Consider the following 126,906-nt stretch of genomic DNA (forward strand, 5'->3'; position numbering starts at 1 on the left):
GGACATTTCTAAGTGACCCCAAACTTTTGAACGGCAGTGTACATTCTGGGATGTTGCATCACACAGCCTCTATTAAACTCAGTTTAATAGAGGCCCAAGGCATACCAACTGAACTCTCCATCCTGCTGTGCTTCAGCGAGGTATACAAATCAAGTCAAATCAAAATGTATTTGTCTGTCACGACTTCCACCGAAGTCGGCTCCTCTCCTTGTTCGGGAGGCGTTCGGCGATCGACGACACCGGCTTTCTAGCCATCGCCGCTCCATTGTTCATATATCCATTTGTCTTGTCTTGTTTTCATACACACCTGGTTTTCATTTCCCCGATCAATCTACTTACCCTCTTTTTCCCATCATGTTTTGTGTGTAATTGTTTTCATGTCAAGTGATGTTCGTTAAGCGCTTTACTTTATTGTTCCATTTTTTGAGCGTGTTTGTTTTGTTGTGCTCCTGGTTTGGAACTATAATAAAGTGTGCTTTATTTAATCATACTCTGTTCTCCTGCACCTGACTTTGCCTTCATACACACCTTGACATTGTCACATGCACCAAATACAACAAGTGTAGATCTTACCGTGAAATGCTTACTTACGAGCCCTTAACCAACAATGCAGTTCAAGAAGAGTTAGCTAACATCCACTGTCCACCAGCACTGTAGAAACTATTACACTCAACTGAACGACTCGATTAGCGTAGTGTCAGCTAGCTACATAGTTGTCTTCGCTGTCTTCGTATCCAAGATAATTGTGTAGTTTAGAGTGTGTAGACTTAGAGTGATTATCTTAATTTACCGAGGTTAGCTAGCCAGCTATTTGTCGTCCTTAACGTAGGAGATGCTGCTAGCTAGCTAGCCAACAAGCCAACCTCTACCGAATTGAACTTCTACTACCCGGTCAACATTCAGCGTCGCTCCACAGGTAGTATCACATTTTCATTTCACTTCATTAAAGTACAACGGTTTGATTTGTTTGATCGTAGCTAGCCAGCTACATAGCCGTCTTTGTATCTAAGACAATTGTGTAGTCTAGAGCGATTTTCTAGGTTAGCTGGCCAGCTATTGTCGTTCTTTTAACGTAAGCCAGCTAGCCCCGAATAGCAGCACTGTAGAAACTATTACAGTACAACGGTTTGATTTGTTTGATCGTAGCTAGCTAGCTACATAGCCGTCTTTGTATCTAAGACAATTGTGTAGCCTAGAGCGATTTTCTAGGTTAGCTAGCCAGCTATTGTCGTTCTTTTAAGGTAACGTAACGCAATCAACCTGCTAGCTAGCCAGCTAGCCCCGAATAGCAGCACTGTAGAAACTATTACACTCGACGGAACGACTTGATTAGTGTAGTGTCAACATCGCAGCCACTACCAGCTAGCCTACAAAGTCAACAACGCAGCCACTGCCAGCTAGCCTACTCCAGCAGTACTGTAGCATTTCAATCATTTTAGTCAATAAGATTCTTGCTACGTAAGCTTAACTTTCTGAACATTCGAGACGTGTAGTCCACTTGTCATTCCAATCTCCTTTGCATTAGCGTAGCCTCTTCTGTAGCCTGTCAACTATGTGTCTATCTATCCCTGTTCTCTCCTCTCTGCACAGACCATACAAACGCTCCACACCGCGTGGCCGCGGCCACCCTAATCTGGTGGTCCCAGCGCGCACGACCCACGTGGAGTTCCAGGTTTCCGGTAGCCTCTGGAACTGCCGATCTGCGGCCAACAAGGCAGAGTTCATCTCAGCCTATGCCTCCCTCCAGTCCCTCGACTTCTTGGCACTGACGGAAACATGGATCACCACAGATAACACTGCTACTCCTACTGCTCTCTCTTCGTCCGCCCACGTGTTCTCGCACACCCCGAGAGCTTCTGGTCAGCGGGGTGGTGGCACCGGGATCCTCATCTCTCCCAAGTGGTCATTCTCTCTCTCCCCTTACCCATCTGTCTATCGCCTCCTTTGAATTCCATGCTGTCACAGTTACCAGCCCTTTCAAGCTTAACATCCTTATCATTTATCGCCCTCCAGGTTCCCTCGGAGAGTTCATCAATGAGCTTGATGCCTTGATAAGCTCCTTTCCTGAGGACGGCTCACCTCTCACAGTCCTGGGCGACTTTAACCTCCCCACGTCTACCTTTGACTCATTCCTCTCTGCCTCCTTCTTTCCACTCCTCTCCTTTTGACCTCACCCTCTCACCTTCCCCCTACTCACAAGGCAGGCAATACGCCGACCTCATCTTTACTAGATGCTGTTCTTCCACTAACCTCATTGCAACTCCCCTCCAAGTCTCCGACCACTACCTTGTATCCTTTTCCCTCTCGCTCTCATCCAACACTTCCCACACTGCCCCTACTCGGATGGTATCGCGCCATCCCAACCTTCGCTCTCTCTCCCCGCTACTCTCTCCTCTTCCATCCTATCATCTCTTCCCTCTGCTCATACCTTCTCCAACCTATCTCCTGATTCTGCCTCCTCAACCCTCCTCTCTTCCCTTTCTGCATCCTTTGACTCTCTATGTCCCCTATCCTCCAGGCCGGCTCGGTCCTCCTCTCCCGCTCCGTGGCTCAATGACTCATTGCGAGCTCACAGAACAGAGCTCGGGCAGCCGAGCGGAAATGGAGGAAAACTCGCCTCTCCCTGCGGACCTGGCATCCTTTCACTCCCTCCTCTCTACATTTTCCTCCTCTGTCTCTGCTGCTAAAGCCACTTTCTACCACTCTAAATTCCAAGCATCTGCCTCTAACCCTAGGAAGCTCTTTGCCACCTTCTCCTCCCTCCTGAATCCTCCTCCCCCCCTCCTCCCTCTCTGCAGATGACTTCGTCAACCATTTTGAAAAGAAGGTCGACGACATTCGATCCTCGTTTGCTAAGTCAAACGACACCGCTGGTTCTGCTCACAATGCCCTACCCTGTGCTCTGACCTCTTTCTCCCCTCTCTCTCCAGATGAAATCTCTTCTTGTGACGGCCGGCCGCCCAACAACCTGCCCGCTTGACCCTATCCTCCTCTCTTCTCCAGACCATTTCCGGAGACCTTCTCCCTTACCTCACCTCGCTCATCAACTCATCCCTGACCGCTGGCTACGTCCCTTCCGTCTTCAAGAGAGCGAGAGTTGCACCCCTTCTGAAAAAACCTACACTCGATCCCTCCGATGTCAACAACTACAGACCAGTATCCCTTCTTTCTTTTCTCTCCAAAACTCTTGAACGTGCCGTCCTTGGCCAGCTCTCCCGCTATCTCTCTCAGAATTACCTTCTTGATCCAAATCAGTCAGGTTTCAAGACTAGTCATTCAACTGAGACTGCTCTTCTCTGTATCACGGAGGCGCTCCGCACTGCTAAAGCTAACTCTCTCCTCTGCTCTCATCCTTCTAGACCTATCGGCTTTTCGATACTGTGGACCATCAGATCCTCCTCTCCACCCTCTCCGAGTTGGGCATCTCCGGCGCGGCCCACGCTTGGATTGCGTCCTACCTGACAGGTCGCTCCTACCAGGTGGCGTGGCGAGAATCTGTCTCCTCGCCACGCGCTCTCACCACCGGTGTCCCCCAGGGCTCTGTTCTAGGCCCTCTCCTATTCTCGCTATACACCAAGTCACTTGGCTCTGTCATAACCTCACATGGTCTCTCCTATCATTGCTATGCAGACGACACACAATTAATCTTCTCCTTTCCCCCTTCTGATGACCAGGTGGCGAATCGCATCTCTGCATGTCTGGCAGACATATCAGTGTGGATGACGGATCACCACCTCAAGCTGAACCTCGGCAAGACGGAGCTGCTCTTCCTCCCGGGGAAGGACTGCCCGTTCCATGATCTCGCCATCACGGTTGACAACTCCATTGTGTCCTCCTCCCAGAGCGCTAAGAACCTTGGCGTGATCCTGGACAACACCCTGTCGTTCTCAACCAACATCATGGCGGTGGCCCGTTCCTGTAGGTTCATGCTCTACAACATCCGCAGAGTACGACCCTGCCTCACACAGGAAGCGGCGCAGGTCCTAATCCAGGCACTTGTCATCTCCCGTCTGGATTACTGCAACTCGCTGTTGGCTGGGCTCCCTGCCTGTGCCATTAAACCCCTACAACTCATCCAGAACGCCGCAGCCCGTCTGGTGTTCAACCTTCCCAAGTTCTCTCACGTCACCCCGCTCCTCCGCTCTCTCCACTGGCTTCCAGTTGAAGCTCGCATCTGCTACAAGACCATGGTGCTTGCCTACGGAGCTGTGAGGGGAACGGCACCGCAGTACCTCCAGGCTCTGATCAGGCCCTACACCCAAGCATGGGCACTGCGTTCATCCACCTCTGGCCTGCTCGCCTCCCTACCACTGAGGAAGTACAGTTCCCGCTCAGCCCAGTCAAAACTGTTCGCTGCTCTGGCCCCCCAATGGTGGAACAAACTCCTCACGACGCCAGGACAGCGGAGTCAATCACCACCTTCCGGAGACACCTGAAACCCCACCTCTTCAAGGAATACCTAGGATAGGATAAGTAATCCTTCTCACCCCCCCCCTTAATGATTTAGATGCACTATTGTAAAGTGGCTGTTCCACTGGATGTCAGAAGGTGAATTCACCAATTTGTAAGTCGCTCTGGATAAGAGCGTCTGCTAAATGACTTAAATGTAAATGTAAATGTAAAAGTAGATTTTGCGGTGCAAGTACCACAGTCCTAAAATTATAAACACACATACACACACCCTCCCACCAACATACACACACACTAGCCCCCTATAACACACACACAAACCCCCCAACACACACAGACCCCGACACACATGTATTGTGCTTCTCTCAGAGAAAAATACATTATCTCTCAGACAGAGCAACACTGTTGTTTCTCACCCACACATCCAGAGGCCTATCCCCATCTCTCTTCCCTGGCTCTGTGTAAGGAGTATAGAGTTGTCAGTCATTAATCCTGTACAGCAGTGAGCTGTAATCCTGATGACAGAGCAGGGTTTACAGAACAGAGAAGAAGATCTGAGGTCTGCCTGGAGGATGGAACAAAGGGGAAGAGAGGAAGACTGGCTCAGAATGCACAACAAGCCAGCCAGGTTGGACTGGAAAACGGTAAGACAGATAAGAGTGATACACAAAAGAGTCCCCCCTCTCACGCCAATGCAGCTCTGCTCTGTCAGTGTGAGTTCCACAGCAGAGTTTATCAGATGGGCTCGGCTCTGTGAGGGTCATTACGGAGAAGCAGGAGGGAAGCAGGAGTGATGGGTTCAAATGGATGACCATAATGTCTGTTTTCGAGGCACTTCAAAGCAATGCCAGGGTCAAAGTTGGCCCAAGCGACGCAATCCAATGCAATGTGGCTAATAGGCTTCACTGACTCTGTGACATGTGACAACTGAGACTTCCCTTGTGCAGTAGGTGCTGGAGAGCAAAGCTGATATGAATCATTGGCCTAAGCTGTTAAATAATAGAGAAATGAAGTCTCACTTACATCAGATCATAACAGAGGACATAACAATTTCTTATTTTACCTTTATTAAACTTGGCAAGACAGTTAAGAACAAATTCTTATTTCCAATGACAGCCTAGCAACAGTGGGTTAACTGTCTGTCCAGGGGCAGAACGACATAGTTTCTACCTTGTCAGGTCGAGGAACTGAACTTACAACCATTAGGTTACTAGTCCAACTCTCTAACCACTAGGCTACCCTGCCTAGTGTCAGTCAATGTGATAAAAACTGCCTGGGTGTCAGAGGCAGACACATAGAAATCATATCAACCCCTGAGACAGTTTGCCAAAATGTCTAAGAAATTACGCGGAGCAAGCTAGATGTCGATTATTATTTCCTAAATAGTGGTTTCTGTAACGACGTTCTTCTGTTGAAGGAGGAGCGGACCAAAATGCAGCGTGGCGGTTACTCATGTTTAATGATGGAAAATGACTTGACATGAAAATACTGAAATGTACAAAAAACAACAGACGGAAACGTGAAAAAACTATACAGCCTATCTAGTGAAACTAAACACAGAGACAGGAACAATCCCCCACGAAACACTCAAAGAATATGGCTGCGTAAATATGGTTCCCAATCAGAGACAACGATAATCACCTGACTCTGATTGAGAACCACCTCAGGCAGCCATAGACTACTCTATACACCCCACAAAACCCCAAGACGAAACACACCACAATAAACCCATGTCACACCCTGGCCTGACCCAATAAATGAAGATAAACATAATATATTTTGACCAGGGTGTGACAGTTTCATTAAATACACCCCTGGTTTGCCAAATGTCTAGAAGTGCAAAAGATGAATGTGCAAGTAGAGATTCTGGGAGAAGAAAAAAAAAGTTTAAATAAATAACAGTATGGGGATGAGGTAGTTGGATGGGCTATTTACAGATGGGTTATGTACAGGTGCAGTGATCTATGAGCTGCTCTGACAGCTGGTGCTTAAAGTTAGTGAGGGAGATATGTGATTTTTGCAATTTGTTCCAGTCATTGGCAGCAGAGAACTGGAAGGAAAGGCGGCCAAAGGGGGAATTGGCTTTGGGGGTGACCAGTGAAATATACCTGCTGGAGCGCGTGCTATGGGTGGATGCTGCTATGGTGACCAGTGAAATATACCTGCTGGAGCGCGTGCTACTAGTGAGTGCTGCTGTGGTGAACAGTGAGCTGAGATAAGGCGGGGCTTTACCTAGCAAAGACTTATAGATGACCTGAAGCCAGTGGGTTTGGCGACGAATATGAAGCGAGGGCCAGCCAACGAGAGCATACAGGTCATAGTGGTGGGTAGTATATGGGGCTTTGGCGACGAAACGGATGGCACTGTGATAGACTGCATCCAATTTGCTGAGTAGAGTGTTGGAGGCTATTTTGTAAATGACATCTCCGAAGTCAAGGATTGGCAGGATAGTCCGTTTTACGAGGGTATGTTTGGCAGCGTGAGTGAAGGATGCTTTGTTGCAAAATAGGAAGCAGATTCTAGATTTCATTTTGGATTGGAGCTGCATAATTTGAGTCTGGAAGGAGAGTTTACAGCCTTACCAGACACCTAGGTATTTGTAGTTGTCCACATATTCTAAGTCAGAACCGTCCAGAGTAGTGATGCTGGACGGGCGTGAGGGTGCAGTTAGCGATCAGTTGAAGAGCATGCATTTAGTCTTACTTGCATTCAAGAGCCATTGGAGGCCACGGAAGGAGAGCTGTATGGTATTGAAGCTCGTCTGGAGGTTTGTTAACACAGTGTCCAAAGAAGGGCCAGAAGTATACAGAATGGTGTCGTCTGTGTAGAGGTGGATCAGAGAATCACCAGCAGCAAAAACAACGTCATTAATGTATACAGAGAAAAGAGTTGGCCCGAGAATTGAACCCTGTGGCACCCCCATAGAGACTGCCAGAGGTCCGGACAACAGGCCCTCCGATTTGACACACTGAACTCTGTCTGTGAAGTAATTAGTGAACCTGGCCAGGCAGTCATTAGAGAAAACAAGGCTATTGAGTCTGCCGATAAGAATGTGGTGATTGACAGAGTCGAAAGCCTTGGCCAGGTCGATGAGCGGTATTGACTACAGTGGAGAGGGGAAACATGATAATATGATACTGAATGGTTAGCAGAAAGATACGGCATTTTATGCAAGATTTGAGTCTTGTGTTATAGCATGTGCTAAATTCATTCCACGGAGGGCCAAGTGTCTGTGGGTTTTCCCTCCCTTGTTCTTGACTGATGAATTAAGGTCACTGATTAGTAAGGAACTCCCCTCACCTGGTTGTGTATGTCTTAATTGAAAGGAAAAAACAAAAACCAGCAGAAACTATGCCTTCCATGGAATGAGTTTGAAACTGTTGTATTAGAGGCACACTAATACACTCACACACATAGTGGAGCTGGAGAATAAACTGTTCTTAACTGCAGGGAGTTAAACATCTCCTAGCAAAGGCAGAACAGCCGTACTTATCCGAGTGCCATCTACATGTGTACTGCCGCTGCAGTGGCTGTCACAGGTGCGCAGTGAATGATTCATTAAAAAGACGACCTGCCGAGTTTCAAAGTCAACTCAGGTTCAGATTGGTTTAATAAAATATTAGCTAAATTCTCGCCTGCCACCCCCCACACCCCCCTGGGGCGGCAGGGTAACCTAACGTTTAGAGCGTTGGACTAGTAACCAGAAGGTTGCAAGCTGACAAGGTACAAATCTGTCATTCTGCCCCTGAACAGGCAGTTAACCCACCGTTCCTAGGCCGTCATTGAAAATGAGATTTTGTTCTTAACTGACTTGCCTGGTTAAATAAAGTAAAAAAAAAAACATCAACGAAGTGAAGAAATACCAGGACATTAGTCAGTATATGTAAATAAAGCCCAGTTAAATAAATTGCTTTGAATCCCATGGTAATGCTGGCGTGATTTAGTGCTTCCAAGCACTTTTAAGCATTGTGTGTTTGAGCAACAGACTGCATTGGACTGTTTCATGCATTGGATTTGTCTATTTCTTCTGCATCCGCTGATACCAATGGGGGATGAACTACAGCCGTGTTTGTGAGAAAAGAGTGAATGCTGAAAACAGGTCTTCTCACAAAAAGGTCTATAAGGTCTGAACGGTATGAGTTACAAACTATTGTGACCACAATATGAAAAGCTGATACTCTCACGAACATTAACACGTACATGACATTTTGCTTAAGTCATTAGAATTGTATTTATTATTTGTATTTAACCGTTATTAACTAGGCAAGTCAATTAAAAACAAATTCTGATTTGAAGTGATGTCCTTCCAAGAGTCAAAATACCTCCTGCGTGGACGGGGGCTGGGACGAAACATTTTTTATGTAGGACAAAACACACATCACGACAAGACACCACAACACTACTTAATTAAAGAGAGACCAAAGACAGCAACACAACATAGTAGCAATACAACATGACATTCCTCTTACCACATGACCTTTGTTGTGGAGGTGTTCAGAAGAAGGTTAGGGGCAGAGAAAGCTTGTTGGACAATAAGAAAGCTTTGTCGTAGAGCATTTAAGGAGGTAAGCCTTTTGGATTAATAAACATTGTAAGACTCCAACAATCTGCCTCCTGTGTCTGCATCTGGGTCTTGCCTTGTGTCATGATAGTTCACGTCAAATCGTTTTGTGTTCTACTTGTAGCCCTGGTTGTTAGGCTAAATATGAGGGCAGAGTAAGGAGGTGAATGAAAGCAGTGAATTTCAGGTTTTTCAAGCAGAGGATTCCCTGGGTATGAAAGAAGTCTGGCTCCCATCATCAGGAGGAATGAAGGGTTGAGGTATTCATTGTGCTGTGAATTACACTGCTCAAAAAAATAAAGGGAACACTAAAATAACACCCTTCTTTACATAGTTGAATGTGCTGACAACAAAATCACACAAAAATTATCAATGGAAATCAAATTTATCAACCCATGGAGGTCTGGATTTGGAGTCACACTCAAAATTAAAGTGGAAAACCACACTACAGGCTGATCCAACTGTGATGGAATGTCCTTGAAACAAGTCAAAATGAGGCTCAGTAGTGTGTGTTGCCTCCACGTGCCTGTATGACCTCCCTACAATGCCTGGGCATGCTCCTGATGAGGTGGCCGATGGTCTCCTGAGGGATCTCCTCCCAGACCTGGACTAAAGCATCCGCCAACTCCTGGACAGTCTGTGGTGCAACATGGCGTTGGTGGATGGAGCGAGACATGATGTCCCAGATGTGCTCAATTGGATTTAGGTCTGGGGAACTGGCGGGCCAGTCCATAGCATCAATGCCTTCCTCTTGCAGGAACTGCTGACACACTCCAGCCACATGAGGTCGAGCATTGTCTTGCATTAGGAGGAACCCAGGGCCAACCGCACCAGCATATGGTCTCACAAGGGGTCTGAGGATCTCATCTCGGTACCTAATGGCAGTCAGGATACCGCTGTGCGGCCCCCCCAAAGAAATGCCACACCATGACTGACCCACCGCCAAACCGGTCATGCTGGAGGATGTTGCAGGCAGCAGAATGTTCTCCACGGCGTCTCCAGACTCTATCACGTCTGTCACATGTGCTCAGTGTGAACCTGCTCTCATCTGTGAAGAGCACAGGGCGCCAGTGGGGAATTTGCCAATCTTGGTGTTCTCTGGCAAATGCCAAACGTCCTGCACGGTGTTGGGCTGTAAGCACAACCCCCACCTGTGGACGTCGGGCCCTCATACCACCCTCATGGAGTCTGTTTCTAACCATTTGAGCAGACACATGCACATTTGTGGCCTGCTGGAGGTCATTTTGCAGGGCTCTGGCAGTGCTCCTCCTGCTCCTCCTTGCACAATGGCGGAGGTAGCGATCCTGCTGCTGGGTTGTTGCCCTCCTACGGCCTCCTCTACGTCTCCTGATGTACTGGCCTGTCTCCTGGTAGTGCCTCCATGCTCTTGACACTACGCTGACAGACACAGCAAACCTTCTTGCCACAGCTCACATTGATGTGCCATCCTGGATGAGCTGCACTACCTGAGCCACTTGTGTGGGTTGTAGACTCCGTCTCATGCTATCACTAGAGTGAAAGCACCGCCAGCATTCAAAAGTGACCAAAACATCATCCAGGAAGCATAGGTTTGATGGAAGCACAGTTTGATTTCACAGAAGTGTGATTGACTTGGAGTTACATTGTGTTGTTTAAGTGTTCCCTTTATTTTTTTGAGGGGTGTATAATGACTAACTTACTATATTACTCATATGGCTGGCCCTGCAGCCACTTGCCACAGTAGCTAGTGCGTTTTATTAGAGGGGTTGTGTAGGTAAAGTAACCTGGCCTATTGCCTGTGTATTAGACTGCATGAAGGACATATTTAAAAGGAGGGCTAAACCATTTTCTTTTACCAGTTATTACTGGTTAAAAGAGTAGCAATCGCTGCTGAAACACAGTCTCAGACCGAGACGGTCCCTGGAAACACATTCAAATAATTGAACAATCCAAAGGTTTTAATAGCAAGCAATAACTGCTGAAAACAACAACGAAAGACTTTCAGACTTTCAAAACTTCAATATGTTTTGTTTCCATTCAACAACTGACCCCTAGGGACCTGTACACGAGAGGTGCAATAAAGGTTTGCATTACAGTAAGACTTTTTAAAACCAAATAAATAGGTAGGAGGACTGGAGCCTTAGTTACCTGTGGGGCAGTCAAGGTGCTCAAGAACACAGTTTAACAATTATTTCCAGAGGAATTTGCCATTTATTTGAAATGAATGTTTTTAAACATCAAAGTCAGTCTCTCCCAGTATATGTTAAATAACTTCAAAGTGGTGTGACTGCTTGCCGAGAGGTGCATTTTCTTTGTTTTGTTCAGCTTTCATCCAGTTAGTTTTTTTTCTCCCAAAGTGGAATACTAGATTAATACTCCAATTCAAAAGGAATACATTTAAATCAAAAAGGGAATTAATCTTCGAGCACAACTACTGCAAAACATTGAATACACAATGCAGAATTACAATGAATGATTCATATCAATAATAAATCAACATTGGCTCGATGATGAAATTATAATATACAGTGCCTTTGGAAAGTATCCAGACCCTTTGACTTTCTCAACATTTTGTTAGGTTACAGCCTTATTCTAAAACTGATTAAATTGTTTTTTTCCCCCTCATCAATCTACACACAATACCCCATAATGACAAAGCAAAAACAGTTTTTTAGATTTATTTTTGCAAATGAATACAACAAACCCCGGAAATATCACATTTACGTACGTATTCAGACCCTTTACTCAGTACTTTGTTGAAGCACCTTTGGCAGTGATTACAGCATCAAGTTTTCTTGGGTATGACGCTACAAGCTCCAGACCGCCCAGGATATTTTCCCATTCTTATTTTCAGGTCTATCCAGAGATGTTCGATCGGGTTCAAGTCCGGGCTCTGGCTGGGCCACTCAAGGACTTTAAGAGACTTGTCGCTAAGCCACTCCTGCGTTGTCTTGGCTGTGTGCTTAGGGTCTCTTGTCCTGTTGGAATGTGAACCCTCACCCCCAGTCTGAGGTCCTGGGCGGTCTGGAGCAGGTTTTCCTCAATAATCTCTCTGTACTTTGCTCCGTTCATCTTAGCCTCGATCCTGACTACTCTCCCAGTTCCTGCCGCTGAAAAACATCACCACAGCATAATGCTGCCACCACTATGCTTCACTCTTAGGGATGGTGCCAGGTTTCGTCCCAACGTGACGCTTCGCATTCAGGACAAAGAGTTCAATCTTGATTTCATCAGACCAGAGAATTTTGTTTCTCATGGTCTGAGTCCTTTAGGTGTTTTTTGGCAAACACCAGGCAGGCTGTCATGTGCCTTTAACTGATGAGTGGCTCCTGTCTGCCTATTCTACCATAAATACCTGATTGGTGCAGTGCTGCAGAGTTGGTTGTCCTTCTGTAAGGTTTGCCCATCTCCACAGAGGAACTCTGGAGCACTGTCAGAGTGACCATCGGGTTCCTGGTCACCTTCCTGACCAAGGCCCTTCTCCCCCGATTGCTCAGTTATGCCGGGTGGCCAGCTCTAGGAAGAGTCATGGTGGTTCCTATCCTCTTCCATTGAATAAAGATGGAGGCCACTGGGTTCTTGGGGACCTTCAATGCTGCAGAATGTTTTGGGTACCCTTCCCCAGATCTGTGCCTTGACACAATCCTGTCTCGGAGCTCTACGGACAATTCCTTCGAAATCATGGCTTGGTTTTTGCTCAACTGTGGAACCTTATATAGACAGGTGTGTGGCTTTCCAAATCATGTCCAATCAATTTAATTTACCACAGGTGGATATACAGTGCCTTGCGAAAGTATTCGGCCCCCTTGAACTTCGCAACCTTTTGCCACATTTCAGGCTTCAAACATAAAGATATAAAACTGTATTTTTTGTGAAGAATCAACAACAAGTGGGACACAATCATGAAGTGGAACGACATTTATTGGATATTTCAAACTTTTTTAACAAATCAAAAACTGAAAAATTGGGCGTGCAAAATTATTCAGCCCCCTTAAGTTAATACTTTGTAGCGCCACCTTTTGCTGCGATTACAGCTGTAAGTCGCTTGGGGTATGTCTCTATCAGTTTTGCACATCGAGAGACTGAAATTTTTTCCCATTCCTCCTTGCAAAACAGCTCGAGCTCAGTGAGGTTGGATGGAGAGCATTTGTGAACAGCAGTTTTCAGTTCTTTCCACAGATTCTCGATTGGATTCAGGTCTGGACTTTGACTTGGCCATTCTAACACCTGGATATGTTTATTTTTGAACCATTCCATTGTAGATTTTGCTTTATGTTTTGGATCATTGTCTTGTTGGAAGACAAATCTCCGTCCCAGTCTCAGGTCTTTTGCATCAGGTTTTCTTCCAGAATGGTCCTGTATTTGGCTCCATCCATCTTCCCATCAATTTTAACCATCTTCCCTGTCCCTGCTGAAGAAAAGCAGGCCCAAACCATGATGCTGCCACCACCATGTTTGACAGTGGGGATGGTGTGTTGCTTTTACGCCAAACATAACGTTTTGCATTGTTGCCAAAAAGTTACATTTTGGTTTCATCTGACCAGAGCACCTTCTTCCACATGTTTGGTGTGTCTCCCAGGTGGCTTGTGGCAAACTTTAAACAACACTTTTTATGGATATCTTTAAGAAATTGCTTTCTTCTTGCCACTCTTCCATAAAGGCCAGATTTGTGCAATATACGACTGATTGTTGTCCTATGGACAGAGTCTCCCACCTCAGCTGTAGATCTCTGTAGTTCATCCAGAGTGATCATGGGCCTCTTGGCTGCATCTCTGATCAGTCTTCTCCTTGTATGAGCTGAAAGTTTCGAGGGACGGCCAGGTCTTGGTAGATTTGCAGTGGTCTGATACTCCTTCCATTTCAATATTATCGCTTGCACAGTGCTCCTTGGGATGTTTAAAGCTTGGGAAATCTTTTTTGTATCCAAATCCGGCTTTAAACTTCTTCACAACAGTATCTCGGACCTGCCTGGTGTGTTCCTTGTTCTTCATGATGCTCTCTGCGCTTTTAACGGACCTCTGAGACTATCACAGTGCAGGTGAATTTATACGGAGACTTGATTACACACAGGTGGATTGTATTTATCATCCTTAGTCATTTAGGTCAACATTGGAGCATTCAGAGATCCTCACTGAACTTCTGGAGAGAGTTTGCTGCACTGAAAGTAAAGGGGCTGAATAATTTTGCACGCCCAATTTTTCAGTTTTTGATTTGTTAAAAAAGTTTGAAATATCCAATAAATGTCGTTCCACTTCATGATTGTGTCCCACTTGTTGTTGATTCTTCACAAAAAATACAGTTTTATATCTTTATGTTTGAAGCCTGAAATGTGGCAAAAGGTCGCAAAGTTCAAGGGGGCCGAATACTTTCGCAAGGCACTGTATTTATATTTTTCTACATTTTCAAAAATTCTGTTTTCGCTTTGTCATTTGGGGGAATTGTGTGTAGATTGCTGAAGAAAATGTTTTATTTAATCCATCTTAGCATAAGGCTGTAACGTAACAAAATGTGGGGGGTCTGAATAATTTCTGAAGTCACTGTATATATATATATATATATATTTAAAATAATTATGTGTATATATGTATATATATACCGTTCAAAAGTTTGGGGTCACTTCGAAATGTTCTTGTTTTTAAAAGAAAAGCACATTTTCTAGGCTGTGTTCCTCTGTCCAGTGTCTGTGTTCTTTGCCCATCTTCATCTTGTGTTTTTATTGGCCAGTCTGAGATATGTTTGTTTTTTTGCAACTCTGCCTAGAAGGCCAGCATCCCAGAGTCGCCTCTTCACTGTTGACGTTGAGACTGGTGTTTTGCGGGTACTATTTAATGAAGCTGCCAGTTCAAACCCACACATTTTTTTTTATTTTTTTTATTTTACCTTTATTTTACTAGGCAAGTCAGTTAAGAACAAATTCTTATTTTCAATGACGGCCTAGGAACAGTGGGTTAAATGCCTGTTCAGGGGCAGAACGACAGATTTGTACCTTGTCAGATGTAATGATCAATTAGCCTTTTAAAATGATAACTTGGATTAGCTAACACACATGCCATTGGAACACAGGAGTGATAGTTGCTTTAGCTATTCCAAAAAAAAATCTGCCGTTTCCAGCGACAATAGTCATTTACAACATTAATAACACTGTATTTCTGATACATTTTTTAGTTTTTCTTTCAAAAAAAGGACATTTCTAAGTGACCCCAAACTTTTGAACGGTAGTGTATATATATCAGCAAAACATTTAAAACATTATCACATTCTGGGAATGGATTGATAATCAAATGTTCATTCAGAGGGTGTCAGTCCAAGGTCTTCTTGAAGTGATACTTTGGGATTTTGGCAATTAGTCCCTTTATCTACAACCCCAGAGTCGGATGAACTTGTGAATACCATTTTTTTTTTCTGTGTCCAGCATGAAGGAAGTCAGACCTAGTTTCGCTAGTCAATGCTAACTACCGCTAGTGTTAGCGCAATGATTGGACGACTGTGGGTATCTGCTAATAGCCATAGACTTCCGGTCATTGTGCTAATGCTAGTTAGCAATTGTGCTAGTACTAATTAGAAAATTCCTTCAAACTGTAAGCAGAGACATAAAAATGGTGTCCACAAGTTCGTCTGACTCATGAAAAGTAGATAAAGGGCTTCATTGCCAAAATCTCTTTAACACAATAAATGCTGGTTTTAATGGATGACAGATAGGGATCGATAATATTCCACTGACGTGTAGATCCCTGTCTATCCACTACCACTGTCCTGAACTGATCCTGAATGAATAGGAGGGCTCAACCATCTCTGAGTCTGCCATAATTACATTGTTAGCATCATCTCAAGGACAGCGGTGTCAACTCCTCACTAATCACGCTACTCGTCTGCCATACAAAGAAGCCTAGTCTAGGCCTAATCATACAGTGCAATTAAACATTTCGAAGGGAGGGATTGTGTCAGTCACAACATGTGTCAGTCACTAAATCCTTCATACGCTAGGCCATTTATTAACTCTTAATGCTGTATAAAGTATTTGTAAATGACAAAATTGCTGTCAATCAAATCACACAAAGGCTCCATACACTGAGTTTACAAAAAAATTAGGAACACCTTCCTAATATAGAGTTGCACTCCCTTTTTGTCCTCAGAACAGCCTCAATTCGTCGGTGCATTGATTCTACAAGGTGTTGAAAGCGTTCCACAGGGATTTGGGCCCATGTTGACTCCTAAGCTTCCAACACTTGTGTCAAGTTGGCTGGATGTTCTTTGGGTGGTGGACCATTCTTGATGAAACTGTTGAGTGTTAAAAACCCATTCACCCTCTGAATAGAAGAGCACATACACAATCCATGTCTCAATTGTCTCATGGCTTAAAAATCCTTCTTTTACCTGTCTCCTACCCTTCGTCTACACTGATTGAAGTGAATTTAACAAGTAATATCAGTAATGGATCATAGCTTTCACCTGGATTCACCTGGTCAGTCTATGTCATGGAAAGAACAGGTGTTCCTAATGTTTTGTACACTCACAGTATAGTGAAATCTGCAGTTTGACCAATAGGTCTAGTTGATTTTATCACCTGTGAGTGACTGAAAGAAGATTATGCAGGGCCATTGGAGATGGCAATCTGATATCTAGGCTAGTCTGCTTTCTAAATGAAGTCGGTCCTTCAATGGTAGATTCAACAGAGAAAGTATATTAACTGTAACTCGAGTCCAATGTAACTAGAGTCCACTGGAGGTGTTATTGACACACTCCTACATAATTGAGCAGCTGCATGACGTCCTGCACACACGCAGGCACACACACATAAGACATACTACATTTACATAAATACATATATATGAATATAATTGGACCTTTCACCTGTAAGGAATTCAGCAGAATCAGCAAACATGCAAAACAAAAGTGTGCATTCCATACTAAGTAGCTGACAGTAGTGGTCCTGTAACCTCCATGTCTCTGGAGGTGGAGTGGATGCAGCAGCAGGTGGTCCATCAGATGACCAAGAGGAACTCCAGAGCCAGTCACATCTACTCAGTCGATGTCAGGACTAAACACACTCACCTAGGCCCCACCCAACCTAACCAGACCCAGAACTAGACCCAGAATCAGAAGCAGAACCAGAATAAGACCCGGAGCTGGATCCAGACACGGGTCTTTAATGACCCCCAGTAGAGCATTCTGTTGTGCATTGTATTATACTATCCCTCCACTGAGCTCAGACGAGGGCACAGACTACACTGCAGAAACAATGGCCCCGTTGCAACACTTTTAAAATGGATCCTTTGTTCTTACCTTGAGGTAATCACTAATCTGACATGACATGATTGATGAGAGCAATGTAAAGTGAAACAGATCAGTGATTACCTCAAGGAAGAAAGGAAGGATACATGTTAAAGTCATTTGAAAAGTATTATTGATTACTACATTGTCGGGGTTAGAGCTTGCAAGAAATGCTGTACTTGTGCATGTGAAATTAACACTTGAAACTTGGCCTTTGGTTTACAAACATGCTGCAGGTTTGTGTGCATGACCCACAAATGTCCCATTGTTTTGTGTTTTGTGAGGACCCCTTGCAGTTATAACTATTACTAAAGTAATAGATAATGATCCAACTTAACACTAAACATGATATTGCTGTGGGACTTGATTCTATTCAGCCACAAGAGCATTGGTGAGGTGGAAATTAGGCCTGGCTCACAGTCAGTGTTTCAATTGATCCAAAAAGATGTTCGATGTGGTTGAGGTCAGGGCTCTGTGCAGGCTAGTCAAGTTCTTCCACACCAATCTTGACAAACCATTTCTGTATGGACCTTGCTTTGTGCACAGGGGTATTATCATGTTGAAACAGAAAAGGGCCTTCCCAAAACTGTTGCCACGAAGATGGGAAGCTCAGAATCGTCTAGAATGTCAATGTATGCTGTAGCGTTAAGATTTCCCTTCACTGGAACTAAGGGGCTTAGCCCGAACCATGAAAAACAGCCCCAGACCATTATTCTATTCCACCAAACCTTACATTTGGCACAATGCATTCGGGCAAGTAGTGTTCTCCTGGCATCCGCCAAACCCAGATTCAAACCCAGATGGTGAGGCGTGATTCATTACCCCAGAGAATGCATTTCCACTGCTGAGTCCAATGGTGGCAAGCTTTACACCACTCCAGCCGACACTTGGCATTGCAAATGGTGATCTTAGGCTTGTGTGTGGCTGCTTGGCCATGGAAACCCATTTCATGAAGCTCCCGAAACAGGTATTGTGCTGACGTTGCTTCCAAAGGCAGTTTGGAACTTGGTAGTGAGTGTTGCAACCGAGGAGAGATGGTTTTTGAGCACTACGGGCATCAGCACTCGGCTGGCCCATTCTGTGAGATTGTGTGAGCCATTGTTGCTCCCAGAAATGTCCACTTCAATAACAGCACTTAAAGTTGACCGGGGCACCTCTAGCAGGGCAGACATTTGACAAACTGACTTGTTGGAAAGGTGGCATCCTATGATGGTTCCACGTTGAAAGTCACTGAGCTCTTCAGTAAGGCTGTACTACTGTCAATGTTTGTCTATGGAGATTGCATGGCCGTGTGCTCAATTGTATACACCTGTCAGCGGGTGTGGCTGAAATAGCTGAATCCACTAATTCGAAGGGGTTTGGCAAATGGCCCAAATGTAAAAGTCCAGAGCTGAGACAATATGCAGTCAAAGCTCTTGGCCGGGATATTTTAAACATCAATGCAGAGTATTAAAATAGAAGCTAAATGTCTGGTCTACTTTCGTCTGCAGACACCGCCTGGTTGATTTGTGAGTAAATAGGTTCGGACTGGTGTGATGGAGGAAAAAAGGCCAATTGACCACTAACTTTTTTTTGTGTCAGTGTATCTTAGGACCCCTTTGCCCATCATGATGTCAATGGGAATGATGATGATCCCACGGCCAGATATGACTCCAGCCATGACGTCTGCGCGACAGGTAGCCTAGAGGTTTAAGTGTTGGGCCAGTAACTGAAAGGTCGCTGCTTTGAATCCCCAAGCCGACGAGGTGAAAAATATGTCAATGTGCCCCCTGCTAAATAAGTCAAATGTATATTGCAATGTACAGATCGCTCATTGCTAGAGCCAGGAGTTTTCCTTGGTTAGGCCACATGGTGGAGGCAGATGCCAGGAGAACTGCCAGGTCTCTGACCTCCTCCCAGCCCGAATGCATTGTGCCAACTGTAAAGTTTGGTGGAGGAGGAAAAATGGAAGCGAAGGTAACCTTCCAAAATGATTACCACCCCATAGCACTTACATCAGTAGCCATGAAGTGCTTTGAAAGGATGGTCATGGCTGACATAAACAGCATCATCCCAGATACAAAATACCCACACCAATTTGCATACCGCCCCATCAGATCCACAGATGACGCAATCTCAATCACACTCCACTGTGAGTCCATGTGTCAGTTCATAGGTGGTGAGTCCATGTGACATTTCATAGGTGGTGTGTCAGTTCATAGGTGGTAAGTCCTTGTGACAGTTCATAGGTGGTGTGTCAGTTCATAGGTGGTGTGTCCATTTGACAGTTCATAGGTGGTGTGTCCATGTGACAGTTCATAGGTGGTGTGTCCATGTGACAGTTCATAGGTGGTGTGTCAGTTCATAGGTGGTGAGTCTATGTGACATTTCATAGGTGGTGTGTCCATGTGACAGTTCATAGGTGGTAAGTCCATGTGACAGTTCATAGGTGGTGTGTCAGTTCATAGGTGGTGAGTCTATGTGACATTTCATAGGTGGTGTGTCCATGTGTCAGTTCATAGGTGGTGAGTCCATGTGACAGTTCATAGGTGGTGTGTCAGTTCATAGGTGGTAAGTCCATGTGTCAGTTCATAGGTGGTGAGTCCATGTGTCAGTTCATAGGTGGTGTGTCCATGTGACAGTTCATAGGTGGTGTGTCAGTTCATAGGTGGTAAGTCCATGTGTCAGTTCATAGGTGGTGAGTCCATGTGACAGTTCAGTCCATGTGACAGTGGTGTGTCAGTTCATAGGTGGTAAGTCCATGTGTCTGTTCATAGGTGGTGAGTCCATGTGACAGTTCATGGGTGGTGTGTCCATGTGACAGTTCATAGGTGGTGTGTCCATGTGACAGTTCATAGGTGGTGTGTCAGTTCATAGGTGGTAAGTCCATGTGTCAGTTCATAGGTAGTGTGTCCATGTGACAGTTCATAGGTGGTGTGTCAGTTCATAGGTGGTAAGTCCATGTGTCAGTTCATAGGTGGTGAGTCCATGTGACAGTTCATAGGTGGAGAGTCCATGTGACAGTTCATAGGTGGTGTGTCAGTTCATAGGTGGTGTGTCCATGTGACAGTTCATGACAGTTCATAGGTGGTGAGTCCATGTGACAGTTCATAGGTGGTGAGTCCATGTGTCAGTTCATAGGTGGTGAGTCCATGTGACATTTCATAGGTGGTGAGTCCATGTGACAGTTCATAGGTGGTAAGTCCATGTGTCAGTTCATAGGTGGTAAGTCCATGTGTCACTTCATAGGTGGTGAGTCCATGTGACAGTTCATAGGTGGTGTGTCAGTTCATAGGTGGTAAGTCCATGTGTCAGTTCATAGGTGGTGAGTCCATGTGTCAGTTCATAGGTGGTGTGTCCATGTGACAGTTCATAGGTGGTGTGTCAGTTCATAGGTGGTGTGTCCATGTGTCAGTTCATAGGTGGTGAGTCCATGTGTCAGTTCATAGGTGGTAAGTCCATGTGACATTTCATAGGTGGTGAGTCCATGTGTCAGTTCATAGGTGGTGTGTCAGTTCATAGGTGGTAAGTCCATGTGACAGTTCATAGGTGGTGTGTCAGTTCATAGGTGGTGTGTCCATGTGACAGTTCATAGGTGGTGTGTCCATGTGACAGTTCATAGGTGGTGTGTCAGTTCATAGGTGATAAGTCCATGTGTCAGTTCATAGGTGGTGTGTCCATGTGACAGTTCATAGGTGGTGTGTCAGTTCATAGGTGGTAAGTCCATGTGTCAGTTCATAGGTGGTAAGTCCATGTGACATTTCATAGGTGGTAAGTCCTTGTGACAGATCATAGGTGGTAAGTCCATGTGACAGTTCATAGGTGGTGTGTCCATGTGACAGTTCATAGGTGGTGTGTCCATGTGACAGTTCATAGGTGGTGTGTCAGTTCATAGGTGGTAAGTCCATGTGACAGTTCATAGGTGGTGTGTCAGTTCATAGGTGGTGTGTCCATGTGACAGTTCATAGGTGGTGTGTCCATGTGACAGTTCATAGGTGGTGTGTCAGTTCATAGGTGGTAAGTCCATGTGTCAGTTCATAGGTGGTGTCCATGTGACAGTTCATAGGTGGTGTGTCAGTTCATAGGTGGTAAGTCCATGTGTCAGTTCATAGGTGGTGAGTCCATGTGACAGTTCATAGGTGGTGAGTCCATGTGACAGTTCATAGGTGGTGTGTCAGTTCATAGGTGGTGTGTCCATGTGACAGTTCATAGGTGGTGTGTCAGTTCATAGGTGGAGAGTCCATGTGTCAGTTCATAGGTGGTAAGTCCATGTGACATTTCATAGGTGGTGAGTCCATGTGACAGTTCATAGGTGGTAAGTCCTTGTGACATTTCATAGGTGGTAAGTCCATGTGACATTTCATAGGTGGTAAGTCCTTGTGACAGATCATAGGTGGTAAGTCCATGTGACAGTTCATAGGTGGTAAGTCCATGTGTCAGTTCATAGGTGGTAAGTCCATGTGACAGATCATAGGTGGTAAGTCCATGTGACAGTTCATAGGTGGTGTGTCTATGTGACAGTTCATAGGTGGTGAGTCCATGTGACAGTTCATAGGTGGTAAGTCCTTGTGACAGATCATAGGTGGTAAGTCCATGTGACAGTTCATAGGTGGTGTGTCTATGTGACAGTTCATAAGTTCATCAAAAGTTCAGAGTTCTTTATTAGTTACGTTTATAAAAGCATTAAATGTGTCCTTTAGCGCCAACACAAGAGACAGAAAATGAAAATATAAAAAAATGACACATACTGTATATTCAGTACTTCAAGTTAAATTTTAAAAACAGCACTTATGGGTAAGGGAGGCACAGTATATTGTATATTGAAGAGGCATACATACTGTATGTACTGCAGGTCAGATGGTCCCATAAAAATAGAATCTCAAGTAACACTTTTTTTGTATAGTCCATCTGTAGATGCTCTACAAACTTTCTACTAATCCTAACCCTTACCCTAACCATTATTCCAACCCTTACCCTAGCCCTAACTCTAACCTTAACCCTTACCCTAACCATTATTCTAACCCTTACCCAGTTCACTGGTCACGATGGCAACACCCACCCGTAGCACGCGCTCCAGCAGGTGTATCTCACTGATCATCCCTAAATCCAACACCTCATTTGGCCACCTTTCATTCCAGTTCTCTGCTGCCTGTGACTGGAACGAATTGCAAAAATCGCTGAAGTTGGAGACTTTTATCTCCCTCACCAACTTCAAACATCTGCTATCTGAGCAGCTAACCGATCGCTGCAGCTGTACATAGTCTTATGGGTAAATAGCCCACCTAATTTTACCTACCTCATCCCCATACTGTTTTTATTTATTTACTTTTCTGCTCTTTTGCACACCAGTATCTCTACCTGTACATGACCGTCTGATCATTTATCACTCCAGTGTTAATCTGCAAAAATGTAATTATTCGCCAACCTCATGCCTTTTGCACACAATGTATATAGACTCTCTTTTTTTTCTACTGTGTTATTGACTTGTTATTTGTTTACTCCATGTGTAACTCTGTGTTGTCTGTTCACACTGCTATGCTTTATCTTGGCCAGGTCGCAGTTGCAAATGAGAACTTGTTCTCAACTAGACAACCTGGTTAAATAAAGGTGAAATAAAAAATAAATAAATTTTAAAAAGCCCTAACTCTAACCTTAACCCTTACCCTAACCATTATTCTAAGCCTAACCCTAACTGTAAGTTTAGCAAGCAGTTGCTTATCAACAGATAGTTTGTTGATAGTATGACCATCTGCAGAGCATCTACGAATGGAAAATCTGGACTATCCAAATAAATTCCAGTCTATTCCTATGGGTGATTCACCCTATGTATTGAATGCTAAGGTTATGAAGGTCCCTCTCCCTCCCATGTCTGTAGGTATTCGTATGCTGGAAGGAGATGTGACGGACATGGTGGAGGCCCCATCGCTGAGCTTCAGGCAGCAGCATGTTGATATCTACTCTGCCAGCTTGGAGCCGGAGGATGACGGGAGGACGGTGGAAGGACCTGGCCATCTCCTCTCCTCGCCTTAGAGAACGTCATACAGTGTGTGTGTGTTTGTTTGTGTGCGTGTGTGGGTGTGTACATTAGAAAAGTTGATTATCCACTGTGTGTGTGTGTGTGTGTGTGTGTGTGTGTGTGTGTGTGTGTGTGTGTGTGTGTGTGTGTGTGTGTGTGTGTGTGTGTGTGCGTGCGTGCGTGCGTGCGTGCGTGCGTGCGTGTGTGTGTGTGCGTGTGTGTGTGTGCGTGTGTGTGTGTGCGTGCGTGTGCGTGTGTGTCTGTGTGTCTGTGTGTGCGTGCGTGTTTCCGTGTGTATATTTGTGTGTGTGTGTGTTTGTCTTAGCCTGAAAATGTGTTTGTCTGTGTGTTAGTCTTTTGCCTTGGGTTGTATGTTTACTTCTAGGATTTATCTTATCAATATGTAAATAACAGAAGATGCCCTTAGGCACAGATCTAGGATAAGCTTACGCTCCCCAAATCCTAACCTAAACCAATAGTGAGGGGAATAATAAACATAACCTAAACCAATAGTGAGGGGAATTATAAACATAACCTAAACCAATAATGAGGGGAATTATAATCCTAACCTAAATCAATAGTGAGCGGAATAATAAACCAATAATGAGGGGAATAACCTAAACCAATAGTGAGGAATAATAAACATAACCTAAACCAAATAGGGGAACGTAACCTAAACCAATAGTGAGGGGAATAATAAACATAACCTAAACCAATAGTGAAGGAAATAATAAAGGGGAATAATAACCTAAACCAATAGTGAGGGGAATAATAAACGTAACCTAAACCAATAGTGAGGGGAATAATAAACATAACCTAAACCAATAGTGAGGGGAATAATAAACATAACCTAAACCAATAGTGAGGGGAATAATAAACATAACCTAAACCAATAATGAGGGGAATTATAATCCTAACCTAAACCAATAGTGAGCGGAATAATAAACATAACCTAAACCAATAGTGAGGGGAATAATAAACGTAACCTAAACCAATAGTGAGGGGAATAATAACCTAAACCAATAGTGAGGGAATAATAAACATAACCTAAACCAATAAAGGGGAATAATAAACGTAACCTAAACCAATAGTGAGGGGAATAATAAACGTAACCTAAACCAATAGTGAGGGGAATAATAAACGTAACCTAAACCAATAGTGAGGGGAATAATAAACGTAACCTAAACCAATAGTGAGGGAAATAATAAACGTAACCTAAACCAATAGTGAGGGGAATAATAAACGTAAACTAAACCAATAGTGAGGGGAATAATAAACGTAACCTAAACCAATAGTGAGGGGAATAATAAACCAATAATGAGGGGAATTATAATCCTAACCTAAACCAATAGTGAGGGGAATAATAAACATAACCTAAACCAATAGTGAGGGGAATAATAAACATAACCTAAACCAATAGTGAGGGGAATAATAAACGTAACCTAAACCAATAGTGAGGGGAATAATAAACATAACCTAAACCAATAGTGAGGGGAATAATAAACAATAGTGAGGGGAATAATAACCTAACCTAAACCAATAGTGACCGGAATAATAAACGTAACCTAAACCAATAGTGAGGGGAATAATAAACCAATAGTGAGGGGAATAATAACCTAAACCAATAGTGAGGGGAATAATAAACATAACCTAAACCAATAGTGAGGGGAATAATAAACGTATCCTAAACCAATAGTGAGGGGAATAATAAACATAACCTAAACCAATAGTGAGGGGAATAATAAACATAACCTAAACCAATAGTGAGGGGAATAATAAACATAACCTAAACCAATAGTGAGTGTCACGAGTCCGACCGAGGGTGGCTCCCCTTCCCAGTCGGGGGGCGCTCGGCGGTCGTCGTCGCCGGCCTATTAGCTGCCACTGATTGTCTTTCCTCCCCCTCCTTGTATGTTTATTGTTAGCACCTGTTAGTGAGTCATTAGTTGGGCTTTATTAGACAGCCGGCCCGCCTGTTTCTTTGTGCGGGATGAATTATTGTGACCTTTAGTTATGTAGTAGGGGAACGTGTTTGTTCCTGGTCGTGTATTCTGGTGTACTGTTTTCGTCCCCCGTGTTTGGGGCATTTGGTTTTGAGCACCCAGTGTTGCGTTAGTGCATTAAAGAGCACAGTATTGCATTCTCTGTTTCCTGCGTCTGACTCCACACCCATGACAATATGGAACCCCGCACCATATGGAATGGAGTCAGCAGGAGCAGCAGCCAACCCCCTCCCATCGATGGAGGAACGGGTTCTTCACCACACCACCATCCTCCATCGGATCGGATCTGCGATGGATCAAGTAATGGAGAGAATAGACCGATGGGAGAGGAGTGGTCTCCTCTCTCCACCTTCGGCACCCCCGGCTCCGGACTCCCCATCTCCCGACTCCAGCACCCTCCGTTTGACGCTACCGAGGGCTTATGATGGAGCGGCGGCGGGTTGCCAGGGGTTTCTGCTTCAGCTGGAGCTATACCTGGCCACCGTCAGACCCACTCCCTCAGGAGCAGAGAGGGTGAGTGTCCTCATCTCCTGCCTCACGGGTCGTGCTCTGGAGTGGGCGAACGCAGTCTGGAATGGCCCAGACTCAGCGAAGGATCACTACACAGGGAGAACAACTATTTCATCTCAGGCACGAGAAGACGAGCGCCCAGGATTACGCGCTGGAGTTCCGGACCTTGGCAGCAGGATCTGGGTGGAACGACAGGGCCCTTATCGACCACTACAGATGTAGTCTCCGGGAGGACGTCCGCAGGGAGCTAGCGTGTCGGGACACCGCTCTTTCCCTGGATGAGCCAATCGATATGACCATCCGATTGGACAATCTGCTGGCTCAACATCACAATACCTCTGGGAAAGCTAGCTAGTTACCTAACGTTAGTTAGCTACTAATACATCAAACTTGCCAGGCGGTATATTATCTATCTGCTATCAAACTAACTACCCAACATTTATTGACTTGATTATTCACATCATTCTTAGCTAAGCGGTATAGGCGTTGAGCATTTCAAAGGACATGGTTAATTCTCGCTCTCCACTCCAATTTCAGAGGACTCTGAATGCTGCAAGAGTGAAAGGCTCTGAATTTACAAATGGAAAATCTGACAAAGCTCTGGATTTACGAACGCCCAGAGCGAACTCTGGCACTCCAGATTGAATTTACAAACACACCCGAAATCATAAAATGTCGAGCTAGTCATTTATTATGCTAAAAATCTAGCAAGAGGTTGCATAGCAACAGCATCAACTTCCGGTAGACAGGCGAAGTGCTAGCATGCTCAACTGAAATGATACAGTTTGTTTACAGTGTACTACAATGAACTAATAGTGTATAGTATGTAGTATATACTCATTAAGTATGTAGTATACAGTATGTTAGTATGGGTATCCGAACACACCTATTGACTTGTCAAGTCTGCTTCTCAATGCATTCCCAGTGGTATTGCGATGTTGAGCCTTTGGGTTTAGAAACTCTATCATAAAATGTCACATGGTCGTGTCGAACTGTGTCACACAACCATTAGACCCGATGACATGTTTCTGCATGTGATCTTAGCTAGCTAACGTCGCCATGTCATCGCCTACGAGTGGCGAGCGTAATCAGAGATTTTAATTGGAGAAGCAGTTTTTAGGCATCTTCATAGTAAACTATTTGATTCTACAGTCAAACAGCATTACTCTTTCTATCTACCAGGTAACGCTAGACCTTAAACAAGGCAGCAAGAAGGAGCATTCTGGGACCTCAGTGTCCACCCAAGTAACGTACTTTCCTAAAGATATCATCACTGATATCTAACTGTATCGAGAATAATATAGGTAGGACAAGGAGGTTTTCCTGACTACATGATCTGACCAGTAACAACTCTGGGCCCTAGTTACATGCCTTAGTTACAGGCACTATAGTTACAGGTCCTATAGTTACAGACCCTAGTTACAGACCCTAGTTACAGGCCCTATAGTTACAGACCCTAGTTACAGGCCCTATAGTTACAGACCATAGTTACAGACCCTAGTTACAGGTCCTATAGTTACAGGCCCTATAGTTGCAGACCCTAGTTACAGACCCTAGTTACAGACCCTAGTTACAGGCCCTAATTGCAGGCCCTATAGTTACAGGCCCTAGTTATTGACTAAAACTTGGGCTGCAAATATTTCATTGTTAGAGAAACTCCTGGCTCTATTTATAATGTACTGAGAATATTATTTTAGTATTACGACATTATAATATGCTATACAGTCTTTTAAACTTGTGTATATGTGACCCTGATCCAGCCCACTGCTGACCTGGAGGGATGTGCAGCACATTATTGTCCGAACGTCACAGGCCAGTCACCAGACTGCCCATGACTGGCACTACAACAGAGCTGGATACAAGGGAATCTGGTTTGATTGAATTTGTTCCCCATACTCTGTGCAAACCAAAAATGTAGTTGTTGTTCCTTTAACACTTAGCCACAGAGCACTTAAGGGGCTTTCTTTCATTTATATTTTTATTGTAATTTTCTATTAGCATTCAAGGGAACATAGAAGGATTTAATGCAAAAAGGAAGAACCATGACTGTAAAACTACACAACAAATGACAAACAACCACATTTAGGCTTTCCTATCTGATTGGCTCACTAATTGCTTCATTGATTGAGCCTATTGGTTTGTTTGTGTATTCATTCTTCCTTCCTTCCTTTCTTCCATGCACCCTTCCTTCCAGCCATACTTCCTTCCTTCCATCCATGCATCCTTCCATCCTTTCTTCCATGCATTCTTCCTTCCTTCCATCCATGCATCCTTCCATCCATGCATCCTTCCATCCATGCATCCTTCCATCCATGCATCCTTCTGTCATGGAAATTACCACCAGAGACACCTGAAGTCAGTCTTAAATTAATCGTTCTTTATTAACCGCAAGCTGGAGAGGTCACCGTCAAACTTAGATGCATAAAGTACCGGTCTGAAGTGAGCTCTGCCGGGGCAGTCCCGTTAGTTATTTTATAAACTGCTTACACAGACAAACTACATAGGCATTGTTCATAGGGTTGGTTCCTGCATGTGTCTGGCACCATATCCTATCTTAACTTATAGAACATATTCTGGGCGTTCTGCCAAAAGGTCTGAGGAGAGGGTCATGACCGTCTCCCCCTCATATCTCTCCCCAGCACCTACAGGAACCAATGATTGTATGTGACAAGATGTACAATTCAAGGCTGTCTCCAGACTATATATTTTTCCTCCACACTTCCATCCTTCCATCTAGTCATTACTTTATTAATCCGTTCATTCATTCATTGGCAGTCCAGACTGGTCCTCTCCCAGCATGTGTGTGAAGAGGCTTCCATCCAACACAGCAAGAACGGGACTGGCTGCTACCATCATGGATACAATCCTCTATTTTCTCTGAAGCATATCCATCTCCATAGATAATTATTAAGCACCATCTCTCTCTCTCTCCCTCTCTCTCTCTCTCTCTCTCTCTCTCTCTCTCTCTCTCTCTCATCCCCTTTCTCTCCCCTCCCCCCCTCTCGCTCTCTTCCTTCTCCCCCTTCTCTCTCTCCACCCCCCTCTCTCTCTCTCTCGCTCTCTCCATCCGCCTCTCTCCATCCCTCCCCCTACCCTCGTTCTCTCCCCCCTCTCTCTCTCCCCATCCCCCTCTCTTTCTTTCCCCCTTCTCTCTCACCTCTCTCCCCTCTCTCTTCTCTCTCTCCCCCATTTCTGTCCCTCTCTCCCCCTCTCTATCTCTGCCCCCTCTCTCTCTTTCTCCCCCCCTCGTGCTCTCTCTCTCTCTCATATAACACAACTATTTCTTCAGGCCTTGTGATGAGGTCTGTGTATGACTCCACTGGCTGCTCCAGTCATCCCCTGCAGCACGTTGTCTATCTGGAGCACGTCGTCATCCAAGTCACTATCACCCAGAGTCACAGAGGTGACCTCTCCTCTCCAGGTCACTCATTTCACATGTATGGGCCAAACCGAGCTGAACTGTACTGAGCTGTCCTGGTTACACATCCACCCATAGTTGCTGGAACCGTGAAAACAACAATGTGAAAAGGGACTATCTAAGCCAACACAATACAGTTCAGGTTGGCATATTAGTGTTAAAAGGGTATTATACTGTAGTATGGTCACTCCACCCACTCATAACAAACCCTAAATATATTTTGATGATACTAACTGGCTGATGTGCTGAGTGAGTTAAAGTGATCGTTACTTCGAAATTAGTCTCTCCGATTTTTTCTTACCTAAAACGTGGTCCATGTCCCACACCATCTGCTGTAGAAGCCAGATACATCCCTCAATGCCAAATTAATAGGAAATGTAGAATCACACAACAGATGGCATGGGACGTGGACTCATGTGGACATTGGATGACATTGGGTATGAAAACATACTGACAAACTTTGCATTTGGAGAGAATCAAGAAGTGACAGTGTACCAAGGCCTGTGTTGAATCTTGGTTTGGTTCACAGTGGCAGTATATCATGCAATGGTTGCATTTTGGTCCTGGTCACAATGGCACTATATGTAGGATCTGAGTGTACAAAACATTACGAACACTTTCTTAATATTGAGTTGCACCCCCACCTTTTGCCCTCAGAACAGCCTCAATTCGTCAGGGCATGGACTCTACAAGGTGTCGAAAGCGTTCACGGGGATGCTGGCCCATGTTGACTCCAATGTTTACCAAAGTTGTGTCAAGTAGGCTGGGTGGTGGAGAATTCTTGATACACACGGGAAACTATTGAGCATGAAAAACCCAACAGCATTGCAGTTCTTGACACAAACCGGTTCGCCCTGGCACTGACTAATATACCCCGTTCAAACGCACGGAAATCTTTTGAGAGACTCATCATCAGTCATACCTGGACTTTATTACTCCCTTGATTACCTACCCTTTATATAGCACTCTTTTGTTATCAGTCATCAGGTAGAATTCTTTATGTTTCTATATCAGACACTTCTCTTGGTTTGTATCGCTCCATGTTCATTATTATTAAACTCTGCACCTGGTTCCTGAATCCTTGCGTCTACGTTACAGAATACTACCTCAACAACTAGAAGCAGCAGTTAACCAAGACATCTCCCAGATGGTCGGCGAACAGGGACACCTCCTTCATCAACACCATGACATCTCCCAGATGGTCGGTGAACAGGGACACCTCCTTCATCTACACCATGACCAGCTGGCTCATTTGGGGATGGCGACGAATGAGGTAACCCACGTTCTTTCAACATTACTCAAGAGGCATCATCTCCAAACAGTGAAGGATTCTCTATCACAAATCGACCCAGAGAGCCAGTAATCGCGATGGCCATCCGTCTAGATAACCTTCTTCGGGGGCATTAGTACCCCCATCGCCTCTCTCCCTCCTCCGTTGATCATTCTGAGTCAGAGCCTGAACCCATGGAGGTGGGGGCCACATGTCTCTCTGCGGCTGAGCGACGCCCTCGTAGACAGCTGGGGCTCTGTCCTTATTGCGGACAGGAGGGGCACCAGTTCCAACGGTGTCCAATACGTTCTACCTGGGGTCCACAGGAGCAGTGGGACAGCCACTTGTTCATCCAACGAAGCCTTCCGCCTACTAAAGGGTCGTTTCACCTCCACCCAACATCCAGATCCTTCGCTGCCCTTCATAGTGTTGGTGGATGCTTCAAAAGTAGGTGTGGGGGCTGTCCTGTTCCAACGTCAAGGTAATTCACAGAAATTGTATCCATGTGCATATTACTCAAAAATGCTGTCTCTTGCAAAGACAAACTATGATGTTGGCGATCGGGAGCAACATGGCAGATGTGTTGTTTCCTGCCCTTACCACCTGGGAGCAGCCCGTCAGGAATTCCAGGATCCAGTTGCTGAGGAAGGTGTTTAGTCCCAGGATCCTTAGCTTAGTGATGAGCTTTGTGGGCACTATGGTGTTGAATGCTACAGTGTAGAACGCTGAGCTGTTGTCAATGAAAAGCATTTTCACATAGGTGTTCCATTTGTCCAGGTGGGAAAGGGCAGTGTGGAGTGCAATTGTGTCATCTGTGGATCTATTGGAGTGGGTCTAGGTTTTCTGGGATGATTGTATTGATGTGAGCCATGACCAGCCTTTCAAAGCACTTCATGGCTACCGACATGACTGCTACTGGGCGGTAGTCATTTAGGCAGGTTACCTTCGCTTCCTTGGGCACAGGGACTATGGTGGTCTGCTTGAAACATGTAGGTATTACTATTATTTCAGGGAGAGGTTGAAAATGTCAGTGAAAACAGTTGCCAGTTGGTCCGCACATGCTCTGAGTACACGTCCTGGTAACCCGTCTGGCCCTGCGGCCATTGAATGTTGACCTGTTTGAAGGTCTTGCTCACATTGGCTACGGAGAGCGTGATCACACAGTTGTCGGGAACAGCTGTTGCTCTCATACATCCTTCAGTGTTGCTTGCCTCGAAGCGAGCATAAAAGGCATTTCATCTGGTAGGCTCACGTTACTGGGTAGCTCACGGCTGGGTTTCCCTTTGTAGTCCGTAATAGTTTGCACACATCTGATGAGAGTCAAAGCCGGTGAAGTAGGATTTTATCTGTCCTGATTAAATCCTACTTCATAGTCCTGTATTGATGCTTTGCCTATTTGATGTTTCGTCAGAGGGCAGAGTAGGATTTCATATAAGCATCCGGATTATTGTCCGGCTCCTTGAAAGTAGTAGCTCTAGCCTTTAGCTCGATGCGGATGTTGGCTGTAATCAATTGCTTCAGGTTGGGATATGTGCGTAAGGTCGCTGTGGGGACGACGTCGTCGATGCACTTATTAATGAAACCAGTGACTGATGTGGTGAACTCCTCAATGCCATCGGATGAATCCCAGAACATTTTCTAGTCTGTGGTAGCAAAAAGGTCCTGTAGAGTAGCACCAGCGTCATCTGACCACTTCAGTATTGAGTGAGTCACGGATACTTACTGCTTTAGTTTTTGCTTTTAAGCAGGAATCAGGAGGATGTAATTATGGTCAGATTTGCCAAATGGAGGGCGATGGAGAGCGTTGTAAGCATCTCTGTGTGTGGAGTAAAGGTGGTCAGGGGTTTTTTCCCTCTGGTTGCACGTGACATAGAAATTAGGTCAAACGGATTTAAGTTTGCCTGCATTAAAGTCCCCGGCCACTAGGAGTGCCGCTTCTGGATAAGCATTTTCTTGTTTGCTTATGGCCTTATACAGCTCGTTGAGAGCGGTCTTCATACCAGCGTCGGTTTGTGGTGGTAAAAAGACGACTATGAAAAATATGGATGAAACCTCTCTTGGTAGATAATGTGGTCTATAGCTTATCATGAGGTACTCTACCTCAGGCGAGCAATACCTAGAGACTACCTTAATATTAGACATTGCTCACCAGCTGTTTAGTCCATCTGGAAAGTACTGGTAGCCCACCTTGGCGCAGGAAGTTCCTCATTATGTAAATTCCTGTTCCATATGTGCCCAATCCAAATACCCCCGGAACGCTCCAGCAGGGAAACTCCTTCCCGTGCCTCAGCATCCCTGGTCTCATCTGTCCATTGACTTTGTCACTGATCTCACCTCTTCTGTTGGTTTTACCACAATTTTGATGATAGTGGAAAGATTCTCTAAATCATTACATTTCATCCCTCTCGCTGGTCTACCTACCGCTCTTCAGGTCGCTGAGGCATTGTTCCAGCATGTCTTTCAGCGCTATGGCCTTCACGGAGGATATCGTCTCCAATCGTAGCCCCCAATTCACATCACGTGTATGGAAGGCTTTCATGGAAAAGCTGGGGGTCACAGTCAGCCTCACGTCCTGGTACTGGCTTCAGTCTACGTTACAGTCTTGCCCATTCACCCTCTGAATGGCACACATACACAATCCATGTCTAAATTGTCTCAAGGCTTAACAGTCCTTCCTTAACCTGCCTCCTCCCCTTCATCTACACTGATTGATGTGGATTTAACAAGTGACATCAGTAAGGGATCATAGATTTCACCTGGATTCACCTGGTCAGTCTATGTCATGGAAAGAGCCGGTGTTCTTAATATTTTGTACATTCAGTGATTTACACAATGCTTGTGTTTTGGTCCAGGCCTCTTGACCACTCTACTGAAGGATTCCAGAGATGGAAGTTCCTGACCACTCACTGCTAGGAGGAGAAAGCAGCAGGAGAATGGAGTATGGAGATCCTGGATACCTCTCAACAGAAGGACAACAGTGAATCAGGTCTGCCATTCAATACCACAAAAAGTACACCAGATATTAAATAATGCAATTCGTGAGTAGAGCCCTAGGGTATTTCCTGATCATGTGACCATGCCAGGAAAAATTCAGGTCCCTAGTTGATCCTGGTCAGGTCATGTGATCAGGAAAAACTATGGTTTGTTTCCTCTCTTGTCCACAGGGAAATTGAGTGTTTTTTAGTGCTTTATGGCCCCTCAGAGAACACATACTCCCTGCGGCATGAGCAAGCCAGTTCAGCAGAGCTGCCAACTGATGGTGGTGACCTCACTGAGGAATACAGAGGTGAGTCATCTTTCCGGCTGTCACAGAACAACTCTGGTACAATACAACACACAATTATCACACCCTTTTATAGCCAAGCCAACGGAATCCAACTACTAATTGTAGCCTGTATCAGATTTATATGTGTTTAAGGAGTAGCTTTTCAACCTCTCTTTTGTAGTCCTATTTTCTTATCCATTTTGTTGTCCTATTTCTTATCCATATCTCACAATATACCGTGCGGCTCTGCGGATTTGAAATCTGTAGGATGGAATATTCAGTATATGTCCTATGTGGAGACAATCCTAGTAATGCAGCATCATCCAACCAACCAACGAGGCATGTGCTTTTTCTCTTATAGGATGTGTGTGTCTGCGTGCCTGGCAGGGTTCTGGTGTGACAGACGCCTCTGTAAGAGGTACTTCCCTTCCTGTGAGAGCTACACGAGCAGTCACAGTGACCAGGGTGTCCCCATAGGAGAACCCTTTTTGACACCATCTGACCATGGGAACCAATGGCTGCATGGTCAGCTGTGGCAACAACTACTACCTGGACCACGGTATGTCCCGGGATGCATTCCAAATGACACCCTATTGCCTAAGTAGTGCGCTACTTTTGGCTCGAGTCTCATACAGTTCTGGTCCAAAATAGGGCACTGTATAAGGAATAGAAGGCAATTTCAGAATTGCCCCCTATGTTGTGAGGCTGAGAGATAAAGACAGGTCTCCTCCCACCAGTAGTGTAGGGAGGCCATTATATGTCCATTGTATGTCCCTATTGTGGTCCCATTTTGGGATCCTGGTGACTTGGGAGGGGTAGAGAATAATGTGTAGGCAGTTTTTTTAATGATATTATGCTGTATTGTTGTAAAAACAAGATGATGTCTCTACTGAATACATGCTTAATGAACAATGCATTTACGTCAACTGGAGTGGACTTATATTTAGCAATATGAACGCTTCTATTGTTGTGTTTTCCCTACAGATGTGAATGTGTGCAGGAAGTGCATTGGAAACTGCTTGAGATGCACCTCTGCGAACATCTGTACGGAACGCAAACCAGGCACAACCAATCCCTCTGATGACTCCTGAATTACCAACTCATGCATTTCTACTCCGCACACTGTGATTCTCCATCTCAGCCACAGAGAATACTAATTCACACACTCACAGAGATTCTAAATCTATTGCAAACAAAACAAACTCCTATCTTTGTCATATCATTTTGGAGTGTGTTCTCTGGGTCGGAACACTGAGCCTAGATAATGGTTGCTCTCTCTAGCTCCCTCTCTCTCTGCCTCTCTTCTCTCTCCATCCCTCTCTCTCTCTCTTTCTCTCTCCATCCCTCTCTCTCTCTTTCTCTCTCCATCCAGCTCAAATGAAATTTTATTGGTCGCATACACATATTTAGCAGATGTTATTGCTGGTGTAGCAAAATGCTTGTTGTTCCTAGTTCCAACAGTGTAGTAATATCTAACAATTCACAACAATACACACAGAGCTAAAAGTAAAATAATGGAATTAAGAAATATATAATATTATGACAAGCAATGTCTGAGTCCGGAAAAATATGGACAGTATGTGGATTGAATATTTACATCTGTAGAATACGTAGGATAGAATAGTGTATATAGAGCAATTGTTGAATAGGATGGTATTGACTAGAATATAGTATATACATATAAAATGAGTAAAACCGTATGTAAACATTATTAAAGTGACCAGTGTTCCAATATTAAAGTGACCAGTGATTCCATGTCTATGTACATAGGGCAGAAGCCTCTAAGGTGAAGTATTGAGTAACCGGGTGGTAGCTGGCTCGTGACAGTCTGTGTGCCCAGGGAAAGTACCAGTCTGATGGCAGTCCCACCTGTGTGACCACACCTGTGCCAAGTGCCTGGATGGAGGGCCTGCCAACTGCACCAGCTGTAACACTGGTGTGGGCAAAGGACAGCTGTCATTCAAACTGGCATGGTCCAGTGGACATGTGCTCTTGCTCTGGGACAAACAAACACACCGTGCTTCTACATCTACATTGCTTGCTGTTTGGGGTTTTAGGCTGGGTAAAAGAGCTTTATAAATGCATTTGATTGATTGATCGCATTTATACCACTAACAAAATTATATTTGACTGTAACAGACTAATTTGTGTAATCTGTCTACCTACCTGCCTGCCTGTCTGTCTATTTGTTTCCCTCAGATTCAACATGGACCGCTGACTGCGCTGTAGCTCCTCCTACTACATCACTGATGGAGTCTGCAATCGACTAGTGTGGAGAAGGTGACAGACAGAGCCAGAATGTTGTGATGTTTGATGTTGTTATCATTTTTTCTGCATAACGTATGAACATGAAAAAAGAAAAGCATTTATGTCCCCATAGAGAATCGTAATTCCCCTTTTCATAAATGTATTTCATTACACAGGTTATTGTTAGATGATTGCTAATGACTTGGCAGTCTTAACTTTACCCTACAAGAGAGTTTGTCACATTGATGATGTACCTTGCTGCAGCGAAGGCATTTTGTAACAGCAACTTTTTAATCCCACCGACTGTGGTTGTAGGCTATGATTATAATGAGAATCATTCGTTGGTACTTTGTGATCTTTCCCCTGCAGGGGAAGGAGAGTGTGAGGCCTGCCAGGCTTCATTTGACTCATGTTCAGGAGAGGAGGAGAACCAGTGTAAAACCTGTGTAATTGGTCTGTCATACCATAGTTCTGCCTGTCAATTTGTCAGTGTGTGTAGTGTCAGACTGTGTGTGTAGTGTTTGTTTCCTGTGAGGTCAGCTTAACCCTGTGAAAAGAGAAAGATAAGCACATCTCACTAGTTCAGTTGCAGTCCTCTGACTGCATTAAAGCATTCCATTCTTTCTGACCGTGGCAGTGTGTGTTCTGACGTATCCTCCCTGTGCTCCTCTCAGGGCGGTTCCTGTCGGCAGAGCAGGTGTGTGTGTGTTGAAGTGTCCAGCGGGCTCTTTCGCCAGCAGGCTGAGCTGTGTGTGTGTGCAGTGTGTGGAAACGCAGCGCTGCTCCTGCTGTCAGGTGGTACGCAAGGCCCCACTCTACCTGCAAGATGAACAGTGTGTTCGTCAATACCAGAAGTTAGACTCAATGATGTATAGTATATAAACCCTGGAAGGCTGATACTATGTATTGGCCATTGAGAGGCTTTGAAGCATTCGGTCAGCCATATTGGCACTCTCCAGACAAAGCAGTCCTACATAGGAATGAATGGAACTCTACAGTATTTCAATTAAATATTTCATGACCAAAGGTAATGAGGTTAAGAATGAACTAAATTAAGGAGAGGACCAGACTTGAATGCAACCACTAACTAGTTACCTTGAACGTATGGTAGCTCCCTAGCAACTCAACAAGCACCAGCTGATACCAATTGCCTCCACGCCTGTTTGCAATGCTTTAACTAGTTGCCTTTAAAGCAGCTCCTCAACAAACATCATCTGCAAATCATTGCTAATCTGCCTCCCCACCTGTCCTCACTTTCCTTAATCACCTGTCACCCTACTTAAGCCTGATCAAACTAACATTCCTCCTCTTTGTTCTGCAATGTCGCGTTGCACAGCTCTGTGCATGACCATCCTTATCAAGAGTCGCCGCATAACAAGTTCATTGTAATGTTTTTGTTGCAGCTCACACCTGCTCCTGTCAGGCTTGCTCCCTAAGCTCTACTCTGTTCGTCTCTCAACCTCGCTTGTGGTGTTTCATTCTTTAGAGTTTTATTTAGTTTTCAATTGCTGTCTTCAGTCTCTTTATATCCATCGTTCTTCTCATATCACGGACCAGCAAGCTACCTGCTTTCACCACATTTCCCCCTCCCCCTCTGCTGGCCAGCTCTGCAGCTTATTTCCCACTTATTTCCCACCGTGCTCTCCTGAGGGAATCTCCCGAATATCCACTGCCCTGCTTCACCGAAGGCACTAGCGCATCTCCCAGCCACATGCAAGCCACATGGCCCGCTCCTTGGTGGACCTGTGAGGCCGTGCTGACAATCATCGCTTCTGAGTCCCAGCTATTCAACCATCAGTACAATAATTCATTTTGTAATACAATACATTCATTTCCATTCACATTAAGGGTAATTGATAAAAGCTGCTTGGCACTCTTCATTATGCCATTAATTAGTGTGTCCAGGGTCATGTGTGACACACTTCATGGGACTACAGGCCACACAGTGTCATATTACATACTTTTTTTTAATGGTGTCTGTCCAGCCATGATTGTTCTCACTTGTGATTTTGCTCTCTTGTGCCCCTTTACTGCCACTAAACTACTTCTCCCTCTCTCCGGTTGCATGGCTATGGCTGCCCCTCCTGCCGGGACCACAACCATGTTGCCTACCGAATGATGACACCACTCAGCCGAGAGCCACCATGACATCCCCTGATACATCTGCTGCATATTCATTCCAACACCACCAACTCCGCCTCAGATAAGGCCTCAGACTTCAACCCAGGCCCCCAAACCATTTTCGGATGTGGCTTCTCTCCCAGCCTCCGATTACGACTTGGCAACACAGCCTAAGTCCTTGCAGCTACATCTCCCCTGATGGCCCAGCAGGCCAGCTTTCTCACTCCCCCGTTTCTAATTCCTGACACAGGTACACGTTCCACTCCCCTGTCTTTTTATTTATATTTTTTAATTTCCCTTTATTTAACCAAGTTCTCATTTACAACTGCGACCCGATGACCGACCTGCGACCTCTCACTGCCCCGGTCTCCATGCCGGCAGTGAACTACCTGCATCCAACAGCTGCTCTGGCCCCCAGCTCCCTTTCCTCTTGCTACTATTTTTCTCTGGTCCTGTGACTGTTGCTCCGGCAGTGGCTCACTTACCCTCTCAGCATACTGCTTCCTCTACTCCCCTCTCATGCTCTGTCTCTGCTGGCCATTGCCTGCTCTAGCCTCTTGACTACATCTTCACAGCCTCTGGCTCCTTTTGGGTCTCACTGGCCCTGTGACCGTTGCTCAGGCAGTGGCTCACTTACCCTCTCAGCATACTGCTTCCTCTACTCCCCTCTCATGCTCTGTCTCTGCTGGCCATTGCCTGCTCTAGCCTCTTGACTACATCTTCACAGCCTCTGGCTCCTTTTGGGTCTGACTGGCCCTGTGACCGTTGCTCAGGCAGTGGCTCACTTACCCTCTCAGCATACTGCTTCCTCTACTCCCCTCTCATGCTCTGTCTCTGCTGGCCATTGCCTGCTCTAGCCTCTTGACTACATCTTCACAGCCTCTGGCTCCTTTTGGGTCTGACTGGCCCTGTGACCGTTGCTCCGGCAGTGGCTCACTTACCCTCTCAGCATACTGCTTCCTCTACTCCCCTCTCATGCTCTGTCTCTGCTGGCCATTGCCTGCTCTAGCCTCTTGACTACATCTTCACAGCCTCTGGCTCCTTTTGGGTCTCACTGGCCCTGTGACCGTTGCTCAGGCAGTGGCTCACTTACCCTCTCAGCATACTGCTTCCTCTACTCCCCTCTCATGCTCTGTCTCTGCTGGCCATTGCCTGCTCTAGCCTCTTGACTACATCTTCACAGCCTCTGGCTCCTTTTGGGTCTCACTGGCCCTGTGACCGTTGCTCCGGCAGTGGCTCACTTACCCTCTCAGCATACTGCTTCCTCTACTCCCCTCTCATGCTCTGTCTCTGCTGGCCATTACCTGCTCTAGCCTCTTGACTACATCTTCACAGCCTCTGGCTCCTTTTGGGTCTCACTCGCCCTGTGACCGTTGCTCCGGCAGTGGCTCACTTACCCTCTCAGCATACTGCTTCCTCTACTCCCCTCTCATGCTCTGTCTCTGCTGGCCATTGCCTGCTCTAGCCTCTTGACTACATCTTCACAGCCTCTGGCTCCTTTTGGGTCTCACTGGCCCTGTGACCGTTGCTCCGGCAGTGGCTCACTTACCCTCTCAGCATACTGCTTCCTCTACTCCCCTCTCATGCTCTGTCTCTGCTGGCCATTGCCTGCTCTAGCCTCTTGACTACATCTTCACAGCCTCTGGCTCCTTTTTGGGTCTCAGTGGCCCTGTGACTCTGTCTCTGCTGGCCATTGCCTGCAGTGACTACATCTTCACAGCCTCTGGCTCCTTTTGGGTCTCACCCTGCTCAGGCAGTGGCTCACTTACTCAGCTTCAGCATACTCTACTACTCCCTCTCATGCTCTGTCTCTGCTGGCCATTGCCTGCTCTAGCCTCTTGACTACATCTTCACAGCCTCTGGCTCCTTTTTGGGTCTCACTGGCCCTGTGACCGTTGCTCCGGCAGTGGCTCACTTACCCTCTCAGCATACTGCTTCCTCTACTCCCCTCTCATGCTCTGTCTCTGCTGGCCATTGCCTGCTCTAGCCTCTTGACTACATCTTCACAGCCTCTGGCTCTTCCTTTTGGGTCTCACTGGCCCTGTGACCGTTGCTCAGGCAGTGGCTCACTTACCCTCTCAGCCCTCTCAGCATACTGCTTCCTCTACTCCCCTCTCATGCTCTGTCTCTGCTGGCCATTGCCTGCTCTAGCCTCTTGACTACATCTTCACAGCCTCTGGCTCCTTTTGGGTCTCACTGGCCCTGTGACCGTTGCTCCGGCAGTGGCTCACTTACCCTCTCAGCATACTGCTTCCTCTACTCCCTCTCATGCTCTGTCTCTGCTGGCCATTGCCTGCTCTAGCCTCTTGACTACATCTTCACAGCCTCTGGCTCCTTTTGGGTCTCACTGGCCCTGTGACCGTTGCTCAGGCAGTGGCTCACTTACCCTCTCAGCCCTCTCAGCATACTGCTTCCTCTACTCCCCCTCTCATGCTCTGTCTCTGCTGGCCATTGCCTGCTCTAGCCTCTTGACTACATCTTCACAGCCTCTGGCTCCTTTTGGGTCTCACTGGCCCTGTGACCGTTGCTCCGGGCAGTGGCTCACTTACCCTCTCAACATACTGCTTCCTCTACTCCCTCTCATGCTCTGTCTCTGCTGGCCATTGCCTGCTCTAGCCTCTTGACTACATCTTCACAGCCTCTGGCTCCTTTTGGGTCTCACTGGCCCTGTGACCGTTGCTCCGGCAGTGGCTCAGCCACTATCTGCTAGTGTTGACCTCTCCCTCCTTGTCTCGCTGACTCCTGGCTACCTTGCCAATCTTCACAGCCTCTGCCCCCTCCTCCCACTCTCACTGTCCCTCTGCACTGTCTCCCCTCTCTGCCAGGAATGACCTCTCACTTCCCCACCTACTCAGTCAGTTATGTGCTCACTACCACCACAGCGGCCCGGTCCCTGGCCCTCCTAGTCGCGAACCTGTCCCAGTTCAGTGAAACGACCGTCTCGCTGTTCCAGTCTTCACTGCTGGCCTCTCTGGCCTCCCGGCTACATAGCCAGCACCATCACAGCCTCTTGCAGCGCTCCCCTTCTCAGGTCCAGCTGGCGCCGTGTCCACGGCTACAGCAGCGGCTCATCCCTTCTCTGCCAGTGACGACACTCTCTTCCCCCCCAGCGATCACTAGCCCGGTGAGTGCTGCAGCGGCTCACCCCCTCTTTCTGCCAGTGAGGTCCTCTTCCCACCTCGGCTGGCCTGTGACAGCTGCTCCCATGTTGACACAATCTCCCTCTCCACCAATGACTACCTCAAACTTCGCCACTTGTCCTGTGACCGCCACCGCTGCAGTGCCTCACCTTCTCAGCCAGTGATATGTGCCTGCTCCCCCTCCTGTGGCTTGGCCCCTGCTCCCCCTCCTGTAGCTTGCCCCCCCCCTCCTTTGGCTTGGCCCCTGCTTTCTCCCCCTCCTGTGGCTTGGCCCCTGCTTTCCCCCCCTCCCTCCTGTGGCTTGGCCCCTTTCCCCCCCTCCCTTCTGTGGCTTGGCCCCTGCCCCCCCCCTTCTGTGGCTTGGCCCCTGCTCCCCCCCCTCCTGTGACTTGGCCCCTGCCCCCACCCCCTCATGTGGCTTTCTTTCAGTTCAGTGAGCTGATTGCTTTGATGTTTTCACTGCTGGCCCGAGCCCCGCCCTCTGGCTCCCCATTTACTCTACTTGGGACTCCAAGCCAAACTCTACATTCCACCCTCTGGATCTTTCATCTGCTGCCCTTGGATTCGTTTATCTGCTCCATGCTCATTCCTGACATCATTCCATTTCCTCATACATATTCTAAACCCATTTCAATGTCTGATTCTTAAACTCATCAACATGTATTTGTCATTGTAGTGGGTACCGTAACATTGCTATTCTAAAGAAATGCATGTTTTATTTGTATGTTTAGCTCACATAATTTTAATTTAAAGTAGGCATTAACCTCTTGATGCTATGGGGGCGCTATTTCATTTTTGGATGAAAAACATTCCCGTTTTAAACAAGATATTTTGTCACAAAAAGATGCTCGACTATGCATATAATTGATAGCTTTCGAAAAGAAAACACTGACGTGTCCAGAACTACAAAGATATTTTCTGTGCGTGCCCTAGAACGTGAGCTTCAGGCAAAACCAAGATGAGACGGCATCCAGGAAATGAGCAGGATTTTGAGGCTCTGTTTTCCATTGTCTCCTTATATGGCTGTGAATGCGAGAGGAGTAAGTCTGCCCTTTCTGTCGTTTCCCAAGGTGTCTGCAGCATTGTGACGTATTTGTAGGCATATCATTGGAAGATTGACCATAAGAGACCACATTTACCAGGTGTCCGCCCGGTGTCCTGCGCCGAAATTGGTGCGCAAAAGTCAGCTGCAAGTATTTTTCCATGGAATTTAGAGAAGAATGCAAGCTTCCACAAACGATATATCAATGAAGAGATATGTGAAAAAACACCTTGAGGATTGATTCCAAACAACGTTTGCCATGTTTCGGTCGATATTATGGAGTTAATTCGGAAAAAGTTTGACGTTGTAGGTGACTGAATTTTCGGTTCGTTTCGGTAGCCAAATTAAGGTGTACCAAAACATTTCTGAAGGTCCCCAAGAATACAGTGCCCTCCATTCTTAAATTTGAAGTTTGGAACCACCAAGACACTTCCTAGAGCTGGCCGCTAGGGGCCAAATTGAGCAATCAGGGGAGAAGGGTGTTGGTCAGGGAGGTGACCAAGAACCCGATGGTCACTCTGACAGAGCTTGAGTTCCTCGTGGAGATGGGAGAGCCTTCCAGAAGGACAACCATCTCTGCAGCACTCCACCAAATCAGGCCTTCATGGTAGAGTGGCCAGGCGGAGGCCACTACTCAGTAAAAGGCACATGACCGCCTGCTTGGAGTTTGCAAAAATGCATCTAAAGGACTCTGACAATGAGAAACAAGATTCTCTGGTCTGATGAAACCAAGATTGAACTCTTTGGACTGAATGCCAAGCATCACGTTGAGGAGGAAACCTGGCACCATGCCTTTTTCTAATCTTTACAGGAAAATGCCATGGGCACTATCTGATGTGTGGAGACATTTCACGCAAGCTAATGTAGAAGGAAAATATGTGTACATTTGCAAATACTGTGCCAAATCATATGTGAAGAATACAACAAAGATGCAAAATCATCGGGCCAAGTGCATAAAGTTCCCTCAGTGCTCACAACAAGCAACCTCTGACAAAAGTCCCTCTACTTCTATTCAAGGTGAAAATGATGAATCAGACACCTTATCGATAGCAACAGCTCATGGTCCTCCTGGAATCAGAAGTTTTGACTCGATGGAGGAGCATAGTCAGAGAAATGCTGATGAATGTCTTGCTCTGTATGCAACTGGTTCACCTCTGATGCTCACAGGCAATGTGTATTGGAAGAGATTTCTGAACATTCTTTGCACAGCATACACCCCTCCAACAAGTCATGATTTATATACTCATTTGCTGGATGCAGAGTTCAATAGAGTTAAAGTGAAGGTCAAGCATATCATAGAGAAAGCTGACTGTATTGCCATCATATCTGATGGGTGGTTGAATGTTCGTGGGCAAGGAATAATTAACTACATCTCCACCCCTCAACCAGTATTCCACAAGAGCACAGACACAAGGGACAACACACACCGGTCTCTACATTGCAGATGAGCTGAAGGCAGTCATCGATGACCTTGGACCACAGAATTTATTTGCACTGGTGACAGACAGCTGCTAATATGAAGGCTGCTTGGTCTAAAGTGGAGGAGTCCTACCCTCAATCACACCCATTGGCTGTGCTACTCATCAAGGACATCATGGCACTGAAAACAATGGATACTCTACAAGAGCACAAAGGAAACGGTTAGGTATGTGAAGGGACATCAAGTTATAGCAGCAATCTACCTCAACAAGTAATGTGAGAATAAGAGCACCACATTGAAGCTGCCCAGCAACACCCGTTGGGGTGGTGTTGTCATGATTGACAGTCTCCTGGAGAAGGAGTCTCTCCAAGAAATGGCCATATCACAGTCTGCCGATATGGACAGCCCCATCGAGAATCCTCCTGCATGATGTATTTTGGGAGAGAGTGGTAAGCAGCCTGAAAGTCTTGAAACCTATAGCAGTAGCCATTGCACGGATTGAGGGAGACAATACCATATTGTCTGATGTTCAGACTCTGCTTGCAGATGTAAGAGAAGAAATCCGTACTTCCCTGCCCACTTCACTGTTGCTCCAAGCAGAGGAAACTGCAGTTCTGAAATGCATCAAAAAGCGTGAAGACTTCTGCCTGAAGCCCATACATGCAGCAGCATACAGGTTGGACCCCAAGTATGGACCCCAAATACTTCTGAGATTCACCCTGTTTGTATATCCGCCTCTCCCCTTGTCATCCTCAGCTTTGGTCAGGATGATGAGAACTGTGATGGTTCTTGTCTGGACTGTAGGGGGCCTGGTCCATACAACTGCACTATTTGTCCTGCCCATGCCATCCTCACAGCCGGGGGGCTCTGTCTGAGCGAGTAGAGGGACTCCACAGCATCGGGAGAGCTGCAACGACAGAGACGAGGTGGGCTCTGTTCCAACATCCCGACTAGGCATACCCCTTAGAGCAGACCAGGGTTTAAACACTATTTCAAATGGCTTGATTGAGCATGCCTGGTGCAATAGAAGCAGTAGAAAAACAAATTGAAATCTATTTGTCACAATGCTTTGTAAACAGGTTTAGACTAACAGGGAAATGCTTCCTTACGGGCCCTTCTTAACAATGCAGAGGCCCAGTCGGTGTAGTTCACAGATGGCTGGATGGGCCGGTTTAAAGATGTTGGATCAGGATGGAATGATCTACATGAAGTTCAGGTACGGGCAGCCAGGGGATAATGACGAGAGCTATACATTTTGCTGAAGGGTGATGTATCTTTAGCAGGATTTTTCTCTTTCTGCCTCATCGCTCATGCTCTCTCGTTGAATCGCTCTTTCTCTCAGCGCTTGCAGCTATCTTATTTGTCCTTGTTTGATATAAAACACAAAGATATTTAATGTTGAGGTGTTTTAATAAATGCTGTTCATACACAAAATTGTGTAGGTGTCACGCCCTGGTCTTAGTATTTTGTGTTTTCTTTATTTATTTGGTCAGGCCAGGGTGTGACATGGGTTTTGGTATGTGGTGTGTTTTGTCTTGGGGTTTTTCATAGGTATTGGGATTGTGGCTTCGTGGGGTTTGTTAGAAAAGTCTATGGCTGTCTGAAGTGGTTCTCAATCAGAGGCAGGTGTTTATCGTTGTCTCTGATTGGGAACCATATTTAGGCAGCCATATTCTTTGAGTGTGTCGTGGGTGATTGTCCTTGTTCCTGTCTCTGTGTTACTTTGCACCAGTATAGGCTGTTTCGGGTTTCACGTTACGTTTCTTGTTTTGTAGTGTTTAGTTGTTTTATTAAACATGAATCTGAATAGCCACGCCGCATTTTGGTCCGACTCTCTTTCACATGAAGAAAACCGTTACAGTAGGTTGTCAAATAACAGTTATTTTTAACATTTAGGGGAAAAGTATATTCTTTGACCTTTAGGTTTATTTTGTCTGACTTTAACCACGGCCCCTGAAATACAATATCATGCGCAGTGAAATCAGTTTCAAAATATTATTCCTTTTTGTAATAGTGGGAGTGTTTAAGTTCAATACTTTAAATCAGTTATGGTTTTGCCACTTGTCTTTGTATACTTAATTTGCTTCCATGGACTTTTGGAAATGTTTTTTTGTTCTTCAAATAACATTGACAACATTTTGTTGTGAGACAAGCCATGTGTCACTATCATTGTTATTTAACTTATTTAACGAGGTAAGTCAAGAAAACATTCTTATTTACAATGACAGCCTACCGGGGAACAATGGGTTAACTGCCTTGTTCAGGGGCAGAACGACAGATTTTTTTTTACCTTGTCTGCTCAGGGACTCGATCTTGCAACCTTTCGTTTACTGACTCAACGCTCTCACCACTAGGCTTCCTGCCAACCTGTATACAGTTGGCACCAAATGGAAGAATAGACAATCAGGGAGGAGCTATCTGGACTTATCCAATAAGAAACGCTAAGGGCTGGATTCAATCTGTATCGTGGAAGATCTGTGTTAAAATGTAAAGGTAATTTTAGATTGAGCCGACATATTCAGCGTTTACTGTGAATGCGGTCTCCACAAACGCAGGAACATTTTGCCTTATAAATTTCAATCACACATTTCCCCACAATACTTCTGCGATACACATTAAATCCAGCCCTTAATATCACCCTGGTGGTGTGATAGGAAGGTAAATGACCTTCAAGTATGGCTAATAAGGATGCAAATTCATCACTGGCCATTTAATTCACAAATGAATACAACTGACATTGGCATAGATGGCACGTGAGGAAAAACACAGAATTGCTCAGCGTAAAACAATTTATTGATTTCGTGTTCCATCATATTACACACACTGTTGAAGGCCATCATTCTGAGGAAACATGCATTGACACACACGCATACACCCACACGTGGGATGCGAAATTGTGCTTTACAGAGACCCATGCTGCTCTCTCTGTCCCACTCTGAGGTCATATCCTGTTTGGTGCAGCAAGAGCCCTAGACGGTGAATGTAGAAAGTCTGACGGAAACACACAGACACAACACACACACACGGCACGCTCAACTTATAGGACAGGTATCTGAAAGGACATGCTCTCACAATTTACTGACAGCTTGTTTTCACACATTACCACATGGTTACACACAGAAATATATTTCTATGGTTACACACGGCATCCTCTGTATTTCAGATTAATTCAACGTGAAAACATCTAGAGATTTTAGTGGTAAAACACTTTCATCAAGATCCAGAGTAATAAGATCAACAACAAAAAAGATTGAGACGTGTAACTTGGTCATTTCCTAAGGGGACTAGGTTTTATCATGCCATCGATATGTCAGATTGATTTTGACATACCATTGTTGATGTGCTGTTGTCTCAAGGACATAATGACTTGTCTAAATCCCAGATGGACTAACATTAAAGGTAGACTCAGCGATGTGATTTTGATGCAGAAAGTCAACAGCATAGTGGGTCAATTTCCACAAGAACGAAGAGCAATGAAGCGTGAAACTCAAACTTCCCCGCTGTTTTGGTCCCGTGGCTGTGGCTACCATGCTGTGGACACCGCAAAGCGTGCACCTGCACAGATACTGTGAGAGTCAAGACTTGCATCTCGCTCATTTCAATATCTGCGGTGCTGCTCATGGCCACGTCAGTCCACTGAGTCTACCTTTAAAGGAGGAGATATTATTGCTTCACTGCTGCTCATGCATTATTACCAAAGTACAACATTAACTTCGATGCTAAGAATGGAAGTATGTACTGTACTGTGAGAGACCATTTGTTATTCTGTCCTTAACAAACTATTATGTATGTGGATTTACAGTGTCAAGCATCTTAGTACTGGTCCTGGGCAACCCACTTGTGTGCAAATTCTGTTACAACCCAGCACACACACCTGATTATTCAACTAATCATCAAGACCTTGGTGTGCTATCAGGTGTTAGTGCTGGGAAGAAACAAAACAGTGCACCCCTGTGGGTCCCAAAGACCAGGATTAAGAAACCCCTGGTGCTAATATAAAGTCTGTCAATGGTGTTGTACATTAATGTTATGGTGATGTTATAGGATACTGCGTCTGAGTGCTAACAGGGATTATGGACTGTTTTCATAGTCGTCTCCGTGTCTGACAAACACACAGGAATAGTACATCAATCTTACTGTTTCTAGTGTACGAAACATTCAGGAGTTCTAAAACAATGTGAAATTCCATTTTGAAGTGAAGCCACAACCATCCATTTCCAGTGGTGTTGAACACCACTTTGTCTAGGAGCTGTTCGTGTTGGTTTTATCGGCTCTGCAGAGGAAGAGAAGCCCATGAAACAGGCAGTAATGTTAGAGGTAGCATCCCAAATAGCAAACTATTCCCTAATATAGTGCACTGCTTTTGACCAGGGCACTAAAGGGAATAGGGTGCCATTTTGGGACGCAGCCTTAGTGTTTATATGAAAGACAGACAAGCCAGACAAGGCCATCTCTCTTCAGACTGCACTTAAACAAGTAGCTTTAGTGGTCTTACTGACTCTGGTCTCCCAGACGGCGGTTCAGGTCCCTGGAGGAAGCTGCTCACACTACAGAAGAAAAAGGAAAACAAGTCAGAAGGGAATCTGGGGTGCAGTGGTAAATATATCAAGGGCTACATTCTGTGGACCATATTGAATCAATGGTATTCCTTGTGGGGAAGGCTGAACCAAATAAAGTCAAACGAGTATGTTTCTCATTGGAATTCTACATCTCTTTCTCAGACTCATCTCATTCACCATCTGTGATATATCACCATAATGAATCATCAATAAACCATAGATTATGGTAATACATGGAAGACAAATGCCTTGCGGGATACATTTATCACATTTCCATATTACTAAAGTGTATGAAAGTAGTCCGAACAAACACACAAGTGAGAAGGCTGATCCAACCTAGAAGCCTTTCTGATCTTAAACAGGATCATGTGATAGATGGGAGTCTAGTTAAGAGAGAACAGACATGGGGGGTACATAGTTTCTGTTTCTACAGCCGTAATAATAAGAGAAGGGAGTCAATGCTTACGTCGAGCTCAGCGCCGCTTCCTTCAGCTCCTCGTCAAGGCTAAGGGGTGAGAGTTGACAACGGAAGATAGTCAGTAACAGTGAAGAGGAGGAGAGGAGAAGAAGGGAGAGAGGGATGTGTCGACTGGGCTCACCTAATGATGCACTCTGGGATGTGGACATACTCCATGGGGATGAGTTCCTGCAGCTCAGCCAGGCTGTTCACGTACTTTATCTTATTGCTGAACTTGGTGCTGTGACAAAACACACAAACACACTCCTGCTATCTTTATCTCCCAGATTATTTTATTTGAACAGAGAAATGTACACTGAGTGTACAAAACATTAGGAACACCTTACTAATATTGAGTTGCACCCCCTTTTGTCATCAAAACAGCCTAAATTCATCTGGTCATGGACTCTACAAGATGTCAAAAGTGTTCCACAGGGATGCTGGCCCATGTTGAACCCAATGCTTCCCACAGTTGTGTCAAGTTGGCTGGATGTCCTTTGTGTGGCGGACCATTGATACACACAGGAAACTGTTAAGGGTGAAAAACCCAGCAGTGTTACAGTTCTTGACACAAGTCAGTGCACCTGGCACCTACTACCATACCCCATTCAAAGGCACTAACATCTTTTGTCTTGCCCATTCACCCTCTGACTGGCACACATACACAATCCATGTCTCAATTGTCTCAAGGCATAAAAATCCTTCTTTAACCTGTCTACCGCCCCTTCATCTACACTGATTTAAAGTGACATCAACAAGGGATCATAGCATTCACCTGTTCAGGCTATGTCATGTAAGAGTAGGTGTTTTGTACATTTAGTGTATACCATGCTTTCATGAAGTATTCACACCCCTTGACATTCTCCACATTTTGTTGTGTTACAGACATAATTTTTAAATGGATTAAATTGAGATATTTTGTCACTGGCCTACACAAAATACCCCATAATGTCAAAGTGGAATTATGTTGTTTGAATTTTTAAAACAAATTAATTAAATATGAAAAGCTGAAATGTCTTGAGTCAAGTATTCAACACCTTTGCTATGGCAAGCCTAAATAAGTTCAGGAGTAAACATTTGCTTGACATGTCACATAATAGTTTGCATAGACTCACTTTGTGTACAATATTAGTTTTTAACATGATTTTTGAATGACTTCCTCATCTCTGTAACCCACACATACAATGAACTGTAAGGTCCCTTAGTTGAGCATTGAATTTCAAACACAGATTCAACCACAATGGCCAGTTAGGTTTTCCAATGTCTCGCGCAAAGAAGGCACCTATTGGCAGATGGGTAAAAAAAGCAGACATTGAATATCCCTTTGAGCATGGTGAAGTTATTCATTACAATTTGGTTGGTGTATCAATACACCCAGTCAATACAAAGATACAGACATCCTTCCTAACTCAGTTGCTGGAGAGAAAGGAAACCACTAGAGTAATACTGCAAAAAAATTGGCAAAGAAATTCACTTTTTGCCCTGAATACAAAGTGCCATGTTTGGAGCAAATCCAATACAACACATGACTGAGTACTACTCTCCATATTTTCAAGCACAGTGGTTGTTGCATCATGTTATGGGTATGCTTTTTAAAGTTATTTTCTTATTTCACCTTTATTTAACCAGGTAGGCCAGTTGAGAAAAAGTTCTCATTTACAACTGTGACCTGGCCAAAATAAAGCAAAGCATTGCGACACAAACACAGAGTTACACATGGGATTGACAAACGTACAGTCAATAACACAATAGAAAAGTCTATATACAGTGTGTGCAAATGTAGTAAGATTTGGGAGGTAAGGCAATAAATAGGCCATGGTGGCGAAATAATTACAATTTAGCAATTAAACACTGGAGTGATAGATGTGCAGAAGATGAATGTACAAGTAGAGATACTGGGGTGCAAAAGAGCAAAAAATAAATAACAATGTAGGGATGAGGTAGCTGGGTGGGCTGTTTACAGATGGGCTGTGTACAGGTGCAATGATCGGTTTGCTGCTCTGACAGCTGATGCTTAAAGCTAGTGAGTGAGATATAAGAGTCCAGCTTCAGTGATATTTGCAATTCGTTCCAGTCATTGGCAGCAGAGAACTGGAAGTAAAGGCGGCCAAAGTAGGAGTTGGCTTTGGGGATGACCAGTGAAATATACCTGCTGGAGCGCGTGCTACGGGTGGGTGCTGCTATGGTGACCAGTGAGCTGAGATAAAGCAGGGCTATACCTAGCAAAGGCTTATAGATTACCTGGAGCCAGTAGGTTTGGAAACTAATATGAAGCGAGGGCCAGCCAACAAGAGCATACAGGTCGTATATGGGCGTTGGTAACAAAACAGATGGCACTGTGATAGACTGCATCCAATTTGCTGAGTAGAGTGTTGGAGGCTATTTTGTACATGACATCGCCAAAGTCAAGGATCGGTAGGATAGTCAGTTTCATGAGGGTATGTTTGGCAGCATGAGTGAAGGAAGCTTTGTTGCGAAATAGGAAGCTGATTCTAGATTTCATTTTGGATTGGAGATGCTTAATGTGAGTCTGGAAGGAGAGTTTACGGTCTAACCAGACACCTAGGTATTTGTAGTTGTCCACATATTCTAAGTCAGAACCGTCCAGAGTAGTGATGCTAGACGGGTGGGAGGGTGAAGAGTGATCGGTTGAAGAGCATGCATTTAGTTTTACTTGCATTTAAGAGCAGTTGGAGGCCACGGAAGGAGTGTTGTATGGCATTGAAGCTTGTCTGGAGGTTTGTTAACACAGTGTCCAAAGAAGGGCCAGAAGTATACAGAATGGTGTCGTCTGCGTAGAGGTGGATCAGAGAATCACCAGCAGCAAGAGAGACATCACTGATGTATACAGAGAAAAGAGTCAGCCCGGGAATTGAACCTTGTAGAGACTGCAAGAGGTCCGGACAACAGGCCCTCTGATTTGTGAAACCAAGGCTGTTGAGTCTGCCGATAAGAATGCGGTGATTGACAGAGTTGAAAGCCTTGGCCAGGTCGCAGGCTATCTCTGCAGTAGATTGCATCTCCACCCCCTTTGGCCGTTCTATCTTGGTGGAAAATGTTGTAGTTGGGGATGGAAATTTCAGAATTTTTGGTGGCCTTCCTGAGCCAGGATTCAGACACGGTTAGGACATCAGGGTTGGCTGAGCGTGCTAAAGCAGTGAATAAAACAAACTTAGGGAGAAGGCTTCTGATGTTAACATGCATGAAACCAAGGCTTTTACGTTTACAGAAGTCAACAAATGATAGCGCCTGGGGAATAGGAGTGGAACTGGGGGCTACAGGGCCTGGGTTAACCTCTACATCACCAGAGGAACAGAGGAGGAGTAGGATAAGGGTACGGATAAAGGCTATAAGAACTGGTCGTCTAGTGCGTTGGGGACAGAGAATAAAAGGAGCAGATTTCTAGGCGTGGAAGAATATATTCAAGGCATAATGTACAGTATGTATGTTAGGATGTGAGTACAGTGGAGATAAACCTAGGCGTTGAGTGACAATGAGAAAGGTTTCGTCTTTGGAGGCACCAGTTAAGCCAGGTAAGGATTTTTTGTGTGTGTGGGACAAAATAGCTATATAAGGCATTGTGAGCCGGACTGAGGGCCCTACTGTGAAATAAAACAATAGGAACTAGCCAAGTTAGCAGTGAGACAAGACATATTGACATTAGAGAGCGGCATAAAGCGATCACAGGTGTTGATCAGGAGAGCTAAAACAACAACGAGTAAATGGTGATGAAAGGGCAGAGCAGGTCAGTTAGGTACATACAGGACCTGAGTTCGAGGCTGGGGCTGACAGGTGAACAAATGAGGTACCGTGTTATTGAAGCAGTCCAGGGGGCATCAGCTGTGTAGCCGAATGATCATAGGGTCAAAAGAGCAGCAATAGGTGAGTCAGGGTGAGGTTCGCTAGTCACTACTACGCTAGGCGAGCAGGGGACACAGCGTTCAGAAAAGCTAGTGGGCCCGGGCTAGTAGATGGTTCTTTGGCGACATCGTAACAGAATAGCCTGTTGAGACCACATCGGGCGATCACGTCGGCAGTCCATTTGTGATGGATTGGAGGGGCTCCGTGTCAACAATAAAGGGACCAGGTCAATTGGCAAAGGAGGTATTGTAGCCCTAGAATTAGCTGGTCGAGCGGCCTAGCTTGAGGCTAGCTCAAGGCTAGCTGCTGCTGCTTCAGGACAGGGGCGTTAGCTAACAATAGCCACTTGTTTGCAGCTAGCTAGCTGCGATGATCCGGTGTAATGATCCAGAGCGGCAGGAATCCGGTGATATAGTAGAGATGAATTCACCTTTCAGCAGGTCAATAACTAAAACACAAGGCCATATCTACATGGGAGGTTTTTACCTAGAAGACAGTGAATGTTCCTGAGTGTCCTGGTTACAGTTTTGACTTAATTAAAACTGCTTGAAAATCTATGGTAAGACCTGAAAATGGTTATGTATTTGACAGAGCTTGAAGAATTGCAAAAAATAATAATGGGCAAATGTTGCACAATCTATGTGTGGAAAGCTCTTAGAGACATCCTGAAAGACTCACAACTATAATCACTGCCAAAAGTGATTTAATATATCAAGATATAGTAGTTTTCCTTTTCTTTTTTATCTTCTTTTTTTTTTTTTTTTTACAATGTTAGATTTTTCTTGTACTTTGACATTAGAGTATTTTGTGTAGCTTGTTGACCAAAAAAATGCCAAATCAGTTTTACTACCACTTTGTCACAACAAAACGTCATGGGGTGTGAATCATTTCTGAAGGCACTGTCTACATGTGTTTACCTTATGAAGGGCCTGGTGATGGCTAGGATGGTCCGTATAAACCAGGACGGGTGGACAATGATGAAGGATTTCAAATTCTTCCTGAGCCTGTAACCAAACATTCATAAAAATTATCATATTGAGTGTTTGTGTGTGGTGGCATGATACAATGTTATTACTGTTGAACACATGGGGTAATAAGTCTAAATAAGTCTAGAAGTCTAAATTGACATACACCTTAGCCAAATACATTTAAACTCAGTCAGGAATTGTGAAAAATACAGTTTTTCACAATTCCTGATATTTAATCCTAGTAATAATTCCCTGTCTTAGGTCATTTAGGTCACCACTTCATTTTAAAAATGTGAAATGTCAGAATAATAGTAGATATAATTATTTATTTCAGCTTTGATTTCTTTCATCACATTCCCAGTGGGTCAGAAGTTTACATACACTCAATTAGTATTTGATAGCATTGGCTTCAAATTGTTTAACTTGGGTTAAACGTTTCGGGAAGCCTTCCACAAACTTCCCACTGTCACACCAACCCTTTTTGTACTTGTCTAGGGGTTTTGTATGTTTATGGGGCTGTTTCCTTTCTAGTTATATTGCATGTTTAAGGTTGCCTGGATTGGTTCTCAATTAGAGGCAGCTGTCTATCATTGTCTCTGATTGGGAACCATATGTAGGCAGCCATATTCTGTGGGTACTTTGTGGGTGATTGTTTCCGTGTCTGTGTTTGTTCACCACACGGTACTGTTTTGGTTTCGGTTGTTCACGGTTTGTTTATTGTTTTGTAGTGTTCAGGTTATTTCATTAAAAACAACTATGGACATTTACCAAGCTGCATGTTGGTCCGATCCGATCTTCAGACGAAGAGGAGGAAATCAGCCGTGACAGAATTACCTGCCAAAACAGGACCAAGCAGCGTGGTGACAGGCAGCGGCAGGAGGAGCAGCGCAATCAGGACTATTGGACTTGGGAGGAGATACTGGACAGAAAAGGACCCTGGGCACAGCCCCAAAGCGGAGCTGGAGGCAGCGAAGGCGGAGAGGCGCTGGTATGAGGAGGCAGCACGGCGGCGCGGACGGAAGCCCAAGAGTCAGCCCCAAAAATTTATTGGGGGGTGGCACACAGGGAGTATGGCGAAGCCAGGTAGAAGACCTGCGCCAACTTCCTGTGCTTACCGGAGAGCGAGAGGGACCGGGCAGACACCGTGTTATGCTGTGGAGCGCACGGTGTCCCTGATGAGATAAAAAGCGAATGAACCACGGCCGAGAGGGAATGGGAAGCGTCTGAGACGGCCGGCAAGAGCCCAGACAAATCGAAGTTGGCGGGCCACCAGAAACGCTGCAGTGCGGGTGCACAGCCCGGTGCAGTACATACCAGCTCCTCGTATCGGCCGGGCTAGAGTGGGCATCGAGCCAGGTGCCATGAAGCCGGCTCTACGCATCTGGTCTCCAGTGCGTCTCCTTGGGCCGGCATACATGGCACCAGCCTTACGCATGGTGTCCCCGGTTCGCATGGTGTCCCTCTTCGTCTGAAGAGGAGGAAATCAGCCGTGACACCCACAATATGTTGGGTGAATTTTGGCCCATTCCTCCTGAAAGAGCTGGTGTAACTGAGTTAGGTTTGTAGGCCACCTTGCTCACACACGCTTTTTCAGTTCTGCCCACACATTTTCTATAGGATTGAGGTCAGGGCTTTGTGATGGCCACTCCAATACCTTGACTTTGTTGTCCTTAAGCCATTTTGCCACAACTTTGGAAGTATGCTTGGGGTCATTGTCCATTTGGAAGACCCATTTGCGACCAAGCTTGAACTTCCTGACGAAGCCATTTTGCCACCACTTTGGAAGTATGCTTGGGGTCATTGTCCATTTGGAAGACCCATTTGCGACCAAGCTTTAACTTCCTGACTGATGTCTTGAGATGTTGCTTCAATATGTCCACATAATTTTCCACCCTCATGATGCCATTTATTTTGTGAAGTGCACCAGTCCCTCCTGCAGCAAAGCACTCCCACAACATGATGCTGCCACCCCCGTGCTTCACGGTTGGGATGGTGTTCTTTGGCTTGCAAGCCTCCCCCTTTTTCCTCCAAATATAACGACGGTCATTATGGCCAAACAGTTCTATTTTTGTTTGATCAGACCAGAGGACATTTCTCTAAAAAGTACAATCTTTGTCGCCATGTGCAGTTGCAAACCGTAGTCTGGCTTTTTTATGGTGGTTTTGGAGCAGTGGCTCTTCCTTGCTGAGCGGCGTTTCATGTTATGTCGAAACAGGACACATTTTACTGTGGATATAGATACTTTTGCCTGTTTCCTCCAGCATCTTCAGGAGGTCATTTGTTTGATCAGAAGGAGACATTTCTCTAAAAGAATAATTGTTGTGCAGTTGCAAACCGAGTCTGGCTTTTATGGTGGTTTTGGAGCAGTGGGTTAAAACAGGACACATTTTACTGTGGATATAGATACTTTTGCCTGTTTCCTCAGCATCTTCAGGAGGTCATTTGTTGTTGTTCTGGGGTTTGATTTGCACTTTTTTCACCAAAGTATGTTAATCTCTAGGAGATAGAATGCATCTCCTTCCTGAGCGGTATGACAGCTGCGCGGTCCCATGGTGTTTATACTTGCGTACTGTTGTTTGTACAGATGAACGTGTACCTTCAGGCATTTGGAAATTGCTCCCAAGGATCAACCAGACTTGTGGAGGTCTACAATGTTTTTTCTGAGGTCTTGACTGATTTCTTTTGATTCACCCCTGATGTCAAGAAAAGAGGCAATGAGTTTGAAGGTATGCCTTGAAATACATCCACAGGTACACCTCCAATTGACTCAAATTATGTCAATTAGCCTATCAGAAGCTTATAAAGCCATGAAATCACTTTCTGGAATTTTCCAAGCTGATTAAAGGCACAGTCAACTTAGTGTATGTAAACTTCTGACCCACTGGAATTGTGATACAGTGAATTATAAGTGAAATAATCTGTCTGAAACAATTGTTGGAAAAATGAATTGTGTCATGCACAAAGTAGATGTCGTGACCAACTTGCCAAAACTATAGTTTGTTAACAAGAAATTTGTGGAGTGGTTGAAAAACTAGTTTTAATGACTCCAACCTAAGTGTATGTAAACTTCCGACTTCAAGTGTAAATACATGTTAATCCTGTCACATTTTATCCCGTGGTCCTGACTCTATCCCCTTGCACTTTACTCATCCATGAATCAAACATTGTAAAAAGCAATCTACCTCCTGTCAATCATCTGGTAGCACTTCTTGAGCCAGCCCATTCCAGGCATCCTCCTGTGGGGCGTGGCTCCGTTCAAATAGACAATCATATAGTCCTCTGCCACCATCAGCTCCAACGTGCTGATCACATACCTGCCGGCAGGGCAAACAGCAGGGCAAGTCCACATCAAACTACTATCACTGACTTTGCTGATAACTACTTTATTGAGGGAAAATGTACTTACTACCACTGTGATATGAGTTTGCCTCACCTAGCTATCTTAAAATGAATGCACTAATTGTAAGTCGCTGTGGATAAGAGCATCTGATAAATGACAAAATGTAAATCAATCTAATCACTAGATTCTAGTGTATGATTTAAAACATGTCCAAAGAGTAGAGAAACATCTGAAATATCACTGAAATGAAGAACAAGAGAGGAGTATGACAGTGAACGATTGGAAGGTACATGCAGAATATTTACAACATTGCTCTTCAAGTTATTTTTCTTGGAAATAAAGACAGACAAGAACTTAACCATAAAACGCAATTAGTTATCAGTATATCCATCAAAAAATCTACAAATAATGTGTGTATTGTCAGGTCACAGGTCTACGTTTTGAACCAGGGATAGGGGAGTAAGGTCGGGAAACATTCCGATCCACACAAGATCTGAGTAATAGCTTGCTTGACATTTAAAGGTAATTTCAGATTGAGCTGAAATATTCAGCATTTATAGTGAATGTGATCTCCGTGTGCATCACCTTTAAAAGTTGCCTAAGTCAGTACTAATGAGAGTGAGGATAGGTGCAACTTACAGGAAGAGGTTCTCCATGACTTCATGGTAGTCCTCACTGTCACTGTCTGGGAGGAAACACGCTGCAAACACTATTATGGCATTCACTCCGTTTCCATAGTACCCTGATGAAGGAAAAACAACACTTCAAAAGAAATATTAAAATATTGCCCACACTACAACAGTTTACAAGAGTACCCTGTCTCAGAGGCTAGATCGTGGGTTGGGTCTGGGTTGGGTGGGGTAGGGTAGGGTAGGGTAGGGTAGGGTAGGGTAGGGAGGGTGTTGTTGGGTGAGGTGTTTGGCTGTTTCGTTTCTCAGTTTGTTTGTATTTCTCTCTGTCATCTGCCATCGGTATGTCAGTGTATGTCTGAATATTACATTTTTTACCTGTAATTAAGTCCCATTACATTCCATGAAATTCAAATCTGTTTTGTATGGGAGACCCCATCAAGAGAAAGGAGGTAAAATAAGGTATATACAAAAGAAGGTATAAAAACACCAAACAACAATCAGAACTTTCCTGTACCTCCATGGGATATAACTCTCTGGTAGGGCTCGATGATCTTCATGTTGATGCGGTGTTCCTGCTCTCCGATGACCACGGCCCTCCAGAGCTTCGCATCCTGACGCTCCTCCGCTGCACTGCACGTAGGAATCGGCTCGCACGGCTCTTTTGATGTGTTGCGATTGGCTGTCGGGGGTTCTGGTTTGGGGAAAAAAACAGAAACACAGCTAGTAGAAAAAACAGACATACTATAAATCCAACAACAAACAGTTTATTACAGAGAAATTAGGTATACGGAATAACATTTTCATTTTCATTGATACAGCTTCCCAAGTGGTGAAATATCTTGTTTGGTATATTAGTCTGTCTGAAATTGACCTATACTTTAAAGTGTACTTAAGAGCGCCATTTGGGACGTACTCCTAGGCTGACTCACCCTCCCAGTCCAGCTCATTGTCGGTGTAGTCCAGATAGTCTGTGTCGTCAGGCGTATCCAGGTCGTCCACGTTAATGTCCAGGTCATCGGGTGTCTCTAGGGCGTCGTCTTCACTCTGGTCCAGTGAAAGGCTGATGCGTGGTGCGGAGAGCTTCTTCCTTTGGGAGGGGCCACCCGGCGTGTCCTGCAGGGGCAGCGAGTTGGGAGGGGCTACAGGGAAAGAGGGGGAAGAGTCACTGTACATGTTAGAATGATCCATCTGTCTCTCTTCATCACTCCTTATCTCTTGTGGAGTCGTGTGTTATGGCATTTTGTCTGGTTGTCTTCTGTGCTAAAGAACATTTGGACTTTTAAATGATATAGCAGTAAATGTGCATTAGAAATGAGTTAATGTGTCTGTATGAGTAACTAGCCTCATCATGCTGCTGTATGTAACTGTGCGAGTGTGCCTAATTAAGTAAACTGACAGCTCAGTCCTGCAGGTAGCCAAAGAGTAATGATGGAATAATAACCTATCACACACAGAGTTGCCAGTGTTTTACTGAGGCTCACCTGGTCTGCCCTCGGCCACCTCTGAGCTCATCTTACTGTGAGATGCCAGGTCCATACCCTCATCACCCAGTGGGACCTGAAGAGAACACAGAGACCAATGACATACTGAATACAGACTCAATAAAGAGTGTGTGCGCATGTGTGAGTTTGTCCATGTCAGAGAAGGCTGGTGGGAGGAGCTAACTCCTCTGGTTCAAATGTGTGTGTGTGTGTGTGTGTGTGTGTGTGTGTGTGTGTGTGTGTGTGTGTGTGTGTGTGTGTGTGTGTGTGTGTGTGTGTGTGTGTGTGTGTGTGTGTGTGTGTGTGTGTGTGTGTGTGTGTGTGTGTGTGTGTGTGTGTGTCATTATCTAAACAACAGGGCTTTCATTTCTTGCACCACAAAAAGAGAGAATAGATTTTTCACTTCAACAGACTGGTTACAAGGTCCCAAACCCTCTACTGTGGTCCTTCAACCTCTACATTGCTGGGGAGAATCATCATCCACCATCCAAAATAGTCCCTATACTACGAAATCATCCACAATAGTCCCTGTACTAAGACATCAAACATAGGCACAGACACATGCATACACAGACACACACAATAACATATGCACTATACACACACGTACACATGGATTTTTCTACTGTAGATATGTGGTAGTGGTGGAGTATGGCCCTGAGGGCACACAGTGTGTTGTAAAATCTGTGAATGTATATGGGGACTGCCTCGGCAGCAGCTAATGGGGATCCATAATAAATACAAATACTAAGACATCATCCACAATAGTCCCTATCCTAAGACATCATCCACAATAGTGCCCTATCCTAAGACATCATCCACAATAGTCCCTATCCTGAGACATCATCCACAATAGTCCCTATCCTAAGACATCATCCACAATAGTCCCTATCCTAAGACATCATCCACAATAGTCCCTATACTAAAACTATTGATACTAGTCCCTATCCTAAGACATCATCCACAGTGAGAGCTTGACTGTGTTTTGTGTTTGCTCATACACATCCACAGTGAGTGAACTCAGTTGGCAATACTGTAGACAACACAGTCACATCTCCTACAGGCACACTGTCTTAAAGGATTGTGTCTCTATCATTGCTGCTGCGATGATTTGAATTTACCCCAGTAGAGGGGAGAGGAGGAAGAGGGGGAGAGGGAGAAAAGGGGGAGAGGGAGAAGAGGGAGGGTGGATGAGGGTCAGAAAAGGAAGGGGAGTAGAGTGGAGGAAGAGGAGAAAATGGGGGAGGGAGAGGGTGGGAGTAGAAGGGGGGGAGTGGAGGAAGGAAGAAGAGGGGGAGAGTGGAGGAAGAGGGGAGAGGGAGAAAATGGGGAGAGGGAGAAGAGGGAGGGTGGATGAGGGTCAGAAAAGGAAGGGGAGTAGAGTGGAGGAAGAGGAGTGGGAGGGAGAGGGAGTAGAGTGGAAGAGGAAGAAGAGGGGGAGAGTGGAGGAAGAGGGGAGAGGGAGATGAGGTAGGGGAGTGGAAGAAACGGAGGAGGGGGGTGGGAGCGGAGTAGAAAAGAGGAATGGGAGTGGAGGAAGAGGGGGAGAAGGAGATGAGGGGGGGAGTGGGGGGGATGACGGGGAGCGGGGGGAGGGAGAAGAGAGGGGAGTGGGAGGAATAGGGGGAGAGGGAAAGAGGGAGGGGAGAAGAGAAAGAGGTAGAAGAGGGGGGGAGTAGAGAAAGAAAGGGAGAAGAGGAGAGAAAGAGAGGGAGAAGAAGAGAGGAGGAAGAGGGGAGAGGTAGAGGGTGAAGAGGGGGGGAGTGGGAGGAGGGTTGGGGTAAAGGTCGTCAGATCTCTCCTTCTCTGTGAATCATCCATCCGTTTCTTGCAGGAGGAGGCGGAGAGAGGGATGGGGAGGTAGGGTAAAGCTGTTACATCATCAGCAGCCCATTCTCCTCCCTCTCTCCTCCCGTTCTCTTCTCTTCCCTCTCTCCTCTTTTCAGTCTCTCTGCTGATTCAAATGTCCACACGCTCACTCGAGCACAGATTAGGCACAGATGCAAATGAACCAACCTTCATGTGCACTCACGCACATGAAAATACTGAACTGATCCTAGTTTCTCTTCCAGACGGGAGAAGAAAAATCTGATTGCATTGGCAAATGCAACAAACAAAAAACATGCTGATTAGAATAGCGGAATTCCGAACAGAAAATATGAATTACATACTGCTGATTCACACACACACATACACACAGACAAACACACATATGGTCGGTATAGCAAGACCAGCATCAGCTGCTTTGCTCCATGGACGGCGATGAACCGCCTAATACACACAACGCAGCACAGCAACACAGTGCTGATGACAGCAGCCCCTCCCTCTCTCTCCCTCTCTTCCTGTCTCTAGAAAATAAATACATCTCTCTCTTCTCCCTTTTTCTTTATTCTGCATCACATTTAACCCATCCACTCACCACTACTGGGGCACAGGAATCTCTGTCCTTCTCTGTCTCAGAGCATGGATTTCAGCTGTATCTCCCTTTTTGTCTTTATTTTCCTCCCAGGCTCTTGGTAGAGATGCTCAGCTTACAAACTGCTCACAGCTTCCACCATTTTGTGGTCACATGACCCAGGCTGGCACCAAATAAAGGCAATCCCCTGCTTCTCCAGTTGTGCGTGTGTGTGTTATTATTAGAGGCCAACTGAGAGGAGTTGTAAGCCTGACTGCGCAGCTAAAAGAGGTTTTTATTATCCTTCAGGGCTAAAAGAGAAACAATGAGTTGAAAGGAAACAGTACAATTAAAATGAATCCCTTGCTTTCACTATTTAAGACAATCAATGTATTTTAGAAGCCATTCCATGTTATTTGACTAATCTAAATAAATCGATCAGAAAATATTGTAAATACGTAGCAGTGCTTTATGATGAGCATTAAACTGTATGACTACCACCTTTACTAATGTTCTAATTTTACGACCATTTGCTAGTTCCACCCACTATAAATGTTCAGTTATAACTACATCATGTCTGGTCACCTTAAATTGCTTCAGTGTCTCCTAAATAAACACACCTACCTACAGTCTCATCTCCCATATTTCTCCATGTACAGTATCTGCCTTATTGTCTTCATTATAATATATATATATATATATATAATACACTATCTAAGGATAACAAGCACTTGATATTTCTATCAAACAATAGAAAGGAAATACAGCATCTCCTCACCTAATGCAATCAAAAAATAAAAAAATATATAAAAAAACAGGAAGATCGAACAATAGCCAGTGTCTCCTACTACACAATAGAGATGTGGAACTTTAAAATATGAGCAGGGATTTCAAGTATACAGTATATAGTTGCAAACACTGGTTGTTAAACAACAAAACTTAATTCTACATAGTTGGAAGACTTTTCCTCTGAGGAGATCCTCTTTGGACGCGCATGTTTGTTTGTTTAGTCACTCACCTCTGTTCTTGGTCTCGGTCTCACCAGTTAAACAGGAAGAGATAGGAGTCTGAAAGTACAGCACACATGACTGCTGCCTGTTTGGTACAAAGGTCGTTGCCACGATGTCCTGCCACCGTCATACCTGTGTGTGTGTGTGTGTACGTGTACGTCTGCGTGTGCGTGTGTGTGTGTGTGTGTGTGTGTGTGTGTGTGTGTGTGTGTGTGTGTGTGTGTGTGTGTGTGTGTGTGTGTGTGTGTGTGTGTGTGTGTGTGTGTGTGTGTGTGTGTGTGTGTGTGTGTGTGTGTGTGTGTGTGTGTGTGTGTGTGTGTGCGTGTGTGTGTGTGTGTGTGTGTGTGTGTGTGTGTGTGTGTGTGTGTGTACGTGTGTGTGTGTGTGTGTGTGTGTGTGTGTGTGTGTGTGTGTGTGTGTGTGTGTGTGTGTGTGTGTGTGTGTGTGTGTGTGTGTGTGTGTGTGTGTGTGTGTATGTGTGTTAACACCAGAGCTTGACTTGCGATGGAAGAAGTGCAGGAGCTGTCTTTTCCCAAGTCATCCATTAACGGTTAATACATATTTTCCTTGACTTCTCCATGACTTGTAACTATATTGTCATTCATATTATTATTATATATAGCTTACATGAAAAAGTAATTACTGACACTGGAAAACTGGTGTGTCCAATCCCATGTAGACCTACCACCTCCTGCCATTGTGCCCTTGATCAAGGCACTTAGCCCCCCACATAGAACTGCATTGTTAGTCACGTTGTCAACATGTGGTCAACCCTCCATCTGGAGAGCTCCTGGGTGTGCAGGCTTGGCTTTTTCAACATTACAACCAAATACATTTGTCTTTATAAAATGATTCATGTGTTGTGGAGATCTATGCAAAGAAAGTTATTTGTCAATTAGGATATTCTTAGAATATTTTCTAATGATGTTCGCAGTTATATTGCTTCTGTTTAATAGAGGGGAATTCCAGTTTTCTAACCGTGAAGATTTATTTAGGCTCTGCAGTGCTGGTGGAAAGACAACAACGAAATGAATGCTTAGTTAGCCAATTCAAAACATACCTATAGCTATCTAGTTAGTCTGTCATTATTTTATACCTGCTGCTAAAATGTGTTTTTCTCTCACTTTTTCTCTCACTCCTCGGGCAACCGCCCACTCGCACAGGGACACAAGCAGCACCACAGACATGCACTGAAGGGTCAAAACGATAATGGCCGATATGGCGTTTTTTTATTGATTCATCATATTTACAAGTGTGCTTTCATGAATTACATGAACAATTAGGAAACTCATTTCCATGACTTTCCATGACCTTACAAAACCTGATTTGACCATTTGGAACAGCGCATCATGCCATTCAGGTTGGCACATTTTCAATCTGCGCAATCTCGAACAGTGTACTGTCATTCACTGATTCACAGACTAGCGGCAAATACATTTGAACAGAGGAACCAGAAAATGAATGCCCACTCTCCATTGTTATTAAATGAAGATTCCGCCTTCATTCTGCTTTGATTATTTGTTTTGCCTTGGTGTGTGAATCTGGGCCAGCGATAGGCTACTTGCTTTGGTATGCAATTTCCCAAAATGTAAAGTGCTGCTACGGTGTTCTGGACATGTCCAGCCCAAGTCAAGCACTGAAATACACAATCTGGCTGTTCAAAAAGCCAATAATGAGGTGACGTACTATTCCTTATTATAACCCTTCTATTATATATTAAAGCAATAAGGCACAATATGGCACACTAAGGCACACTTAAGGGCTGTTCTTATGCATGATGAAATGCAGAGCGCCTGGATACAGCCATTAGCTGTGGTATATTGGCAATACCCAAAGTTCCTTATTGCTATTATAAACTGGTTAAACATAATGAGAAGAGTAAAAAATAAATGTTTTGTCATACCTGCTTTCTGCCAATCAATCCACCCAGTTTATAATAAATCATATAGACTATCATGAACTATTACAATATTAAACCACAGGTTAGTTCCCTACTCTACATGTCCTGTGAGAAATGAGACAGAACTTTCCATAGGGTCGATTTTAATGATTTATTGCTAAGATACATGCACAAACATTAACAAACCAGTGACCATTCCAGAATGATAATTGATAATTGTGTTGATAATTTATTTGAGGTTTTATAGATACAAAAAAGGAGGAAAGTGTCAAGTATAAAACGTACACAATGTAAAACACAAATGTAAACTAAGGAACTTTGACTCTGTAGGCATATTTTCCCTTTACTTCCTGCAGGAACTGTGCAGGCAGGATCGGCAACATTCTTCCCAGGGTATTTTTCTCATCAACCATGTCATACAGATGGGAGAGCCTACTGATACCCCATCTCATAACATGGTACATGTTCAGGAGACTGTCTGTTATTTCTTACAATTCATACTTTTTACAATCAAATTCAATCCAATGTATTTTATGAAGCCCTTTTACATCAGCAGTTTTTTTTTACCTTTATTTAACCGGGCAAGTCAGTTAAGAACAAATTCTTATTTTCAATGACGGCCTGGGAACAGTGGGTTAACTGCCTGTTCAGGGGCAGAACGACAGATTTGTACCTCGTCAGCTCGGGGTTTTGAACTCTCAACCTTCCGGTTACTAGTCCAACGCTCTAACCACTAGGCTACAGTGCTTTACAGATACCCAGCCTAAAACCATAAAGAGCAAGCAATGCAGAAGCACAGTGGCCAGGAAAAACTCCATGGTTGTTCTTTGGGGTTTTAAGCTGGGTATCTGTATAGCACTGCGACAACTGCTGATATATATAAAAAAATATATATATATATATTTATATATAAATACACACAACCGTTCAAAAGTTTGGGGTCACATAGAAATGTCCTTGTTTTTGAAAGAAAAGCACATTTTTTGTCCATTAAAATAACATCAAATGTATCAGAAATACAGTGTAGACTTTGTTAATGTTGTAAACGGCAGATTTTTTTTATGGAATATCTACATAGGCGTACAGAGGTTCATTATCAGCAACCATCACTCCTGTGTTCCAATGGCACGTTGTGTTAGCTAATCAAAGTTGATCATTTTAAAAAGCTAATTGATCATTAGAAAACCCTTTTGCAATTATGTTAGCACAGCTGAAAACTGTTATGCTGATTAAAGAAGCAATACAACGGGCCTTCTTTAGGCTAGTTGAGTATCTGGAGCATCAGCATTTGTGGGTTCGATTACATGCTCAAAATGGCCAGAAACAAAGCACTTTCTTCTGAAACTCGTCAGTCTATTCTTGTTCTGAGAAATTAAGGCTATTCCATGCGAGAAATTGCCAAGAAACTGAAGATCTTGTGCAACGCAGTGTACCACTCCCTTCACAGAAGACCGCAAACTGGCTCTAACCAGATTAGAAAGAGGAGTGGGAGGCCCCGGTGCACAACTGAGCGAGAGGACATGTACATTACAGTGTCTAGTTTGAGAAACAGACGCCTCACAAGTCCTCAACTGGCAGCTTCATTAGATAGTAACCGCAAAACACCAGTCTCAACATCAACAGTGACTCCGGGATGCTGGTCTTCTAGGCAGTTCTAGGAGTTCCTCTGTCCAATGTCTGTGTTCTTTTGCCCATCTTAATTTTGTATTTTTATTGGCCAGTCTGAGATATGGCTTTTTCTTTGCAACTCTGCCTAGAAGGCCAGCATCCCAGAGTCGCCGCTTCACTGTTGACCCGCAAAACACCAGTCTCTATGGAGAGTTCTCAATGTCAACTCTGAGCAAGAGGACAAGTACATTAGATTCACAATAATTGTATGTTATTTTAATGGACAAAAAAAAGGACATTTCTAAGTGACCCCAAACTTTTGAACAGCAGTGTAAATCAAAATGTTTCTGAAGTCCTGCGATAGTAAGAAAGTGTGTTATTCACGACCACAGTTATTCTGTAGCAAAACTGTAACCCCAAACTAAAATAACATGTTTGTAGCATATAACTGTGACCACACTAGTCCTAAACCCCTAACCCGAACCGATCCAGGTTTTCTTGGAAGACTGTATCCCTGACAGCTTTGGAGACAACTCTGATGTTCTCTGTATCGGTAGCACAGGTGAAGTGGTTGTACAGAGATTTGTGACGCCCTATGTGCTGCTCTTTGTACATGTTCAGGATGAACATCTTAGCAGACTCTGCATCTCTCTGTGGACCTTTAAAAAAAGACATTTATCAAAAAGAATGTTCGTAAAATACACTGGGAATCGCTTCGTGCATAATACGGTCAGAGTTGGGGTCCCTTCCAGTTCCCGTCACTTGAATTGGATATGGACTCTGTTTTTTTAAATATATAGGAATGAACTCTAGTTCACTGGAATTTAGGTGGAATTGACCCCAACAATGGATATGTAAAAGATATTGACACACACCTATCAAGGCATAACTATCCAGTGTACTTAGGAAAGTACTCAGCAAGGTTGGTGTATAGCCTGAATATACACCTAAATGTATGACTACCAGTGTACTAGTCTAGTGTACTAACCAGTGAACGTTGAGAAGTAGTCTGCTAAGTTGGAGTGTAAGATCTTGTCTGCTAGGAGGTCTGTTTTGTTGAGGAAGAGGATGATGGAGGACTCCTGGAACCAGGGATAGGTGACGATGGTTGTAAACAAGGCTTTGCTCTCCTCTAATCGATTCTGCAAGGAACATTAACACATAGGAAGATTCAGATCATAATGTGTTATTGGTAGAATAATATACCTCTAAAAACAGGCTTGGAATTCAATTGAACCCTCCACATTAAACCCTCCACATTGAACCCTCCATAATCTTGGATTATACACTACTGCGCACGTACACAATGAAGGGAGTCTACCTGGCTGGTAGTGGTAGTACATTTTACAGTACCCCAAATCATTTATTTGACTTTATGTGACCATGGGAGAAACAACTCACCACATTGGCGCTCTCATAGAGAACCTGGTCGTACTCGCTGAGAGCCACCAGGAAGATGATGGAGGTGACCCTCTCAAAACAGTGGATCCACTTCCTCCTCTCTGACCTTTGACCTCCAACATCCACCATCCTGGTAAAAACAACACGGAACACATCTCAAATCACACTCTATTCCAGCTATAGGGAACCACCTTCAGGGTGTCATTTAAAATGCTGACATGGGGAATACTTCCTTCCCTCATTCCCTCCACTCTTCCTTGAAGTAATCACTGGTCTAACATTACTAAATAAGTGGAGGTAAGAGCTCAACTTCAGTACATAGCTTTCAAAGATCCAAAGAAGTTAGATCAGAGATTACTGGAAGGAAGGAAGGAAGGAAGGAAGGAAGGAAGGAAGGAAGGAAGGAAGGAAGGAAGGAAGGAAGGAAGGAAGGAAGGAAGGAAGGAAGGAAGGAAGGAAGGAAGGAAGGAAGGAAGGAAGGAAGGAAGGGTGGGTGGAAAAAGTATAGTAGAAGTATATAAACAGAACCATAGCCTCGGTGGACAACAAGGCTCTGACACCATTACTCCAATAGAGAGGTTACTGACCTGAAGATGACAGTCTTGAGGTCAAAGGGGTACTCTATGATGCCAGTGGTAGGGACCCTGACCCTGAGGATATCCTGCAGAGTGGGGAGGTATGAGGGCGCAGCGATTCTGTCCAGGTCACTCAGGTAACTGTCATGAAAATAACATTGGAAAATGCATTGGCAGTGGCACATACTTTGCTAAATACCCTAACACTAGATACCTGACTTATTATGGAGTGCATAGTCATATCTATCTATCTATGGATACAGATCACAAATTTGGCAGATTCAAGGAGCTGGGACTTGTTGAGTGTACATGCATGTATAAGTGAGCTTGGACTGAGTGAGTGGGTAAAAGACAAATCTCACTATTTGGTAGAGTCAGACAGCTGGTACTCCCTCCTGCGCTCGTAGCACTTCTGCATGCCCTGGTCACTCCACAGTCTTCTGATGCCATCCACTTGCCATGGTTCCAGGTTGGTCAATATGTCTGCCTCCACCCTGCTCAGCTTGTCTGCATGGCTCTGGAACACACAGAGATGTCGTTTTAGACATGACAATAAAAACCTAGATGAGAGTAGATGTTCCTAGAGATTGATACTTAAACGTATGAACCAGCAAGCCCATTTAGAAAAACACAATCATATGATACTGAATCTTCTGACAAGCTGCTTGCAATGTTCTGATGATCTTTGAAATCAATCCGTAGGGTCTTCATGGCTTGGATCATTTTCTGAACAGCAATGACGATGTTCCCGTACACCAGCTTGGTGAAGCCTCGTTTGTCCTCCTCGGAGTAGCCCGTCCCATGGATGATCCTCATCTGCTTGATGAAGGTGCTCTTCCCACTCTCACCAGTCCCTGGGAAAGGAGAGACATGAGTCTGTGAATGTCGGTGTGTGTCAGGATCGGGCTCAATTTAGAATGGAATTGAGAGTGCCTCACAAATCCCAATTCAATTCTTGAATTTATGTAGTAAACAGGATAAAGAATTTCAATTCAAATTTAATTAAAGAATTTCCTAAAATTAAATTATATTTCCTATGAAATTCAAAATGCCTCTTCTAAATTAGGTGTAGTCTATACAAATAAACATATTGTACATAAAACATCAAACATGTTGTTATACACATTGATGAATATTGATGAAACAATTGATTTTCAGGTCAATCTTAGAAAGAATGACCAATGAAAACAAACATTTATGCAAATATTCTACTAATTTCCTGTTTTTGGGACTACAAGCTGTCGAGGTCTATTGGAATCAATTCCAAAATTGTGAATTGAGCACAACCCTCAGTGTATGTGTGTTTCGTTTTACTATCCTTGTGGGGACCAAAAGTCCTCACAAGGATAGTAAAACAAGGAAAATGTTTTGCCGGTCTCCACAAGGAAAAAGGCTATTTATGCTTATTTTTGAATGGGAATCAATTGTTTGGTCCAGACAAGGATAGTAAAACAAATGTGTGTGTGTGTTTGTGTGAGTTTATGTACACATGTGTGTACGAGAATGTGTGTGTTACATGTGGGTGTGTGTTACATAAAGGTACCACTTCATCCACATGTATTGCATACTTTGGCTTATTGGCCAATAATACGATCTTTAGAGCAGGAATACATTGAGAAGTTTGTTAACTAAAGCTGAAGGATAAGATTGGTTTGACCTTTCTTCAATGTCCTGTAATACTTAACGCATTCCTAAAATAACCTAAGAACAATCCATGTTTTGATAGTAAGTAGTAAAATGCACCGTGTGAAAATTTTGCAATAGTGCAGTAGGCCTTCATGTAGCTATTACAATAGTGCAGTAGGCCTTCATGTAGCTATTACAATAGTGCAGTAGGCCTTCATGTAGCTATTACAATAGTGCAGTAGGCCTTCATGTAGCTATTACAATAGTGCAGTAGGCCTTCATGTAGCTATTACAATAGTGCAGCAGGCCTTCATTTAGCTATTACAATAGTGCAGTAGGCCTTCATGTAGCTATTACAATAGTGCAGCAGTAAGTAGCTATTACAATAGTGCAGTAGGCCTTCAGCTATTACAATAGTGCAGTAGGCCTTCATAGCTATTACAATAGTGCAGTAGGCCTTCATGTAGCTATTACAAAAGTGCAGTAGGCCTTCATGTAGCTATTACAATAGTGCAGTAGGCCTTCATGTAGCTATTACAATAGTGCAGTAGGCTTTCATGTAGCTATTACAATAGTGCAGTAGGCCTTCATGTAGCTATTACAAAAGTGCAGTAGGCCTTCATGTAGCTATTACAATAGTGCAGTAGGCCTTCATGTAGCTATTACAATAGTGCAGTAGGCTTTCATGTAGCTATTACAATAGTGCAGTAGGCCTTCATGTAGCTATTACAATAGTACGGTATGGCTAGTAATCATTTCACTATGAGAAATTCTGACATTAAATTGCATTGTAGTTGGCCTCACATAACTGTTGCATTAAAATGCAAGCCAGGATCAACTACTGCCACTTGTCCACATACCACACATAGCCATAACTGCTGATCAGAGAGTTAAAATGTGCTAGATGACAGTTTGGATAGAAGAGAGATGCAGGTGAGATAAGTGTGATGTAGGATAGAGGCTTTCAGCAAGTGCTTCTTGGTCCCTCTCCAAGTAGTTTTGAAGGGCTGTTCTATGAATGATAATGCCCACTCACCATCAGTCGCCCCTAGATTACACATTCAGTCACACTTTGTACAGCACATTTAAACTGTGTCATGCAGAGGTACAGACAGTCATTTAAAAAATGTAGCCTACTGTTATTCGACCTGACTGTAATTACTCTGCCAGTAATACTCACCTTTTTCAGGGCTGAAAATCACCAAGACAAAAAGTATAGCCTTGTTCTGAGTGTCTGCTCAATTATCTACTTGTTTAACAGGTTTCTATGTGGAGAATGGGGTTTGGAGTGACTCATACCTAATCAACTGCCCAGGGCTTCTCTGGAGAACAACTATGATAAGAAAACGTGTCCTGTCAGGGAAGATGCAGCTTACTATTCCATAGAGGTGATATATAGACTAGATGTTCATCTCGTGGTGCAGGAGGAGATGGCTGCTGTTTTACGGGTCTTAACCAATTGTGCTATTATAATATTTTTTTGCATGGTTTGTAACAAATTTAGTCCATAATGTTTCTTCTCATTTCTCTTATGACTGAAAATAGCTTCTGGATATCAGACCCCCTGTATATAGCCCAGTGGCTGCTGAGGGGAGAATGGCTCATAATAAAGGCTTGAAAGGAGCAAATGGAATAGCATCAAACCTTGTGTTTGATGTATTTGATACCATTCCACAGATTCCGCTCCAGCCATTACCACGAGCCTGTCCTCCCCAATTAAGGTGCCACCAACCTCCTGTGATATAGCCTTGTTATTATGTTACTTTTATTATAATATTTTCTTGCTAGCCATGATTGGCTGAGATAATGAGTGCCGAAAGATGAATTTGGATTGGTCTGCCATATAGCATGCTTCTGTCTATGTGAGCTGGTCAGTAAGTAATCCTGTCAAAAGCAGTTTTTTAAAAAGAATTGCGTATTAAAACTTAACAAAAGAGTCGACTATGCAAGTATCCATTTTATTAGAACTTCACTGCAACTACTGTTCAGATTACTCTCGTCTGAGTGTGCCAGAGTGCAGAATAACTGATGAATTTACTAACGCTCAACACTGGTTGAATATAGCCGGTGTCGGTAAATCGGCAAAAAAGTGTAGTTAAATTGTTGCCAGGAGCACAGTTACAGTTACCAACACTCTGGTTAACATGAAAACAGCCTAAAAGACGAGTGGTGAACTTCAACAACAACTACACAGAGGATAATGCAATAGTATTACCAGGACGCCACCCAGGACACAAACACTTTGATGGAAAGCTGCTGCCATTCCATGTGACAAATGCAGCAGTGTGGCGTCTCTACAAGGAATTGATGGCAACACTTGATATGTGAAGCATAAGCAAAACGTTTTGACTATTTAATTGACCTCAAACACGATTGGCACTACTTTTATTGATCTAACATTATTTCTGTATTTTCTAGAGGTGTGTGTAGTCGGGCTGTGTGTTATCATTTTAATTTCCAGTTTCCAAGATTATGTTTCTGTATACAGTGCTGCTGCTCTTTACGTTTGTAGGTAAGTGAAACTTACCTGATAATGATGCATTAAAACATTATTTTCCGTTTTACGTTACATTTTCTTTTCATGAACAGAATATTATTTTGTTGTTTGCACTATCATTCTGGACCCTACACAGCCAGGTCCCATCTACTTCTTAACTCCTCGCAAGTGTGGCTTGTTTGGTGTCTTCTGTGAAGAAATACCACAACGAGTCAACGACTTGATTGATGAAGGCATGACATCCAGCAAAGGCATCAGCGCAGTCATCTACAAGCCTTATTTCTTCACCAACTACGGAGTTGGGGAAAAACACACGTGCCTAATTTGTGATAACTGCAGTGGCCATAACAAGAACAAGTTTGTGCTCTGGTATTGTGTCTGGCGGACCGTGCACAAGCTCCACCACAGTCTGGACCTTCACTTCCTGATCACAGGCCACACCAAGTTTGCCCTCGACTGGTGCTTCGGCCTCACCAAAGCAGCGCTTCAGAAAGACCAGAGTGAACACTGTCTGAGATTGCTGGTGTTGTGAAGGACAGCACTGTGACAGGGGTCAACGTCCCACAGCTGGTTGGACTGGAGGATGATACAGTGCTGGTGGAAAAATACTGTATGGCTGGCAACAACACGTGACTCTGTACTCCGCTGCCACAGTTCAAGCGGTACCAGGACTTCAGGTGAATATTATTTTCATTGCATTGTTTGAGGTTATTCTTCTTATCTAAACTTGGAAGGTGAATTGATGTTGTGCAAGGTTGTAATTTCTTAACTTTTTTTGTTATTCCCTGTTTAATAGTTTTGATGCTCTGGAGCCTGGTGTTGTTGTCGCCAAGGAGTGTTCGGACTCAGTCAGGAACCAGGTTTCAACTGCTGCGGTACCGGGGCTCCAAGTCTAGGTCCAAGAGGCTTCTACAGCTTCTACCCCCAAGCAGTAAGACTCCTGAACATCTAATCAAATGGCAACCCAGACTATTTGCATTGCTCCCCCATCCCCTCATTTACACCGCTGCTACTCTCTGTTATTATCTACACATAGTCACTTTAATAACTCTACTTACATGTACATATCACCTCTACTTACATGTACATATCGACTAACCGGTGCCCCCGCACATTGACTCTGTACCAGTAACCCCTGTATATAGTCTCGCTCTTGTTATTTTACTGCTCTAATTACTTCTTCCTTTTATTTCTTATTCATATTTTTTTAAATGCATTGTTGGTTAGGGGCTTGTAAGCATTTCACTGTAAGGTCTTCGGCGCAAGTGACTAATTGACTAATTTGATTTGTTTTGATTTGATTTATAGCATTTCTTTCACATGACCCAGCAATTTAGTGTGCCTGGGAAAGCGTCATCGAATATTTATCAAATATTTTTATCTGGACACTTTCTGTTTGCCTGGAATTTTTCCTTATTGTAGGTGACTACTTTTGCCACTGTTAGTCTTAATCTTTACTACACTACTCACTGTTTTGCACATGACCTTCCATGTGAATCCTTAAAGAGATGGGTGGGGCTGGCTTAAGAAGGTGTGAACAATGCTGAATGGGTGTAGACAAAGGAGAGCTCTCCGGTAAGTACCAAAACATTCAAAAGCTATTTTCTCAAAAGTGAGTTTACAAGTTTGTCAACTTTCAAAGCAGAATTACTTTCCCATTGGTCCTCAAATGCAGTGTATGATATACCATTTTGTAGCTCTGAGTCTCTACTTGTATCCAATGCAAAAAACACAATTTCCAATTTTGCTGCCTATTGCCGATTTGAGCCAGTCGGTCACCTATTTCTTATTGATCTATTAACTCATTTACCGCCAAAACTCCATCCCACCAAAACAGGCTGACATATCAGGCAGTCTTTTTAACAGCTCTTACACTAAAAAGGGATTATCATTGTTTTCAACATTCCACAGTATTATTCCAACCTCTTTCCACAGTATTATTCCAACCTCTTTCCACAGTATTATTCCAACCTCATTCCACAGTATTATTCCAACCTCTTTCCACAGTATTATTCCAACCTCTTTCCACAGTATTATTCCAACCTCATTCCACAGTATTATTCCAACCTCTTTCCACAGTATTATTCCAACCTCTTTCCACAGTATTATTCCAACCTCTTTCCACAGTATTATTCCAACCTCATTCCACAGTATTATTCCAACCTCTTTCCACAGTATTATTCCAACCTCATTCCACAGTATTATTCCAACCTCTTTCCACAGTATTATTCCAACCTCTTTCCACAGTATTATTCCAACCTCTTTCCACAGTATTATTCCAACCTCTTTCCACAGTATTATTCCAACCTCATTCCACAGTATTATTCCAACCTCATTCCACAGTATTATTCCAACCTCTTTCCACAGTATTATTCCAACCTCATTCCACAGTATTATTCCAACCTCTTTCCACAGTATTATTCCAACCTCATTCCACAGTATTATTCCAACCTCATAGTGTGGAAATATATTTAAAACCCAGAAAATCTCGTTTTTACATTTACATTTAAGTCATTTAGCAGACGCTCTTATCCAGAGCGACTTACAAATTGGTGAATTCACCTTCTGGTTTTTGACTGCACTGGGTCTTTAAATGGCACTGATCTATAGCAGAGTAAAGACAAATCAAGTTTAAACTAAACCACAGATGATGGGAACCATTTGAGGAAAGTCAAATGTTCATTTGCAAGATTAAAATAATTGTCAAAACGCTATCTAGACTAGGCCTATTCCTCTAACAATTTTTTTATGATATAAAATCAACTTGGAGTAGTCGAATAACCAATTATACATAGCATACGCCATGACTCACCTAAAAGCAACAACTTTATCTCGCGGTGAGATTCTCTCTTGTCCCGGCGAAGCTGTCTCTCAATCTCCTGATGTATCTTATTTCTCTCCAATTCTTCAGCCGACATACAGCATTCACCCATATTGGTGCCGTGTTGTAGCCGTCCGTAGGTAAAGTGAGGTAGATGGATAATGATTTGTATTCCAACCAGGGGGATGAGGGTCAAGATAACGTCCTCCCTCCCTGTCAAAATGCAGAAGTCATGCTTACGTGTAGGAACCGGGTCGCATTCCTAACATGCATTTAAACCAGAAGCAGGTGATATAAGCCAGGGTTTCCCAAACTCAGTCCTGTGTTGTTTTTTTGCCCTAGTTGATCAACCTTCGATTATTTGAATTGTTTTGAATTATTAATCAAATGGCTACCTGGACTATTTACATTGCTGCTACTCACTGTTTATTATCCATGCGTAGTCACTTTACCCCTAACTACATGTACAAATGACCTTGACTAACCTGTACACCACAGATTGACTCGGTACCCCCTGTATATAGCCTCTTTATTGTTATTTTGTGTGGCTTTTTATTAATTAAAAAAAAAACTTTTGTTTATTTAGTAAATATTATCTTAAACTACATTGTTGGTTAAGGGATTGTAAGTAAGAATTTAATGGTAAGGTCTGATTTTGATTTGAATCGGCCGTGTATTTTTAGGGCAAAAAAACAACATCTCTACCCAGGGAGGGGGGCAGGAGCGAGTTTGGGGGAATCCCTGATGTAAACTACTGTAGTTCTCTTCTCCATTATATAGTTTGGGTTTGGAAACAACTGAAACCTGGGGTATTGTGTGTACAAAACACCTCCCACACACACACAAGTTGGGTGGTAATTATTTTCCATTATACAGGTAAGGTAACTGTCGCCAAGTAGGGTAGGCTTTTCCCCATACAAACTGGGCTGTTCTGTTGATATTGTAAACCCACTGGGTTTATAGGAGTGTGCCTGCCAGTTGAAAAATGCAACAATGACCTCATTACATTTGACTTTTTAGTAATTTAGCAGACACTCTTATCCAGGGTGACTCAGTTAGTGCATTCATCTTAAGATTGCTAGGTGGGACAATCACATATTACAGGTATAGAAAGTATATTTTTCCTCAATAAAGTAGCTATTTTTTATCTAAATGTCCTCATAAAGGAGTAGCCTAGCCTAGTATGATTCTTGCCCTATGAAGTCTACAGGAAAGTGTCACTATTATAGCACCCACCTTGGTCTCTTTTGGTGCCAATAGTATCCAGCTGCAGCTGACACTCACATATCTTATAGGCCTATGTCCCTGTCAGTGTGAACCACATTGTATCGTAGACAGAAAAGCCCCTTCTGTAAAAATGTTCTCTACATCAGCAACAGGACATCCATCCCTGCAGCGATGCTGTCTGACCAGATGGATATCACTGAAATTATTTGAGAGGCTAAACTCTCACAGCTAGGAAAAGGCAGACAGACATTAAATTCCATGACAAACAATGAGTGGCAGCATAAACTTCCAACACCATCTACGGTGTACTCTATGCCTTAGATTCTAATGGTAATTGCCACACAAATATACACAGTAGCTGAAAAAGTGCGGAGAAGGATGTTGCATAAATTGTAATGATTTATTCCGTCACTCCTAATTTCAAAACATGGACAAACTTGCTCCGAAGATAATTTGACAAATGTGAAATATATATGCTTTATTTTCAATCGAGACTTTAAAATGGCACATGACGTCAGGGTGTGTGAAGATTGACACAAATCGAAAACCTTGATTAGTTCTTTAATTTATATAAAAATGTAAGTTCTTATTTTTACTCTCAAATTACATATTTATGATTCAAAAAATGAGTTCAAGAAATGAATGCCTGTGTACAAAGCAGGTCATTGGACCCAACATTCTCATTCAGCAGGTAACAATTGCAACACTTTTCATTTTACAGAACCTTAAAACAGAAAAATCACTGTATCAGTTTGTATTTACAAAGTGCAAGGAGGCATATACTACATATGGGGAATCATTTTCAGCCCTTATCAGAAATAATCTTGAAACCAGAGAGTGATTCGATAACTCATTAAAGTTTAAAATCCCTAAACTGAAACTGTGCCAAAGCAATACAGTACATCTCCACTGAGAAAACAAAGGACTGTCAAAAGGCAGATGTTATGGATCAACGATAGACCTTGTGTAAATATGATAACAATCCCTCATTGGATGAGGAACAGCATCAAGATGCACTGTTTAGTGGGAGCTAATATGCTTGTTTTATAACACTGGTAGCTGACATATACAGTATCACAACTGAAAAGTGTTGATAGTCAAATGCGTTTTGGCTGAAATTTGATGGTACAGCGTCAGATTTCACCCTTTTGTAGAGGGTGTTCAATCAATAGAGGTAATATTAATTTGGCAACACTTAGCTATACACCAATAGAAAAACAACAAAATGTGTCAATTGTGCAAATAATACCTGTTTGCTAGTTTACGTGTTCTAGGTGATGATTATGACTGTTTCTTCTATCCTCTGACCCAGAGAATGACTACTCATTTTAAATACGTAAACAATGTATTTAAACCACGTCTCAATACAAAACACATTATAGACTGTGCAGTGTTTGAGGCATTCGTGGGGTCCTTCTGCGGGAGGTGGGGAGGGCATACATCTATACATCTACATTTTTTTATGTAGTGGCAGTGCTCCCCTGCTAAATGCATATAGGTGAAACACTAGTGTGACTATGACCCGCTGGAGGATGTAATGTGATTCATAGTAGTTATCTAAATGTCCACCAGACTTTCTTTGACAAGAGAGCCATCGGTCAACAGTCCTCAGACAGACACCAGGCACATCAAAGCACTTTTTAACTCTCATCTGATGAAATGTGTGTTTACACTGTTATGGGTTTTAAATGGTTTACAAAGAGTTCTCAATAACTCTCAATGTACACCAGAATCCTCTATCCTCAAAAAGGCAGTGATATTCATCATCACGATGCACCTCGTAAACAAAATCAAAGATACCCATAAACAAAAAAATAATGCAGTGGTGAACAGTTGAAATAATACAGTCATTTATGTAAATTCTCTGTAGGGTTTCACCGTAGTGAAAGACAACCAGACATACTGAAGTAGTCTATCTGTACTATGGCTCCAGGCCCTGGTCTCTGGCTGCAGCTTTTGGAGTCTGTAACTGCGGTGGGCTGGAATCTTTAAACCAGGTTGTACTCCTTCACATTGCATTAAAGAGAGTCTGTAACTGCGGTGGGCTGGAATCTTTAAACCAGGTTGTACTCCTTCACATTGCATTAAAGAGAGTCTAACTGCGGTGGGCTGGAATCTTTAAACCAGGTTGTACTCCTTCACATTGCATTAAAGAGAGTCTAACTGCGGTGGGCTGGAATCTTTAAACCAGGTTGTACTCCGTAAAATTCATCTGGATTCTTCAATCCAAGTTGTACTACTTCAGATTCAGCTGGAGTCTTTAAACCAGGTTGTACTCCTTCACATTGCATTAAAGAGAGTCTAACTGCGGTGGGCTGGAATCTTTAAACCAGGTTGTACTCCGTAAAATTCAGCTGGATTCTTCAATCCAAGTTGTACTACTTCAGATTCAGCTGGAGCCTTTAAACCAGGTTGTACTACTTCAGATTCAGCTGGAGCCTTTAAACCAAGTTGTATTCCTTCAGATTCAGCTGCAGAATGAAGTCCTTGACGGCGGCAAAGACAAATCGAATGTTCTCCGTGTCAGTGGCACAGGTGAAGTGGGAGTAGATTTTATCGCAATCTGGATTCAGGTCCACAAACATCTTCAAGATGAATTCTCTTCCTGCCTGTGGGTCCCGCTGGGGCCCTGAGGAGGAGGAGATATGATTAGTTATATGATTCATGAAATAATGGCACATCAGTTAATTTAACTCTTATATCAATCTAAACCAATATATTAAATATTGTTTCATATCTAGTGAAATGAACAAGGTATTGACCCAGCAGCACAGAGGGAGGGTACTGCCCACCGATTGTCTTAACTGGAACTGTGTGTGTGGTTTGAACATTGATTGTTTGTGAATCGCCTTCGGTGGCCACAGGGACCAAGAGGTTGCAAATTGCACCGCCTGGGATCGATTACAGGCCATAAGGGGCAAGGTCTTGTAAATGGTGTTAGACGGCTGCGTCATATACATACAATAGTTTATTTATGATGTGCATTGTATATATGGTTTATTTAGGGTGTTTTTATCTATAAAGTATACTGGTGATATGATACAGGACCAGCGCATGCACACCGTTTTTAAATGGGTTTTATAGTAAAGACATGTAATTTAACTGTAAAAATATATTACCGTGTAATGTGGCATGACAAACCCCTTGACCAACAATGCAGTTCAAGAAAGAGTTAAGAAAATATTTACCAAATAAACTAAAGTAAAAAAGAATAAAAAGTACACAATGTGGAAAAGGTCAAGGGGTCTGAATACTTTCCGAATGCACTGTATATTGTACTTTTTTTATCTAAATGTCCTCATAAAAGGAGTAGCCTAGCCTAGTATGATTCTGACCTATGAAGTCTACAGGAAAGTGTCACTATGATAGCACCCACCCTGGTCTCTTTTGGTGCCAATAGTATCCAGCTGCAGCTGACACTCACATATCCTATAGGCCTATGTCCCTGTCAGTGTGAACCACATTGTATCGTAGTCAGAAAAGCCCCTTCTGTAAATATGCAATTAGGGTTAAGTGCCTTGCTCAAGGCCACATCGGCAGATTTGATCACTTAGTCCGTTCAGGGATTTGAACCAGCAACATTTTGGTTTCTGGCCAAACGCTCTTAACCATTAGGTTTCACATACTGTGACAGTGGGGTCCTATTTTGCCGCCTTTCCTTCCAGTTCTCTGCTGCCAATGACTGGAACGCACTGCAAAAATCACTGAAGCTGGAGACCCATATCTCCCTCACTAGCTTTAAGCACCAGCTGTCAGAGCAGCTCACAGATCACTGCACATAGCGCATCTGTAAACAGCCCATCCAACTACCTCATCCCCATACTGTATTTATTTATTTATTTATCTTGCTCCTTTGCACCCCAGTATCTCTACTTGCACAATAATCTTCTGCACATCTACCATTCCAGTGTCTAATTGCTATATTGTAATTACTTCGCTACCATGGCCTATTTGTTGCCTTACCTTACCTCATTTGCACTCACTGTATATAGATTTTTCTTTTTTCTACTTTATTGTTGACTGTATGTTTGTTTATTCCATGTGTAACTCTGTGTTGTTGTATGTGTCGAACTGCTGTGCTTTATCTTGGCCAGGTCGCAGTTGTAAATGAGAACTTGTTCTCAACTAGCCTACCTGGTTAAATAATGGTGAAATTAAAACAAATTTTGCATTGGTAGTTTATGATCACATTTAGCTGTTCCCTGCAAATTGAGCTTGTTTTTCTTTCATTAAATCCATGAAAAAAAGGAGTTCTTACCATCATATTCAGGGAAGTAATCCACCAGATGTGAGAACAAGATTTTCTCCTGCATTAAGTCAATCTTATTCAAGAATAGAATGATTGAGGAATCTTTAAACCACGGGTAGGTTATTATTGTCCTGAACAACGCTTTGCTTTCCTCCATTCGATTCTGTGGAAAGTAAAAAAAAAAAACACAATGTTAAAGAGACAACCTGTATTTGCCTTTCTTTTTTTCTAACTCCATGTTCGTAAATTCAATCTGGAGGGCCAGAGTGTGCCCAGCGTGCGCTCTGGGCGTTTGTAAATTAAGAGCGTTGTCATTGTCCATTCCTAAATTCAATCTGGAGTGCCAGAGTGTGCCCAGTGTGTGTAAATTAAGAGCGTTGTCATTGTCCATTCGTAAATTCACAGTTTCGCTCTTGGGGAGTCCGCTCTGGCTGAGGAGTAGGGTGGATCCAACCGCTCTGATATGGATCCAGATTCCTATCAAAAGGCTGAACATACGTATCGTTACGATCCTAAGAAAATCCATACGTAAATTGTTAGGATCGTAAGATCAACACCGTGCAGGATGTGCAGCCCAACACCGTGCAGGATGTTTGGCAATGCCAAACGTCCTGCACGGTGTTGGGCTGTAAGCACAACCCCCACCTGTGGACGTCGGGCCCTCATACCACCCTCATGGAGTCTGTTTCTGACCATTTGAGCAGACACATGCACATTTGTGGCTTGCTGGAGGTAATTTTGCAGGCCTCTGGCAGTGCTCCTCCGGCTCCTCCTTGCACAAAGGCGGAGGTAGCGGTCCTGCTGCTGGATTGTTGCCCTCCTACGGCCTCCTCCACATCTCCTGATGTACTGGCCTGTCTCCTGGTAGCGCCTCCATGCTCTGGACACTACGCTGACAGACACAGCAAACCTTCTTGCCACAGATCGCATTGATGTGCCATCCTGGATGAGCTGCACTACCTGAGCCACTTGTGTGGGTTGTAGACTCAGTCTCATGCTACCACTAGAGTGAAAGCACCGACAGCATTCAAAAGTGACCAAAACATCAGCCAGGAAGCATAGGAACTGAGAAGTGGTCTGTGCTCACCACCTGCAGAACCACTCCTTTATTGGGGGTGTCTTGCTAATTGCCTATAATTTCCACCTATTGTCAAATCCATTTGCATAACAGCATGTGCAATTTATTGTCAATCAGTGTTGCTTCCTAAGTGGACAGTTTGATTTCACAGAAGTGTGATTGACTTGGAGTTACATTGTGTTGTTTAAGTGTTCCCTTTATTTTTTTGAGCAGTGTATATATAGACTTAGGGTGGAGTCATTAAAACTGGTTTTTCAACCACTCCACAAATGTCTTGTTAACAAACTAGTTTTGGCAAGTCGGTTAGGACAGCTACTTTGTCCATGACACAAGTAATATTTCCAACAATTGTTTACAGACAGATTATTTCACAGTATCACAATTCCAGTGAGTCAGAAGTTTATATACACTAAATTGACTGTGCTTTTAAACAGCTTGGAAAATTCCAGAAAATTATGTCATGGCGTTAGAAGCTTCTGATAGGCTAATGCACATCATTTGAGTCAATTGCAGGTGTACCTGTGGAACGTACATTGATGTAAAAAGTACAAATCAATCCCAGAACAGCAGAGGACCTTGTGAAGATGCTGGAGGAAACAAGTACAAAACATAACCTGAAAGGCTGCTCAGCGAGGAAGAAGCCACTGTTCCAAAACCGCCATAAAAAAAGCCAGACTACGGTTTGCAACTGCACATGGGGACAAAGATCATACTTTTTGGAGAAATGTCCTCTGGTCTGATCAAATAAAAATAGAACTGTTTGGCCATAATGACCATTGTTATGTTTGGAGGAAAAAGGGGAAGGCTTGCAAGCCGAAGAACATCATCCCAACCGTGAAGCATGGGGGTGGCAGCATCATGTGTGGGCGCTTTGCTGCAGGAGGGACTGGTAGACTTCACAAAATAGATGGCATCATGACAAAGGAAAATTATGTGGATACACTGAAGCAATCAGTCAGTAAGTTAAAGCTTGGTCGCAAATGCGTCTTCCAAATGGACAATGACCACAAGCATACTTCAAAGTTGTGGCAAAATGGCTTAAGGACAACAAAGTCAAGGAATTGAAGTGGCCATCACAAGGCCTGACCTCAATCCCATAGAACATTTGTGGGCAGAACTGAAAAAGTGAGCAAGGAGGCCTACAAAACCCTTTGGTATTACCTGGATTTCCACATAAATTGGTAAAAACATGTGACTTAGAGGAAGATCAGTTCACAACATTAGACAAACACAGTGTGCTTAAACTAATAACACACAAATTATTGTATTTTCCCTGTCTATATTGAATACATAATTTAAACAGTATGTGAACCCCTAGGTTAATGACTTCTCCAAAAGAAAACTGAAGTCAGATGTCAGCTAACCTGGAGTCCAATCAATGAGACGAGATTCGAGATGTTGGTTTGAGCTGCCCTGCAATATAAGAAACTCACCAAATGTGAGTTTGCTATTCACATGAAGCATTGCCTGATGTGACCCATGCCTCAAACAAAAGAGATCTCAGAAGACCTAAGATTAAGAATTTTTGACTTGCATAAAGCTGGAAAGAGTTATACTTTTATATCTAAAAGTCTTGATGTTCATCAGTCCACAGTAAGACAACTTGTCTATAATTGAGAAAGTTCAGCACTGTTGCTACTCTCCCTAGGAGTGGCCGTCCAGAAAAGATGACGGCAAGAGCACAGCGTGAATACTCAATGAGGTTAAGAATAATCCTAGTGTCAGCTAAAGATTTACAAACATCTCTGTTGACGAGTCTACGATACATAAAACACTAAACAAGAATGGTGTTTGTGGGAGGACACCATGGAAGAAGCCACTGCTGTCCAAAAAAACATTGCTGCATGTCTTAAGTTCGCAAAAGAGCACCTGGATGTTCCAGCAAAATATTCTGTGGACAGATTAAACTAAATTTGAGTTGTTTGGAAGGAACACACAACACTATGTGTGGAGAAAAAAAAAGGCACACCAACATCAAAACCTCATCCCAACTGTAAAGTATGATGGATGGAGCATCATGGTTTGGGTCTGGACAACTGGCTTTCATTGACGGAAAAATGAATTCCCATGTTTATCAAGACATTTTTCAGGAGAATATAAGGCTATCTGTCCACCAATTAAAGCTCAACAGAAGTTGGGTGATGCAACAGGACAATGACCCAAAACACAGTAGTAAATCAACAACAGAATGGCTTCAACAGAAGAAAATACGCCTCCTGGAGTGGCCCAGTCAGAGTCCTGACCTCAACCTGATTGAGATGATGTGGCATGACCTCGAGAGCGGTTCACACCAGACATCACAAGAATATTGCTGAACTGAAACAGTTTTGTAAAAGAGGAATGGTCCAAAATTCCTCCTGACTGTTGTGCAGGTCTGATCCGCGAATACAGAAAACTTTTGTTTGAGGTTATTGCTGACAAAGGAGGGTAACCAGTTTTTAAATCCAAGGGTTTACAGTTTTCCACCCTGTACTGTGAATGTTTACACGGTGTCACGTTCTGACCGTCATTCGTGTGTGATTTCCTTGTTTTAGTGTTGGTCAGGACGTGAGCTGGGTGGGCATTCTATGTTGTGTGTCTGGTTTGTCCATTTCTATGTTAGGCCTGATATGGTTCTCAATCAGAGGCAGGTGTTAGTCATTGTCTCTGATTGGGAACCATATTTAGGTAGCCTGTTTTGTGTTGGGTTTTGTGGGTGATTGTTCCTGTCTTTGTGTTTGTGGCACCAGATAGGACTGTTTTGGTTTTTGCACGGTTCTTGTTTTATTGATTGTCGTACTTTCATCTTTAAAGATGCAAAAACTAACCACGCTGCATTTTGGTCCGCCTCTCTTTCCCCACAAGAAAACCATTACAGAATCACCCACCAACCAAGGACCAAGCGGCGTGGTAAACAGAGGCAGCAGGAGAACCGACAGGTGCAGCAGGAGCTACAGCAGAAGCAGCAGCAGGAGAAGCAACAGAAGAAGCAGCAGCAGGAGCAACAGCAGCAGCAGCAGCAGCGGGAGAGGCTGCACTATTTAGAAGAATGGACTTGGGAGGAGATCCTTGATGGGAAAGGACCCTGGGCAGAGCCTGGGGAATATTGCCGCCCCAAAGCCGAGCTGGAAAAAGCGAAGGCAGAGAGGCGGCATTATGAGGAGCTAGCACGGCAGAGCGGCTGGAAGCCCGAGAGGCAGCCCTAAAAATTTCTTGGAGGGGGGCACAGGGAGAGTGTGGCAGAGTCAGGAGTCAGACCTGAGCCAACTCCCCCTGTTTACCGTAAGGAGCCATGGATGGAATTGGAGCTGTCGGCGGGGCTGAGTCTGAGAGTGTTGAGGATGTTTTGGACAGAGTAGAGAGAAAGCTGTTGGTTTGGCATAGTATGCACGGCATTCGCCCTGAGGAGCGTGTTAGCTGTCCGATGCCACCTGTGTCAGTTCCTCGTACTCAGCCTGAAACGTGTGTTGGAGTTCCGGGGGATTTGATGCCGGCTATACACACCAGGTCTCCAGTACACCTTCATAACCCGGTGTGTCCTATTCCTTGCACTCACCCGGAGGTGGGTGTCCCCGGCCCGGTACCACCAGTGCCGGTTCCCCGCACCAGGCTGTCTCTCCGTCCCATCAACACAGGTGCTCCCGCCTGTCCGGCGCTACCAGAGTTTCCGCCCCTCAGTCCAGCACTGCCAGAGCCTTCCTGCCCAGCGCCGCCAGTCTGCCCAGCGCCGCCAGTCTGCCCAGCGCCGCCAGTCTGCCCAGCGCCGCCAGAGCCGCCATTCAGCCAGGATCTGCCAGAACTGCCAGTCAGCCAGAATCCGCCAGTCAGCCAGGACCCGCCAGTCAGCCAGGACCCGCCATTTAGCCAGGATCTGCCAGAACTGCCAGTCAGCCAGGATCCGCCATTCAGCCAGGATCCGCCATTCAGCCAGGATCTGCCAGAACTGCCTGTCAGCCAGGATCCGCCATTCAGCCAGGATCCGCCAGAACTGCCAGTCAGCCAGGATCCGCCATTCAGCCAGGATCCGCCAGAACTGCCAGTCAGCCAGGATCCGCCAGTCAGCCAGGAGCCGCCATTCAACCAGGATCTGCCGGAACCGCCAGTCAGCCAGGATCCGCCATTTAGCCAGGATCTGCCAGAACTGCCAGGATCTGCCAGTCGGCCAGGATCTGCCATTCAGCCAGGATCTGCCGGAACCGCCAGTCAGCCAGGATCCGCCATTTAGCCAGGATCACAATATTTCCACTCCTATTTGCCATATTTTCAATTTAAGCCTACTAGAATGTGGGTGCACCTAGGCTTGGAGGGAAGCAAAAGTCATTCCGCTACCTAAGAACATTAAAGCCCCCTTTACTGGCTCAAATAGTCGACCAATAAGCCTGTTACCAACCCTTACTAAACTTTTGGAAAAAATGGTGTTTGACCAGATAGCATTGTATTTTACAGTAAACAAATTGACAAACTTTCAGCATGCTTTTAGGGAAGGACATTCAACAAGCACAGCACTTACACAAATTACTTATGATTGGCTGAGAGAAATTTATGATAAAAACATTGTGGTGGCTGTTTTGTTAGCCTTCACTGCAGATTGACAATATCAATCATAGTTTGCTGCTGGCAAAACTTGTGTTATGGCTTTACACCCCCTGCTACATTGTGGATAAAGAATGACCTGCCTAACAGAACACAGACGGTGTTCTTTAATGGAAGCCTCTCCAACATAATCCAGGTAGAATCAGGAATTCCCCAAGGCAGCTGTCTAAGCCCATAACTTTTTTCAATCTTTACTAATGAATTCAAATCAAAGTTTATTTGTCACGTGCGCCGAATACAACAAATGCTTATTTACTGTCTGTAACCAATGGTGGGGGAAAAAAGGTGTGTGTGTAGGTAAGTAAATAAATAAAACAACAGTATAAAGACATTTGAAAAAAAGAGTAGCAAGGCTATATACAGACACCTGTTAGTCAGGCTTATTGAGGTAGTATGTACATGTAGGTATCGTTAAAGTGACTATGCATATATGATGAACAGAGAGTAGCAGAAGCGTAGAAAGAGGGGTTGGCGGGTGGTGGGACACAATGCAGATAGCCTGGTTAGCCAATGTGTGGGAGCACTGGATGGTCAGGACAATTTAGGTAGTATGTACATGAATGTATAGTTAAACTGACTATGCATATAAGATAAACAGAGAGTAGCAGCAGCGTAAAAGAGGGGTTGGGGAGGCACACAATGTAAATAGTCCGGGTAACCATTTGGTTACCTGTTCAGGAGTCTTATGGCCTGGGGTAAAAACTGTTGAGAAGCCTTTTTGTCCTAGACTTGGCACTCCGGTACCGCTTGCCATGCGGTAGTAGAGAGAACAGTCTATGACTGGGTTGGCTGGGGTCTTTGACAATTTTCAGGGCCTTCCTCTGACAATGCTTGGTGTAGAGGTCCTGGATGGCAGGCAGCTTTGCCCCAGTGATGTACTGGGCTGTACGCACTACCCTCTGAAGTGCCTTGCGGTCGGAGGCCGAGCAATTGCCACACCAGGAAGTGATGCAACCGGTCAGGATGCTCTCGATGTTGCAGCTGTAGAACCTTTTGAGGATCTCAGGACCCATGCCAAATCTTTTTAGTTTCCTGAGGGGGAATAGGCTTTGTCGTGCCCTCTTCACAACTGTCTTTGTGTGTTTGGACCAATGTAGTTTATTGTTGATGTGGACACCAAGGAATTTGAAGCTCTCAACCTGCTCCACTACAGCCCCGTCGATGAGAATGTGCTCGGGGACGTGCTCGGTGCTCCTTTTCCTGTAGTCCACAATTATCTCCTTAGTCTTGGTTCTGGCACCACCCGGCCAGATCTCTGTCCTCCACCCTATAGGCTGTCTCGTTGTTGTCTGTGATCAGGCCTACACTGTTGTGTCATCAGCAAACTTGATGGTGTTGAAGTCGTGCCTGGCCATGCAGTCGTGGGTGAATAGGGTGTACAGGAGGAGACTGAGCACGCACCCCTGGTGAGCTCCAGTATTGAGGATCAGCGTGGCAGATGTGTTGCTACCTACCCTCACCACCTGGGGATGGCCTGTCAGGAAGTCCAGGATCCAGTTGCAGAGGGAGGTGTTTAGTCCCAGGTTCCTTAGCTTGGTGATGAGCTTTGAGGGTACTATGGTGTTGAACGCTGAGCTGTAGGCAATGAACAGAATTCTCACGTAGGTGTTCCTTTTGTCCAGGTGGGAAAGGGCAGTGTGGAGTGCAATAGACATTTCATCATCTGTGGATCTGTTTGGGCGGTATGCAAATTGGAGTGGGTCTAGGGACACACTTTCTGGGATAATGGTGTTGATGTGAGACATTACCAGCTTTTCATAGCACTTCAAGGCTACGGACGTGAGTGCTACGGGTTTGTCGTCATTTAGGCAGGTTGCCTTTGTGTTCTTGGGCACAGGGACTATGGTGGTCTGCTTGAAGCATGTTGGTATTACAGACTAAATCAGGGACATGTTGAAAATGTCAGTGAAGACGCCTGCCAGTTGGTCAGCACATGCCCGGAGCACACGTCCTGGTAATCCGTCTGGCCCCACAGCCATGTGTATGTTGAGCTGTTTAAAGCTCTTACTCACGTCGGATACGGAGAGAGTGATCAAAGTCGTCCGGAACAGATGATGCTCTCATGCATGCCTGAGTGTTGCTTGCCTCGAAGCAAGCATAGAAGTAATTTAGCTTGTCTGGTAGGCTCGTGTCACTGGGCAGCTCGCGGCTGTGCTTCCCTTTATAGTCTAATAGTTTGCAAGCCCTGCCGCATTCGACGAGTGTCAGAGCCGGTGTCGCATGATTCAATCTTAGTCCTGTATTGATGTTTGCCTGTTTGATGGTTCGTCGCAGGGCATAGCGGGATTTCTTGTAAGCTTCCGGGTTATAGTCCCGCACCTTGAAAGCGGCAGCTCGACCCTTTAGCTCAGTGCGAATGTTGCCTGTAATCCATGGCTTCTGGTTGGGGTATGTACGTACAGTCACTATGGGGACGATGTCCTCAATGCACTTATTGATAGCCAGTAACTGATGTGGTGTATTCCTCAATGTCATCGGAAGAATCCACAAAAAGTATGGCTCCGTCTTACCGGAGTGTGCTGTTCTATCCTGCCAGTGCAGCGTGTATCCCGCTAGCTGAATATCCATGTCGTTGTGCAGCCACGATTCCGTGATGCATAGAATATTACAGTTTTTGATGTCCCGTTGGTAGGATATTCGTGATCATACCTAGTCTAGTTTATTGTCCAATGATTGCACGTTAGCGAGTAATATTGACGGTAACGGCAGCTTTCCTAGTTGCCTTCTGCGGGTCCGGACGAGGCATCCGGCTCTTTGTCCTTAGCGTCGCTTCCTTTTGCGAATAACTGGGATGTCTGCCCTGTGGGGTGTTTGGAGAATCTCGTGTGAGTCCTGCTTGTTGTTGTGGTTGTTGTTGTTGTTGAAGAAATCTTTGTCTAATCCGAGGTGAGTGATCGCGGTCCTGATATCCAGAAGCGCTTTTCTTCCGTAAGATACGGTTGCAGAAACATTATGTACAAAATAATTTAAAATATTGAGAATTGCCACTGGCTTTGTGGAAAGCCAGAGTGTCTATGTATGCGGATGACTCAACAGTATACATGCTACTACACAGTAGTAGTCAGCTACTACTGCGACTGAAATTACTGCTACACTTAGAGTTGCAGTTAGTTTCAGAGTGGGTGGCAAGGAATAAAAAAAAAAATATAAAAAAAAGTTAGTCCTAAATATTTCTAAAACTAAAAGCATTGTATTTGGGACAAAATCATTCACTAAAGCCTAAATCTTACCTAAATCTTGTAATAAATAATGTGGCAATTGAGCAAGTTGAGGTGAATAAACTGCTTGGAGTAACCCTGGATTGTAAACTGTCATGGTGAAAACATATTGATACAACAGTATCAATGGGGAGAAGTATGTCCATGATATGTCAACAAGGCAGGTCCTACAGGCCCTAGTTTCTACCTTCTTGACAGCACTGTCAACAAGGCAGGTCCTACAGGCCCTAGTTTCTACCTTCTTGACAGCACTGTCAACAAGGCAGGTCCTACAGGCCCTAGTTTCTACCTTCTTGACAGCACTGTCAACAAGGCAGGTCCTACAGGCCCTAGTCTCTACCTTCTTGACAGCACTGTCAACAAGGCAGGGTCCTACAGGCAGGTCCTAGTTTCTACCTTCTTGACAGCACTGTCAACAAGGCAGGTCCTACAGGCCCTAGTTTCTACCTTCTTGACAGCACTGTCAACAAGGCAGGTCCTACAGGCCCTAGTTTCTACCTTCTTGACAGCACTGTCAACAAGGCAGGTCCTACAGGCCCTAGTTTCTACCTTCTTGACAGCACTGTCAACAAGGCAGGTCCTACAGGCCCTAGTTTCTACCTTCTTGACAGCACTGTCAACAAGGCAGGTCCTACAGGCCCTAGTTTCTACCTTCTTGACAGCACTGTCAACAAGGCAGGTCCTACAGGCCCTAGTTTCTACCTTCTTGACAGCACTGTCAACAAGGCAGGTCCTACAGGCCCTAGTTTCTACCTTCTTGACAGCACTGTCAACAAGGCAGGTCCTACAGGCCCTGCCTTCTTAACAGCACTGTCAACAAGGCAGGTCCTACAGGCCCTAGTTTTGTTGCACCTGGACTACTGTTCAGTCATGTGGTCAGGTGCCACAAATAAGGAAAATTGCAATTGGTTCAGAACAGGGCAGCACGGCTGGCCCTTGGACATACACAGAGAGCAAATATTAAATAGCTGCATGTCAATCTCTCCTGGCTCAAAGTGGAGGAGAGATTGACTTCATCACTGCTTGTATTTATGAGAGGTATTGACATGTTGAATGTACGAGCTGTCTTTCTGAACTACTGGGGCACAGCTCAGACACCCAGGCATTCCCCACAACACGTCACAAGAGGTCTCTTCACAGTCCCCAAGTCCAGAACAGACTATGGAAGGCGTACAATACTACATTAAGCTGACTACATGGAACTCTATTCCATATCAAGTAACTCATTCAAGCAGTAAAATTAGATTTAAAAAACTGATAAAAAAAACACCTGATGGAACAGCGGGGACTGTGAAGCAACAAACATTGGCACAGCACAGACACACACACACACACACACACACACGATAATATACTTACTATACACACACGTACATATGGATTTGGGTACTGTATATATGTGGTAGTGGTGAAGTAGGGGACTGAGAGCACACAGTCTGTGATGTATTGTAATGTTTTTAAAATCGTATAAACTGCCTTCAGTTTGCTGGACCCAAGGAAGAGCTGCCTTGGGAGCAGCTAATGGGGATCCATAATAAATACTAATTTTGAAGCTGATCTACCCCCTAAAAAAACATTTTTTGAACAGATCTTGTGTTGCAATTCTGACATACGATAATACCTTTCAGAGTTTTGGCAATTTCATCTCACCAACAAAAAAAAACTTACACCTATGAGAAGTGCTACCCAAACAAGCATAACACAGTATAAAAACAATGGAAGTCAGGGAGACCGGAAAGATGTATCCTGCACGTTTTCAAGTTAAAAGTCTCCATTCTCTATTACTCCTCAGTTGAGTTTACTTCACATTTAGGTAGCTCATGTAATAGATTTGTTTGCCAGCGTGAGTCTAGATAATACTAGCTGTATTATGCCTAAAACAGTCAAGTTTAAGTTTGCTAGGTGTATCTCTACATCATGGGCATATCTCTGGGTGACGTGGACATCCCCATGCATACACCTTATCAAAATACGACTAATTCAATATTGCACCATCCCATTCTCTGGACTCTGTCTGCAATCATAACCAGTAGTATCTACCAGGAATAATGAAACATAGAACAAGAATAGATGCTTGGTGAATCTATGAATTATGTATGACCACTGGAGGTTTTGCCACTCAAATTCTTGCTAAAGCATATTCTGTAGGAGGGGTTAATATACATTTAAAATAATTGGACATGATTAATATGAATCGGGTCATGAACATACAGTTCACTCAAAGTATTCAGACCCGTTCATTTTTTCCACGTTATTCTTATTCTAAAATGGATTAAATTGTTTTTTAATCTCAACACAATACACTATAAAGACAAAGCAGAATCAGGTTTAGACCATTCTAAACAGTACTTTGTTGAAACACCTTTGGCAGCGATTACAACCATTCTTCTCTGCAGATCCTCTCAAGCTCTGTCAGGTTGGATGGGGAGCATCGTTACACAGCTATTTTCAGGTATCTCCAGAGATGTTTGATCGGGTTCATGTCTGGGTTCTGGCTGGGCCACTCAAGAACATTCAGAGACTTGTCCCAAAGCCACTCCTGCGTTGTCTTGGCTATGTGCTTAGGGTCGTTGTCCTGTTGGAAGGTGAACCTTCTTGCCAGTTTGAGGTCCTGAGCGCTCTAAAACTGGTTTTCATCAAGGATCTCTCTGTACTTTGCTCCGTTCATCTTTCCCTCGATCCTGACTAGTCTCCCAGTCCCTGCCACTGAAAAACATCCCACAGCATGATGCTGCCAGCACCATGCTTCACGTAGGGATGGTATTGGCCATTTTAGGATAAGGCTGTAACGTAACAAAATGTGGAAAAAGTGAAGGGGTCTGAATACTTCCCAAATGCACTGTATGTACTTTGAAATTAACAAGAGAGGTTAAACGTAGGCTAAGTCTGGCATAAGCTTATTCCCACACTTTACAATAATACTGTTGCTATGGTTTTAGGTCATCTCCTTATAGGCTATTCCGTCCATCACAACACTGCTGCCCAGTTGAAGAGTTTGTGATCTCCATGCAGCACCACGCGCCTTCAGAAAAGCACCGCTCATCCTCAGAAGATGCCCTTCAGGAGGCATTCAGCCATAGAGTCATTCTACCCTAATGTAGGCCTATTTCCCTACTAGCCAAATAAATTGCAGATGATGCATGATGGGTGACACTCGTCATTCCAACATATTTGAACATTTAATTCATCCTTCATTCAGTTCAGTCAGTCAGTATGTCATCCATTGTCATTTGTCTGAGTTGCAATAGGAACTAAATCAAAGAGAATAGAACAGTGTTTTCCGTTTATTTATTGAAATGAATGTGTATTCAAAATCTAAATTCTCCAAAGTTCTTTACCCTATCACTTTAATAATTAAATGTTTCATTTAGGCCTATCCAAAAAATAAAATAAAAAATAGGCATTTGACTTGTAGGCATTGCAATTTAGGCTATCATTTTGGGTACTGGGGTCTTGCGGAATAATGTTAGAATTCTTTTAGTGTTTTATAACTGTTTATATTATAAGGCTTCCCTTAAAAAGAGACCCTAGCTCACAGGCCTCTAAATACATTCAAAAAAATAGTTGAAGAAGCACGTGCAGTGGCTGATAGGGACTCCTTGGCTATTTCGCTCAGGACAGGTCATAGCCAAGACTTTATTCATTGATATGGATATAACCTCTGTGTGATGGAGTTGTGCAATGCAAATGGCTATAACAAGCCTACATGCAGAATGGAATTCACAAATACAACACTCAAACTGCCTAATATAAGGCCTACAGTCCATGCTCCCAAATACTGGAAAAAATGTGATTCATTAGTTTACATGATCACCACAATATCCCGACGGGGCTATAAAAATAAATTATGCAATTATATGGCCATTAAATAACACACAACGGCATGGCATATTTATATAGTGGGATAGGCCTAGCATAAATCATATATACTTTCTATTTTGCATCTCAGACGTTTACAGATGTATTTTAACATTTACGTTTCATTTTTCACGCATGGCTTTTCTTATTATCCTAACGATATGTACGTTCAACCGTTTGGCAGGTATCTGGCTCCATATTCTGACCTCACAACAGCAGTCAAGCATCCAAGCTAACTGGCTAATGTTGGCTAGCTTACTAGCTACTTCCAGACACAAATGAGAGAACACCTCACTCTGAACATTTTACTCACCCTAGCAGAGCTGGTTAGGCTGTTTTCATGTTACCCAGAGTGTTGGTGACTGTTACTGTGCTGCTGGACCCAGTGTTCTACACAGTCAGTGTGGACAATTGCTTTGCAGTGATTGTGCATGATGCAAATACTGTAGAAAAAACAGCCCTTGTGTTTGTTCCAAGAATCATTACAGTGACTGAAGGGCTCCCCCTGCAGGTGAACACTAATCACAGCCCCTGAGCTGGTCAAAGTCCAGTTCAAATGTAGCATGTGCGTTACAAAACAAACGTGAGTGTTCCTATTAAAACTTTGGGAGCATTCAAACAGTGTGTGGGGTATTCTCCTTTTTCTCTGAGAACACGTAGCCTGGTCCCAGATCTGTACGTGCATTTAGCCAACTCCTACGACTATAGGAGTTGTCATACAACAATAATCGGCGGGGTTGGCTAAAGTACAGATCTGGGTGCAGGCGAAGTCTAACTCCAACCCTATGGCGGAGTGTGAATGGATATCAGCTGAGGCAGACAGGCGTTGGGCTCCGGGAAAATCTGGGTCATCTTCACATAACTGGTTTGGGCTGATTCAACATTTAGCACTGGAACAATGTGCCTCTGTGTTCAGACTGACTAGGTGATTATCTCTCTCCTGGATCCTCTCTTCCACTAGCAGAGATCCAGTCATAAAGAGATAGCAAGAGGGAGAGAGTTTGGCCAACTTTCTAGTACAATGCCATGTATCTCTGTCTCTAAGCATTCAATCAATCCATTCATAAGTTCAAGCAGCTCAGTTAGGTAGCTCGGTTTAGAATTGTCAATATTCTGCGGATTTTCATTGGTCAGTATTGTCCAGGAGGCGCCAACATGGCTGCCACAAATTTTAGGAGCACAATATCCTCTAAGAACACCATCATGCTTTGGACTGTTGAAAGTGCAATGACCAAACTCACCTCATTGTCAGATTCTACCAGGACCTGGTCGTATTCACTGAGAGCCACCAGGAACATGATGGAGGTGACATTCTCAAAGCAGTGGATCCATTTCCGCCTCTCGGACCTCTGGCCACCCACATCCACCATTCTGAGAACAGCAGCACAGCACCATGAGGTTTAGGGGCAACTCTCAACAGGCAGGTATAGAGAACACAGAGTTCTAATGGGTTATGGTGAGTTATTACATTAACATCAATATGTACTGTACCGAAAAGGATGGAGAAACATCCATTTGTATTTGAATAATTCAAAATGGAGTCTTTTAATACCAGTTACTTTTCTAGGATCATCTTGATCAATTGTGTTCAACAGACAGGGATGGAATAGTAGGCTATGTGGATGTTTACCTGAAGACCACACTCTGGAGGTCAAAGGGGTACTCTATGATGCCTGTGGTAGGGACCCTGACCCTGAGCACGTCTTGCTGGGTCGGGACATAAGATGACTCAGCTATACGGTCCAGTGCATTCAAGTAGCTGAAAGGGCATGAGAGAAATGGGGTTATTTATTATTATTATTATTATCATCATCATCATGTTAACAGTTCTGTTACTCATTAGGTTACTTTTCAGAAAAACACAGAAGTCTTAAAATACAGATCTTTCAGCCGACCATCACAATAGCAATCAATCTGGCCATTGGATCGCGTTATTGTTTACCTGAATCTGCACAGCCTTTTATGCCTGAGATGTAACTGGCATTGGACACAGTGGAAACTATTTGGGAAGAGTGTGGGGAGTAGTCACTGGTCTGTGTCCACTCACTATTTGGCAATCTAAACTAGAGGTTTGGTATTGGTTTACTCACTATTTGGCAGAGTCTGAGAGCTGGTATTCCCTCTTCCGATCGTAGCATTCCTGGATCCCTGGGTCATTCCATAGACTCTTAATGGCGTCAACGTACGGATTTGTAAACATTGTGACCTTCTCTACATCCACTTCAATGACAATATTTGCATGGCCCTGAAATAGGAGAGAGAAAGAGAAGGGGAAAGAGATCATTACAGAAGAGACCAAGAGAGGCATTTGTCTGAGTGATCATGTTTATTGTAAATGGAAGCCAAAGAATTGTGTTAGCTTGGCCTCAGACCTATCTAGAATTTAAATGTGTGTTAGTGCGTGGCAGTTAGCACATAGCTGTGAGGTAGTGAATTTGTATGATTACTAGGCCCCATATGGTGGCTTTAAGGTAAGGGATAGAGAGCTACGTGATTAAGCAACGTCATTTTGTCTCTCTTGTGGCATATTGGTCCCAGGAGTTGCCCTACTTTACGTGTGTGCCAACAGTCAACCACATGTGTACCTTTTACAAGGCCTTCAGTCTGTCATCCTGCTCAAGTAACTAATGACATCATCAACTAGGCAGAAAGTAAACAAAGTTACAGATATCATAACGACATCACCTGATCCTTCACTACAATCCTCACTGAGACTCAGAGACTGTAGAAACAAATAAAAGGTCTGTACAAACATGGGCCTAGCCAGGTCCGGAGGTTTTTCTGACAATGAAAAGCTTCTAGCCTAGAGGCTATAACTAAAGCCTAAAGTGTTTCCAGAGTGGTGTCAAGGCCTGGAAAAACTCAAAATGTTGGCAAAAAAACAGGCAAAGTTGGTATAAATGGAACAACAGAAGGGTCACCTGGTTGTCTTCACACTTGTAAGGGATCTGAAGGGTCTCCATAGCATGGATCATGGACTGCATGGCAGTGAAGATGTTCTGGTACACCAGCTTGGTGAAGCCTCGCTTGTCCTCCTCGGAGTAGCCCGTCCCATGGATGATCCTCATCTGCTTTATGAAGGTGCTCTTCCCACTCTCACCAGTCCCTGGGAAGAAAAAGCTCAGAGATTAACTCTGTTTGACAGTAGCCTGCCACTGCTGATGAAAGCCAATGCACATTTTAGGCTTATTATAGAGTGTCATTATTATATTGTCAATTTGATGGACACGCGACATGTAGATTAAACTATTGCTGAGTAACCCAAACATTTTGATTGAATACAATTTTTCAACTGCACTTTGTTTTGACCATGGAATGTTGATACAACAGTTTCAGGGTGTGGTCTATTGTGTGTTGTATCTGTCACAGGAACATATTTCTGATCTCCGAACCTAAATGGACAGTGATCCATGACAATAATTGATTGATTTCTAAGAAATGTGGCCCCTATGCAATTAATCAACCTAACGTTTATAGTAGCAATGGTAACCCTTCCTTAGTCACCTAACAAATTACATGAGCCTGGTTGCTGTCAACATTCTTTCCTTGAGTTATAACTTATTTTGCTCCCAGCAGGGTGACAGACAGTTGTGAGCTGGATGTGTGAACTTAATAAATTATTCTATATATTTAAGTTATATAAACATCACAGAGTACCAAAAGACATTACACTACAATAAACATAATGGATAAGGCTGGTGGGAGGAGCTACATGAGGACAGGCTCATTGTAATGGCTGGAATGGCATAGATGGAAATTAGTCAAACATGTGGTTTCCATATGTCTGATGTGTTTGATAACTTTCCAAATATTCCATTCCAGCCATTACAATGAGCCCCTCCTCCTACAGCTCCTCCCACAAGCCTCTGAAACATTGTTTTCTTGGCGATATCTCAAATAAATTCAAATTGCCAGGCAATATGTTTTTTTTTTATAGGCATGTGCATTGAAATAACAGATACAATGTACACTGATAGAGTCAGTGATATTATGAACATGTTTCAAATAATGATACAATGTCATATTAGTGATTTTGAGTGGTAATTACAACTGTGATCGTTAGTTTACCGAGAAGCAACAGCTTAAACTCGCGGCGCGAGTCTTTCTTGTCCCGGCGAAGCTGTCTTTCGATCTCGTCGTTGATCCGTCGAGCCTCCTTTCCCTCTTCGCTGAGGCAACAGGCCCCTACGGAGCCCAGAGTCATGACTCTCTTGATAACACTTACTTTTGGGGTCGAGGAGGTAGGCCTTTATTCCAAAGTGAAATTAAATTTAAAAAATGTTAAGGCGATAAACATTGTCACTTTGTAAAATAAATTGTTATATTTAACTAAAATAAATGTCCTCCCTCAGCACTGACTGAATTCTCTATCTACAGTGCCATGCATAGCCTACGCTCCACAGTAAAAGCCAAGCGTAATAATGCGAATACAATTCCCAGAAACTGATTGAACCTTTGGCAGAAACAGACCACTTGTTATTTTATATTTATGTAAACTACGGTCCCATTACGAAATGCAATAGGTGCCAATCCGTTGGGAGAATGAATAATGAAATAGCAACATGTAAACAGAAAAGCAAATCTTTACCTCCAATAGTTGAACTCCGGGTGTGGTGAGTGAATATGGCGGACTTTTACTCCATATCACCATAAATGTATAAAAAACGAAATTCCATTATTCCGCAGGAGTAACAAAAAAATAATCCCATACCACAATATGTTCCTTTTGAATTTGTCTTCATTGAAGATGCATTACTTAACGTTGTTATATTTTTTCTATTGTCCCATTTGCTTGTCCCATCTGTAATTTCATTAGGTACAGAATACAGTGTACTCTGACTGGACCCTATGTGAACCTAGCAGCAAAAAGGCAAGGAGCCATAAAAATAAAAGTGCTCTACACAGTAAAACATTTTCTTCATATTCATCCACCCTTTTGTCATTCTTTTTCAACATCACTCATCCTTGCCTTTATTTACGTTTTTCTCTTCGTCATTATTCTACATCTTAATAATTTTCACCAACATAAAAAGTATGGGCCCATGAACGGGGTGTGTCGGACAGTGTCTCTCGAAGTAGAGGACTCTTATTTTCACACAATTCTATCCATTATTGCTGCCAGCTGCTGTCGTGTTGTGCTGGCGTAAACTCAAGCCCCGAACCATGTGACGTTAGGAGAGGGTGTGTTTAGCTGGGAAAGGATCATGAAGGCATGTCGCATTGTAATGAAACAACTGTACGGTGGCACAGAAAAAGGGTGGGCAGTTCACTACTTACATAAACACTTAACATATCTTGGATTGAAGAATATAGAGGCTAATTTCACAAATTTTAAATGTGTTATTACATGTTATTGACTACAGTATACTAACAATTAGGAACACCACGGAGGGCCGAGTGTCTGCAGATTTTCGCTCCTCCCCTGCACTTCATTGATAAATTAAGGTCACTAATTAGTAAGGAACTCCACTAACCTGATTGTCTCGGTCTTAATTTAAAGGAACAGTGGTGGAGAAAGTACACAATAGTCACACTTGAGTAAAAGTAAATATACCTTAATAGAAAATTACTCAAAACTTAAACACAGTAAAACACTACTTGAGTCAAAATAAGTAGTTGGTTTTAAATATACTTAAGTATCAAAAGTAAAAGGAAATGCAATACAGAATTTCAAATTCCTTATATGAAACCAGACAGCATGATTTAAAATACTTTACAGTTAGCTCGGGGCACACTCCAACACTCAGACATAATTTACAAACAAAACATTTTTCTTTAGTGAGTCCTCAGATCAGAGCCACTAAGGATCACGTGTCCTCTTGATAAATGACAGAATCTGACATTTTCCTGTCCTGCTAAGCATTCGAAATGTAGCAAGCACTTTTGGGTGTCAGGAAAATGTTTGGGTGTAAAAAGTACTTATTTTCTTTGGGAATGTAGTAGAGTAAATGTTGTCAAAAATATAAACGCGGCATGTAAAGTGTTGGTCCCATGTTTCATGAGCTGAAATAAAAGGTCTCTGAATTTTTCCATAAGCATAAAAAGCTTATTTCTCTCCAATTTTGTGCACAAATTTGTTTACATCCCTGTTAGTAAGAATTTCTCCTTTACCAAGACATTCCATCCACCTGACAGGTGTGGCAGATCAAGAAATTGATTAAATAGCATGATCATTACACAGGTGCACCTTGTGCTAGGGACAATAAAAGGACACTACAATCTGCAGTTTTGTCACACAACACGAAGTCACAGCTGTCTCAAGTTGAGGGAGCGTGCAATTGGCAGGCTGACTGCAGGAATGTCCACCAGAGCTGTTTTTATTTATTTAACAAGGCTAGTCAGTTAAGAACAAATTCTTATTTACAATGACGGCCTACTTCGGCCAAACCCTAATGACGCTGGGACAATCGCCCTATGGGACTCCCAATCACAGCCCGTTGTGATACAGCCTGGAATCAAACCAGGGTCCGTAGTGACAGCTATAGCACAGAGATGCAGTGCCTTAGAACGCTGCGCCACTCTGGAGCCCCGTTGCGAGAATTTAATGTTAATTCCTTTAACAGAAGCCGCCTCCAACATTGATAATTTGGCAGTAACTCCAACCAGCCACACAACCGCAGACTACATGTAACCATGCCAGCCAAGAACCTACACATCTGCGGGATCGTCCCAACTCATTCTGATTGGCTGGGCCTGGCTCCCAAGTGAGTGGACCTATGCGCTCCCAGGCTCACCCATGGCTGCGCCCCTACCATCATGTGAAATCCATAGACTAGGGCCCAATGAATGTATTTCAATTGACTGATTTCCTTATATGAACTCAGTAAAATCTTTGAAATGGTTGCATTTATTTTTGTTCAGTAAAGCAGATACCCCAAAAAACTACTTAAGCATTTTTACACCACTCGAAAGGAAAAACCAGCAGACACTAGACCCTCCATGGAATAAGTTTGAGTCCTGATCTACACTGATTGAAGTGGATTTAACAGGTGACATCAATAAGGGAATCATGGCATTCACCTGGATTCATCTGACCAGTCGGTCATGGAAAGAGCAGGAGTGCTTAATGTTTTGTATACTCAGTGTATGTTAAATACAGAACACAGATGTCACAATGTGGCATATGAATCATAGCCTTACTTGTCAACTAGGTATTACTTAATACTCATGCTGCATTACTTGTAGAAAATGCCAACCATAACAGCTACACCTAACTTCTCCTTGATACTTCTTGATACTGAAAGCACAGTTTACTGAAAATATCAAGTTGATTTTATTACAACCATTTTATTTATCGCAACTAGGAAACATGGAAATATAACAAAACCTCCCCCCACATGTTTAGTAAAAGGTGGCACAGACTTTATTACTCAGACTTGCAGCAGACACTATACCCCACAGACAGGTAGATTAACAGGGGTGACATGCCACTCATATGGAAAGAAAGGCTGCATTCCCATCCCAAACTGACTGGTGTCTACAAAGATCCCATCTAAAATGTTAAAAACGCTTCCAAACCGACAAAAAAAACAGGCTTTAGCCAGTCTAAATGGATCCAAATGTCAATGATTACGTATTAAAGGAATTATATCAAGTCCCTCCCCATTAACCAGCTCAAATCATGTAGAAAACTTAAAATTAACAATACTTTATTTTAGCCCTATCAGTCTCCCAACAAAATGAAACAATCCTAGCACTCTTATTCATCCTATGACACAATTACTGTACATTTTTATACAGCCCCTTATCTTTCAGCGGGGGGGAAAAATTAAGCAAAAATAAACTAAATGTTTTTTTGTTTTTTTTTAAATCATAAAATGTTTCTTACAAAACAAGATTACATTCTGCATGCTGTACTGACTGGGAGGAGCAGGGGGGGCCAAGAGTGAACACAGACAGGTTAGTTTACTCCAAGTACAGAACAGGAAAATAATCAATAAAGAAAAACCCCAAAAATCAAAAAAAAAAAAAAAAAAAAATGGTATACACTCATCCGACAGCTTCGAGAGAATTTCCAAACTTCTTATTAAAAGGTGTTAGATGACAGGGTGGGGGGCACACAACTACCCAAAGCTGAGGAATGTTGGCTCTGAATAGAGGGAGCGAACATGGCAGATTGGCTCCTCTTCCCTCTTTAGAAGAACCGACCAGAGTACTGCTTCACACTGCAACAAAACACAGTGGACAAGTGAATAAAAGGACCCCAGAAGTCATTTCTAGAACTACTTTAAGTTCAATTTCATTTGTTAGTCACAAACGACTATTTTCCGTCCTTGATTACCACGGATAGGGGACAGGGATGAATAGGTTTCCACCATACTGCTTTCAGCGGAGACGAGGAAAGGGTGCTAGCACGTGCCTGTTCTGCAGTAGATACTGGGCGTTCTGGATCTGGTCCTGTGTTCCATTGATGGTGATGATGCGGTCCTCGGAGCCCTCTAGTGGCTCGTCGATCTTGATGGACGCTCCCGACTCATGACGGATCTGCTTGATCCGCTGTCCGCCCTTCCCAATGATGGAGCCGGCCAGCTACGACAAGTGGGAAGACAGGGTTACTTCTCCCCAACAATGTGACCGGCATAATGACAACCAGGTAAAGGGGGCACAGGTTGTTTGTTTTTTTTTTTTTTTGGGGGGGGGGGGGGGGTATCAATCACATATGAATAAAGGCTGATGTGGGAACTTTTTGATCAATTGGGAATAATCTCATCTCGGTCCTTCTCATGAATATATTACAGGGATGTCTGTGTCGATCTGTGGTAAGGGTTGTTATTACGCTTGGGACTGTGCGAATTAAACCTTTACTCACATCCTTGGGGATGGTAACTTGTGTCGTGATGACGGGACCCCCGATGTCACTGTATGACCCTCGGCCACCTGGAGAAAGACTCAGAATTTATCCTCGTGTAGAAAGTCTCAAAACGACACGAAAACAAATACAGAAGCAACAAAATGAGACATTGATACAAATGTGATTCATTTGCACTCACCAGACTGAAAGGGCTCCCAGGAGGAAGTGTTGTCTTTGAAAATATGAAGGGAGGAAAAGGAAGGATAACAATACATCACACCGTGGCTGACAGACCACATAGACAGACCAACAAAGGACAGAGGGGAGAGCTGGTGGTGCTTACTAGACAGAAAGAACTATACTCTGACCAAAGACACATTCAAACAAGAGTGTAGACAACCATGACCAGAAGAAACTTAGACTCACCACCGTATCCACCACTCTGTATTCAGCAGAACATAGGGAGAGAAAGACAAATTGAGAGACTTATTACAAGACTGAAACATTCATTAAGTAAAATACTGGTTTAAATGGTGTTTAATATTGAGCTCCATAATTTGTGCATGAATTATTTTCCACTATGCATGTTATTGGTACGACCCGACCAACCCCGAGAGCGAATCGGAATGGTTTCACCTGAAGTTCATTTGTTACTTTGGCGGCTCCAGATTACGTATTCAGCTGCTCCTTGGTAACCAAGGAGACACCTGTTGCCAGGCTACAAGAGGCCTAACCAGTGTGTTCGCTTGGTGAAGAGCAGCGCCAGTGTCCAAACCACCATGATTTCACTAGGGCAGGATAATAATCCCAATTCATTTACACACGTACAGTGCATTTGGAAATTACCCCTTTTTCAACATTGTTATGTTACAGCCTTACTATAAAATGTATTAAATTACTTTTCTTCCTCAATCTACACACTACCCCACAACAACAAAGCAAAAACAGGTTTAGAAATTGTTGAAAATGTATAAAAATATGTAAATAAGGTATTTCTGTTTTTTAAATATAAGTATTCAGATCCTTTGCTATGAGACTCAATTGAGCTCAGGTGCATCCTGTCTCCTTGATCATCCTTGAGATGTTCCTACAACTTGGAGTCCACCTGTAGTAAATTCAATTGATTGGACATGATTTGGAAAAACACACCTGTCTATATAAGGTGCATCTGCATGTCAGAGCAAAAACCAAGCAATGAGATCGAAGGATTGTGCCGAGGCACAGACTCTTCCTAGAGCTGGCCTCCGGCCAAACTGAGCATTCGGAGGAGAAGTGCCTTGGTCAGGGAGGTGGACAAGAACCCGATGGTCACAGAGCTCTAGAGTTCCTCTGTGGAGATGGGATAACATTCCAATGAGAACAACCATCTCTGCAGCACTCCACCAATCAGGCCTTTATGGTAGTGGCCAGACGGAAGCCACTCCTCAGTGAAAGGCACATGACAACCTGCATACAGTTTGCCAAAAGGCACCTAAAATACTCTCAGACCATGAGAAACAAGATTCTCTGGTTTGATGAAACCAAGATTGATTTCTTTAGCCTGAATGCCAAGCGTCACTTCTGGAGGAAATCAGACACCGCTCATTACCTGGCCAAAACCATCCCTACGGTGAAGCATGGATGGCAGCATCGTGCTCTGGGGATGTTTTTCAGCGGCAGGGAATGGGAGACTTGCCAGGATTGAGGAAAAGATGAACGAAGCAAAGTACAGAGATCCTTGATTAAAACCTGCTCCTGTGCGCTCAGGACCTCAGACCGGGGCGAAGGTTCACCTTCCAACAGGACAATGACCCTGGGCACACAGCCAAGATAACGCAGGAGTGGCTTCGGGACAAATCTCTGAATGTCCGTGAGTGGCCCTGGCAGAGCCCGGACTTGAACCCAATAGAACATCTCTGGAGAGCCCTGAAAATAGCTGTGCAGCGACGCTCACCATCCAACCTGACAGAGCTTGAGAGGATCTGCAGATAAGAATGGGAGAAACTCCCCAAATACAGATGCCACAAGCTTATAGCATCATACCCAAGAAGACTTGAGGCTGTAATCCCAGCTTCAACAAATTACCGAGTAAAGCGTTTGAATACTTATGTAAATGTGTTTTTTCCCCCATAAATGCTCAAACATTTATAAATACCTTTGATTGCATTGTCATTATGAGGTAGTGTGTGTAGATTGATGGGGGGGGGGGGACTAATTAATCCATTTTAGAATAAGGCTGTAACATAAAATATGGAAGAAGTCAAAGGGGCTGAAAAGGTTCCGAATGCACTGTAACTAAAACCCTTAAAATGTGTGTTCGACTTGCCTACTATTAAAACACCAGGCAACAGACTGAAGCTCTGTCACTCATCCATGCTAAACCCTCATCTAAAACACTTAAAATGCCCAGGTCACTCACCATGCTGTCGTAGCGGTCTCCTGGTCTTCCTCTCCTGTCGCTGTTTAGATAAGAGGGGAGGGAGGGTGTCGGGGTTAACATGACAAGAGAGGGATCAGTTCACCACCTCTGATGGACTGATGTCAGCACATTGGTTTGGGGGCTACTAAGTCTGTACTATACAAGAGTGATACCAGTCCTCCTGAAAGTAAGAAGAGCTCAGTTGTTTTTAAAATCTGTGTTGATAAGAAGACACTGACATTGTGTTCTTAGTCATCTACTCATGGGATGAGCGGTCATGTTTACAAAATAACTACCGTGTCATGGGTAGAACCGTATTGACGGTCATTAAATCAACAGAAAAGGATTAAACAACATTTGACAGAGATAGTAATCTCCACATCTGAGTGAGCCATTCTCCAATTGACTAACTCGATTTGGAGAGGTGAAGGAGTTCCACCCTAACCAATCTGCAGGTGCTGCCTTTGTTTTACACAAATGACTTACTTTGGTCTGTCGTCCATGTTGCCGTGATAGCTCTGATGAGAGAACCGGTCGCCTCTGCAACCACACGACAGGGTCAACATGACTCAGTGGAAATGTGTCAGAAAAGATTCCTTTAAAGGACTAGTTCAACAAAATAGGTTCATGTTCATTCTAGTTCTATGTTCTCAGGCACAGCGAAGACACATGGTTATAAACGTCACTGAGTGACTGATGAGGTGATAAGAGGTAGCCATAAACAACAATTGAAAGGAAGTCAAGTTCCTTACCCTCCTCTTGGGGGTGGTGGTAGGGGGAGGGGCAGGTTTCGAGCCCGGCTCCCTCCACGCCCTCTGGTAGGCAGGGGAGGGGGCGGTCCCCGTCGAGGGCTCAAGTCATCATAGTCCCGTCTGGAGGGGGGCATGGGTCGGCCGCCGCGGCCGGGGGGCATGCGCTCAAAGCCACCCCGGCCCCGTACGGGGAACCCCCCCATAGGCCGCCGGCCCCGCTCCTCGAACATCATGGTGAAGCCGCCGTAGTCGTATGTCTCGTCGTAGAAGTTGGGGTCGTAAGGCTGGGCGCGCCCTTTGATAGGAGCCTGAAGATAGTATTATCTATGAGACCATTGTTGAGATGCTACATATAACTGCCAAAATAAAAGGAAATGAGGGCTACAAAGTATATTGAAAGCAGGTGCTTCCACACAGGTGTAGTTCCTGAGTTGATTAAGAAATGAACATACCATCATGCTTAGGGTCATGTATAAAAATGTCCAGTTGCCCATTATTCTGGCTACCATGGCTAGAATAGATCTCAGTCAGTTTGAAAGAAGGGTCTCAAAGGAGCATATGGGTTTAAAGGGTGCGTGTGTTGTCGGTCACCAGATTTCAAATCAATTCAACACTTATGGGAGATTCTGGAGCGGCACCTGAGAGAGTTTTCCACCACCAAATGATGTAATTTCTCGTGGTGTTTCCATTATTTTGCCAGTTACCTATATAAAATTAGTTTTGCTCTGGAACTACTACAATGTCAACAACTGTTGTAAATGGAATATACACTGCTCCAAAAAGAAAGGGAACCCTTAAACACCACAATGTAACTCCAAGTCAATCACACTTCTGTGAAATCAAACTGTCCACTTAGGAAGCAACACTGATTGACAAATTTCACATGTTGTTGTGCAAATTGAATAGACAACAGGTGGAAATTATAGGCAATTAGCAAGACACCCCCAATAAAGGAGTGGTTCTGCAGGTGGTGACCACAGACCACTTCTCAGTTCCTATGCTTCCTGGCTGATGTTTTGGTCACTTTTGAATGCTGGCGGTGCTTTCACTCTAGTGGTAGCATGAGACTGAGTCTACAACCCACACAAGTGGCTCAGGTAGTGCAGCTCATCAATGCGAGCTGTGGCAAGAAGGTTTGCTGTGTCTGTCAGCGAAGTGTCCAGAGCATGGAGGCGCGACCAGGAGACAGGCCAGTACATCAGGAGACGTGGAAGAGGCCGTAGGAGGGCAACAACCCAGCAGCAGGACCCCTCCCTCCACCTTCGTGCAAGTAGGAGCACTGCCAGAGCCCTGCAAAATGACCTCCAGCAGGCCACAAATGTGCATGTGTCTGCTCAAACAGTCAGAAACAGACTCCATGAGGGTGGTATGAGGGCCCGACGTCCACAGGTGGGGGTTGTGCTTACAGCCCAACACTGTGCAGGATGTATGGCATTTGCCAGAGAACACCAAGATTGGCAAGTTCGCCACTGGCGCCCTGTACTCTTCACAGATGAAAGCAGGTTCACACTGAGCACGTGACAGACGTGACAGAGTCTGGAGACGCCGTAGAGAACGTTCTGCTGCCTGCAACATCCTCCAGCATGACTGGTTTGGCGGTGGGTCAGTCATGGTGTGGGGTGGCATTTCTTTGGGGGGCCGCACAGCCCTCCATGTGCTCGCCAGAGGTAGCCTGACTGCCATTAGGTACCGAGATGAGATCCTCAGACCCCATGTGAGACCATATGCTGGTGCGGTTGGCCCTGGGTTCCTCCTAATGCAAGACCTCATGTGGCTGGAGTGTGTCAGCAGTTCCTGCAAGAGGAAGGCATTGATGCTATGGACTGGCCCGCCCGTTCCGCATGACCTGAATCCAATTGAGCACATCGGGGACATCATGTCTCGCTCCATCCACCAACGCCACGTTGCACCACAGACTGTCCAGGAGTTGGCGGATGCTTTAGTCCAAGTCTGGGAGGAGATCCCTTAGGAGACCATCCGCCACCTCATCAGGAGCATGCCCAGGCGATGTAGGGAGGTCATACAGGCATGTAGAGGCCACACACACTACTGAGCCTCATTTTGACTTGTTTTAAGGGCATTACATCAAAGTTGGATCAGCCTGTAGTGTGGTTTTCATAGTTGAGTGTGACTCCAAATCCAGACCTCCATGGGTTGATAAATTTGATTTCCATTGATAATTTGCGTGATTTTGTTGTCAGCACATTCAACTATGTAAAGAAAAAAGTATTTAATAAGAATATTTCATTCATTCAGATCTAGGATGTGTTATTTTAGTGTTCCTTTTTTTTTGAGCAGTGTATGAAAAAACAAAAAGCATCTCCTGTTATTAAACAAGTAAAATTCTAGTTTGACTGACTCATTGAGTTTCCATGTTTAGACACTGGTGATGGTGGTGAAGTGTGTTGCGGTCACTGGCTCAGAACTGAACTCACAAGAGCTGACACAATTACCGTACAATCCTTTTACCGACAATTATAGAAGACTTACAGTAGGGGGTTTAAAAATCAAATAAATTGTAGAACGAACAGTTGACTAAACACTGGGCTGCCAGGCATTTGTACAGTCGCGTCAGTTTCCACGGTAACAAGGACCCTTTACAACACAATGAAACTTTGTTGCTCCTTGCTGAAACAAGCAAGGTGTTGTAGCAAATTAGTCTTTGGTTGCTTGATGAGTTGGCAATTTGAATCAGCTGTGTAGTGCTAGGGCAAACACCAAAACATGCACACAGGGGGGTCACCAGGTCAGCGTTTGGGAAACCCTGGCCCAGGCAACAGCCCTCTGTCTGCATAAGCACAGCACATGCAGTCAGGAAAAGAGGAGAAAATGTGCGTGCAAAAATGTATCCGCACGCTATTAAAACTACTATAACGGAGACTGCGTCATTTAGCTGACCAATAAGTCATCCAAAATTCCATGACCGTCACAGACCTAACTCTCACCCACCTCAGATACCAACTCCAGGATAACTTTGATGCAGTCGACGACACGGTCTGGCTTTCCTCCAACCAGAACCACTCGGTCAGTGGAGTGAGGACAGCACTCCTGGAATAGCTTGATGGTAGTCTGGGTGTTCTGGTGGAGACATGAAGCCCAGCATGAAATAGACCCATAACACAACAGGAAGACGCAGCACAATGCCATATGTTCAAAATGGGTTTGACCAGTCTTCAGCTGTGAGTATTAAATGAGATCGTCAATACATTCCCTATAACCATTTGTGGACAAGTGGGCAACAAAGAAAACCTTTTCGGGCAGATCAAGCACATGCAATCTATGCACTTCAGCTAATTCTTGTAAATGAGTATGGACTGAGTCAAGTCAGCATTTGAAATCAGTTTGATCCCATCTTACCTCTCTTAACTCCTTTATCTTGGTACCCTTCACCCCAATGATGCCTCCGGCCAGACTCTGGTGGATCAGCAAACGCAGCTCGCAGTCAAAATCAATCCCGTTATAATGCTGGTACTAGGAAAAAACAGGTACAGATCAGTCAGGTGAAAGAAAGCCTTTAGCGCTTGACTTTGAGGATTAGGAAAAAGATAAACCTATACGTGTACATCTCTGGTGGCCACGGGGCACTCACCTCTTCCAGAGTAGGGATAATCTTCAGCAGAATCTCTCCGATAGTCTCAATATCTGCACTCACACTCAGGATCCTGGTAAGGAATAGCATGTGGCCAAAGGCAACAAGGCAAAACAGAGGGAGGACAAAAAGCAAAAAATAAAGAAAAACTTACTTCCAGACTAACACTCCTATGAAGCACAGAGCTAAAAAAAAAAAAAAAAAAAAAAACATTTAAAAACAAAAGAAGACTTTCCCAACACTGGACTGAAATGTGAGCAACTTGATGTGCGCTCATTCATCTCACATCCAACAAGAGAGCGAGGCTTTAGGATTACAACATGAAGCACAAGGCTGACCACTGTCTGGGGGGGGGGGGGGTCTCTGTCTGGAGGGAGGGGGGCGCTCTGTCTGGAGGGAGGGAGGGGGGGGGGGGGTGTCCTTTTAACCATCACCACCAGCACTTGAGGGGGAAGAAAGAAAAAAGTTAATAAAGAAAACCTGCCATCACAATCGTGCCACCGGCACACATTCTCAGTGACAGGGAGTTGGAAGGTAGAAGAGAAATAAAATAAAGAAAGCATGGGGAATGTGGGTGGTAACCACTAGGTAGGCGGTGGACAGGATAGAGGGTGGAATGAAAGGTTTGGCAGGCAGTCTGGACTGATGGGGGGACTGAGAGAAAAACAAGAGGGGAGAAACCTAACAGAGGATAGAGAAACCCAACAGAGAGATGTAGCACAAGGGGGGAAAAAAAAGAACAGTGATGAGTTAGTGGGCGGAGCTTGAGCACTCAGATCATGAACAGTGATGTTGAGAACAGTGGGGTGGGGGAGGGGCAGGGCAGGGAGTAGCAAGGTGGGCCACAAGGACAGAGTGGGAAAGATCATTGGCTTTCCACAAATCACAATTAAAAATACCACAGAAAGGTAACAGCAGCCAACAGCTGGGCTCCTCCATTTAATATGATCTACTGAAAGTGGGTTCATTGATTTCATTTCTAGTGACAAAAAGGTCCAAATTAAATGGAAATACTTGAATGTGGGGGAAGAAGGGTAGAGGGGGGGAGAAGACAGAACAATTCAAATGGAACAATACACGTCTCTTGATAAAGGGAGAGGGAGGGGGGGTTCTATATGTAGAAAATGTTCAAATGAAACAGAAGGCAGGCTATCAAAGACATGTGTTTTTCTCTGTTCTAATCAGGCAGTGAGGCAATAACTGGTGGGACATACCGCTCTGGGCCACTGCTGTCAGGGACAGATACACTGGCATTGTACTGCATTGGCCGTGGAGGTTGGCATTGGGCAAGGGCATTCAATCACAAGATGTCAAGTAAGGTGCCCGTTTAGGGAGGGGCACGTTTGTGGGCGGGCGGCGGGGCGGGGCAGGGCCAACCGGGGTGTCAGGTGGGCGGGCGTTCAGGGGCGAAGGTTGGGCCAACGTCAAGGTGGGCAACGCAGGAGGGGCATGTCGATCCAGTACATGGGCAACGGAGGAAGGTGGCCAAAAATAACAAAGTAAAGGAGAGGGAAGAGGGGGAGAAGGAATACATTTTAATTGAATACACGCTATACTCCTTCACTATATAGCTTCCAAAAAAAACCACACAAAAAAAAAAAAAGATGGTGAGTGCACAAGAAAAAGGGCAGCTGGACTAAGCCAGCTCTAGCAAAGACACTTAGCAAAATGGACTGCATAGATACTACAGAGGCTGTAATATACTATAGGTCCGCTCAGGCTTTGAGACACCTGTTTAAAGGGGTTTTTATGGCAGCCACTGTCCGGTTTTGCTTCAGGGATGTAAGGGGCATTAGAAATCACGTTCAGAGACTAGTAGAGGACAGTTCCCTTTTATTGGAAACAAGAAAAATGCCCACACCCACACTCTTCCCCAAATCTGATCCAATCAAGCCAAACCATGTCTGTTCACATGAGCCAACCTATAGATATGTCATTTGGGAAAGAGAATCTGACTACTGTACAAAAACATCACAAATATCCCTCCAAGTGTTCAGACATGCAACATTTGACCAATTCCACAGTAACAGAATGATGCAGACTGCAATTTTTCATTTTAAAATGTAAACCAACAAAAAAATACAATTGATGCAACAAAAAACATAACTCGGCCATCAATTTGCAAATGCAAAATTTGGTAACAGAATGATGGCACAAACCTTCCTTCTGTTAAACTTTGCAGCTGCACTGTTCAAGTAAATGTGTTCTTTTAAATGGGATTGTTTTCTGTTAAAATCAGTGGAAATTGTTGAAAGTAATCCATGTGCATAGAGTTAAACAAACCATAGAACTTTCCAAATCATTGGTTTGTGTTTGACATACATTTTAAAGTAAAACATCTAAGTCTCTGCATCAATCTGTTAATGTGGAATTGACCCAATCAAGTCAAACAATATATTCAGATAACAGAATGATTGGCTATAGATGAGAGAAGATATAGATAGATGTGCGTATATATATATATATATATATACGCACATCTATCTATCTATCTATCTATGTGAAAGGGATATATATCTATATATCTATATATCTATCTCTATATCTATATCTATATATATATATATATAAGAGGGAAACTATTTAGTACAGGGGTTACATTTCTTTAATAGGACGCATAAGGGTTGTCATTAGAATGGGGTAATTGGATACCATAATGTCTATGAAAATGTCAGATGTATAAGGACATAAATATAGCTTTACAGCAAATCCCCCAGTGGAGGAAAGAATTTGACAATGCCAACTGTACTCACGTCTGTGCGTAAGGCTTTTATATTCTTGCCACCCTTTCCGATAACAGCTCCAGCATTCTGAGGAGAAACAAGTGTTTCCTTAGGAACAGAGTAATGGGTCTGAGAGTCCACTGAATGATATGAAACTTGGAAGATGGGATGTGATTAGCAAAACTCAGAACACCAGAAAAAACACCTACCTATCCAGGAAGACGGAGATGTAAGAAATACCATTGCGGATTTTACACAGTAAACAAACAAAAAATCTAGGGAATTCCTGATTTAAAAGCAATAGGCCTACAATCCCATTTCTGTTGCAAGGCTTACTTTGCTCTGCAGCAGTACCCGCAACTCCACCATCTCATCAGTGTTGCGAGAGCGCTTGAAGGCCTGCTCCTCCTCCATGTCCTCGGCAGGGCGTTTTCCTGGAGGAAGAAACCTGGAAGGTTAGCCTAATGCTATGTTCTTCCCAATACGGGTTCCAGCCAAAAGCCAGGCGACAGCATCCACCCAGCCCTTACCAGTCCACTTTCTGGATTAAAATTAGGCGGAAATGCTCCCGAAACAGCAGTGACCTGGACAAGAGAAACACATGGCCATCTGACATGCACACAAGGTGCCAGCATGTAGCTATACCAGTAGTCCAGGGATTTACATTAAAGTCTGAAAAGTACCTGCCCATCAGGCAGGTCAGCAGTAATTTTTGGTTGCCCTTCACTTGCCCAAAAATTGTCATTAGCTATTTACACCCAGAAGTGCAATATATCGCAGGCCTTTCACCTACACATAGGGGAGGAAACAGAAAAATCAGTAATTGAATTATTAGTATTTTGGTTGTTATTCGAAAGAAATAACATATCAAAGCAGGCTTAACTTGCCATAAATTGTCTGTATTTTACATAAATAACGGGGAGGAACCAGAACGTTCAGTTTTAGGCTACTGGAATTCTTTAAAAAGGTTTGATTGTTTGGTTCACTTGCCCAAGGAAAATCGAATCATCCCTTAATGTCAATCCCTGTAGTCCCTTCAGACGGATAACAGCTATTAGAGAAAAGCAGTGTTATATTTCTAGTCTAATCAAGGCAAATGCATGGCTTACACACAGCTTTGATGAGGCACTGCCAAAATAGCCTACAATAGCTTTACCGTTAGTGTCAGTGTTGCTGAAAGTGGTCTCTTCTTCCTGCTGCTCGATTTCTGTCTCCATTGTCTTGCACCAGCGGTGAAATGAGAACAGGCTCCTCACTGTGGATCTGCTGTGTGAAGGCAACAATGTAAAATTAGGCTATGCCTTTTGAGGACACTGAGGCTGCGTCAGACAAGACCGAGGGAAACTTACCTCATGATGAAAGCCTCACCAATCCAATCTTGTCACTAATCAAACCTGTTGCTGCCTTGCCCCTATTTACAATTTTAATTCCTATTAATTATTGGCCACAGGATACACAAAAGTGTTCTCTACTATAATACAATTGAATATATCCCAAATCATTACCCTTGATATGAGTGGTTACCACTTGACATAATCATGATAACTGGGCTAAAATGAAAATAGTACCACCCCCAAACCCAACAAATTGTAGGAGGTAGTTTGAGTCATTGTGAAACGCTAGCTATGTGGTTATGTGGGTGTAGTATTCTCTGCCTCAAATATTATGAAAACCTATTTCTGGATGCCTGCAAGCCAATGAGTTACATTAACAAAGAACTGGATGACATTAGCTAGATACTTAGCTAACGTTCGTTGACTACTGACGCAGATGTTATTACTAGCAGCTGTTAACTAGGGAACTATACAACATGCTAATGTTATACATGGAAACACTAAGTAATCTAACCAAATTAACGTTTGCTACATAGAGTAGCTAGATTATTTCCGGTGTTGCTACATTGAAGGTTTAACTAGTTATCGTTACTTGCTTCTGCACAAACACATATAGATTAACGTTAACTAACGGCTAGATTACTTATTTTTTTTAGTCAGCTAAATTGGTTTAACGTTAGTTGTCTGACTAACGTTAACCAGCAGTCTTAACCTGTATTAACTAACGCGAAACGTTAGCCAGGTAACGTTAGCTAATGTGATAATAACTAACAACCTGGCTACGTTAGTTAGCCACCAGCAGCTAACGTTAACTAGATGATTTACTACTCATCTGTACAAGTAGCTAACATACATACGCTGTAGATTACAGTGTAACGTTAGTGTATGTAAAGGGCCTAGTGTCGTTTAACGATTGACTGAATAAGTTAAGTCCAAATAATTGTAATACTTAACTAATGTTAGCTGACGTTCTCAAAAGCGCAAAATAAATATGGTATATAGATAGCTAAATTAGCTAGGCTAGATTGCTAACGTTAGCTACATAGCTAGCTACCGTTAGTTAGCGTAGCTAATATTAGCGATAGAGTTCACGAGGCTTATCCCCAACTGAGCCTAAAAGTGATTTAATTCTCATTGACCGATCATGCAAATGAACTAACAAACAACCTCTTTATAATGTAACTTTAACCACAAACCTAAAAAAAATGTAAATAAAATATTTAACAAACCTCCAGCCAAACCGCGTTCTCCACAGCAATTTCTTGTCCTGAAATTGTCAGCAACTAAAACCTTCCGAATACAGTGAAACAGCAAAATAGGGAGTCAGTCTACATTCTTCTTTCACTGATTGGAGAGAACAGGTTCGAGATTGGGTATGTCGGTTGTCTCTCAAAGTCAACACGTCTTCAAAGAAATGTAAGAGGTCGACAAATTAGCTGACGCCAGGCACGAACCTTTGATTAACCAATCATGCAGAGCTATGTGGGAGTCCTTATAGCAACTGGGCGGGACTTACACGTTCCGAGCCCCAGGGACCGTGCCTATCAGTACCTACCACTCAGTGGCGACCCTTCATTGAGGACGAGTGAGGCTCCACATTTTTAGCAACAAAATAAACAACCAAACTATTTTTTTTTCAATGTAATTAGTGGGCTTGCCTGTTTTACATGTTATTTTGGCATTAATAGTGTCACAAATCAGTTTGCAAACAATGTTTAAAAAATAATAATAATATATAATTCAGTTAATAAAGCTGCATACACACATGATCTCTTTTTTGTTTTCTTGAGTAAAGCAGCTCCAAAATGCAGGTGTTTCAGCCTAGCTCAGTGCTTTCTGTGGTGGTGGGGCGAACCAGCAGTATTGCGCCGTGATTGGCTCAGTGTTCCGTCACTCATGGGGACAGTACGTCACCGCCAAGTTTAAGTCCTTAGTAAGGGTAGACATCCAAAATTTCTGCCCTTTGGATCCTGCCCTAGAATTATATTACAAGTGCCTTTCCAATAAGGTTCAAGGTCACTGGCCACAGATAAAATGACGTCAAATCACGTTATATGTACAGTAGATTGGACTGATCATGTCAACATCTTACTTTCAAAGCAAGCTAGCAGTAATCATCATGAATCTAGTCAACAATCTACTGGCAAATCCTTTTTAATCCTTTAATAATGAAGAGAAATTATAGATAAAAACGTATCTGTGCTCATCGGCCATTGGACAAAGATTACACAACAAGGTGGAAATCGCAAACTCAACAATGAGTGGTTTGGAAGAAATCAGTGACAAACTGCAAGCATTGCAAAGCAACCACGAATGTCAGCCTGCTATTCAATGGAGTGGCTGTGTGTTTTTTCTTCTGAGTTTCTAACAATAATCCAGAGTATTCCAGACTTTGATGACAAAATTTGCCCACAAAGGACGGCCGCGGCCCCTGCACATGGCGAGTCCAAAAATGTATTGTATGCTGCTGTATAAATTATGTAATATGCAAGGGAGATATGTATACTGTAGCTAAGAAAGCAATACTAAGTGTATGTTGTGTAGTAAGCTGTTAGTAGCCCATGTGCCTCACCCTAATAATTTGGTCTATTTTCACCAACGCGATATTGTACTCACATCGTTCGTGGCCGATGTGTGCTTGTTTTGTACAGCTTTGACAGTGCTACTGATAGAAGTGGTGGCGCTTGGCTTGCACGTGCAAATTCAGCACACACAACATTCTATAATGTAATTGTGTTATTTGATGTGTCAAATTAAAAGCTTATTTAATGGGTCAAATAGTGTTATATGACATGTATCTTTTTGACAAGTAAAGACCCAAACGGCGTTCAATGTGCCTCACGCTAATAATTTGGTCTATTTTCACCTCTTCATTTCGCCTACTGTTCTAACTTGGTGGTGCACATGTAGCCTATAACCTGTTTTAGAGAAATGTAATCATCGAATATTGTTAGAACTTTCATTGCCTGTTTATATGCCCCTTTCATTTCCCCTACGTTTCTGACTTGTTGTACAGGGAGAACACTGTAAGAACGGCCCATGTTCTCAATTCTGTCACTGTACATTTCAAAAGTGCTGAACAAATAGTTATATTGACTACATCTGTCGTCACTCGCTCATTGTCTTAATCGAAATTAGGGATTGCCCTCTTATCCGCTTGTCATCCCCTTATGCCATAGTTTGTTCATCTAAATTGTCAGTAGAAACCACATTTGTTTAAGAAAGTCAGCCATATCAGCTATGTTTTTTAAAAGGCGGTAAATGAGGCTGAATGAACTGTTTCGCTGCCAGACAAGGCTCAGCTGATAGCCAGGTGTAGCAGTGGTAAGGTGTTGGGACTGTTGTTGGGACTCTGCTGTTGAGACAGCTTTATGTAGGCCCTAACAGTTTGTGGGCACCGTTTTTCACCATTATAGTGCAATTCATGTAACGTTTAGTGTTGTGTTATGTAGTGACTTCACTGGCATGCACCCCACATTTATTTATTTTGCCCCACCAAGATTTACATGATAAAATCGCTACTGTGTACACTGAACAAAAATAAAAATGCAACATGTAAAGTGTTGGTCCTGTCACGTTCTGACCATCGTTCGTGTGTGTTTTCCTTGTTTTAGTGTTGGTCAGGACGTGAGCTGGGTGGGCATTCTATGTTGTGTGTCTGGTTTGTCTATTTCTATGTTTGGCCTGATATGGTTCTCAATCAGAGGCAGGTGTTAGTCATTGTCTCTGATTGGGAACCATATTGAGGTAGCCTGTTTTGTGTTGGGTTTTGTGGGTGATTTTTCCTGTCTCTGTGTTTGTTGCACCAGATAGGCTCAGTCACTTCGGTTTTTCTTTTTTTCCTTGTTTTGGAAGAGAAGAGAACGAGTGCCATTCTCCTTGCGGAGATGGTGCAAAATACATCAACACGGTCGGTCCCTGGGATTGGGCTGGCCAACACGATTCGGTTTGCTTGGAAGGAAAAGGAGTTGGAGCCTTTAGGATGGGAAACTTTTGGAAGTATAATATTGATGGGGATTCTAAAGCTGACGGTGAAGGACGTGTTTTGTTTCCAAGGCAACTCGTTGGAGGGATCATACGACGTGGCACTATATACAGAGGAGAAACACGATGATATCCTGAGAAGGGCAAGAGCAGTGGGAGGTGAGAGGCCGATGAGCCACTATGAAATAACAAGCCTGGCGAAGAACAACTTTAGGGTTGTAACTGTCAACATTTACAACCCATACGTTAAGGAAGAAGAGGTGAGTGCCTTTCTGGGGAGATACATGGATAACGTCTCCTCAGCAAGGCACCTCAAAGACTCCCTTGGGATTTGGAATGGGAGGAGAGGCTTCCAGGCCCTCCTCAGGGAGGACCCAAAGGGACATGGTGGATACCTCCATCCTCCTGCTATGTTCTCCCTAGGGGCTGACAGGGGGACGTTGTTTTATGCACGTCAGCCCCCATTTTGCAGACGCTGTATGGCCTACGGCCACATCTTCGCCTCGTGCAGCACAAGAAAATGCAGATTTTGTGGATCTGGGGAGCACGAGGTGAAGGATTGTGACGAGCCTAAGACGTGCCACGGGTGTGGCTCGTCAGCACACCTGTGGCGGGGGTGCCCAGCTCGTCAGAGGTCATACGCGTCTGCGGCTGGGGGGGAGCAGGAGCGGGGGATGGGGGAAGAAAGCATGCCTCATGACCAGAGTACAGGTCCAGAGGGGAAGGCGGCAATGAAGGAGGAGGAGCAAGAAGCGGAGGATGGAAGAGAGAAGGAAACGGAAGGCACGGGAGTAGGAGAACCAGGAAAAGCGGCGGAAGAAGGCAACTGAGTGGAGGAGCATGAGAGAGAAGAAAGCGAGGTAGGGGTGGTGGAGAAGGAGACGGTGGAAGAGCAAGTGGAGTGGGGGGAAAGTGCCCTGGTGGAAGAGATGAGGGGTATGGTGGAGGAGCTGGCAGGGGGGGAGGGTGGTATCTCTCCACTGCCGCCATCACCAAAGAAGAGAGTGAAGAGGAGGGTGCGATTGGCCGACAGTGAGAGAAAGGAGATGGCCAAGAGAGCGATGGGGGTGGGAGAAACCTCTGGGTTGCTGCTGGTTTCCCCAGGCCCTCAACTTCTGTTGGGTGGGGACACACCTAACAAGACCCAGGACTGGGTACAGGAGGAGGTGGGGAGTTTTTTGTTTGGGGACTCAGCCTTCCCTATTTTTTTCCAAACTAGCTGCAGCGCTGGGGAGGGGGAGGGGTGTGGGAGTAGACCCAGGGTGCAGGGCACCCCAGAGCCAAACACTATTCCTGCATCCTGGGTTGGTGAGATGGAGAAAGAGGGGGGGATGTCGGGAGTACGGATGGTGTTCTCACCGGTAGATATGGAGCAGGGGAGCATTGGGTGAGTCTCCTGTTTTTGTTTTTTTTTCTGTCTGGGTTTAGAATTTGAGTGTATTACATGTTTTTATTTGATTCTTTCATGGGGTCTAATTTTACTTTTGTTAGTTTAAATGTAAGGAGTTTAAGGGATTTTGTTAAGAGGAGGGCGGTTTTTAGTTATTTGGAGGGTGTGGGGTTTGATTTTTGTTTTTTACAGGAGGTTCACCTGAGGGATGGAGGGGATGTTAGTAGATTTAAGAGGGAGTGGGACAAGGGGGAGTCGGTTTGGGGTATTGGGGGGGTGCACTCATCGGGGGTAGGGATTTTGTGTTGGCACAGGGAGGTAAAAGTGGAGGGTTCTTTTGTGGTGATGCAGGGGAGGGTTATAGGGGTGGATGTCACAATAAGGGATTGTAAATTTAGATTAGTGGTGGTGTATGGGCCACAGGTGGTGGCAGACAGGAGGGAGATGGTGGACTGTCTGGCGCCCCTGTGTGTCACAAATAGGAAATTAGTGATAGGGGGGGATTTTAATACAGATTTAGGAATAGGGGGGATAGCAGTGCAGGCGCCATCACCGGGCTAATGGCTTGCCATGGTCTGGTTGATGGTGGCCTGCACACTCCGAAAATGGCCGGTCCTACATGGCGCAACTCCAGGGGGGTTGCGCGGAGGCTCGACTATATTTTTGTACCCAGGTCTTTGGGTAAGTTGTCTGGGCTGCTGTTGCCTGTTTTCTTTTCGGATCACGACGGGTTGCTCCTGCAGGTGGGGTCGCCAGTCTTCCTCTTTGGTAGGGGGTACTGGAAGTTAGATCGGGATGTGCTGGAGGAGCAGGCTTTTGTTGACGGGTTTTTTGGTTTCTTTTGGAGGCTTGAAGGCCTCCGGTCCATGTGCGAGGGGGTGTTAGAGTGGTGGGAATTAGTTAAGGTGGGGATTAGGGCTTTTATAATAGGGTATTGCAAGAGGAAAAAAAGGGAGGAGAGGAGGGAGGTGGATCGTATCCAAAGGTTAATTGAACTCGAGTACGAGGCAGGCAACCTCGGCGGGTCATTTGACTGGGAGTGATCCACAACCCTAAAGGCGCAGCTCAGGGAGTTGCAGGAGCGGAAGGCTCAAGCTTTCCTGGAGCGTGTGCATAGTGGCTTTCTAGAACACAATGAGACTTGTTCTGCTATGCTCTTTAAGTCGGTTAGGGCCAGACAGAGTAGGAAGGTAATGCATGGTGTTAGGGAAGAAAATGGTAGTATAGTTAGAGAACCAGAAGATATGGTCAGGGTGACAACTGATCATTTCCAAGGTTTAGTTAAGGAAAGGGAAATAGATTTAGAGCAGGGAAATGTGTTTTTAGAACACTTGTCCAGGCGGTTGCCGGAGGACATTAGAGAAGTGATGGAGGCCCAGATCTCACTAGAAGAGGTTGAGAGCGCTCTTAGGAGGATGGGAAAAGGGAAGGTGCCTGGGATGGATGGGCTGCCGGCTGAGTTTTATCTCAAGTTTTGGGGTATACTTGGACCAGTGGTCCTCGAAGTCTTGAAGGCCATCCTTGAGACGGGGTCCCGGGGGATCAATGGCTGTTGGTGTGCTGTCACTTTTATATAAGAAGGGGGAAGTAACAGACCTTGGCAACTGGCGGCCGTTGACCATGCTGTGTGTAGATTACAAGCTACTTGCAAAGGTTTTAGCAGACCGGTTGCGCACAGCCCTTCCCTACATTGTCCATGAGGATCAGACGTGCGGGGTAGAGGGCCGCTCTATTAGATGGAACCTACAGTTAATCAGGGACTCCATCGCTTGGGTTGAAGATAGAGGACTGCCTTTTATGGTAGCAGTGCTAGATCAGGCGAAAGCCTTTGATCGCGTGAATAGATCCTTTTTATTCAGAGTGTTAGGTCGATTAGGATTTGGGGAGAAGTTCATAGGATGGATTCGTACATTATATGTCGGAGTGGGGTGCCGAGTTAGTGTAAATAGTCACTTGGGTGATGTTTTTGACCTCTCGTCTGGGGTCAGGCAGGGGTGCCCACTCTCGGCTCTCCTCTTCATTCTGTACATGGAGCCTCTGGGGGCTACCATTAGGGCAGACACAGGGGTGGAAGGCTTGTTGATCCCTGGAAGTGGTGGGCTGCGTGTTAAGATGACGCAGTACACCGACGACACTTCCTTGCTGCTGTGCAAGGACTCGTGCCTGACAAGGTCCCTTGCCATCTTCGGGGATTTCACCCGAGCGTCGGGAGCGGTTCTGAACCATGCAAAGTCTTCCGTCAAGTTTTTCGGAAGATGGCGCGGTAGAACGGATGTGCCCGGGGGGTTATCTCTCTGTGAGGGGGACCTGAGGATTCTCGGGGTCCATTTTGAGACCTCCGGCTCAGCGACGCTAAACTGGAACATGCGTATCGCAGTGGTACAGAGGAAGCTAGCAATGTGGAAGGCTAGGTATTTGTCTTTTATGGGCAAAGTCCTTGTCCTAATGGTGGATGTGTTGCCATCTCTTTTGTTTTTGGCGTACATCTACCCATTGCCGGCTTGTCTGAGGAGGCCTCTAGTGAGGCTTGTGTTTCAGTTCATGTGGAGTGGCAGGTGCGAGTGGGTCGCCAGGGCACGCATGCTCTGTCCCATCAAGGAGGGAGGTAAGGGGGGTACCACATTTCCCCCTCAAGCTGGACGCAATTTTTGTTTCTTTCTTGTTAACGGAGCTTGCTCATCCAGTGATACACCTGTCCGGTTACCTCCTGCTGGTGTTCTTCTCGTATCAGGCGAGAAGCGTAATGGTGTGGTCTAACACGGGTCCTCGGGCGGAACAGCTGCCGTGGCACTTTGGTCATGCGGCCAAGTGGCTGCGTGCGCACCCTGAGGTTGAAGTTGCCCGAGTAGGTTTAGATCACAGGCACCTGTACAAGGAGGTCAGAAAGGCATGGAGTCCGGCGCCTGTAGTGGGCATCTCGGAAGTGGCCTGAGAGGGAGTGCAGGCGCGGGTTCTGGACAACAGGGGTACGTTCCATCATGTACAGGTATAGTTTGGTGCAATCCCCCACCTGTCCAAGATCCTCTTGTGGCAGGGAGGAGACTGTGCGCCATGTCTTTTGGGACTGTGCCTTTGCCGGAGTAGTATGGGCTAGGGCACGGGTGTTGTTAGGTTTGGTAAAGGGGGATTTTGTATTGACGTGGGCCAGGTTAGAGAGAGGTGTAGGGAGAGCGAGAGGGACGGATAGGGACAGATTTCTGCTCTGGCTTCTCATGAGTCTCTTTAAACGGGGGCTGTGGGAAGCCAGGCAGAACATGGTGAAGACAGGGAGAGATTGGGGGGTGGAAGGGATAGTGTGGAGGGTGGAAGGAGATTTGAGGGGCAGGATGAAGAGGGAGGAGAGGAAGTGGGGGCAGCATGCTGCTCGGGAGGGGTGGAAGGGGGGTTTAGGGCTGGGTGCCATTTAGATTTGTAAGGGGATAGATTAGGGACGGGGAGATAGGGAAAGGTATTTTGTAGGGTGAAGGGGAGGGAAGATGCTCCCCTGAGGTTTTGTTTGGGGTTTTTGTTTTGTTAAAATTAAAATACCATTATTGGAGTATGTATGAAAATTATGAGTTGTAAAGAATGAATGGTATTGAAGGTAATAAATTATTTTTTATAAAAAACAAATAGGGCTGTTTCGGTTTTCACGGTTTGTAGATTGTTCATCTTTATTAAAGATGTTTACAAGTAACCATGCTGCGTTTTGGTCCGCCTCTCTTTCCCCAGAAGAAAACCGTTACAAGTCCCATGGTTCATGAGCTGAAAAAAAGATCCCTGAAATGTTCCATATGCACAATAAACATATTTATTTCAAATTTGTATACATCCCTGTTAGTGAGCATTTCTACTTAGTCAAAATAATCCATCCACCTGACAGATGTGGCATATTAAGAAACTGATTAAACAGCATGATCATTACACAGGTGCACATTTTGCTGGGGACAATAAAAGGCCAATCTAAAATGTGCCGTTTTGTCACACAACATAATGCCACAGATGTCTCAAGTTTTTAGGGAGCTTGCAATTGGCATGCTGACTACAGGAATGTCCACCAGACCAGTTGCCAGAGAAATGAGTGTTAATTTCTCTTCCATAAGCCGCCTCCAACATTGTTTTAGAGAATTTAACAGTATGCCCAACCGGTCTCACAACCGCAGACCACGTGTATGGCGTCCTGTGGGCGAGTGATTTGCTGATGTTAACGTTGTGAATAGAATGCCCCATTATGGCGGTGGGGTTATGGTATGGGCAGGCATAAGCTAAAGATAATCAACACAATTGCATTTTATCGATGGCTATTTGAATGCACAGAAATACCATGTCGAGATCCTGAGGCCCATTGTGAGGCCCATTTTTTAAAGGTATTTGTGACAGATGCATATCTGGATTCCCAGTCATGTGAAATCCATAGATAAGGGCCGAATTGATTTATTTCAGTTGACTAATTTCCTTATATGAACTGTAACTCAGTAAAATCTTTGAAATTGTTGCATTTTGTGTTCATATTTTTGTTCAGTATATTTTGCAATACATCTGTGCATGGAGTGCGTGGCTGAACTATTGACAAAACATGAAATGTGTAAAGGGGAATGAGGTTGACACAGGTTGACACGGGTAAGATATGTTACATCGTGAACGGATGAAAAGGTTTACAGGTTACCAAGTTTCCTACGTTATAGTAGGTGATCATCATTGCAATGATTCAGAATAAACTAAGTAGCCTAACATCTGTTTTCAAAATGTAGCCCAAGCTAATTTTTCAGTCACGCATCGATATACATTGGTTTTTGTTACAATGTAACAATTACTATTGGACACACTGCTCAACCATGAGTCTTTTCATTAATCCGAATAGGAATGCCCTCTGGTCCTCCTTGTAGAGACAGTTGGAGCCCCTGCAGCATTGAAAGGCGGTGGGGCACCAATCTTAGAAATGACTTGATAAGAAGTAGCTGGTGAACTCCGTTCTCTTACAGTGCATTCGGAAAGTATTCAGATCACTTTACTTTTTCCACATTTGCTACGCTACAGCCTTATTCTAAAATGGATTAAATTAAAAAAACATTTGGGCAAATGTATTAAAAATTAAAAACAGAAATACCTTATTTACATAAGTATTCAGACCCTTTGCTATGAAACTTGAAATTGAGCTCAGGTGCATCCTGTTTCCACTGATCATCCTTTAGATGTTTCTGCAACTTGATTGGAGTCCACCTGTGGTAAATTCAATTGATTGGACATGATTTGGAAAGGCACACACCTGTCTGTATAAGGTTCCCCAGTTGACAGTGCATATCAGAGCAAAAACCAAGTCATAAGGTCGAAGGAATTGTCCGTAGAGCTCAGAGACAGGATTATGTTGAGGCACAGATCTGGGGAAGGGTACCTAGAATGTTCTGCAGCACTGAGGGTCCCAAAGAACACAGTGACCTCCATCATTCTTAAATGGGAAAAGTTTGGAACCACCAAGACTCTTCCTAGAGCTTGTCGCCCAGCCAAACTGAGAAATCGAGAAAGAGAAGGGCCTTGGTCAGGGAGGTGATCAAGAACCTGATGTTCACTCTGTCAGAGCTACTGAGTTCCCCTGTGGAGACGGGAGAACCTTCCAGAAATACAACCATCTCTGCAGCACTCCATCAATCAAGCCTTTATGGTAGTGGCTAGACGGAAGCCACTCATCAGTAAAATAACATGACAGACCACTTGGAGTTTGCCAAAAGGCACCTAATGTATGCTTAGCCCATGAGAAACAATATTTTCTGGTCTGATGAAACCAAGATTGAACTCTTTGGCCTGAATGCCAAGCGTCATGTCTGGAAGAAACATGGCACCATCCCTACATTGAAGCATATTGGGGGCAGCATCATGCTCTGGGCATGTTTTTCAGCGGCATGTACTGGGAGACTAGTGGGGATTGAGGGAAAGATAAACGGAGAAAAGTACAGAGATATCCTTGATGAAAAACTGCTTCAGAGCCCTCAGGACCTCAGACTTGGACAAAGGTTCATCTTCCAACAGGACAATGACCCTAAGCACACAGCCAAGACAACGTAGGAGTGGGTTCGGGACAATTCTCTGAATGTCCTTTAGTGGCCCAGCCAGAGCCCGGACTTGAGCCCAATCCAACGTGAATCTAACGTCTCTGGAGAGACCTAACAGAGTTTGAGAGGTGGTTGGAAATTGGCAGAAAAAGCTTGTATTTTTGGTTCAAAAGAGATTCAATACAGTACAATATAGTTTGTATCCTTCTGCACTTGACTTCCCCATCTAGGTACAATTGAGGACATGTGACATCTCCAACTATTTGAACCCTCATTAGTCAATATCTGTAATAACAACAAATGTATCTTCCAGTTGAGTGAATTGGAAAGCTCTTGGATGATTACCTTTATCTTGGTTTATGCAAAATGCCATTTCTCCCTGATTTGCCAGGCCTATTGAGATAGGCAAGTGTCAACTACAAGCAAAATAAAGAGCTCTCATCCTTCTCTCAAAGTCTGAGCCGGTTACCATGGAGACATATATCATTCCGTACTTGACGTTTCTCATAGAAAAGCCTGCTTTCACATTTTCATCTGCATCCATAGCGACACTTGACATTGTCCATGCTATTTGGAAAGCCCTAAGTATCCATAGCGACACTATCCATCCAGGTTGTGTATGTGTGTGTGTGGATCAGAGTGATGAGTTTAGGCACAGAATACCTCAGATCATGTCCAACAGTGTCTGGTCAAGAGGTTAAGCACCTCACATTCACTCATTCCATCACGTCCCCCCCAGGGTCCTCTACTGATTGTTCAGTGAGTAAACCATTCAAACTGATCTGATCCTAATGAACAAATGTGAACAAAACATGACCTCATAGAATCACTCTATAGTACCAATCCCACACTACTCTGTTCTATCTTATACATTGGGTAAATCACAACTGGATACCTGTTTCTATTTCTATTCTTCATAAGTGCCATGTGATTAAGCTAAGGTACAGGGTCAGAAAACTTATGCACATGGTTGCAATGTTTTATCCAGCTGACTTTATTGTTGGTCTCAGTTCATTACCATTGATGTTTGAAATGTCCTTCACTTGCACATTGTGCTATTTCTGTGATCACTAAAAGACCTTGTCAAAATGATAGCCATTATCCCACAGAGATACAATGGTCACACAACATCACAGCAGCTGTGTGTGTTGTTGACCACCCAGAATGAGAAGAACTGTGTCAAGTGACACTACCATGGGTAGTTGATTTACTTTTGCGCAAGTGGAAAAGTTCCCAGATTTAAAAAGTTGAACTGAGCATATTACATATTTTTTAATAATCTATATCACTCTGTTGTATTTCACTGGCTATTCAATATGCTTCAATATGCTAACTTCACAATCACTCTTTTTTTAAATGCATAGATAGCAGACATATTTCATCTCATGACCCCCAAATAACATGTGTCCACAAACATTTAATTTAAAAACCATATGCTAGGTTAGGCTATTTTTTGCTTTGACAAATTACAAGGAATATTAAGATAGTAGCTATTTCTCCACTGTCTTTCTTCCTCGACTGGGATGGAAGACTCGGGCCGACTCTTTTCTCTGTATATATCAATGATGTTGCTCTTGCTGCTTGCGATTCCCTGATCCACCTCTATGCAGACGACACCATGCTGTATACTTCTGGCCCTTCCTTGGACACTGTGCTATCTAACCTCCAAACAAGCTTCAATGCCATACAACACTCCTTCCGTGGCCTCCAACTGCTCTTAAACGCTAGTAAAACCAAATGCATGCTTTTCAACCGTTCGCTGCCTGCACCTGCATGCCCGACTAGCATCACCATCCTGGATGGTTCCGACCTAGAATATGTGGACATCTATAAGTACCTAGGTGTCTGGCTAGACTGTAAACTCTCCTATCAAACATCTCCAATCCAAAATCAAATCTAGAATCGTCTTTCTATTTCGCAACAAAGCCTCCTTCACTCACGTCGCCAAACTTACCCTAGTAAAATCGACTTTGGCGATGTCATCTACAAAATGGCTTCCAATACTCTACTCAGCAAACTGGATGCAGTTTATCACAGTGCTATCCGCTTTGTTACTAAAGCACCTTATACCAACAACCACTGTGACCTGTATGCTCTAGATGGCTGGCCCTCGCTACATATTCGTTGCCAGACCCACTGGCTCCAGGTCATCTACAAGTCCATGCTAGGTAAAGCTCCGCCTTATCTCAGTTCACTGGTCACGATGGCAACACCCACCTGTAGCACGCGCTCCAGCAGGTGTATCTCACTGATCATCCCTAAAGCCAACACCTCATTTGGCCGCCTTTCCATCCAGTTCTCTACTGCCTGTGACTGGAACTAATTGCAAAAATCGTTGAAGTTGGAGACTTTTATCTCCTTCACCAATTTTAAACATCTGCTATCTGAGCTGCTAACCGATCGCTGCAGCTGTACATAGTTCATCAGTAAATAGCCCACCCAATTTACCTACCTCATCCCCATACTGTTTTTATTTATTTACTTTTCTGCTCTTTTGCACACCAGTATCTCTACCTGTACATGACCATCTGATCATTTATCACTCCAGTGTTAATCTGCTAAATTGTAATTATTCGCCAACCTCATGCCTTTTGCACACAATGTATATAGACTCTTTTTTCCCTTTTTTTCTACTGTGTTATTGACTTGTTTATTGTTTACTCCATGTGTATCTCTGTGTTGCTGTCTGTTCACACTGCTATGCTTTATCTTGGCCAGGTCGCAGTTGTAAATGAGAACTTGTTCTCAACTAGCCTACCTGGTTAAATAAAGGTTAAATAAAAAAATAAAAAATTTGAAGCACACACAGTCATATTTTGTTTAGTAATTATTTTTCAAAGATGCAGCCCTACTTGTGCGTCAAACGGCACGTCACACTGATAATGGCCATCCATGGAGCTGTGGTATTGTTGTGGAAAATGCACTGTCTAGGAC

The 126,906-nt window shown here is 44.1% G+C and overlaps 4 protein-coding genes across 10 annotated transcripts; all 4 read right to left on the reverse strand.

Annotated features, from left to right (window-relative positions):
• Positions 1 to 46,427: 46,427 nt before the first annotated feature.
• Positions 46,428 to 62,447, reverse strand: LOC135548205 (protein prune homolog 2-like). 3 transcript variants are annotated; one of them, XM_064977559.1, is made up of 12 exons: positions 62,364 to 62,397; positions 61,370 to 61,656; positions 58,951 to 59,026; positions 58,399 to 58,608; positions 57,984 to 58,160; positions 57,477 to 57,579; positions 56,680 to 56,811; positions 53,447 to 53,533; positions 48,811 to 48,909; positions 48,678 to 48,716; positions 48,148 to 48,199; positions 46,428 to 47,925 (listed from the first exon to the last, which is right to left on the reverse strand). In XM_064977559.1, exons 3-12 carry the CDS (start codon positions 59,003 to 59,005, stop codon positions 47,917 to 47,919), a joined length of 963 nt encoding a protein of 320 aa, XP_064833631.1. In that variant the 5' UTR covers positions 59,006 to 59,026; positions 61,370 to 61,656; positions 62,364 to 62,397; the 3' UTR covers positions 46,428 to 47,916. The 3 variants fall into 3 exon arrangements, with proteins under 3 accessions (XP_064833631.1, XP_064833629.1, XP_064833630.1); XM_064977557.1 differs by having other exon boundaries at positions 48,152 to 48,199; positions 62,364 to 62,395; XM_064977558.1 differs by lacking the exon at positions 61,370 to 61,656 and having other exon boundaries at positions 48,152 to 48,199; positions 62,364 to 62,447.
• A 1,945-nt stretch (positions 62,448 to 64,392) lies between these two features.
• LOC135548204 (guanine nucleotide-binding protein subunit alpha-14-like) lies at positions 64,393 to 74,970 on the reverse strand. Its single transcript, XM_064977556.1, has 7 exons — positions 74,775 to 74,970; positions 68,509 to 68,693; positions 68,202 to 68,356; positions 67,852 to 67,980; positions 67,265 to 67,394; positions 66,852 to 67,005; positions 64,393 to 66,522 (listed from the first exon to the last, which is right to left on the reverse strand). Exons 1-7 carry the CDS (start codon positions 74,893 to 74,895, stop codon positions 66,329 to 66,331), a joined length of 1,068 nt encoding a protein of 355 aa, XP_064833628.1. The 5' UTR covers positions 74,896 to 74,970; the 3' UTR covers positions 64,393 to 66,328.
• A 1,503-nt stretch (positions 74,971 to 76,473) lies between these two features.
• On the reverse strand, positions 76,474 to 97,837 carry LOC135548203 (guanine nucleotide-binding protein G(q) subunit alpha-like). 2 transcript variants are annotated; one of them, XM_064977554.1, is made up of 8 exons: positions 97,574 to 97,836; positions 97,054 to 97,232; positions 95,907 to 96,091; positions 95,076 to 95,230; positions 94,616 to 94,744; positions 94,227 to 94,356; positions 80,269 to 80,422; positions 76,474 to 78,639 (listed from the first exon to the last, which is right to left on the reverse strand). In XM_064977554.1, the coding sequence occupies exons 2-8, from the start codon at positions 97,187 to 97,189 to the stop codon at positions 78,452 to 78,454; spliced, it is 1,077 nt and encodes a 358-aa protein (XP_064833626.1). In that variant the 5' UTR covers positions 97,190 to 97,232; positions 97,574 to 97,836; the 3' UTR covers positions 76,474 to 78,451. The 2 variants fall into 2 exon arrangements, with proteins under 2 accessions (XP_064833626.1, XP_064833627.1); XM_064977555.1 differs by lacking the exon at positions 97,054 to 97,232 and having other exon boundaries at positions 97,574 to 97,837.
• Positions 97,838 to 100,247: 2,410 nt separating this feature from the next.
• On the reverse strand, positions 100,248 to 113,906 carry LOC135548199 (heterogeneous nuclear ribonucleoprotein K-like). Of its 4 annotated transcripts, none has more exons than XM_064977546.1 (16): positions 113,802 to 113,906; positions 112,395 to 112,504; positions 111,575 to 111,672; positions 111,269 to 111,325; positions 109,730 to 109,773; positions 108,516 to 108,588; positions 108,284 to 108,391; positions 107,876 to 108,004; positions 104,927 to 105,234; positions 104,661 to 104,714; positions 104,175 to 104,214; positions 102,203 to 102,218; positions 101,976 to 102,008; positions 101,795 to 101,862; positions 101,267 to 101,514; positions 100,248 to 101,150 (listed from the first exon to the last, which is right to left on the reverse strand). In XM_064977546.1, the coding sequence occupies exons 2-15, from the start codon at positions 112,453 to 112,455 to the stop codon at positions 101,311 to 101,313; spliced, it is 1,293 nt and encodes a 430-aa protein (XP_064833618.1). In that variant the 5' UTR covers positions 112,456 to 112,504; positions 113,802 to 113,906; the 3' UTR covers positions 100,248 to 101,150; positions 101,267 to 101,310. The 4 variants fall into 4 exon arrangements, with proteins under 4 accessions (XP_064833618.1, XP_064833617.1, XP_064833616.1 ...); XM_064977545.1 differs by having other exon boundaries at positions 101,345 to 101,514; positions 108,284 to 108,397; XM_064977544.1 differs by having other exon boundaries at positions 108,284 to 108,397.
• Between the last annotated feature and the right edge of the window lie 13,000 nt (positions 113,907 to 126,906).

The sequence above is a fragment of the Oncorhynchus masou genome, chromosome 11 (genome assembly GCF_036934945.1).
Source record: "Oncorhynchus masou masou isolate Uvic2021 chromosome 11, UVic_Omas_1.1, whole genome shotgun sequence".
Lineage (NCBI taxonomy): Eukaryota > Metazoa > Chordata > Actinopteri > Salmoniformes > Salmonidae > Oncorhynchus > Oncorhynchus masou.

Bases quoted from the DNA above. Each gene is read 5' to 3' on its own strand.
- LOC135548205 (XM_064977558.1), bottom strand. From the start codon at position 59,005: ATGGACCTGGCATCTCACAGTAAGATGAGCTCAGAGGTGGCCGAGGGC. The intron at 58,161-58,398 runs GTGAGTCAGCCT...TCCCCAAACCAG, and splicing joins CAATGAGCTGGACTGGGAGG to AACCCCCGACAGCCAATCGC. The intron at 53,534-56,679 runs GTAGATTGCTTT...GTTTGGTTACAG, and splicing joins TACCAGATGATTGACAGGAG to GCTCAGGAAGAATTTGAAAT.
- LOC135548204 (XM_064977556.1), bottom strand. From the start codon at position 74,895: ATGGGTGAATGCTGTATGTCGGCTGAAGAATTGGAGAGAAATAAGATA. The intron at 67,981-68,201 runs GTGAGATTTGTC...TTTTCATGACAG, and splicing joins CTGTCTGACTCTACCAAATA to TTACCTGAGTGACCTGGACA. The intron at 66,523-66,851 runs GTTAGTACACTA...CTTTTTTTAAAG, and splicing joins CTACTTCTCAACGTTCACTG to GTCCACAGAGAGATGCAGAG.
- LOC135548203 (XM_064977554.1), bottom strand. From the start codon at position 97,189: ATGACTCTGGGCTCCGTAGGGGCCTGTTGCCTCAGCGAAGAGGGAAAG. The intron at 96,092-97,053 runs GTAAACTAACGA...TTTTCTTCCCAG, and splicing joins GTTTAAGCTGTTGCTTCTCG to GGACTGGTGAGAGTGGGAAG. The intron at 94,745-95,075 runs GTGAGTAAACCA...ATGCCCTTTCAG, and splicing joins CTCTCAGACTCTGCCAAATA to CTACTTGAATGCACTGGACC.
- LOC135548199 (XM_064977544.1), bottom strand. From the start codon at position 112,455: ATGGAGACAGAAATCGAGCAGCAGGAAGAAGAGACCACTTTCAGCAAC. The intron at 108,398-108,515 runs GTGAGTGCCCCG...GTTTTTTCCTAG, and splicing joins TTATCCCTACTCTGGAAGAG to TACCAGCATTATAACGGGAT. The intron at 104,215-104,660 runs GTAAGTCATTTG...TTATCTAAACAG, and splicing joins AACATGGACGACAGACCAAA to CGACAGGAGAGGAAGACCAG.